General features: G+C 37.9%; 1 pseudogene; it reads right to left on the reverse strand.

Moving 5' to 3' along the window:
- Positions 1 to 29,055: 29,055 nt before the first annotated feature.
- On the reverse strand, positions 29,056 to 97,031 carry LOC149183280 (adenosylhomocysteinase-like; annotated as a pseudogene).
- Positions 97,032 to 144,179: the final 47,148 nt, after the last annotated feature.

The following is a 144,179-nucleotide window of genomic DNA, read 5'->3' on the forward strand; positions in this document are numbered from 1 at the left end:
GGACGAGATTGAAGACCCTGGATCTAGTTTCATCCATCCGGGCTGCGAGATATATTCAGGGAAATAAAGACATTAAATGTACAAGCATTGCAGCACAGATAATCATCCTACCAAAAGGATGATGGCTCTATCAGAATCATCAGTCTACACTTAGACGATTGTCTGTCCTATGTACATAAAAATGAATTTATAAAGCTGAGCATGGGAATGCCCGCCTCAGCTAGGTCATGAAAATAGTATGAAGATAATGTATTGTATTGTATCTTATTACAGGTCTCCTCCCAGCATTGAAAGAACTTCGGATCCTCATAATAAAGCATTTCACCCAATTAACGGCCTCATACTTTAGGGGGCAACTGTTATAGACATTTTTGTGCCTTGTGTTAACACCCATGTTGTTCCCTTTGACTCCTGAGGGAATACGGCCGGGGTAACCACTAACCAAACTTTGGATTACAGGTTCTAGCCTGCCTGTAATCAGAGAGGGCTCTCTCTTTTAGTTTTAATTTTGTTTTTTGAAGATTTTAGGCTAGTTATGAGGTGGGAGTTTTGTTTAAATTTTGGTTGTCAGCTATTGTTCAAAGAAGGGCATGCAAACATCAAAGAGAGTTCAGTCCATTGGGCATGTGGAGTCTAGAAATGAATAGGATTTGATGTTTGTGATAAAGAGAGGTTCATTGCAAGGCTAGATGGGTATTCATGATACAAACTTTGATTTTTAGAAAAAGAAATAGTATAAATTACACCAGGAAAGGCAATCAAGAGTTCTTTCATAGTGCAACACGAAATGAAGAACAAATCCTACTCAACAGCAAAAGAGAATTACTGAATAAAGACTTATCATGTGATTAGAGCAAATATGAGCATTTAAGAATTCCATAGTTGCAGCTAACCCTGAATAAAACATATTTAGTAGTAAGGATTGAGTTTAGGGTGTCTTTAATGGACAAATCCTGAACTAGTCTTTTACCTTTCTACCAAGATTAATCACCATACATCACAGAGAGATTAAGTAAGAAATGAAATATAAATACGGTTAGAAAACACTTATTGTAACATGCCATAGCACGAGAATCCTGCAACAGTCAATAGTTTCATCACAGCACGTCCAAGCCAAATAGATTTTTTTGGAAACCAACAACTCCTTTGTATTATATCTTTCAGGGAATATACAGCTGAGTTCTCTTGAACAAGTGAGCAACAACAACCCCCAATAAGCTATGCGGGGGTGCATATATACAAAATATCATAGAAATATCTCAACAGTGAGTTATTGCACAATAACTGCTCTTACCAACTTTCAAAGATATTTCTTACAAAATTAAAAGCTACTTAAATGAATATACAACAACTGCTTGCTGTTTGTCAGAAATTCTTGACTTTTGGGGCAACTGGGTCTACCGGGTGCTTCGTATTGATTCTGAGTAATAAGCCCTTTATTGCTTTGTCGTGCTGCAGCTATCTTAGCCCCATCATCTGCATCTGTCGGTGTTGCTTTAGTGGCGAAATTTGTTCGCTGAGTTGGCTCTGTCCACTCCTCTCCAGTCATAATGAATATATCAATTTTCTGAACATGATGACTTATAATTGATGTATAAAAATTTGATGAAAAATCTGTTTGTTCACAGTAATGTCTGTATCATGCTTGTCCACCATTCCTGAGTAGGCAACTGATGTCTCAAAATTATGCCTAAAGTTTCATCTGCCTCAGTATATTTGTAGTAATTTGGAGGCACTTCAAATAGATGTCTAATCTCATTCATGATAAAAAACAAATTCTCTATTCTGTCATAGAGACTCTGCCCAGATGTAGGCCCTGTTTCCTCTGGGGCACTTGATGCTGCAGTGATCTGATTTGTAGCATATGTATTTACCCTCTTGGCATAGTTTTCATGAGATAGTAATCTTCCTGCACTGGTTAGTAAGCTGGGAAGGCCTCTGTTATGCAATGCTGTAAATTTCTCCATGAATTTATTCACCTCTGTCTGCATTTCCTGGCACCTTCTATCCAATGTTTGCACATGATTTCTCAAAGTGAGAACCCTTTTTACTAGTAAAATGGTATCAGTTATGTTAGAGATACCCATTGCTGCCAGCTGGGGGCCTGTGCGATTGTTAAGGACATTGATCATCCTATTGGCTATCTCAGGCATATTGCCCAGAGATGCCCTTGCTCTTTGACTTTCTTTTTGGGCCCTGCCTATGAGACCTATATGCTCATGGATGGTTTCAATATATTTCCATTGATATGTTATAGACTGACCAATATTGGCCCACAGGACTTTCTTGACCTCAGCTACAACTTTATCAAGAGAGAGCTCTTTCTCCAGTTCTTTTATTTTCTTCTCAAGAGCCCTTACCTCTCTTGTTTTTTCAGCTACACTTTGCTTTGATTTATCATATTTTTCATTAAGTGTAGCCAATTTTTCCTTGGCTTCATTTAGTTCTGCCATCTGGGCCTCTAGAGCTTGAAGTTCTTTCATCATATTTTGCATATCAAGGCTGGGTGTCTGTCCTGATGTTGTTGCTGGTGCTGCTGCTGAAGGGCCTGCCTCTGGTGTTTGTCCTGTGGGAGGACTTATAATTTGAGGAGGTTCCTCAAGGTTAATTACTGGCTGAGGGGGCTGAGATATCTGCCCTCCTTCTTTCTGTTTCAGGGCTGCCTGTAATGCACCCTCTGTTGCTATCAATCGTCCTTCTGTTTCTACCAATTGTTTGTGTAGTGTCAACAGCATGGCCACTACATCTTGATCCTTTCTCTGCTGAGCAACATCTTCTGTTTGGGGGTGAAAGGTTGATGGAAGTTTGACCATCTTCCTCAAAGCTGATATATCTTCATCCTTTTTCTTCATGAGCGCCTGCACAGCTTTAGGATCACTTGGGTCATGCCCAAGCTCTATAATGATATCTTCCAAAGACCTAATCCTGTTGTCTTTGGCTTGAGAAGAAGCTTTCTCCAATTCTAGTTGGGCAGTAGTATTATGGAGAGAATTTTGCAGTTTGTGTGCTAGAAATGTTTTATCTGCAAGAGTAGAGTAGACCATCTCACCCGTTTGCTTATGTAGCTCTATTTGGTCCATTGGGTGGATGTCCTTTGCAAACACTTCTAGGTTGGTCCTGATGTAATCTGCAGCTGACTGTGGCTGTAGCAAGGCAGACATGAAATGGCTCATAGTCATCTTCCCCTATGAAATGTCATATGTGTACATGAGCCTCTGCTGGTTGGTGGGAGCCATCTTGAGCAAATGATTGTAAAGTTGGATTCTGACTAGCTCATTCGTAGCTTTTATATCCATAAATTGCTTTTTGATTCCAGACTCTACTCTTCTTTTGCTGGCTTGAGGAACTGACCTCTCCTCCAAGTGGTCTCTCTTGTTCCTGCTGGAAGGAACTGGCTGATGCTTCCATGCTAGGGGGGCCCATACCCATGGATGGTCCAATAGGCATCTCTTCTTCAGAAAAAGGGTTTAATCTTTGCCTTTTCTCCCCTTGTTGACTTGCTGATGTAGTGAGGGGAGTTTCTTGCTGTCTGTCCCTCTTCCTAGTTCTCTCTTCATTTATTGGGGTTTGAAGTACCGAGGTATCCATTGCTGTTTCCTGCCTTGGAGGCACACTTTCTTGAGCCTGCTGCTCTGTGGATATAGGGGCCTCAGCCATTTCCTCTTGCTGTTCTGCCTATTCTTTCTGTTGTTCTGTTGTTGGGAGTGTTTGCTCCTGCTCCATTTCTTTTCCCTTATCTGTGCTAGCTGCTTGTGGAGTAGTTTGAGCTGCTTGCTGGGGAGCTGTAGAAGATGAGGCAGCTGCTCCAAGTTGAGTATGATAAGAAGAAGAAACCTGTCCACAATATTCCAAGTCAGCTTCCTTCTCAAGTTTCTTTGCTTCTTTTTGTGCTATTTCCTCTTTAGAACTTGCCTCTTCTAGGGTGCCCTCTTTCCATCTTAACAGATTTGCATATTTTTCAATATGAGGCAACCTGACATGATCATAGCTAGCCAACTTATATTTGACCCTTCTAAGACTAATGAAATGATTGGGATCATAGGGTATCCAGAGGAAACTGGTTTGCAACCCGAGGCGTTGCAGGATCTTATCTGCTTCTTGCCATGCCTCTTCTCTTTTATTATAAATAAATGGGCCTAGCTGGTTTCTGACTTTGAGTTGTACCTTCTTATTTTTGCTGTGGAAATGGACCATGTCTGCATTTCCAAATTGTCTGAAATATTCTAAAGCAAAAAGTCTCATAGGGACATATCTTGGTAGCCTATATGGGGCTAACTCACAACCATATATTCTGATCACTGTATGGTGTTGGTAAAAGTACCAATCCCCAATGCTGTAGGCCTTTGAGAGCTGTAGGATTCTTTGCATCTCATCTGTCAATCTTGGAGGAGGGGAACTCAACAACAAGGACATGGCTGGATGGATAAAAAGGTCTATGAATTCACAATAGCTATATGGTGAAAAAGATATGTGATGAAAGATTGAAGACCAAAATACCGCAAACCATTGGTTTCCCTGAGCATCAAACTTCTTGAGAGTAATAGGGAAGCTATCAGGCTGATAAAATAGGAACAAGTGATAGATGTAAGAAGTGTATCTAAATATCCTTTCCCTCTCTAAATTCATCAATTGCTCATGAATTTTATTGGCAATGTATGTAGCATAATCATAGTGAACAGAAGGAGGCTTTCCAGGGGAGAAGATAGACATCATGGCCAGAATAGTTTCATCCACATCCTCAGATGATCTGTATCCCAGGACATAACTGATCATATCCACAAGCATTTTGCCCAACTCATTGAGATATACATTTCCAATAGGAGGAGTCCTCACAGTTTGAGAGCCTGATTGAATGAATAGTTGATTAATCTCTATGATTTGGGCACTGGACAGCTTGCCTCCTTGCTTTATCAAGTCCATCATAGATAGAGGAGTCAATGGCTTTGTAGTGTGAAAGTGCAGCATTTGATTTATAGCCTCAGGGGTGACATGGAACAAAACTGAGCCTGAGGGACTGAGGACAGCTCTCTGACATGGGTCATAGTTGGCACTGCATCGATGGATTAAATCTGGGAGGACATTGACTTGAGGAAGATTGAAAATGGGCAAATTGGAGTCCCAAATCCCTAGAATATCATTTCCACTGAGATGTTCGGCTTTCAGCTCATTGAGTACATGAATATGGTATCTGTTGTACTCTGGGATTACTTCTGCCATCTGGTAGTCTCTGTCGGCCAGGGGCAGCCATTCTAGCTCTCTTTGTGGGGCATTTAGAGGTGGAATGTTTAGAGCTACTGGTGTCTCCATGTGTTTGGTGCTATTCAAGAAAATTTTTACTTAGGAATGTGGGCAAATGCAGCTTTGTGCGGTGAATTGAGGTAAAAAGGTTTTTTCACTGAAAATCAGGGCAGTTCTGGTGTAAAAGGGGCACAATTGGTCAGTCTTGGGAGGAATTGAATCACTAGCAGGACAAAAAAGCTTGAGTTTCAGGGGAAAATGGCAGTTATGGGCGTTTTTTTTTTTTTACAGCGAAGAACAAACTAAACCAGGTGCAGGAAGAAACGGTAAATACCTGGTCATGGCGCGATGGGTGGAAGCTTATCCAAGTTGAGTTCTGGGCGGCCACAGCTTTGAATCAATTTTTTTTTTTGCAGGTTGGCGGTGAGAAGGACGTAAAAATTCATGCAGGAGGCATAACAGTCTTTTTCACAAAAACGAGAAAAAATGTGAATTTGGACGAAAATATAGGAAATTTGGCCTTTGGCGCTTTTCTCAGATGACGTCAGCATGACGTCATAGGTGGGGTCATGGTACGGAATGATGACGTGGTAGTCTGTGAGTAGTCCAGGTGGACGGGGGACGTGGCAGACAGCTCGGGGCGGTGGCGGGTCAGGTGCTGATGTGGTGATGACACGGCAATGGCGTGGAGGTGACGTAGGGCCGACTGGGCGGGCGGTAAGCAGATGGAGGTAAGCCGTAATATCGGACCACAGGAGTGACGCGTGTCCGAGCCCTGACGTCACCCTCTGATAGATTTCAGGCGCTAAAGTACTGGCATCGAGGGTGGTCCGATATTGCTATGGGCCGTCGGATGGGAGGGCCCTGATCCGACAGTCGATGGGAAGTGGAGGTGATCGGACAATACGGCGGGGAGCAGACAATAATCAAATGATATTTGTGGAAAGGCGTGCTAGGTACAAAACTTAGGACAACGACGGATTTGTGGGTTTTGTAATGTTTTTTAGAACAAATGGGTTTTCATGTATTTGTTGGTGAAATGTGCTTGGGCTTTTAAATCAACCAGATATTGATTTAATCCCAAAATAGATCCTTTAGCGCGCGTTGCCTTAGCGCTAAACTCCCTTGTGCTCCAACCTTTTAGAACTATAAGGCTATACTGCCTAGGGGAAGGGGTATATACACTTTTGGGGTTTTTTTATGTGCAATAGTGATATAGTAATAGGGAAAAGGGAAGATAGGGAGTTAAGTAATAATAGAGTTAGTAGTTAGTATTGGATGGGAGATGTGGAAGAGAGGAGGCAAACACTAAGTTTTTAGGAACAAACTTAGTTAGGAGAGTAGATCAAAATGAAAAGATTCTTACACAAGAAATGTGGCTCTTCTATACAACAAGGATCAACAAATGAGTTTGATTTCTCTTATGATCAAAGGTGATAGTGGGATGTTAGAAAGAAGTTTGATGGGGGATGATTGGGAAGTTAGACATGCTTCACTTTGTTGCTACAAAATTGCTGAATGGGAAGATCTGTACTGGCCACCATGTGTTTCCTTTGCTTAGGCCAGTGATGTGAAAGAAATCATGCTTCTGCAACCCCATCTACCTACCCATTCTATAACCTAGCATTTTTTATTACTTCAAGGAGGGTGCACTTAGACTAGCAAACCCTCAATTGCTCTTTTTCTTTTCTTTTTCCATTTTCTTTTGATTTTCTATCTAAGGCTAGCCTTATTACTTCCAAGGCCCCAGATTAAGCAGTTGGGAACCTTCATTCTCTACCTAACTACTGATCTGCCAAGATTGAACAGTTTGGATAGATTTCTTTCTCTAATCTACAACAAAAATTGAAATATGGCATGACCCAGTTTAGACTGTTGGATCACCCATTCAGAAGTAGGACATGCATCAAACAACTGTAAATAGGTGTTTTCCACAAAAATATGAGATCTTTGCATCACCAAAGTAGAGCATATTTGGCACTTCCCCTGCCAATCATGAAAAATGAAACCTATTGGTATAGGTAGCTAACACCTTGCAACTCCAAGCATGAAATGTCCATAAACCAAGGGCTCCTAAGTCCCTAAAAGTGTTGTTCTAACCCCTAAAGGAACGAGGTCAACAAATTACAGCTTCTCCTAGAAGTTCTCCACCAGAAACTGCTCAGAATAAGTCAAAACAGGATCATTTCAGCTGCTCGACTTGCTAGGTGCATTGCATAGCACCTAAACAAACTGGCTAGGTGCGTTGCAACGCACCCAAATGCACTATGAGGGTGTGTTGGGCGAGAAATGACAAATGGCAATGCCATTCCATAAGGTGGAGAGACAATGGAAGCTTCCAGAATCTTCTCCTATGACACTTGCCTCACTGAATTTGACCAAGGATGAGTAAGAGGCCTTCAGTCTCCAAGTGGAAGCAAGAAATGACAAAGAGAAGACACTAATCAAATCACAAGCTGACTCATCCTCCTTACATACATCTATATATGGATCCCTCATCCCAGAGATCCAGAGGATGGAATTTTGCATATTGTAAGGAGTTGTTGTTGGTTTTGAGACAAATATCAGAGTATTGGGTGATTTATGCTTTGTTGGAGGTGAAGAGGGGCTTCTTTGCTGGGAGGTTGATCCTGGGTCAGGAATCATCGGTTGTAACTCCTCCTGGATCTTCTTGTTTATCAATAAAAACTATTTGAGTTTTTCCTCCATGCTTTTGTATCATTGATGCTTGTTACATTTGTATGGTTAACTTAAATCTGATCCTAAGTTGTTTATGAATATAGATCCATGTCTTTGTATAGTGTTCTTCTTCTGTGATCTTACAGGTACTTGGTGAAGCTGGGCAAGTAAGGGAGCAGGTAGCTGGAAGCTGTCAAAGAAGAGAGGGATTGGATCAAAGGATTAGCGCAAGACACAGGTCGGTTCTTTCTATCCCTCTCTATCTATAGTTCATAAAGGAAATACAAAAGTAGTTTTCTCTGTTTGTTTCTAAGGTAGCTGTCACACCTTAGTGGGATAGAGCAGTTCTAAATAGACACTTTTCCCGGTAACAGTCCATCTAGTCGGTTTTTGGGATTTATAATCAGAAAGTCTGCAGGGTATTCTCGAGAGTCTACAGATACCATTACATCATGTAGTGTTTTTTCTGGTCTGACTACTAATCAGTTATCCAACTCCAATAAGGTTGTGGTTGGATCTAATGATGTAATGCCAAATTTTTGAAAAGTGGTGGTTGTCAAAATAGTAATTGCAGCTCCTAAGTCAACTAAAGCATTTGGGAAGGAGCATCCATTAATTTGCACTGTAACTAAAGGGTTCCCTGGGTCCTCATATTTGACAGGTGCTTCTCTTCCTGATAGTAAGTCAGATAGAGTGCTGACTACTTGGACAGTTGGGTTAGTTTTTATTATCCTCCTTGGCTTTTTTATACATAACTCTTTGATGGTTTTTGCGTAAATTGGGATATCTTGGATAGCTTGGATGAGTGGAATTTTTATACAAAAATTTTTTAGTTCTCCCAAAAGATCAAAATCAGGATGTTCTATTGGGTGAGGTATGATTAGCCGTTCTGGGAATGGTGGAGAAGAGGTGGTTGCTTGTTCATGAGTTTGTTGTCTAACCAAATTCTCTTCTTGTGGCGTTTGTTCTAAAGGTAACGAATTTTCAATTTGAACATTTTTGTCTCCCCCTGATTCTAATATGTGCCCAGACCTTAATTGAAGGTCGTTGCACTCCCTTAACTTGGTTTCTGGTTCTGGTGGTTAGATTATTTGAACAGATTGAACTGGTCTATTATTAGGGTTTGGGTTGGGTTGGGCTGGGAGTTGCGGTCTTAAGTTGGTCTAGGGATTTTGTTGCAATGTATATGGTGTTGGCAGTGTAGGTTGAGGGACAAGAATCGTTCCAGCTGGCTGATTTATCGGTCTTTGCCAGTTCGACTACCAGGTTTGACTCTACGAGTTGGAGGGTGACCATTGTGTTGGATATGCATTGTTTTTCCAAATGGTGGACAGTAATGAAAGTTCGGCCAATTGGTTTGATTTGTTTGGTTTGGCGATGGTGATGTGGAAAATGGCTATTGTGACCAACTGGGGAAAGTTGGCTGATTTTGCCACATTCCATTGTATTGTTGAGCATTATGCTGAGGAGACTAAATAGACGAGGATGGATCAATAAGCATACCTATTTGTCGTGCCTGCCATTGATGGTGCTGATTGAGTAGGTACACTGGTTTTGTTTCTTCTTCCACTTCCTTGTAGACTGCTTTCAATCCCGGGAGTGAGGGGCAGATTTCTGTGCAGTGATCTTTCGTGCAAATGGTGTAGACTTAGATTGTGTCCAGTGGGCACTCTTTATGGCTATGCTTCTTTCTGCATCTTGGGCATAATATTGCCAGATTTTGCTCTGCTTCTTCTTGCTTTTGTTTAGCTTGCATAATGTCGAGCTGCGTTGTTAGATTCCCTAGAATATCGGTTTTGAAATCTTCTAATAGATTGCTGATTTCTACGTGGGTTATCCCTCCATCGGAGATCTTGCTATCCCTTGTGATTATGTCACGCTCTACTGGTTTTAGTCTTGTGCTGCCTCTCAAACTCTTGATACATAAATTAATAATGTCAGCAAAATTTTCTTGATATATGTCACCTTTGCCCATAATGTTTAATGTTTCAACCCATTGCTCCTTCATTCCTTTAATTAATGTAGTTTTTAACACATTATCAGGTAAGGGTAAAGATGCATAAGACGATCTCTGAAGATTGTATTGAAAGCGTTCTACATATTCCTCCAATGTTTCATTAGGTCTAGCTGTCATTTGAAATATTTCATCCTTTAATTCTCTAGACCTACAATAATCCTGATATTTCTTTAGAAAAGCACCTTTCATCTAATCCCATTCATTTATAACACCTCCACCTAACCCCATAAACCATCGTAAAGCTGCTCCTTTAATGTGGAGGGAAATAGTTTTAGCTTTTGGGGATTAATGGTATAGTCATACCCTTGACATAATACATCGAATTCAAACAAAAATGCATCTGGTTCTTCCGATGTTAAGCCATGGAATGTAGGAATATGTTGGAGAGGAATGGCCTTCATAGGTGCATTAACTACAGTGTCCACAATGGGATATTGCAGTGTGAAAGTTTGAGGGGTTTGCTGGTTCTAGGCCATTTGATCAAATATGTGTCAATATCCTTCTAGGATTTCTAGGGAGTTATTCCTAGGCTGGCTAGAAGGAGTATGGATGCCCTTGACAACACTTCCTTGGCCTGGGATGATGAATGTTCCTTGCTACACTATTATCTAGGGGGATTTTGGTTCTTTAGGTTTGTTTTGGATGATCTTGACAACACTTCCCTTATCTGGGTTGCTTAGTGTTTGAACTACTCCAAGAGGGGATCTTGGTTCTTCTATTTCCCTTGTTTCTCCTCCTCCTTCACCGAGGTTACTAGAGTTCCCTTCTTGTAAATAAATTGGACGAGAATTCTCAATTTCTTGAAAATCTTGCTCAGTCTTTTATGTCTGGCTATGGAACTCAGCAAAGGCTACAGATGGTGACTCTATGGCTCGAAGAGAGCTAGTAGGTTATCTAGAATCGATTTTCCTAGGACCTACTAATGGCTAAGATTCAACTTTCTTAATGATATCATCTATAAAGGTAGATAGACCAAGGGTCACTGGCCCCTTAGCTTTGTCAGGCTTGGGTAATGGTTTTGGATTCTTTTTAGGTTTTTTCTGCTTAGTCATGCACACGACACAATTGTTTATTTCTACCCAAAAAAAATTAACAAATCTAGCAGAAAGCGAATGGGGGATCAGGGATGTTACATGCTCCGTACGTAGGTTCTTACCTTGCATTTTTAATTCCCAATTCTCTCCTAGTAGACACTCCTCACCCTACTCTTTGAAAGAAAATAAATGGCTACACTCTCCCTGACAATGGCGCCAAAATGTTGAGCGATAAAGAGGTGTATTTTTAACTCCTGTTTATCCTACATTAATTATCAATCCAGGTATGATTTTTTATTTCAAGAGTGTACTCAGTCTGAGGTGGGCAATTTATTCTAAGAGTAATGTTTTGCATTACAATGTTTCAAATACAGGAGTAAACAGATGCTTGAAATAAATTTAATTGCAATTACAAGAAACTAAATGCTCTGAAACTTAAATCATTCACTCAGAAAACTACAACAATCATCAGTCAGGGATACAGTAATAGTAACTCTTTCCTCTGTAAACTGATGGAAATGAAATCAACCATAAACAAGATCCTCAATCTGAGAACTTAGGCAGTAATTGCCAATGTCCTTTACAATATTTGATTGTACACTCCACACTAAGGTAACTGATTAGAAAGGAGAACTAAATTAACTCAATAATGTTGCTAATGAAAATAGAATGAATACACTCACTTGAATAACACTAAAAAGCATAACCAAATAATTGCAGGAAAGAAATGAATAGCAAAGCTATTTTAATAGAAATGGACAACAAAGATATCTCAGTCGAAATGAACAACAAAGCTATCTCAATCCAAATGAACAACAAAGCTATGTTAATATAAATGAACAACAATCTGTAATGAACTGCGAGGCTTTATAATTGAAATGAATAACGATATAAGTGGTAAAGGATTATAATCTCGTTATGATAGAAAGGGAACATCAACATGATTCAATCACAACTTATGCAATAAAATGATTCCATTAAGTATTAGATCTTGTAAAGATAGGAAACTGTAAAGCAATGGAATTCAAGGAAATGAAAAGTAAATCAAACCATCACACAACTAGAATTATAAAGTAATGGTACAAATAGCAAGTGGATCCACCAGGGCCAGGCCCTTAGCCACTAGTGAAGCACCGCCGGGCTAATTTAGTAGGAAGGAATGGAATAGAAACTGACTTATATATTGATCATGTGAAAATGTTTACAAACAATCGTACTCTATTTTGATTAACGATAGTAGATGATCAAAGTAGCAATACAACAGTAAATTCTGCAAAATGCTAATTGAACCCCCTAATTTCTACAAGCGCTGTCCTTTTATAACAGCTAGGCGGACAATACAACAATACAAATGAGTTTTGAGGTAGCGATGCCTCAGGATCAAGGGATCCTGAGGGATTCACTCTATATTTTATCTTCAGTTATCTTTTTGTCTTCTTGCGCTGATTCTACATTTTCCCTTTCTTTTCCTTGACTTTGCGCTCTGATCTCAATCTTCTTGTCTGGATATGGCTTCTTGGCGAAGGTACAACAGTTACTTTTTCTTTGTCTTTTTCTCCCGAATGGTGACTTCCCATTTCTCCTATTTTCTGTATAGATGAAAAGACAATAATTCGTTAATTTGTAATAATCACAAATCTCCTTAATTATACCATGATTCGTTGATATATTACCATCTTAGACTATAAAGGAGTTTATGATTAAAGAAAATGGTAAAGAAATAAATGGCGAATTCATACCTTTTCCATGGCTCAACAATGGACACCCTAGTCAATGGGTGGCGCTACGTCCACAAGAAAAATCTGGGATGATGTCCCTCGGCATACTGCAAGACCTGACCCCAAGGGCTTCAGGGAGAATGGACCGTGTGACCTCCCGATGGTGAGGCACTGATTTTGACCAACTGAGGTAACCCTTGGGGCAAGGATGCCATAAATTTATATCTAATACACATTGTCATTTATTTCGACTATTTCTTTAGTGGATTTTTCAACAATTTGTAGGCATCAGCATTATGATATATTACAGGCCCACAATAGTGCAATTGGATGGATTTTCATGGAATTCAACTTCTCCTTTATTTTCCATGATAACTTATGGATTCAACTTGCTCCAATTACCATGGAAAATAAGACATAAGTTGAGTTCCATGCAAATCCACCCAATTATGCTATTATGGGAATGTAATACATGACACTGCTCAATGCCTACATATTGTTGACATATCTGCTCAAGAAATAGCCATAATGAATTATCATGTGTATGAGATACAAATTTATGGTATTATCATATGCAAGATCACTTTTGAACCAAAAATTGAATTAATATATTTACAAGCACATCTCCATTTTAAATAAGGATATGCCAGAGAGGTATCTAATTTCTCGGCTTACAATAAATGAAAATCAAATTTATTTCTTATTCCATGACTCCAACTCCTAGATCAGAAAAAATACATCACTTTACACCAACACGCTAACACTTAGCAAACCCCAACTATATAATATAAGAAAGTGGCAGGTATCCCAAAGGCTTCAAGGGGATCTAATGCATAGAAGTATTCATAGTCAGAAGCCTTCCAATCAATGTATAAATATATAAATGTAGATTTATTATAATTTTTAATTCGAAACCTTCAATTAAATAATAAAATTTAAGTACATATCTCCCAATCTAAATTGCTTATTAGCATAATTCACTACCATCATACGGCTTGCATTCTTTAACTAAGAATACCAGAGAAGATGAAAGGTGGTCCAAACCACCATATTTTTCAAACAAAAAATCTAACATCAATACTTTATAATTTTTTCATGAACATATCATATTTAGAAACATTTTAAAAATGGACTGCAAGATTAATAGGAAAATCCATATCCAGCAGTGTAGTATCTCATGTGAAATCTGGGCAAGGACGATCTCCACTATGCAAGTGTGCTGTGGAAAGAGTGATAAGATTTCACTGTTTTGAATTTTTGTGTTAAATTAGAAAAACCAATATTACTTGAGATATTGGTATTTTTTACTAAATTTTGTGAAGTGAGTAAATATAGCTTTAACCATTCATCTCAACATGTTTTTTACATTATAATTTCCTAAGTCTATTTAATATCTTCATTATCGTAAACACCAACCTATATCCATCTTAAATTCACATCTACCAAGCTCTTAGAGGGATAAGTCTATTTATCACTCTCAGCAATTGGTAAATATGGAGTAAGATGGATCTAAGCTAATAGAATTTCCCCCTTTAAATAGTTTATGCTCACATGAATACCATGGTTTTACCATGGGTCAATGCCATGAGTTATCATAATCCTAGAGCTTAAAGACTACTAGTAGAAATTTATAAAAATAAATAAAATAAATAATTGATTTATTATTTACTTTTTAACATAGTTAAAATGTTTATGTGACATTAAATTACAAGATCCATCTTTACTCTTGATCTACCAAATGACCAAAGGGATCAAATATTTTTTACTCTATGCTAGTTTCCGTATCATGATATTTGATCCCTCTCGGGGCTAAGTAGATCCAGAGTACAGATGGATCTATTCTGGTTTAATCCCCCCCTTTAAATAGGCTACATTCCAAATGAATACCATGGGTCAATACCATTGTTTCTCAATACCATGGGTCAATACCATGTTCCATCTTTATTTTTATTAATACTAATATTAGAGTTAATAATGTTTTTTTGCATGGTATTAATAATAATTTGGCCCATGGTATTTTGGCCATATACTTCACCTAAATAAAACCTCTTTTTTGAGTGTACTTAAATATAAGGTGACTTATAGAGTAGATATAAATAAATGTTTTATTTATTTACTATATCTCTCATTTATTTATATTTTTATTAATTTATCATACCTCTTTTATAAATATGGTATTTGGCCCATAGACTTCACCTAAATAAATCTATTTTTGATCCTTCCTAAATAGAAAGAAATTTTTGGACTAAATATAAAAAGAGATTTTGTTTATTTACCATACCTCTAGTTTATATATATATATATATATATCTATATATCTATATATCTATATATTTTACAATACCTCTACTTTATTTATATTTTTATTTATTTACCATATCTTTGGAGTACATATAAAAATAGGTTTTATTTATTTACCATACATCCACTTTATTTATATTTTTATTTATTTAGCATACATATTTTTTGGGGTGTTCGTAAACCTATTTATATTTTAAATTTATATTATGTTTATATATACTAATAATTATATTGATTTTTAACTAGGGCATGTTAGTGTCAGTCCTTCCAGCCTTCCTCTAGTGATCAAACATGCTCTTACAAAGTGATTTTAAGGTTTCAAGGTCAAATTTTATCATTTCAGTGAGTCTTCAAGTAAAATTTGGTCACTAGGCATTAGGTCTAGGGTTTGCTTTCACTCCTTTCAAAATTGTCCAAATGTTGGTCTATGTCACTATTCAGCTGAGTCTACCACCATTTAGAGGGTTTTCATCATCATTTCAAGTTCCAATGGGTCATTTTACACCTTGTTCATGCTTCAGTTGTGTCTAGGTAAAGTTCGTTTCCCTCTCTTAGGGTTTTGAAGTCAATTTCTCTTGGATGGTCAAATCATTGGCAAAACTTGTATCCTGATGTTCATACACCTTCCCTTATCCTTAAAGTACCTTATTAAACACCTCCCATCGCTGAGATCCCCCAAATTCCTCATTTTCGCACAACCTTAGTTTCTTGCTACAACTTGGCAATTTTCTAGGTTGGGCCTGTGTTTAGCCCTTTTGGACCCCTTCCCCTCACTCAATTTCTGAGATTCCACTTTCCCCTACTTGCTAACATCCTTCCCTACTTCTCAAAATTTTCTCAAGAATTTAGAAGCCCCCTATCCCCTTCATTTCGCTTCATTTCGACAAATTCCCTGTTTCACACATCGGGGTAAGTTTCACTCAAAGGATGTTTCTGAGCAATAAAAGATGAATTTAGGAAAACTAAGAGATTTTTTGTCCAAAATAGGCCAAGGAAGAAAAACCTCCTTCACGTTTTCCACAGGTGTCATGGTTTTAGAGAAAAGTCAAAAATATGTTGGCATTATGGCACAGGTTTGGAGCTATGGCACAGGTGTTGTCCTTGATGGCAACTCTCTTTGGTAACAGATCTCAGTTCAGGCTTTCAGAATGAAGGAAAAGACATATACGCATGTTCATCTAGACGAAGACACGTATACACGCGGGTTAGACGTTTCAAAGGTGCGTGTGCATATACAGGCACTTTCATGCAAGGGAAAGAGTGTATATGTTGGAGAACTTACCTTTGGTCTGTGGTAGTTAGTCCTTGGTATTTGAACCTATGGTTTTGGACCATGGTACCTCGTCAGACGTGTTGATCCCAAGTATTGGGTCTGTGGTATTGGTCTATTATGGTTTTGGACCGTGGTATTGTGGAAGGCCTAAAACTATAAAAGAGGAAGGAGATCATGTGGCAAGGAATCATCTGAATTATTATTGAATATCTGATAAAAGTGCTAGATCTAGTATACTGGTAATTGGGTTATGGTGCAGATCTGGATCTGAATGAAGGAGGAACCTTAGCACAAAGAGAAGGATAAGTTCTATTGATGGATCATAATCTTTAAGCTTGAATGATAGTATCTTTGTATGATTTTGATCTGTTATTTGTGGCGCTTACTTGATCTATAAAACTGACAATCTGGGTTATTTATATCTAAAAGAGCAAATTCTCTTTTATAGATCTGTACGTAGGTTTAGTGAAGCGAAGGTGCGTATATACGCTGGTTCAGTGAAAGAAAACAACATATACGCAGGTTGTTCCATACGCAGAAGCGTATGCACGCAGGTTTCAGGCTATTAAAGTAGAGTATATATTTTGAGTTGTGATCTTGCTGCTTCTATTTATTGGTGCAGTGTTCTGGGTTCAGATTTGGTGTGTGGTTACTGTTACTGTGATCTGGGTACAGTCGTTATAGAAGTGTTTACTTTGATTCAGTTTTGATTGGTGAAAAGGTGATTGGTTGATGAAGAAATTCTTGATTTTTGATTGATTTTATTTGTGGATCCAGTCTGAAAATTTATGAAACGTGGTCCCTGAAAGAAAGAGAAGGTTGTAGCCTTCTGTAGGCCAGCACCTACGTACTAGTATCTTGGCTAGTGCAAGAGCTAAGGGGGTTGTAGCTCCCTTCCAGGAGAAGCTGGAAAACGAGAGAGGGTTGTAGCTCTCTATAGGTTGCAGCCTGCGTACTGGTAAAGGACTGCACCAGTACAATTGTAAAAAGAAGTTTCTAATTAAAGAGAAGATAGAGACGAATTGCAGCAGGTGGTTTTCACCCACATTGGGTTTCCACCTTATATCTTGTGTTCTTGTGTGCGATTGTCTTTCTGCTCTGTTTTACTGTTTCTGGTTACTGGTTATTTGCTTCTGAAACACAGATTAACAATCAACATCAGAAAGATAAAGTAAATTAAAAAGTTTGCATTATATACGCGGGTTTCCTTCTGCATAGTTGTGTATATACGCAGGTTTAATTAACTGAAGTAGCATATATCATCTGAATTTGAAAAAGGGAATATTTGGCTTGATAATACTGATTCACCCCCCCTCTTAGTATTATTTCCAACAATTGGTATCGGAGCAGGTCCTTCAGAAGAAGCTTGATCGCTTGAAGGAAGATCGTTCATCATGAGCAACTACAAGAGGGAAGCATCAATCAGGCCACCAATTTTTGATGGGACAAACTTCGTATATTGGAAGGTAAGAGTTACTGCCTATCTTCAATCTCTTGGTACAGAAGTCTGGGATATCATAGAAATAGGGTATACTTTTCCATCAGCAACTCCTACAGATCTGGCTGAGAAGAAGAAATATGAAACAAATGCAAAGGCGGTCAATACTCTATTAGGATGCCTATCTCAATTAGAATTTGTCAAGGTTATGCAGTTTAAATCCGCAAAAGAAATATGGGACAAGATTGTACTGAGCTATGAAGGAGATGATCAGGTAAAACAAGCAATACTTCAAACCCTCAGAATTTAGTATGAAAATCTTAGAATGTACAATGATGAAAGTGTGGCTAACTATTTTCTTCGTGTAGATGAGATTGTTAATTGTATGAAAAACTTGGGTGAAGAAATTAAAGAGGCTGTTGTGGTTGAAAAAGTTCTAAGATCTTTGTCACCTAGGTTTGAATCTAAAGTTTCTGCAATAGAAGAAAAAGAGAATATACAAAACCTTAAAATGTCATAGCTGCATGGAATTCTAATTGCTTATGAAATGAGAAAAGGAGTTCCATCAGACAGGAGAGAAGCTGCCTTCAAGGCTTCCGGCAAAGGAGATTACTATGAGTCAGGACACGTGTCAGAAGAAGAAGAAGAATCAAATTTTGTCAAAAATCTTCAACGAGGTGCTTGACGATTCCGAGGTAATTTACCTTTCAAATGCTTTGCTTGTGGAAGAGTCGGTCACTATGCTGCCAAATGTCCTCATAAGGATAATATTGACAAGGGGAAGGAACCTATTAGATGGAACAAGAAACAGAATGCAAACAAGAAAAGTTATTACACTCATGAAGATAGTGATGGACTTTCAAATAGTGACGAAGATGAACGAGGTAATGATTATAAACTTTTAATGGCTTTTGAAGATGATGATTACATGGATGCTATAGATGAAGAAGGTTTTTATGAAGAGATTTCTAATCTCAAAATTTTCTTAGAAGAGAAAAATGTGATTATTGATTCTCTGCAATGTCGACTGGATGAAAGGGAAAAACATCTTGAAAAATTGGAATGTGAAATTGTTGGTCTTAGAAAAGAGATCGAGAAAACAAAATCTCTTAATCTTAAATTTGTTAAAGGATCTGAAACTCCAGATGAGATTATCATTGTGCAGCGTTCTCCACTAATCAAGACAGGTCTGGGATATAATGGAGAAGCATCTCAAGCATCCACCTCCAAAAGTTATCTTGATGCAGTAAGGAGGAGCGAGCAAAGGCCTAATAGAAATCATCAGGTAAATCAGGGATAGTTTACCTCAAGGACGAATAAAGAATTTCAAGAAAATCGGGGGAAAACTACCTTAAGGACAAACAGAAGCTACAACCAGCCATAGGTAAAATCTTCCCAATTTGGCTCAAGAATGGATGTTGGTAGAAACTACAATCGGTTGGATGATAGATTTGATAATCGCAGAAGTTTCTTCAATGGGCAATGTTTCTCTTGCCATAACTTTGGTCACAAAGCAGCTCAATGTGTTGCCTATAAGACAATCATGACTAGAGAAGCTAAAAAACAAAGAAGTATTTCTAGAATCATGAAGAGGACCTATAACAATTTTTCCGCCCTTGAAAGTGAAATTGAATGTTCTATTTGTAATAACTTCAGTCATGAAGAGTCTGAATGCAGAAGCAGGTTTCGGAAGACAACTCAGAAGGAACAAACCCAGAATGCCAGAACATGGAGAATGAAGGAACCACAAACAGAAAGATGTGGGATAGCTTTTTATGCAGAAGGACAGGAAATCTATGGTACATCGATAGTGGATGTTAGAAGCATATGACAAGTGATAAAGAAAAACTTGAATCATATAGTCAGTTTTAGAAAAGGGAAAGAAAGTCTCTTTTGGAAATGATACCCCTGCAGTCATAAAAGGAAAAGGCACTGCTCATTTGAAAGAAAGGGTCAAAGCTGGAAACATTTTGTATGTTGATGGCTTGAAGCATAATCTCCTGAGTGTCAGTCAGATGTGTGATCAAGGAACCGAGGTAATATTTCGATCAAATGGATGTAGTGTTCGTGATCTTGATACAGGAAAAACAGTGATCAAAGGCAGAATAACTCCAAATAACTGATACATATTTGAAGAAGGACAACAACAATGCTATTTGAGCAAGGATGATGAACACTGGTTATGGCACTGGAGGTTGGGGCATCTAAGATTTTCACAAATAAGGAAAGCATGCAAATATCAAGCAGTTCGTGGTCTCCCAGATATCAAAATTCCAGACAACAGCATATGCAAATCATGTCAGTTTGGTAAGAAAACCAGAACCAACTTCCCTAAGAAGGAAGGCTCAGCCAGCAGGCCTCTTGAATGAGTCCATATAGATGTATGTGGTCCATTTAGGACAAGGTCACCTTGAGGATAAGAATACTTTATATTATTCATTGACGACTTCTACAAGATGGTTTGGTTACGAATTATGAAACACAAGGACGAAGCATTCGAAAAATTCAAATCTTTCAAAGCCTTGGCTGAAAATGAATAAGATCACAAATTAAGTGTCTCAGGTCTCATAGAGGTGGGGAGTTTACCTCAAATGGATTTTTTGATTTCTGTGAAGAACATGGAATAAGAAGGGAATTCTCTACAGCTAGGACTCCTCAACAAAATGGAGTGGTGGAAAGGATGAACAGAACGGTTTAACAAATGGCTCGTGCTATGCTTGATGAATCTGGAACTCCTGCAACCTTCTGGGGTGAAGCTGCATTTGTTGCAGTTGTTATTCTCAACAAAACAAATGTCCGAGTGAATAGCACTCAAACTCCTCATGAGCTCTGGTATGGTGAGACTCCTTCGGTAAAGCATTTCAAAATTTTTGGAAGCAAATGCTACATTAAGAATAATGATGAACAGCTTGGCAAACTTGAACCTAGAGTAGATGAAGACATTCTCCTTGGTTATTCTCCCCACAACAAAGCATATAAGTGTTACAATAAAAGACTTGGAAGAATTGTTGACAGCATTGATGTAGTGATTGATGAAAGAGGATACATTCCTAGGCAAGTAAATTATGAAAATATCGAAGAGGATGAAGACTACTCTCCAAATCAGACTGATGATGAAGAACCTCAAGAGGCATCCGAGGAACAGATAAGGATAGAAGAAAAGACTCCATCCAGGTACGTTCAGAAGAATCATCCAGAATCTCAGATTTTGGGACAGAAAGAGGTAGGTGTACAAACAAGAATAACAATTGCAGAAGCCTCTAGCTATTTGGCATTGCTCTCCTCCATTGAGCCACAAAATGTAAAAGAGGCATGCAAAGATGAATGCCGAGTCAAGGCAATGGATGAACGCGTGTCCGGATCGAAAAGAACAACACTTGGGAGTTGGTTCCTAGACCAAAAGATAAGAATGTCATAGGGAAAAAATGGATCTTTAAAAATACGTTGAATGAAAATGGAGAAGTAATCAGAAACAAGGCCAGACTTGTGTGTAAAGGGTATGCTCAATAAGAAGGAATAGACTTTGAAGAAACTTTTGCTCCTGTTGCAAGACTTGAGGCCATCCGAATGTTCCTTGCTCTCTCAAGCTTTCAGAAGTTCAAAGTATTTCAAGTGGACGTGAAATCAACCTTTCTAAATGGAGATTTAGAAGAAGAAGTATACATTGAGTAGCCAGATGGTTTCATTCTTGGGAATGATCCAAATATTGTATGCAGACTGAAAAAGGATCTCTATGGTCTTAAACAGGCTTTAAGGGCTTGGTACTACTGTTTGGACAAATACCTTCATCAACAAGGTTTTTCAAAAGGATCAGCAGATAGCAATCTTTATATAAAAATTGAAAATGACAAATTACTAATACATGTTGTGTATGTAGATGATATTATCTTTGGCAGCAATGAAGAAGCTATGAGTCAAAGCTTTGCCTTGGTGATGCAGAAAGAATTCGAAATGTCTTTGCTTGGAGAATTGACATACTTTCTTGGATTGCAAATCCAACAAAATGAAGGCGGTATCTTCTTGTCTCAAACCAAGTACCTCAAGCAGATTCTGAAGAAGTATGGCATGGAAGATTCGAAACCAGTATGTACTCCTATGGTTACAGGATGCAGTCTCAGTGCAAATGATGAATCAGCAGCAGTACATCAACCAAACTATAGATCTATGATTGGAAGTCTACTTTATTTAATAGGTACCCGACCAGACATCATGCATGCAGTGGGAATAGTTGGAAGATTTCAGGCAAATCCAAAGGAAACTCATCTTCAAGCAGTAAAGAGAATTTTCAAGTATCTTCAAGGAACTCAAAACTATGGCTTATGGTATCCTAGAGATACAGATCTCACTCTTCATGCTTATACAGATGCAGATTGGGCTGGAAGCATGGATGATAGGAAGAGCACAAGTGGTGGTGCATTCTTTATGGGTTCCAGATTAGTATCTTGGTTCAGCAAGAAACAAAGTTCGATTGCTTTATCTACAGCTGAACCGGAATATGTGGCTGCTGCATCTTGTTGCACTCAACTTCTTTGGATGATGCAAACTTTGTAGGACTTTCAAATCACTTGTACACCACCTATCTCCATCTTATGTGATAATACAAGTGCAATCAGCATTTCAAAGAACCTAGTCATGCATTCAAAGACCAAGCACATACCGATCAAGTATCACTTTCTTCGGGAACAAGTGTTGGAACAAAAGGTCAAATTGGAGTATGTTCCTTCTAAGGAACAAGTTGCTGATATTCTCACCAAACCACTGCCCAGGGAGACATTTGAATACCTCAGGCAGAAGCTGGGAGTAGTTGATGCATCATCTTGCTGTTAAAGCTTGTCTGCTTTAGAGAAAAATGGGTGTACGCGAGTTTCATGAGGAGGATCCACGTACATACGCCGGTTTGTACAGAGACAGTCGCGTATATGGAGGTTTGATGGATATCTGTAGGGACAGGCTCTGGTTGAAGTTATTCTGATATGGGTCTGTATGAGACCATCCGGCACAAGTTCAGGGGGAGCAGATAATCTTCTAATAATGCATTGTTGGCATTATCTTAGAAGCTTTTGGATCACAGCTGTTGTTGGTTTCAGGTGGAACAAAGGCAGAGGGAGAACAGAAGGAAATCTTGGTTGCTGATCTGAATGGTGATTGACAGATGCTGCTGCTATCAGTTATTGGTGACTTTCATAAGTCTTGTTCTAGATATTTCGTCTCTATGTCATGTATCTCTTTTGTGGTATCTCTTTTATGGTTTCAAGGTCATGTAACGGCCTATTTCGGTTTCTCCACTATGCATGGGATGAACATGTAATGAACTTGGATGTCATATGTAAATTTCTGATGTATCCCCACTTGCTTGGGTGGATGATCCCCACTTGGTTGGGTGATGGATGTATGTATTGAGTCTTTTGGTGATAAGAAAGGTCTTTTATGATGTATAAGTCATGGTTCTTCTTGAAGAACATGTTTTGCAGATCTTGCCTACAGTCAGGGGGAGCATGGTTAGCACAGCAGGGCAGAATTTTCAGCATGTACTCAAGGGGATCACAACCCTTTGACCTTGATGACAAAGGGGGAGAATGACTTTGAGGATGTTGGGATGCCACCAAGTCCAAAGGGGGAGATTGTTGGCATTATGGCACAGGTTTGGAGCTATGGCAAAGGTGTTGTCCTTGATGACAACTCTCTTTCGTAACGGATCTCAGTTCAGGCTTTCAGAATGAAGGAAAAGACATATATGCATGTTCATCTAGATGAAGATGCGTATACACGCGGGTTAGATGTTTCAAAGGCGCGTGTGCGTGTACACGCACTTTCATGCAAGGAAAAGAGCGTATATGTTGGAGAACTTACATTTGTTCTGTGGTAGTTAGTCCTTGGTATTTGAACCTATGGTTTTGGACCATGGTACCTCGTCAGACGTGTTGATCCCAAGTATTGGGTCCGTGGTATTGGTTTATTATGGTTTTGGATTGTGGTATTGTGGAAGGCCTAAAACTATAAAAGAGGAAGGAGATCATGTGGCAAGGAATCGTCTGAATTATTATTGAATATCTGACAAAAGTGCTAGATCTGGTATACTGGTAATTGGGTTATGGTGCAGATCTGGATCTGAATAAAGGAGGAACCTTAGCGCAAAGAGAAGGATAAGTTATATTGATGGATCATCATCTTTAAGCTTGAATAATAGTATCTTTGTATGATTTTGATCTGTTATTTGTGGCGCTTGCTTGATCTATAAAACTGACAATCTGGGTTATTTATATCTGAAAGAGCGAATTATCCTTTATAGATCTGTACGTAGGTTTAGTGAAGTGAAGGTGCGTATATACGCTGGTTCAATGAAAGAAAACAGTGTATACGCAGCTTGTTCCATATGCAGAAGTGTATTCACGCATGTTTAAGGCTATTAAAGTAGCATATATATTTTGAGTTGTGATATTGCTGCTTTTGTTTATTGCTGCAGTGTTCTGGGTTCAGATTTGGTGTGTGGTTACTGTTACTGTGATCTGGGTACAGTCGTCAGAGAAGTGTTTACTTTGATTCAGTTTTGATTGGTGAAAAGGTGATTGTTGATGCAGAAATTCTTGATTTTTGATTGATATTATTTGTGGATCCAGTCTGAAAATTTATGAAACGTGGTCCCTGAAAGAAAGAGAAGGTTGTAGCCTTCTGTAGGCCAGCACCTACGTACTAGTATCTTGGCTAGTGCAAGAGCTAAGGGGTTTGTAGCTCCCTTCCAGGAGAAGCTGGAAAACGAGAGAGGGTTGTAGCTCTCTGTAGGTTGCAGCCTGCATACTGGTAAAGGATTGCACCAGTAAAATTGTAAAAAGAAGTTTCTAATTAAAGTGAAGATAGAGACGAATTGCAGCAGGTGGTTTTCACCCACATTGGGTTTCTGCCTTACATCTTGTGTTCTTGTGTGTGATTGTCTTTCTGCTCTGTTTTACTGTTTCTGGTTACTGGTTATTTGCTTCTGAAACACAAATTAACAATCAACATCAGAAAGATAAAGTAAATTAAAAAGTTTGCATTATATACGCGGGTTTCCTTCTTCATAGTTGCGTATATACGTGGGTTTAATTAACTGAAGTAGCATATATCATCTGTATTTGAAAAAGGGAATATTTGGCTTGATAATACTGATTCACCCCCCCTCTCAATATTATTTCCAACAAAATACAGTCGCCTCGGGAGAATTGATGGACCTCTGAAGTGACCTTGGGAAAATTAAGTTTTCTCCTAGCTTGGTTGGCCAAATGACTTGACTAATGAGTCAAAGGATAACTAGACACAAATATCTTTCCAATTTTCTATCATGAGCTCAATTTGGAGTTGAAGAAGGCATTCAAAAGTTGACTGCAATAGTACTCTACCTTGAGGCAGCCTCATTTGGCACATTTTGACCAGTCTTGGGAGATTTGATTTTTGATAGGGAAAATGAACATTAAATTAAAAAATTATAGTTGGGCTGGAAAGTAAACTCAAATATCTTTCCAACGAGCTATCCTGCACCTAATTTGGACACTTGGGAAGGCCTCCAAAAGTCATATGGAAAAAGGCGTGGCGCACTGGGAGAAATTTTCCAGTGTAAATTTACACTGGCGCGACGCACTGGGAAGGCGCGACGCATTGGGCTAAAAGGCCTGAAATTCTTTCAAATCTTCCTCAAAATTTCAAATTCTTCATTCCAAAAGTATAGATTCAAGCATGGAGGAGCTGAACTGAAGCACAAAGGGGGATCTTCATCAAGCATGTCGTAATAAGTGCTATGGCTATGATAACATCAAAGATGTCAAGCTGAAGCTAGCAAGCATATGTAGAAGCCGGAAATGTTGTGGAGAAGTTGGTTCATTTAGCACGGTTGTTGCTTTTATTGGGGAGAAGAATGTTGTGACTGACTATGAAAATTCTCTTGCAATTGCTTACAAGGCTATTGCTCATCAATGGTTGGCAGCTAGTTTGGGCGTTGGGTCCTTACATTTTATTTTGTTCTCCACCTTTGCATTGACTCTTTGGTATGGATAATGGTTAATCATTCATGAAGGATATTCTGGAGTTGAGTGTGATTAATGTCATCATTGTAGTTCTGAATGGAGGCGTCACCATGGTTAAATGCCTTTAGAGCTGGACAAGCTGTAGCTTACAAAATGTTTGAGACAATTTATAGAAAGCTAGAGATTGATGTATATGATACAAATGGATTGGTACTTGAGGATATTCAGGGTGATATTGAGCTTAAATATGTACACTTAGGTTACCCAGCGTGGCCTGATGTTCACATATTTTTAGGGTTCTCACTAGAAATAGCCAGAGGTACCATTGCAGCTATAGAGGTACCACTACAACTATAGTTGGAGAGAGTGGGAGTGGGAAGTCCACAATTATAAGTCTTATAGATAGATTCTATGATCCACAAGCTGGTGAAGTTCTTATAGATAGTGTCAATATCAATCAATTTAATGGATAAGGCAAAATATTGGACTTGTAAGCCAGGAACCTGCTCTCTCTGCAACCACTATTAAGGAGAATATTGCATATGGTAAAGATGGGGCAACACAGAGGAAATACAGGTTGCTGGACAACTTGCTAATGTGGCAAAATTTATTAGTAACATGCCTCAGTCATGGTTGCTCTTTTCGGGGATTTGATACCCAATTCAAAGAGCATGGTACCCGATTATCTGGAGCTTAAAAGTAAAGGATTGTGATTTCGATTCCGTGGCGCATCATTACATGGCACAAAATATGAGTTCCAAGGCACGAATAAGGAATCTGAAGGCAAAAGTGAGGAAGGCATCAAAGAGGAAAAAGAGGCAAAAGGGAGCTTCATCGTCTTCAGATATTGACCAAAGCTTCTTTGGTTGAGCATGGCACTTGATGGGGACCTACAGCCCAAATTTCAAGAAATTTGGAGCATTTTTGACATTTTGAAATTTTTTGCACTAAAAAATAGGGTTTTGCCTCCCTATGCGTCGCACCACGTGGCACGCGCTTTTGCTAGAGGTCACCAAATTTAAAAAAATTTATATTTTTGGATTTGGCATAAAAAAGTATGACTTTTGATTCATGGCCAAGAGGTTTGGGCAAGTTTTGAGTCCTCGGGAGGTCAAAAACACTGAAAAATGACCTCATTGCCCCTATTTTGACACACAGGAAGCAGTCTTGGGAGATTGTAGCTTTGGAAGGGCATGTAACATCCAAATTTAGAAATTCCACTCGGATTGGAAAGTAGACAGGCAGGGATTTCCAACAAGCACACTTGGGCTCAATTTGGACTACAGGAAGTGCCTCAAAGTCAGCCCCAAAGTGGCGTGACACATACAGATTTTGGCGCGGCGCATAGAGAATTTTGGCTTGTTTTTCACTGTTCAGCTCAGCAATTCACCGAGTTTTGACCAGTTTTGCTTCTTGAAGTTATTCTTGACTTTTCATGATATAATTTGACAACCATGATGTAATATTGGCACATTTTTACTTGTTCTAGAAGATTCATTAACCAAAAGGTGAAATGTGAGTGAATGAATCAGTTTCCTAGCATATAGGGGTAAGTTGTTTGACTACCTAGTTTTCAGTTCCTTGTTTATAATTGGTTCAAAAAAGTCCTAGAATGATGAACTCGACCCCTAGAGGCAAGGGAATGGGTTGGGCTAGTCTATATCATGTAATTCCTAAGTCATTTTCAGGGTTGGACACTTGATATTGTTTTGGCATATCATTGTACATTCTATCTCTGCATTTTTGGCTAAGGAAAGACCAGGGTTTTGCAGCATTGCTTGAGATCCATGTGGATTTATGTTTTGATGGTGTGCTTCTCTTAGTAATTGTAAGTATATTAGTGTTATGTGTATCATTTTCCTCCCTTTTCTTCTGAATTTGAACAAATGAGTGATTAAGGTGGAATCCATTAACTGTTATGGTCTGCCTTTGAATTTGTTTAAATTGCCATGTTTTCATCTGTTTAAGGAGAATTCTTGAGACTTTCTTGCTCTCCTTAGCTCCTCACCAGTCTGATCTATCCATCTCACTCGCTTTAAAGCATCAGAACGATTGCCTTCCTTGCCCCAATCAGAACTCTGCAGAAACTGTGCCCCATCCCCGTACCCAAATTTGCCTTTCCCTGTTCCAACACAAAACCCATAAAAACTCAAAGCAAACCTTTTTACTTCATACCTAGCCTAAAATTAGCTTTTATTACAGTCATCTCGAGCCCCATCGATTATCTTTTTCCGAGATCGACCCGGAGAGAGCCCTCCCCTGTCCTCCTAGGGCTAGCTACGAGGCTAAGCATGGTTTGATGTGGACCTAGAACCTTGTCTTTTTAGCTTCAGACAAATCTAGGCTCTAACAGGGCCGACATGCCAACATTAGATTAGAAAGGTTAAATTTTAAGCATTATGTTTACATGTTTAGGTTTTTATGTGAGATCTACCCCCATATACAACATCTCTACCATGTTTTTCTGTATAGCACATCTAGTGGCAAACGCATGAGCCACTAAACCAGGAATGTTGATCTAAACACTACTACATAAAGGGGGGTTTTAAGACAATGTTTGAGACAATTTCTGGGTAAATTGTCTTAACTTGAGACAAAACAAAACTTGTGTATTGTCTTAAATATTGTCTTTAAGCGGTGTCCCAAAAAGTATTTTTTGTCTTAAAATTTATTGTCTTAAAGATGTCTTAAAAAATATTGTCTTAAAGATTATTGTCTTAAAAAATTGTCTCTATAAAGACAATATATAACACACGCATTATTGTCTCTTAGGAGGCAATTTCATTTTTGTCTTTCTTGAGACAATTTCATTTTTGTCTCTCTAGAGACAACACTCTGATTAGAGACAACATGTATTTAAAACTAGCTATTATCTCTCTAGAGAAAATAATTTTTTTATTTAAATATCACTTTTGTCTCTCTAGAGACAATATAAAACAATGAATCCAGAAATATCTCACCATTTAATTAAAAATAAACTACAAAATTGTTGATTAATTCATGTTAGCGCATAGTGGAATCAAACCTCCAACCTCCTACTTGTAAGGGAGGCGTTCTTCCATTGAGCTAGCAAAATTTAAAGAATTACGTGAAGAGTTATGGAATTATAATTCTAGCCAAACAATGGAGACGCCGATAAAGAGAGGCCAAATATTTATAAGTTGAGGAGAATTGCTATTTGATACTCACTGAGCAGGTCTCACCCAAAATGTCATCTCTTCAGTATGTAGTCAGGAGGCCTGTAAAGTCCCTTAAAGTAATGGAACTGCCAAAAATAAATGCTGCAGTTTCTTTTATTTGGAAAAAATGAGGACATTTTCTACTCATCCAACAAGCCATCCCAAACGTCAGATCTTTTCAATATCAGTAGTGAGCAGGCTTGTAAGGTCCCTCAACAGGCACATTGATATACTTTGCTTGATCAGGAGAAAGATTTCTTAGCTTTGAATCCAACTTGGACAAGTGCAAAGTAGCCACCTTCTCATCTAGATGCTTAGGAAGCACATACACCTTCTTCTCATACTTCCCTGATTTCTTCTCATTCCAGAGCTCGAACTGAGCAATGATCTGTAACAAAACATAGAGATTATGCGCCATCTATAGAACATCCACCCATGTAGCAATGGATCATATGGGACAATATAATCAAGGGATTGGTATGCCTGAGTAATCTAGTATGTACAAGAAATGGTTGCAAGGCATTAGAAATATTTACCTGGTTTGTAAAGGAGCAAGACATGACAAAACTTGGGTGGCCAGTTGCACAACCCAAGTTCATCAGACGTCCCTCTACAAGAACAATGATGCCACTGTTGGTGTCAGGGAACACCCACCTATCAGTCTGAGGATTGATGGTAATCTTCTTAACACCAGGGAAAGTTTCAAGGTCTTGCGTATCAATCTTGTTGTCAAAGTGACCGATGTTACAAACAATGGAATTGTTCTTCTTTTTCCTCATGTGATCTACTATGATGATGCCCTTGTTTCCAGTGGTTGTCACAAAGAGATGAATAGTGCAACTACATCCTCAAGGGTGAGAATATGAAGGCCTTCCATAAGTGCTTGCAAGGCACACATAGGATCAATCTCTAACAATGACCCTAGCTCCAGGGACTTTTAAGACTGCATCACAACCCTTGCCAACATCTCCAAACCCACAAACAACAACAACCTTACTAGCAATGATAACATTTGTGGCTCTCATAAGATTGTCTGGGAGAAAGTGCCTACATCAATACAAGTTGCAAAACTGCAAAAAAAGAAATAGAATCATAATCAACACAAACTACATCTCAAATAGAAAAGTTTTGAAGCAAAAAAATATCTGGGAAATCTGGCCCTGGAACTATAATTCAAAATAATTCAAAACTTTGATACAAGTCCAATCAACTTTCAAAACCTTAGCTAATATTAACCCATAATAACCAGATAATTGAATATATGTAAAGTTCCTTGATTTTAAATATGAATATCCTTCCACACCCACCATGAACTCACATTGATTCAACACCTGAAAATTGATTTTTTTTTTTTAATGTAGTGGAAACTAGTGAATCCTAAAATGCAATGCAATGCAAGCTAACTATACCGAAAGCATCATGATGTGATCTCAATGACACCGATGAATCAAGGCAACTATCTAGAGCAATGCAACTCATAACATCATGAATGAGACAAAAATTCCTCCAAGGCCATATCAGATCCAACATTAGGAAGCTGATATCACATGATTAAGATTAACATTAATATTGTTATGAAACCAACTCACAAAAAGATAGAAAATATAGATCAACGCCTTAGAATTCAGCCTCTTCGAGGGGGTAACCTCCTTTACATTACACAAATGAATGATTCTTTGATGATTCAAATGACAAAACCTCCTTTCTATATATAGGAGTCTAAGGAGTCACAAGATAACCCAGCCGACCTAACAATAATAATATAAAGGCACAAAAATAACAATAGAGGGATTCTATGGGGCACAGTAATAACAATATGGGGATAATAGGGTCACAAAAATATTAATAAGGGATACAACTACAATAGTAATGGGGTAATCACTAGTATTGTAGGGACCTAACATGCCCCTCTCCTTCAAAAAAGTGTTGTCCTCAATGCTTGAGTAGTTCTGGATCCTTCTGTATAAAATTCTCATCCTCCCATGTGGAATCTTCAGTAGATAAGTTCTTCCACTTGATGAGATACTATGAAATTGATCGATTTCATAGCTGTCGAGTTCTTGTTTCTGTGATTGCTTCCGGTTCCAATATAATTTTTCCTTCCTCGTCAAGTTCTGGCAATATTGTTTGAATTGGGAGCTTGTCACCTATAACCTTCTTTAAACATGAAACATGGAAAACTGGGTGCCCTTGAGAAGCTGCAGGAAGCTCCAATTTGTATGCCATAGTACCAATCTTTTGCAACACCTTGTACGGACCATAATACTTTGGTGATAATTTATTATCCTTCTTAGCTTGCTTGAGGGACATTTTTTTATATGGTTGTAGCCGTAGGAATACCCAATCACCTACATCAAAACTTCTTTCGCTGCGATGTTGATCTGCTTGTTGTTTCATTCTATTATGTGCCAACACGAGGTTATCCTTTAAGAGTTGGAGGACTTGTTGTTGATTCTCGATGTGATGTTCCACTGCTTGAACCTTAGAATTTTCTCTTAAATATGATGTGATGGATGGTGGTTGATATCCATAAAGTGCCATAAATGGGGTCATTTTTGTTGTTGTATGGAAGGAAGTGTTATACCATCATTTAGCTAGAGGCAACCCTTTTACTCATTATGTCTGTTTATCAGATACAAAGCAACGAAGATATCCTTCCAAACGTTTGTTTACTATCTCAATTTTGCCATCATATTGAGGATGATAAGATGAGCTATGAGCTAACTAAGTACTGAGACAAGAAAATAATTCTGTCCAAAAATTTCCAGTGAAAATGGGGTCTCTGTCACTTACAATAATCTTTGGGTTTCCATGTAGCTTTTGAATTGTTTCCATAAATGCAGTAGAAATTGTACTGGCTTTAAATGGATGTGATAATGCACAAAATTGTGCATACTTGGTAAGTCTGTCAACTACCACCATCATGACACTCTTTCCCTCATACTTGGGTAAACCTGTGATAAAATCCATTGAAACCTCCTCCCAACGTTGGCTTGGAATGGATAAAGGTTTTAATAGACCTGGGGTCTTAATTGTTTCAACTTTATTTTGTTGGAAAACCAAACATTCTGCCACAAACTTTTGAATATCCAATTTAAGGCCATCCCAAAAGAATTCCTTCTTAACCCTGTGGTAAGTTTTTAAAAATCCTGAGTGCCCTCCTAAGGGAGAAGTGTGCAATTCCATAACAATATTTTGTTTGAGTTGCTAATTCTTACAGAGTTATAAGCGATCTTTGTACCATAACAAAACATTTTTCCCGCTAAATGTATCAGATGTACTAGAATCTTGTTGTAACTTTCGAATAAGTGCCCACATTTCTTCATCATTCTTCCATTCCTCCCTTGCTTCGTTTATCCAATCTGGTTGGATAATAGAAATGGCACACAACAATGCTTCCACATCCTCATCCTTTCTTGAGAGTGCATGTGCCACCACATTTTTCTTACCTTTTTTGTAGATGATTTCAAAGTCATAACCCAACATCTTTGTGACCCACTTTTGTTGCTCTTCAGAGGATAATATTTGTTCTAAAAAGTATTTAAGGCTATCATGATCTGTTTTTTACCTTGAAGTGTCTTCCCATTAGGTAGGGTCACCATTTCTTAAGTGCATGCAGTATTGCCAACATTTTCTTCTCATAAATAGCTTTGTGTAAAAACATTCCCTTGATTGGACGACTTTCAAAAGTAATGGGTCTTTCATCTTGCATTAAAACAGCACCAATTCCATTTCCTGAAGTAAGACATTCCACAATAAAGGTTTTTGTGAAGTCTAGTGTAGCTAAGACTGGTGCTTGGCACATTGCCTCTTTAAGATGTTCGAAGGCTTTTGTTTCTTATGGAGTCCATGAAAATGCATCTTCCTTCAATAATTTTTTTAGAGGTGCTACTATTCTACCATAATTCTTAACAAACTTGCGATAATACCCTGCCAACCCGAGAAATCCTCGTAGATGATTTATGGATGTGGGGATTTTCCATTCCTTAATGGCTTTAATTTTGATAGGGTCTACCTTAACTCCTTCATGAGATACAATATGATCCAAATATTCCACCTCTTGTACTCCAAAGAAACATTTGGATCTTTTTGCATATAATTGTTTCTCCTCCAATAGTTGTAGCACCCTGTCAACATGTTCAACATGATCCTTCCAAGACTTGCTATAGATTAGTATATCATCAAAAAATACTAACACAAATTTTCTAAGGAAGGGTTTGAAAATGGAATTCATCAAACCTTGAAATGTAGAAGGTGCATTGGTAAGGCCAAAAGGCATGACCAAAATTTCATAATGACAATCATGAGTCCTAAATGTTGTTTTCAGAATGTCTTCAGTCTTCATTCTAATTTGATGATATCCTGAATGAAGATCCAACTTGGTGAAGTAAACTGATCCATGCAATTCATCCAGTAATTCATCAATGACAGGAATGAGAAACTTATCTTTAATAGTGAGCTTGTTGATCTCCCTGTAATCTGGACACATGTGCCATGATCCATCCTTCTTGTGCACCAATACTACTGGAGCAGAGAAAGAACTTCGACTAGGTTGAATTATACCAACCTCTAGCATTTCTGCAACCATACATTCAATTTCACTCTTTTGGGCATAGGGATATCTGTACGGCCTGATGTTTGAAGGAGCACTTCCTGGAGTCAGATGAATAGCATGATCATGATCACGAATAGGTGGGAGACCTTTGGGAGTCTCAAATAACTTGGAATGATTGTCCAAGACTTTTTGGAGATCTGGAGAAATAGATGATTTCGATGTGGAAACATCTAGCGAACATAATTGTGCAATTACACCTCTTTGTTCCCTTTTTAGAAGCTTTTTCATACTGTTAGAACTAATTATCTTTCCCATTTTCCCTGTAATACCCCTTAATTCAACTTCCTTTCCTTCCGTAGAAAATTTCATGAAAAGTTTTTGAAAATTAAATCTATTGTACCCAAGGATTGTAGCCATTGGACTCCTAGTACAACATCAACACCTCCCATTGGAATGGGAAGCATTGGGCTAGTCAATACATATTCTCCCATGGATAGCTTGATATTATGGCACTTTCCAGAGAAATTTCTTGTTCCTCCATTTGCAACCATCACTTGAAAATCTGGTGCTGGATATAAGAAGAAATTCAATTCTTTTGCTACCTTACAATGAATAAAATTGTGGGTACTTCCTGAATCAATCAACACTATTACCTATTTCTTCTTGATTTTTCCTTCTATCTTGATGGCTTGAGGAGTGGTAATTCCTGCCAATGCATTACAAGATATGGTTAGATTCATTTCTTCTTTATCTAGGCTTTTTTCCTGGAGTATATCCTCTTGTTTTGACCTTTCTTGCTCCTTTTCTTCTTCCTCTTCACAATCTATGCAGAATAATTTCTTCTCATCACACTTATGACCTTTAGTGTATTTGCTATCACAACTGTAACAAAGCCATTTTGCTATTTTTTCTTCCAATTGTTGTGGTTTCAACCTTATAGGTTGTGGAAGACTAGGGGAAACAACACTTCAATCTTTATAGTTGTGAGTTGTATGCTTCCTGATTGCCATAATTTTGCTTTCTATTTTTCTTGCTAACCTGAATGCCTTGTCTAATGAATCAGGTTCCCAAAGGCGAACATCATGTTGGATATTATCCTTTAAAGTCCCTATGAACACATCAATCCTATGCTCCTCTGGAATATTTTTTACCCTTATGTTCAATTTTTGGAACTCCTCAATGTGCTCCATTATTGAACCCTTTTGTTTGAGACTTATCAATTGGCTAAAAAAAGTGTTGCTTTTTGTATCCTCATAATGTACTGTCAATTATTTTGTAAAAATTGCCCAAGTGATAATTTGTTTATGAGAGCAAAGCCATTGATACTATACAAACTGATTTGGTTCCAAATATAAAGTTGCAATACATACCTTTTGTGTGTTTTGCACATTATTGAGATCGAAAAATTGCTCCATCTGTAATATCCAAGTTGCGGGATCCTTGCCATCAAACTTCCTCATATCGATTTTTGGAATATGGTGGGTCTTCAATACAAAATTAGATTATATGAAATGGTGATTAATATTTCTTTTGTTCGCATCATGAGTTTCCTTTACTACCCTTTAACCATTAGTAAGTATTTCTTGTAGAAAATTTGTCAAATCTGTCTTCAAATCTGCCATGTCTGTCTTCAAACTTGTCTTCAAATCTATCTTCAAATCATCGATCTTAGCTTCCACACCATTCATCTTAGCTTCCATGCCCTTTATCTTAGATTCCACGCCATTTATCTTAGCTTCTGTTAGCTTTTGTGAGAGTGACATTTGTTGCACTTGGTCTTGTAATTTTGATATATCATGTAGCATTTCTTCCTCTTCTTCATGAGTCATGCTAGAGCTTTCAGGTTGCTTACTAGGTGTTTGCATTTTTTTTCCTCAGGGCATCAGTTACCAATAATAATTCTCTACTATTCCCTTTGAATTCCTTCAAAATAATTTTTCAAACCAAGCTTAAGCAAAAATTTAAAAAAATCTACACACCTTTTTTCACTTTGTAGGAGCTCGATATTGCCTCTAATGTATCTCTGTAATTTCGGATCATTTAGTTCTAAAATTGTGACCTACAGTAGCCCGCTATGTCCTCTTTCCAATGCCACCAGTCTGATCCAAATTGGATTCTCCAAGGAAGAGTTATGCCAAATCTCCCACAGTGACCTGATTATAGACTAGTTCAGTAGAGCAAACTTGTATGACATGCCACGTGTCCCTGTTTCGACCTTTGGCTCTGAAAAATATATACAAGAAACTAAAGTCTGTCCTCTTTCTGTGCCCTCTTATGAAATTTCAATCCGATGATCAGAGAGAAAGTTATGACAATTTTCCCCAGGTCACCTGTTTGGAATGTAATTCAGGAGTTTGCAAAAGGACAAACTTTCTCGGATCATATCTCCTCAAATATAGCGCGAAAAGCTTTGAAATTCGGAACCGAGGTTCAGTGCGATCTATTCTCAAATGGGTTTTTTTTCGCTTCTGAAACATTGCATAAAAAATTTTATATAAAAAATTCCACGATGACCTATTTGGAGCAGCGAAACCCTAGAATCCAAAGCTCTGATAACAAATGTTTTGAAACCAGCTCACAAAAAGATAGAAAAGATAGATCAACGCCTTAGAATTCAACCTCTTCAAGAGGGAAACCTCCTTTACATTACACAAATGAATGATTCTTTGATGATTCAAATGACAAAACCTCCTTTCTATATATAGGAGTTTAAGGAGTCACAATATAACCCAACCAACCTAACAATAATAATATAAAGGCACAAAAATAACAATAGAGGGATTCTATGGGGCACAGTAATAAAAATATGGGGACAATAGGAGCACAACAATATTAGTAAGGGATACAACTATAATAGTAATGTTGTAATCACTAGTATTGTAGGGACCTAACAAAGATTAAGATACTTCCTAATGCTCTAAAGAGATATAAGATAATACTGTCCAAACTGATAAATAGAGGTATGAAATTTACCATATTATACTATTAATTGGTATAATAGTTTGATGATGAGATCCTAACTTCTTTAAAACAACCACAAAACTCATTTCTAGAACCAAAAACACAACAGCTAATCAAGATTCCACATCTGAAACACCCTGACAAGATCTAAACAACAAAAAATCCACTAGAAAAGTGTGAGTCAAAAATAAATGAGAAACAAATTTCAAATCCAAACCACAACACATAGACAAGATCATACTTCAAATCACCTTGACCAAATCTCGAAATTCACGCATCTACCTGAAAACATCTTTTAAAAAACAACAAGTGAAAAAGAAATGAGGCATGAATCCAAATCCAAATCACAACATATAAGAAATATCCCATTTAAAAAACTCTAGAGGAGATCTGAACATCCCCACCACGCCCACCTGGAAACTGATGAGCACCAATATTGCAGCAAGAATGCTATAACTCCTGGAGCTACAGGATTTAATTTATCAACCCGGGGTTCGTACAAACTTGGAGGTAACAGTGTTGTATACACAAGTAAAAGTGATGGTTATGCATTTTTTCACTATTCAGCTGGTGAGAGACCACTAAGGCTTTCAAGCAAAACTTCTATGGATTCAGAAGAAGCCTGATTGCTGATGAGAGAAAGAGAAATCTACTCTTGGAGAAAGCTTGTATACTGTAATAAGGAAAATGACTAAAATCCTATGCTAAAATCACATCATTCTCTAACTAACTGCTGAGAGACTATGCTTTACAAGAATTCCAAGCTAACATGTATGAAATTCTACTATCCTAGTTCAAAACATCAACATCACTACTGTGCATGTATACAAATGCAATAAATCTGTTTTTTCTTTTTATTCTTTTTTATGGAAAATCAAGTTTAAACCCTAATCTCCTTTTGTGATGTGAAAGGTGGCTTAGGGATTTTGGTGGATGTTCAGGATGCTTGGGAGACCCTTAGGTGCCTTTGTGTGGCTTTCTAGAGGTTTTCCCTCAATTCGGACTCAAAATAGGCCACTACAGGAAAACCTACACGATGCCCTAAAAACCTACAGGATTCCCTGTATTTCTACAGGATACAGCAAAGAGCAAAACGATGGGTGTTGGAGGCAATGGAAGGCTTATGGAAGGTGGTTGGTAGGTGGAATGGAGTGAGAAAATGGCTAGGGTCACTCAGAACTCAAAACCAAGGTTAGGAGGTGGTTGGATTTGCTCAACATGCTTGGAGGAGTTTCTATGTAAAATGATGAAATAGGTGAAGGTGTTGGTGAAAGGATAGGATGATTATGGATGGATGAAGTTGGAAGGTGGTTTCCTGCTATGGGATCTCTCTCTACTTCTAAAACACCTGCTTTGCATCAAACATTGTTATTTTCCAAAAAATCATGTAAACAAGAAGAATTCTAATAAGCTAGAAAAACATAGTTTAATGAGCTAGCTGTCTACTTCATGCATGAAGAAAATTGCAGAATGAAATGGAATCATTGATAATATCTACTGTAAGACTGGAGATAGAAGAGATGGTAATTAAATCCCACACTTGAAAAATGATCAAATGATGATTCAAGTATAGTAAACTCCAAATTCTATGAGAAACTAGAAATCTGTCTTTTGGGGGCTGCATAGGGGTCCTTTCTTCAAGTCATGATCCCTGAAGGAAGAAGTAAGGCCAAGACACTGAATGACAGCCTTGTGATGCTTTTTCCTTCTAACCTACTGCTGAAGTAAAGCACTAATGGAAGCAAACTAATAAACAAACTAATCAAAACTACACTGCCTGTAATGAAATGCTTCTAAGGAAAACTTAATCATGAACCTATGAAACTAATATAAGCATAAAGATACAAGAAGAGGAGCCTTTTCTGCTAGGGTTGGTCCCTAACCCAAGAGCTTCAGCCCTTTGAGTTAACTCAGTATTGGATCATGAAAAAACTCATTCTCACTTCAAAACAAAAAATTACATAGCAATGTCTTCCACAAGTCTGGAGCTCAAAAATAGCCAGTGTTTTTACAACCAAAATTCGAATCCTAAGGAGGCTCTAGGCCTCTTTATTTATACAACTAAAGTCCCCAACTACTTCCTTAAATCTAGGGACGCTCATCTCCCAAAATCGAGATGAACTAACTTTTCTTTCTCGACTGCCTTTTGATGTTCATCACTTGGCTACTTGTACTTCGAGTCGAAGTGATTAATGGAGTAATATTTGAATGAGGAAGGAGTAAATGAGGAGGATCTACCTCCTACAATCTCTCTCCATTGCCCCATTCGAGTTTCAAACCTTAATCTTGACAAAATTCCTCGATTTTCTCTCTCAAGCGTTCATTCAATGCATACTAGTCCACTAGGCATAATATCTCACTTTGACTCATCTCATTAAACAAAATATAATCAAAACATATAATAAATTGTGAGAAGAGTTTATTTGACTAAGCTAGGAGGTGACTTAAGATCCATATAGTTACCCAATGATGAGGCTCATCATCACCCCCTCCTCTGAGCAACTCAATCAATATCCATGTCTTTCATAGCTCTAGTGGTCTCCTTGACAGCCCATGCTTCTGTTGTGGTTTCCTCTTCTTGTGCATAGAATCCTACCTTCCTTTCAACCTCCTCCCACTGCTTTCTTTATTCCTCTTCCTTCCTTCCTTCTAACATCCCTAAGAGTAGTGGTGGACTGAGTCTCAAGCCAATCCAATTGACTTTGAGCCTTTGGATGGTTTGTTTGTACATGGGTGTCCTGTTCAGTGCTTCTCTCATCCTTTGAGGAGAATGGTACTCTCTGATTTTCAAACTATATGTCAAAGTATTCCATCTCCTTTGTTAAGCTTGAATGCTGTCATTCCCTAATAGTCTAAACATATCCTCAAAATGCGTAATTGCTTGCTCTTGGGCAGGAAGATACCCAGGTGCAAGTTGAGGATCATTTTCAATTAAATTATGTGTGCTAATGAAAACTATTGGATTGGATTGCTGAGCTCTTATCATGAGAGGCCTAGTTTGTTCCTTTGCCAATATCTTATTCATTCTTGCAACCCTTGCTTCCTCATGGTTCATCCATGATGCCAAATCCATCAAATGTAAATCCCCCAACTTTGCATTAGGGTCCCATATATTCATATTTGTCAAATCCATGTTATGCAAGTAGAACTTATACATCTTAGCCCTATCCTCTAATGTACTTTGATCAAAAAGATTAATGAAATATCTATAATATTGGAATGACATAGTGCCTTTCTATGCTAGGGTCTTGATTTGGAACTGTAACCACTATTCCTTAAGGTATAATGCATAGGACTTAGCTGGCTTCCTGCACTGGATTGCTTCCAAAGATAGACTGACCATGGATTCCAATTGATTCTCTCTTTCTTGCAGATGTCCTTTCAACCATGCATTTTCTGTCTCCAACTTAGTGTTCATTATGACCTCTCTGTCCCTCAGGCTACTTAGTTTTGTGCCCATCTCTTTGAGATTTTCCTCCATGTGACCAATGTCCTCCACTCCCTTGCACTTGGAAATCTACATCCATCTATGTGTTCTGGCTCTTTCTTTCTCAACTTCAAAGAATAATGGAATGGCAATTTTTTGTGGAATGACCTTGCCCCCCCCCCAATAAATCTGTAGTAGGAGTCAAGGTTAGGTTGAGGACTAGGTTCCCTTAGCTCTGGGTCCTCTCTCTTTGTTTCTGGCTGTATACTTCCTTCCTTTTCCAATTTTTGAGTTTCCTGTAGGTTTAATACAGTTTCCTGTAGGACTACCTCTACCTCCTATAGGTCTTGTTGTGTATCCGTAGGATGTCTTTTCCTTTGGATGAGATAGATCTGGTTACAAAAATTCTCACATAGGTGATAGGAGAATTAGGGGAGGTTTGTGCTGAGGATCCTTCTTGTTGAGTTTTTATAAGAGGAGCCATCTTCTCCTGCTGTTTAGGTGAGTCCTCAATAACAATGGGAACCTTGGTTGGAGTTTGGGGTTTTCCCTGCCTTGTTCTTGTACTTTTTCTTGTTCTGAAGTATAAGGGGGTTTTCCTTTGCCTTTTGCCTTTTTGTTTGATAAGGGTGTTAAGGGAAGTGAGAGGAGATTCTGCCTCTTTCTTAGTGGGTACTGGAGACACCTTGGGTGACTCCTCCTTCTCCTCTTCCTCTTCTTTTCCATTGCACTTTTCACCTTTGTCTTCACCATCTTCTTCTCCCTCTAAATCCTCATCTTGTTTATCAATGTCCTCCTTGACATATTCCTTTGTTTCTTCTTCAACTTATTCCTATTTCTCTTCCTCTTCATCCTCATCTATCTCCTCTTCATCCCTCTCTACTTATTCTCCATCCATTTTGCTCTCTTCTTCATCCTTTTCACTGAAAATAGGGCTAATACCATATGCGAGGGCTTTGATATCCTCATCTATCTGCATGTCTCTGAAAATTGCTCATTGGATAGGAATTTTGAGGTTTTGAAGGGCATATTCTATGATAATTCTAATTAACCCATGGTGGGCTAAATGTTGGTAGTTTCCTTCCTGCACCTTTATTATTGTATCTATCAGTGATTGTAGAAGGAATTATGGTATGTTGAGCCTATGGTGAGGAGGTTTTTCTGCTCCAAACCTCAATTCTTCAAGAAACCTAAAGTGATATCCATAAACCACACTATACCTACCTTCACATGATATGTATTTTATAAGGTGGTATCTCACCTCATTCCAGGGGTATGGTAGGCTTGTTCTCCTTACTCCATTCTTGTTTTCAATGGCCTCCTCTCCCTCTAAAAAAAATTTCTTTTTGGAATTTTGGCTATCCCCCTTGTCTTCCTTTCTCCAAGGCACTCCCAGGGGAAGTGTGTTAATTCTACTTATGATTTTAGGGGTGAGATCTATGGATAGGCCTCTCACCACCACCGTGGCATGGGTTCTTGTCAGTGGAATGAGGGAGAGAGAAAAATCTTAGGGTACCTCATCATCATACCCCCTTATTTTCTCAAAATACTCATCCAGTTATGCCTTGTGAAGATTTCTAGCACAGGAGGGTGTTGGTGAATCCTCACACTGTTGATGGGCTCCCTTCTATTAAACCCCCCTATCATTTTGTCTAGTGAATTTTGAGGAGAAGATATGCATGATATGAATTTTGATGAAGGAGGAAATAGGAATGGAACACTTGTGGAACTATTCCTTTACACAACTATCAAATTCAATCAATCTAGGAGATTTTTTTGTCCTTTTCACTTGGAAAAATGGAAGGAAATGTAGAGCCTACCTCCTCATGGTGCTTGTTGTAGCCAACCCCTATGTTTCCTTCTCTGAAATTGCTCTCTGCCAATCCTGTAGACTGCCTGACTGTATCTTATAGGATTCCTGTGTGATCTTGTAGGATTTCCTGTGTGATCCTATAGGAAGTCCTGCGCAGGAGAAAGATGAAATTTTTCTCTTCTGAAGGTTGCTTAGGTATGAGAGTGAATTTTCTAGAGTGAGCCTCGATAAAAGGAATGCATGAGTGCATGGGTATCAACGTTTGTTTCCTCTTATGGTCAAGTTGAGTGAGATGGTGTGCTAGTAGCTAAGGCATGAGTTTATATTTTTGGACTGTTGGTCCCCACTACCACATCATCATTCCCCTATCCTCGTAATCATCTCCCACTTTGGGTATCCGTAGTCTCAAATGCTTCTAACCTCATTCTTGTTTTCTTTGACTTGACTTCTGCCACATGTGTGGGGACTAACTGTTTGTTCCTCACTGACTGAACAAAGGTGGGCAAGTTAAATGGCCACCTTTCACTTATAAACCAACTCTTCCACAATATTTACATCTTTTTATTACATTATGCAAATGAGAGAGTGAAGGGAGATACTTACCTGTGGTGATAATACCTTGTTGTGGTTTGTTGAGGATAATCGGTGCTTGCTGTGAGTTGGCTACATGTTATTTCTCCCTCCTTTTTTTATATATATCTTTCAGTTTTGATGATTGCCTTGATGTGTAGGTAACTGGTGTTGAAGATTATTGTGCTGCTACTACTCTAGAGCTTCTTCTACCCTTGGATCTCCATGCTGGAAGCACGCTGTAACTCATGATTTTTATTTTGTGGGATAGGCTACTACAGGATATGATGTAGCTGCTTCTCCCTCAGAATTTTAATCATTTCTACTGCTAGGACTTGAGGATGATTAAATGGATAGAAAGGAGGTATAGGAGTGTAAATAAAGAGAAATACATTCAAATGATATTCCCCTATGCTCTCTTTTTCATCTTTTATCTGTGTTTTCTCTTAAAGACTGTGAATCTTTTGAAAACTGATTTTTTTTAATGATGGATGCAGGGGCGGTCAAGGTGGAGAGAGGTATGGTAATAGAAATGTGATGTAGGTTTTTTTATTTTTTTGACATGGGTAGGTCATTTCCTTGCCCTAGGGTTTCTCATCTTAGGATTCCGAAGCCAATGTAATTGCTATAGGATCATCATGTAGGTTTTCAGGGGATCCTGTAGGTTTACAGGGAATCCTTTTGAAAAGACAGTACCCTTTCAAACTGAGGCAAATGAGCAAAAAAAATGAAAGGAATGGTGGAATGATGAAGGATAATGAATGGAGAAATAAAAATAGATCCCTTTTGATTCTCCTTTGCTCTCTGATCGTCCTCTTGCTGACCTGTAAACAATTTTTCATGATTTTTATTTATTTATTTATTTTATTTTTTTGAAAACAACTAGTCTACCTCCAAGAGGTTTTCATTCTAGATGCTTGCCTTGGGCACCTCAAGAGAGGTTTTCACCCAGAGATACTTTTATTTTTATTTTTTCTTTTTTCTTTTGACAACATTAGGCCACCCTAAGAGGTTTTCAGCCCAATAGTGGGACTCAGGCGCCTCATGGAGGTTTTCACCTGAGTTTTCTTATTTTTTTTCTTTTCTTTTCTCAATGACTTGATGAGGCAGGAGCTGAGACTTGTTCCACCAAAATTACTGTTTTATTGATACATCAATGAATTGTTGCTTTCACAATGGCATTTTGTAAACTTTCAATGTGTGCCCATTAACAACTAGAGGAATGACCTCTTCATCTATGGTTCTGATCTACACTCAACCATTATAATGAAATCTCTGTATAACATAAGGCCCTAACCATCCTGTCCTTAACTTGCCCTTAAATTATTTATATCTAGAATCATATAAAAAGGCCCAATCACCTTCTTGAAATTTCTTATATTTTATGTTCTTATCATGCCACATCTTCCTCTGAATTTGAGTTATCTCTATGTGTAGGAGGGCTTGCATTCTGAACTAATCTAAACCATTCAGTTGGAGCAATCTCTCTTTTTGTGCATTGCTGAGATCTAGATCTGGTTAGGCTGCCATCCTCAATGTATACTCAAATTCAATGGAAAACAGGGCCTTTTTCCAATAGAACAACTCATAAGGTGTGAATCAAGTGGTGGTGTTATATGAGGTATTGTAGGACCAGGTGGCCTCAACTAGTCTATCTGCCCAATCTTTCCTGCTACTACTAACCAATTTGGTCAGGATGCCCTCCAATGCTCTATTGGTCACCTCAACTTGCCCATTAGCTCATGGGTTATAGGGAGTGGAGATTATATGCTCGATCTTTTGCTTGATCTTAATCTCTTACATTCACTGTAATAGGTTAAAGATGGACTAACTTTATCACATTTGCCTCTTAATGATACAGGTGACCTCCAACACTATGGAGAATAAGGCCCTTGATCAATTTTGGAAGGTGTTGAGCCTCGATAAACCTGTCTTCTCATACTCATGTGTAAAACCCCTCTCTTTTGTGCTAAATTATTGTAAACCTAAGCCAAGTTAAAGATAGGTGTGATATCCTCCCTTGCATGTTAAATGATTGTAAACCTAAGCTGAGGAAAGCTAGGTGATATGTAATATGAAAATAAAATGTGTTATTAAATAAATTAATAAAATAAATCACTTGGAGGGTGGAGCACCAAGAGAGAGGAGATTCTTGCCAAATCCCCTTGAGGAATGGGATAGAGATGCATCTTTCATGATAAAGATTTTAGATGTGATTCAAGATAAGCTTGAATGGATTGGTGATCCATCAGATGGATGTGAGATAAAGATCCATCCGACATAGAAGCTTTGTGGGAGATAAAGGCAAGATTTTATGAGGAAAAGCCTCGTGGGAGATAAAGACAAGATTTTCTAAAAAAGACCTAGGCAAATGGAAAAATCCATAAAAGAGGGACGCTGCTAATGAAAACTAAATCATGAAAGAGGGTATTAAATACCTAGTGCATCAGCCAATTGAGGACAGTTGATCCTTGGCAAGAACTTCGGCTTCAGGGGAATCAAAGGTGATTCATGGTTGGGTGGTGGTGCTCCTCCCTCCAAGTGATTGTTTTAGATGGAGTCACATGCGTGGAATGTTTTGTATGTTGTTTCTTAGTCTCTCTATGTTTTATAGTTCTAGTTTGTTTATAAAAAGATTTCATAAGTTTCTTCACCATGAGAATGTCGAGTGAATTACATATGCTTATGTATTAATAGATTTAATGGTGTTTCCATCTATTTTGATCATATTCACTTGCATGGTATGGGTTTTATGTTAATCCTTACTTGGTATGGGGTTAAATAATTTAGCTCAGATATGCTAATGGTTGAACTTATCTCTATTATGGGAATGACGGATTTTCTTATGCATTTTGCATTTCAGTGTGAATTTAACTATAGAATCACATTCAGTGAGTAATAGTTCTAGTACCCATTCATGGTAGAGTTTGCATGTGACAAATTATTCATAAATATATTACCTGTGTTAATGTTTTTCTCTAACGTTGTTTATGAGGAGAGCATATATATAATCTACTTGATCATCTTGCTTTTAATAAAATATAGTATGCTTATAATTTCCTCAATTAGTAATTGCTTATGCAAGAAGAACAGTTGTGGAAATAATGTTTCTCATTGTATGACCAATGGTTCAAATATCTGTGTTTGCATGTCAATAAGACTATCTCCACTTAGGCTAATTCTAGCTAGTTATGCATGTGCATGAAAGGTCAACCAATAGCATGTTGACTAGGTGTACATGACTATGATCTTGATGTATGACCATGATAGCTACCATAAACTTAAATTAATATCCATAATGCTTGCAAGAGTTATTTCAGAGTTTTGATGGTTTCATGTCATGATTCATCTCCCTTTCTCCAAATTGAGATTAAGCTTAAGGGAAAATCTAAAGAGTGTGAAATATGGTTCATTACCTTACTAGTATTCAATAGCTAAGATTTTGAGTATAGTTGTCTAGATGATTATTGTGCATGAAATGATAGGTTAACTCCACCCGCGAACCCATTTTTTTGTAATTTAACTATAAATAAAAGAAATTTTAAATTAATGGAGCTTATTAGCTGTTTTTCGAGGGTAGGCCCAAAGGGGTATGTTACAAATGGTATCAAAGCTTCAAATTCAAACCTTTCAGCCTATGGGCGATCCGTCTCTGCAGAACATGACAAAGTATGAGAACTAGATAAAAAAATGATAAAAGGGTTCCATTGATAGTAATATTGGGTAAACTCTAAAAATAAAGACCAACCAACCCTACCTCAAATTAGTAACAAAATGAGGTTCTCTCTCTATAAATACCTACCTACAAATACTTCACTTTCGGAGATAGTCATTTATGTGAGCGTGTAGAGTTATTTTTTTAGGAAGCATGCAAGAACTCAATGCACTACTTTAACTCCGAAATCTTACAATAGAGGTTCATACATTATGGATATATGACTCATATAAAAAACTGAGTGTGAATATATGCTATACCTTAAATGATAGGAAGGTATGAAGTATACCTTTAGGTACGAAGTATATATTATTATATCAACTTAAGGTATCATGGTGAAACACCGAGATAAAATCAGGTTGTGCAATATACATGCTGAGTAGGGGTTCAACGGGTCAATTTTTAAGAGTGGCGAAGAAATTCGACCAACTCTACCTAAAATTAATGGTAAGATAAATAGTATATGGTGAATGGTCACATGGGGTTACAACTAGTCTAACTAAAGAAAGTGATTTGTATTGAAACATTGCGGGCATGAAAATCGTTATATCTTCAATAGTGGTTGGAAGAGGTTTAATGTAGTGATCTATATTGATAGAATGTACAATGATTTTTAAGAATTTAGTAGATACCAGATTCGAACCACCAGAATTTAGTGATCTAAATAAGAGACTGCAGACAAATAATAGAAAGCTCTACAAAATGCATGGACGAAATCAACAAGGCTGGAAAGGTAGGTTTTCCTTTTTTCGTCGACATTATTATTGAGGCTTAGTTGTTCTTGCTCCAATTTCTAGAGGAGCGACTAAGTGATTCAAATATTTTGAGGGGTTAAAGCTAAAATCCAACAGGATGAGCGTTTTAATCTTCAATTGAAAATGGATAAGAAGTTATTGTGTTCTACTTCAGCACTTTCTCCAGTGAGAGTCGAGCACGAGGGGCGCGTTGTGAGTGCTAACTTATCTAGGGAATCCTTAACTCAGGTTTTGTGTCACTCTCATAGCCATGCTCTGTGCTCTTATCTGTGCTATTGGACTAATCATAAAAAATAGATCCCTGAAGCATGTTGCTTCTAATCCTCATGTGCTTCTGAGGAAAGTAGCGTTTTTTTTCTTCCTCCGAAAGGATGAACACCAAGGGGGTCAGCTGTAGGCCCATATTTTAGGGAGAACATTTAAGCAACAATTCTAAATTTGACTACTGTTGTTCTTATTTCTAAAGGTACTTCTTTCAGCTACTTTATCAAAAGGAAGAGGTACCATAATGTTTCCATGTGCCTATGCAAAGACCGGAGAGTCATCCAATTAGTAATATTGATGTTTTACCCAAATCCTCTGAACAATTCTATCCACTGTGCTATTTACTGAGCTCATAAGGAACATCGGGGAGTGGAAAGAGGTATTCAATTCTACTGGTCAAAAAAATCTTCATTTCTGTGGAATTAAAGGAAGGCATGTAAGGATTATGCTGAGGTCGTGGTGAAAATTCATTTTCAAATCGACTGGGAACTCATTCCTCTTAGTTTGGGGTTGTTAGCTCTCTATTTCCACTCTAGATGTGAGAGTCCTATTTCTCGCCTAACGAAAAAAATCAATGTAAAATGATTAGTAATGGAAAAATAAATGTAGAATGAATTGTTAATGGAAAAAAATCAATGGAAAAGGAATTGTTAATGGGGAAAAATCATGGTTAATGGAAAAATCAATGGAAAATGAATTGTTAATGGAAAAATCATCAACGCTGATAAGGATAAGGTGTAAATCCCTAACACGAAACCTCTGCTGTTGTATTTTCTATTACACTACAGAAAATTACCACAAGAATGGAAAGTATCAAAATCAAAGCAGAAGAGTGGATAATCATAGCGGAGCACTATTATCGTGAGTTTGGATAGAGATTATCATGCAACATGTTGAAAAGGAGGGAAACTGATCTCGACTACTGTTTCTTTTGTTTTACTACTTTTGCTTGCCTTATCCTAGTTTAGAATTATGTGAGTTGGTTGCAAAACCAACATACTGTTGCAGGGGAAAGTTTTAGTTGTTGTTTTCTTATTCAGCTATTCACTAGTAGCGTAGATGCCAAGTTGGAGTGATCATTATCCTTAGTGGAGTTAAGAAACATCCTCACAATCAGATAGAAGCTCAAAAGTTAGGATAATTCTTATCCTCGTCATCTTATCCTCCAATGTATAGAGGATACACATTGCTTAAATCCCTAGGAAAATTATCAATCCTATAGCTATAAGCGCCTCTCGCTCTGCAACCTGATTCAGTGCTGCCTTGTAAAGATAAAGTATGAGGACAACCAGGTTGAAAGATAATGAATAAGGAAGGAGGGTTTGTTGGCTATATATATATATATATATATATATATATATATATATATATAATGGCAACACCTACCTGAATGCATCTCTTGCAACACCAATTGAGTATTGTCTACTTTCTTTTCATTTAGAAATTGCCGAGAATGCATTGCTTCTGCAGAGCCTTAGGAAAAATGGAGCTGGAAGTTGCTCGTTCTATGGACTCAATTATGCATTGGTAGTTTTCCACAAAATTTTTCTTCAAGAGAGGAACGTTCAACAACGTATAAATTTTTTGATCGCACAGTTCTCACTTAAAGTAAAGCCTTATGTTTGTGATTTCATTATATGTATTTATTTCCCTAAGTGGTTTTATAGGTCTTCGAGTCAGAGCTTTTAACCTCTGTACCATCAGATTACCAGCGCATGGAGAGAGAGAAACTCTAGCTCACATTATTTTTTTCTTTTTTATGTTCTTTTTATTGATTATTAGTTTAAAGAACTGAAGACTCCAGCCCTTGTGAAACATTAAAAGTAAGTGTTCATTTTTCTTGTCATTTTGGGTTTCTAGTTTCAAACATGGGGTTATGATTTTATACCTCTACCATAGGTGACTAATGAAAAGAGCCCAATGTCTTACCTCCTTTCTTGTAGGTTGCAGGTTCTTTTTATAGTAGGAAAAATTCTTCAGTGTTTTCTTGTACCCAATAAACTGAACGGTGATAAAATTTCATGATAGAAAACCTGAAGTTGTTTCATTCATCCACGCAATTGTGAATTAGAAATGGAATGTTGCAGTGGCTCCTCAGCAACGTGGATATCCCAATGAATATTATGAAATCGCCCGTGTTGCCGATGTAAATAATAATAGAACATTATTTAGTATAGTCGTTCATGGTTAGAATTTAAAATTGTGTTGACTGTGGTGCTTGGAAATTTTAAGGTAAATTCACATATTCCGCCTTTAAAATATCACAGTTATAAAACATGACTATATATTTAAGAATTCACTATAACTTTAAATTTGTTAGTATGTATAAAAAAAATGAGCTACAACCATTCTTGTGAAAACAAAAGGAGAGTATGTATGGATTGTAACTTTTAATGAGGCTTCATTTTTGAATATGAAGAATGGTTTCTCCAGCGACTCAAAACCTCTTGGGCTGATACAACGATTTCACTAATTTGTCTCTCCTTTCGTTGCTGACAGTAAGTGGTGGAATGACATGGGAAATATCTACATAAGCATGATGAATGAATTCATTTGTTTACTTGTATATTGATAATTCAATATACAGTTATGGATGATCTATGTACATATATGAAACGTATGAACTATAGATGAATTGTTTTGTTACTGGGTTGAATAGTTGTAAAATAAAAAGGCCAGGATGATCTAAAGCCACATGAGAGGCCTGGCCATCCATTGGCAGTTACATAAATTCTGAAAGAAGGGTATATGTTCTTTTGATGCGTAAATTAAATGATAGTATGTAATAGGAAATGCTTACCAATATTTATAAAGTTCATAAATTTCACCTTGACCAATATAACAGATCTGCTTGAGATTTATTTTAACGATTTTTTAGATGGAATTATGTGCTCGATTTAACCACTCTATAAATGGAATACTATACTTCATTCAGTATAAAATTATATAAAAAAGAATATGGTGGAAACCCAACAAAACCGAATCCTAGAATGCCCAGTGTATAGCCAGATTGACATCAGTGTGAAGACATAACTTGTTTTCACATGATTGTTGTGTCTTAATCTAGGTACTTGAATTTCAAGAGATTTCTTGCTAAGTGCTAAGCTGTTAATATTGATTATTAATATGCATAGACCAAGATTTTGTTTTTCGAAATAGGGATATTTCCCGAACATTAAGTAAAGCTTTAATATAGAAAAAGGTTAAGTGAGTAACCATATAGGTCTAAGGAAAGTTGAATTAATTAAGTTTTGAATAACCAAGTTGCTAAGTTGCAAGTGGAAAAGAGAACCCCTAGAAAATTATATTGGAATAAATTAATCCAATAGGTAGGTAGAAATTGATGACGCTAATGATATAATCATCATGTTATCAAAACACAAGCAAATTGACACTCGTACAAGTGTTATGAAAGGAATTGACTAAATAAAAGGATGATTGTAAAAGAGGAAATGTTAAACCCTAGTAAGTTGTTATGTAATGAAAAAGGTTTCCATGAACAATGTTAAGAATATAAAGAGCATGTATCTATATTGCATCAAAGAGTAGAGTTAGTGGTAAGTGACATAGTAGGTACCTGTTATTGTTTGGGCCATAGAGCTATCCTACTCATGATAGAATATGCATGGACTATGATGCATAAGCAAAAATACTTATATTTATATTTTTTTTCTATGAGATGAACGCATATGGATGGGCGAGACCTCTTCTAAATAGGAACATGATCATCACTATGTTTAGTATATAACATAGTATGCTTCTAATGGATAACTATATAAGCATTTATGCATAAGAAAATAACTGCTTGTTTCGAATTGCATAGAAGAGTTAAATCCTTATGTATAATGATTTTCGTATATGAGCAAAGGCAATTTTATACCTGCGATATTTTAGTGGGTTGATTTTTCATGTAAATCTCCAAATTAGCCATGCTTGAGCATGTGGAATTTTTGGTCTCGGAAGAAGGTAAAATACATATATATGCATGATAACAAGTGGATGTACATAAGGAAACTTGCGAAAAATTGGTATTATGAATGACGAAGAGAAATTAGAAATTTTTTGGTTAAAACCTCTAACACAATTTCTACCATTAGATCAACATCCGAAACCATGACATGTACCGGTTGATGAACCATGCAAAAAACTGTATTGGAATTGATTGTTCCAATAGGTAAGAGATTTAAATAGGGATTGGTGAATAAAAGAAAATCTCACCTAATACTTGGAAGGAGGATTATATAATGGAGGAAGTCCATGGTCGTATCCGGGCTTACCTGTTGTGTAATATACCTATGCATTGTCATGGATAGTTTTTCATGTTGTTACCATAGTATGGTTAAGTAGTCACTAAGATAAACATGTTGAAAGGAGCATACTTAATATCCATGCATATTAATGAGTTATATGACTTTACCATGCAAGAACATGTGTGTGCAGCATTATAGACTTGTAAGAATAATGTATTTATCAATTGGTTAATGATAGGATGGTCTTGGTGTCATGCATACATATAAGAAAGAGTCTTCAATATAAATCGAGCTATACATGTATGGGTTGTTATGTGCCAACAATAAATAGGAAAGGTATGCATGCATAACATATGATTATGCTTAAGAGTCAGGCTGAACAAGGAAACTAAAGGTTATAGTACAAGACTATGTAACTGTACAAATTGTCGTTCAAATCAATCCTTTGATTAATTCATCTACATTCAATATGATTTGTTCTTTGGTTGGAAGAAATTATGATTAAGGGGAACATTAACTTTAACATATATCTATGACATATGCATCTTTCTATGGATATGGATACTGGAACCTATAAGTTTCCTTGAATACAAACCATAGTAATTGATGAAGTAGCACAAATTGTATGGACCACTCGGTCAATTAAATGGTATCTAACAATCCATTTAAATATATTGATATCATATAAATTGAAATGCATAATTTGTACCAAGCAATTTTGAGAGGTTCTCTTATTGGATTGCATTGATAATGTGTCTAGACAACATAAGAAATGTTCCGTAATTCAAACAGGAATTCATAAAATAGATAACCCATCTTTTGGTTAAGGGTGATTTAATGTTAAAGAGGAGCTAACATGTAAATACCCTGAGATCATAAACACTTACAATTAAAAAGGGTTGTAGGATTGAAAGTTGTAAAAAAAATTTCATGTATAACTACACTAAATTATGCATGGCCAACAAGTTGTTGAGGCATAAAAATGTCCATAGTAAATCATATGAGATGAATGAATTAAGAATGAAGTATGATATGATGAATATAAAACTTCAAAAGATATGATTTAATAGTCTTCTTTAGAACATTAAGAAAAAGGTATGAATAAGATGAAAAGATCCATGAATACCATACTATGCTACTAATATTGATATGCACTTGACATAAAAATTTCTTGGATTACAGAAATGAACCATGCTCATATAACTTCCTTGTCAACTGAGCACAGTTGTTTTAATTGGCAGAAAAAGGTAAAGGAATGTTTGGCATGATGCTAACATGGTAGAAAATATGTGGACAAAGTTTTTGTCATGCATGTGATACCATGAGGATGGTATGATGGGTTGTTGGACAAATAGTACTATGTAGAGCAGTACATACGGTACCTGTATGATTACATGTGTTACATGTATAATATAACCTGTGTAAAGGTATGCATAAAGACATTGGGTAGATGTCTGGCAGGGCAACTGACCTGGAGGTTACCCAGGAAAAGGAAAGTAAGATTGGTTTAAGTAACTAGGGTTAATTGGAGTTTGGCATAAGTACGATTACGAAGAATATATATTGTTATGTGAACAAATCTGTTATGACCTTGCAGGCATATTAATGTGGAAAATATGCTAATTGATGTATTGTATTCAAAGAGACTACAAGAAGTAGGTGTTCGACAAGAACACAAAGGCTTGGAAGAATGCAAAAAGAGTACATGCATTCTTCAGATAAAATAAATGATGAGCAATAGATACTTTAGTAATATTAAGTAACGGATTATGATATTTATCATAGTTAAAATTTTGCATCTATAAATTCTCACAAATGGTTTGAAAACAATGTTTCACGTAGCTATGGAGGGAGATGTGTTGGGAGCACTCCTTCAGACTGATGTATCTATGGAAGGAGATGTGCTATGAGCACTCCTTCTGACTGATGTACATCGAAAAAAAATTGCATTAGATGGTAGAGCCATTAGAGCTATTGATTCATAAGTTAGATACTTGTGAACGAGGACATCATGGAATTATACATCGAGGACGGTGTAAAATTTAAAGGGGGGAGTATGTAACACCTCTCCCTTGTGTGCTAAATTATTGTAAACCTAAGTTGAGTTAAAGCTAGGTGTGATATCCTCCGTTGTGTGATAAATGATTGTAAACCTAAGCTGAGGAAAGCTAGGTGTGATACCCTCTGTGGGTTAAAATATTCTAAACCTAAACTGAGGAAAGCTATGTGATATGCAATATGAAAATAAAATGTGTTATTAAATAAATTAATAAAATAAATCACTTGGACGGTGGAGCACCAAGCGAGAGGAGATTTGTGCCAAATCCCATTAAGGAATGGGATAGAGATGAATATTTCATGATAAAGCTTCTAGATGTGATTCTAGATAAGCTTGGATGTATTGGTGATCCATGAGATGGATTGGAGATAGAGATCGGTCGCACATAAAATCTTTGTGGGAGATAAAGGAAAGCTTTACGAGGAAAAGCCTCATGGGAGATAAAGATGAGCTTTTCTGAGAAAGACCTAGGCAAATAGAAAAATCCATAAAAGCAGGACGTCACTAATGGAAACTAAATCATGAAAGAGGGTATTAAATACGCAGTGCATCGAACAGTTGAGGACACTTGATCCTTGGCAAGAACTTTGGGTTGAGTGGAATAAAAGGTGATATATAGTTCCATGGTGGTGCTCCTCCCTCCAAGTGATTGTTTTAGATGAAGTCACAGAAGTGAAATGTTTTGTATGATGTTTCTTACTCTCTCTCTCTCTCTCTCTCTATCTCTCTCTTATAGTTCTAGTTTATTTATGAGAAGATTTATTAAGTTTCTTTGCCATGAGCATGTTGAGTGAATTACATATGCTTATGTATAATAGATTTAATGGCATTTCCCTCTATTCTTACGAGATTGACCTGCATGGTATGGGTTTTATGTTAATCCTTACTTGTTATGGGGTTAAATAATTTAGCTCGAATATGCTAATGGTTGACTTTATCTCTATCATGGGAATGGCGGATTTTCTTATGCATGTTTCATTCCAGTGTGAAGTTAAATATAGAAGCACATTCAGTGGGGAACAATTCAGGTACCCATTCATGGTAGAGTTTTCATGTGACAAATTATTTATAAATAGATTACCTTTGTTAATGTTTTTATCTAACTTTATTTATGAGGAGATAATATATATAATATACCTGATCATCTTGCATTTAATAAAATATAATATGCTTATAATTTCCTCAATTGGTAATTTCTTATGCAAGCAGAACAGTTGCGGAAATAATGTTTCTCATTGTATGACCAATGCTTCAAATATTTGTGTCTTCATGTCAATAATAATGTCTCCACTTAGGCTAATTCTAGCTAGTTATGTATGTGCATGAAAGGTTGGCCAATAACATATTTACTAGGTGCACATGACTGTGATCATGATGTACAACCATGATAGCTACCATAAACTTAAATTATAGCCATAATTCTTGCAAGAGTTATTTAAGAGTTTTGATGGTTTCATGTCATGATTCGTCTCCCTTTCTCCAAATTGAGATTAAGCTTAAGGGTAGATCTAAACAGTGTGAAATATGGTACATTATCTTGTTGGTATTTAGTAGCTAAGATTTTGAGTATAGTTTCCTAGATCATTAGTGTGCATGAAATGATAGGTTAACTCCACGTGCGAGTCCATTTATTGTAATTTAACTATAAATAAAAGAAATTTTAAATTAATGGAGCTTATTAGATATCTTTTTGGGGTAGTCCAAAAGGGGTACATTACATAGCGAGATGACAAATCTGAGAGAGGATATATCTTGAACTTGGTTTTCGCAACAAGGGTATCATATTTCCAATCTTTATTTGTAGACTTCTTTTCCATTCTTTATGGGAAACATTTTTCTGTTGGTATATTGCTAGGGTAAGAATGAGGGTTGTATTATAATTACGCTCTTTTATCACATTACAGTTTCATACAAGTATGATTGTATTTTGTGATGTTCCTTACAAGTTTTCTTCATTTGTTCAAACTGAAGTTCCTCATACAAATCTCAGGTAACCATTCAAACTTTAATCTTCTTTTGGTTGAATAGTTTTCTCGAGGTATGCCACTATTATTTTTGTAGTCACTTATTAATTCCATCATGGGAAATTATCCATTACTTCTATGATTAGGCTAAATTAATAATCACAGAATCCTCAACTATAGAGTTACATAATTATATCCTTTGATTTCATAATTCAATCTGGTGCTCATCACTTCATCGAAATATTTTGCTGATTTGTACTAGATTTTCTTTCAAACTATAGTTTCAGTGCTCTAATATGATTTTACCAATCTTGGCTATGCTAACAATGTTAGCCCCTTTTCACCAAACTACATTAAACGTCCTTTTCATTAAGATCTTCATAAGCCTATCTTTCATGTGCTTCACTCTTTATAGAATTTTCATATGCTGATAGGTTAACCTAATGCACCCCTAGCACAAATTTGGAGGATGACCCATCGCTTCATTTGAGTGATTCAATGAATTGTTCTCTTTCCCATGACAAGATCCTATTCCCTTAAGTCTTAGCATCATATACTTGGGGACCAAATATGAAGGAAGTATCACATCCCAATTGATCATACCTTCCTTAACAAATAAAATTACTTGAAGGTGATACTTTGCTGTTAACGGACAATGTTGGAACAATTCTCATTCCCCAGCTCCATCGCGGGAGACCTCAAATACATTGCACCATTTCGAAACAACTTGGGGTTGAAACTTCTATTATATTGTTGGTGTCATGAAAATTCTTTACCTCCTAGCCCCTATCGACAAAGGGACAACAATAGCCAAAAAATTTCTCCAAACTTTGTTTCTCAGGTGTGATGAATTAGCACTATTGCATATGCCCGACATGTTGGTTCCAATAGTGGTGGAACCATCAAACTCACCTTCTCTTTTGGGCTTTTCCATTTTTCGTGGTTTCTCCACTTGTTTGGGAATTCTCATAAAATGATAAAAGATCAGCAAACATGAACCCCTTTGCATAAAATTCAAGGACTTCCACATCATCTAGTGATGTCACCATTACCACGTGTCCATTTCTAAGTGGTGGTATGTGTAAACTTAATGCGGCCCACTTGACCAGCTAAAAACTCCAAATCAACATGTCACATGTCACTTTCCTACATGCCACATCAACACTATGTCAATGTCACTACCATGGTAGCTACCACATCATTTCACTAGGATAATGCCATTTTTCTTCCTATCATTGGTGCACATTGTGAATATGTGGCCAATAAGAGAATTCCATGCTATGAAAATTTTCAATCACCTTCTATAGAAGATGGGTCACAGGAACCTATTTTCTATGAAAATTTCCTTAGTTCATTTCTGCCTTCTCTGGAGGTTTTTGTTTGAGTGAATGTCTCCACTCTCTGCTCCACAATTTGTGGTTGCTCCACAACTTCCCGAGGTTCCTCTTTTGGAGCTAAAATGTCATCTTTTGGTGGGATCTAAAGCTCCCTATCAAGAGAGCACCACATAGCTTTCTCCTCAACAAAATTTACATCCCTTCGGACAATTATCATTATGAGTGATGGAAAGTTAGTTGTGGGAAGCTTCTGTGTAACCCACAAATACCCCCAATTCTGCGGTTGACTAATCCTTGATTCTTTGGATACATGGCAGTAAGCAGAGGCTCCGAAAATCTTAAAGTGCGACACATCCAAATTTCTTCCTGACAAAGACTCCTTGGGTGTAATGATGCCAAGAATCCAATGAGGACTTCGGTTCTGCAAATAGATTGTTGTATTGCATGCCTCAACCCACAAATGTAGAGGTAGGCCTTGGTTGTGCAACATCACCCTCGTTGCTCCCAAAATGCTATGGTTCTTTCTCTCAACCACCCCATTCTCATGTGGTTTGTGGGGTGTTATCAACTCCTGTCGAATGCCTTATTTTGCACATAAATTTTTAAATTCATTCAACACATACTCACCTCCATTATTGCTCATGAGAGCCTTCACCTTCTTACTGGTTTCTTTCTCAACCAGTGCCTTGAATTCTAGAAACTTGGAGAATGTCTCATCTTTCTTCTACATGAAGAGATCCAAAACTTATGTGAGAAGTCATCAATGGAAAGAAAAAAATATTTTTGTCTAATAGTGGAGGCTATCGAGAAAGCTCCACAGGCATAAGAGAGGATCCTTTCTTGGACTGCACATGCTTTTTTGTCTTGATCATGGAATGCGGATTTTATGTAATTCCCCAAGGTACATCCTTTACATACATCATGTTGCTCAAGTGATCCTTTATGGATGCTAGTCGCTATATGTTGTATAATGTTCAAGGTGCCATGATGCAAATGGCTAAGTATTATGTGCTAAAGTTCACCTACATCGTGGCCCTCCACTTTCTCTTCCTTAATGCTTAATGCAACATAATCTTACAAATCTAACTTATATATATTCTTCAAACAAAACTCAATATTCTTCACATGTCCCATGGCTATGTGTCTTAGGAATGTTTTTCCTTTGTTGAAGATCACGTCATAACAACGTTCTTCCAAAACTGCAATAGAGATGAGATTTTTATTTAGTCCTAGAACAAAGAAAACATCCTTGAGCCTGAGAGGGGAGCTTGACTCCCTCTGAAAGGTGACTGTACCAATACTGGTCATGTTGTACCTTCCATCATCCCCTAGCTCGATGTGCATCTAGAGATCTTTCTCCTCTAGGTCACTGAAAAAATCTCAACCATGTCGTGTGGAACAATGCATCTAAGTCCAAATACCACACACTCCCCATCATTGTGTTGGAAATGCATGCGATAAGGGTAAAGTCAAGGTTGAACTGTGAAGTCAAGGCTTCATCCACTGCTCCTCCTAAGGTATTATTGATTGCCTTTTTTTGTGGTCACTTCGTGGCATAGATACCTTATTCATGATAATGGAGGCATTTAATTTTTGACAAATCTTTCTTCTTCCCCGTTGGTTGGATTTAGGTTTAGTTTGAGATTTATTTCCTTTTCCCTTCTTTCCCTTTCCAACCAATGCAAAGTTTTCTTCATCCTTGCCCTTGGATGAGGTCCCATCTCTGGTATTCTGCCTTATTTCCTCCTGTACTAAATCATACCATAAGTGTTCCCAATTCAGTAGTTTCTCCCTCCCGTTCACTTAATATTGATAGCTATGCCAACTCTTGGGAAGGCTCATAAGGGCTATGCTTATCAAGTGATCCTTTGAAATAGTAACACCAACTCTTGTAAGCTCATCACGAACTTGTGTGAACCTCCTCAGATATTGCAGGATACAGTCATTCTTCTACATCTTGATGTTTCAAAGTTTATCCTTGAGCACCAAATTTTTGTGGTCACTACTAGTCTAGAACAAATTTGTCAGTGCCTACCACATTTCATAAGGATTTTCTTTCCCATGTAGATTTTGAAAATGTGGTCCCGTACTCCCTCCAAAATTATTATCCACACCTTGCCTACAACTTTCTTCCACTAAGCAAGGTTTTGGGCATCAGATTCTGCCGGTTTTGTAACATCTCTCTTGATGTATTATAGCAATACATTGTCATCAAATACCTCCTCCATGTGATCCTTCCAGTGATTCGGATTTAAACAAGAACACAACAAATTACAGAGATAACCATAAATACAGATATGCAGCGGAAATAATACTTCATTTCATTACTGTAAAATACTTAAATACGCTTACAAACAGAAATGGAAAGAAGCTAGCTAGGGCGATGGTAGCTTATCTCTGAGAAGAGATGTGGCAGCTACATGCCTTTGAACTATGTTACAATGAGGCTCGAAGGCCTATTTATTGTTGAGAAATAATGTAAAACCCTTCACATCCCAAAACCTAACCCTAGAAGATGAAACACCAAATTGTGGACCCCGTTTGGGTAAATCGGTACATCAAATTCCCGGGGTCGTAACTTTGGCATATGATCTCCGTTTAATGTGTACAATAGCTTGTTAGAAAGATCTATCCGAGCACTACAACTTTGGGAAGGGAAAAATTGGATCATCGAGTCAATGAAATTAGAGTTTCCTTCCAAGGAATACTCTAGCCTCAACCCGTTGAAGGTCATATTCTCAGCTCTTAAGAGTCTTGCTACATTGAATTGCAAGTTAAAACCTCCTGAGAAACAAATTTGAAATTCTGTCTCTAATGTGTATCGTGCTATGATATGATGTAGAAATTATGGCATAGATTTGCAACTTCTCATGAAGTTTTTTCAAAACAAACCAACTCTATTGCTCTACAGAAGTTAATTCACAATTTAGAACAAAAAATCAGGCATGTAATAAGAAAGAAAACATATTCACACAATCTTTTTCCTGGGGAAAGAAATCTACTAAAAACTCCAATTCCTTCTTGCATCGATATGATGAATATAGATGTATTAAAATTTCTTTACTTAACTGTGCACAACCTATAAGTGAATAACCTATCTCTTTGCTCACTAAGAAGCCCAAACCCAAACTTCGTCAATTTTTACCTCTACTTGAGCACCTATTTCCTTGTACAATTCCTTAAGAAATTAGGCCCCTATTATTTAGGATTCTTTCCAAAATGGATTGCGCAATTCCTAAGGTCATCATGCAATACCTATATGCTAAAGAATAGTCTACAAATAATGCTACATTGCCTTGGAATCTCCACCATAGCTGGGGAACATGAATTCTTTGCATGAACTAGTTATTTTGGGCTGATTGATGAGTTAACTAGATGATCACTGCATTTGACTAAAGTCCCATTGCACTACTAGCCTTCCACTAGTTCCTCCAACAATTAGAACTAGTTTAACTCAAAACAATTTTAGATTATTGACTTTGATTACTATAAATTAGCAATCACACATGCTTAATTGAACTCTAACTCCTCCACCTTGAATTTATTGAGTAAAATGGGTGACAAAAGCCTTGTCATACACGTTAATGGCATCCAAGTTGTCTGTTGATGTGGAAATTCAATTTTTCTCAATTTAATCAAGGCAAAACCAAATTGCGAATTTCTTGCTGCATTTTTGGACAATCCTTCAGGTGAATCTAATTCATGTTGCCAATCCAACACAACAATGTGCTAATAAAAACAACCAACAGACATAAGTAGCATTCAAAATAAATAAAATAGTCAAAAAACACATATTAAATCACAATTGATGGAGACCCCGAAAAGTTCTCCAACTACGTTACCACCTATCCACGTTCATTGAAAGTGCCTCCATTTCTCCTCTCACAGCACACACCTCTATTATCGGCCTCCAATGCCCTAAATCCCATTAGCTTTTTTTCACCCTCCATCACTCTACTTCCTGAAGAAACCATCAATGGTGTAGAGACGAACCCCTAATCCTTTACCTTTTTTACTAGCGCCTCATATTGAAAATTTTAGGACAAAAGATTTATTTTACCTTAAAAAATCGTCTTAAATTCCCCTTTGTGTAATAGTGTCGAATGCAACGACATACAAGTTGTCTCTATTCGTATCAATAAAGATCGAAGGGACAAAAGAGTAATTAATGTCTAGGAAATCTTGCTAGGGAAAGTTTTCACGTTCTTCAGAGTCAGCTACCCCCACAAAACGAAGAGCCCAACAAGTCGTCGTCTTTATATAAGATAACGTGAATGGAAAGTGAAATAGTAGTGTTGGTATAGGCGCGATATAGTAGTAGCTCGTAACATGGCGAACCTAGGGTGCACTGTTAGAGTCAATTTTGTAGTTGTTAGATAATATTTTCTTAAATTGATATGTTTTTGTCTGAATTGTCACTTGTCTTGAATGACTTTCGTCTTAACTGGCCATTGTCTTAAATATAAAGTTGTCTTAAAATAATTTTTGTCTCAAACTGTTTTTGTCTTAAATATAAAGTTTTGTCTTAAAATAATTTTGTCTTAAAATAATTTTGTCTTAAACTACTTTTGTCTTAAAATAAAGTTGTCTTAAAATATTTTTGTGTTTTTTCTTAAAATATTTATGTCTTAAATTGTTTTTGTCATAAAATAATTGTCTTAAACTGTTTTTGTCTTAAATTATTTTTTTTTCTTAAAATATATTTGTCTTAAATATAAAGTTTTGTCTTAAAATATTTTTGTCTCAAACTGTTTTTGTCTTAAATTTTATATTTAAGACAATTCAATTGATATTAAACTTTAATGTAAAATAATTAAAATAAAAGTGACTTTTAAAGATAAAAGATTTCTTTTTTCTTAAAAAATGTCTCAAGATTTCCCTTGGTGTAGTAGTGAAATTATAATATAAAAATAATATTATTATTATGTACATGTGATATCAAAATGTTAAAATGGAATAAGATCATTAATTGTATATTAACATTTTTGACTCAATTTTGTGAAGCCAATAAAGTGACATATGATCATCATTGACCACTCACTTCAAAGTTTTTTTTATAATGTGGTATACCAAACATATTAAATCCCTTCAATCTCATAAAAAACTAGTTTCTCCATATAAATTAAATGGTTGGGAAGATAGTCATGTATCCATGATAATCATCAAAATACTCACCCCATGATATATCTCACATTCTTACCATGAAGTTTATTAACTTCTAAAATGTTTTTGTTATAATATCATGGGCCAATACCATGGCTTATGAATACCAGATGGCCAATATGACATGTGATATATATTTTCCTTCAATTAATTAGTTTGAAATAAACTAATGAAATCGCCATAACTAAATTGGAGATAAAATTGAACCCTTGAGTTGTGAATACTACTATAATTTGAAATAAACTAATGAAATCACCTTAACTAAATTGGAGATAAAATTCAACCCTTGAGTTGTGAATACTACAATAAATATTTTGAAATAAACTAATGAAATCACCATAACTAAATTGGAGATAAAATTCAACCCTTGAGTTGTGAATAGTACTATAAATATTATGTAGTTCATCGAACCAACAATGTTGACCATAATACAATGATTAATTTACCTATTCAAAGTTAATGTAACTTTATCATATTTAAATGTGATTTGGAATAGATTTATAATATTTAAATATGGTTTGGAGTAAATATTAGTCCTAGACTAAAATTTTTAGTCATTAACTTATTATTATTATTATTATTATTAAATAAAAAAATAATTAATATATTAGTTCAATATATATACATTTAAAAAACCATGTAATAAGATTCTGAACCATGGATATGTTTGAAGCTTGAATCAACATTAATATTAAATTTGTAGTTATTGCCAATTTATAATTTTACTTTTACTTGGAAACCATATATGTAAACAACCAACAACATTTCATCTAAGAAACAATGTAAATCAACACACATTGTACATGAAATCATTCCAGGAGAAAAAACAAAAAAATATTGGTTATATGATCATGTACATATAATGTCTCTACTCTAGTTGCATCACATTACATCAAGTTTCATTAATACCCACTCACAAGAAGCACTAACGCCTTACATTGTTTTGATAGCACCTATAAGAAAGAAGCACAAACTGCCTTATGTGTTTTGCTAGAACTCACTAGTAAGAAACATCAACTCCCTTTTTGAAGACAGCTAAACAACTTATAAGAAGCACCAACTCAACATCAACTCCATTTTTGAAAACACCTAAACAACTTATGAGAAGCACCAACTCCTTGAGAAAACACCATAAGAAGCACCAACTCCTTCAGCAAGCACCCAATTACATGAGGCACCCACTTCCAAATTTTACATCATACACTCACTATCATGGAATCAATGACTTCCTATTATGCAAGAATGAACCTATTGTCCATAAGGAACTTGTTGTTTTTTGTATATATGTCATTCATCGTGATGCACAACTCGAATCAAATCACAAATTAATTTTTCTCTCAACAAACTTTCCTCTACATAGCCCATGCAACTCTTGTAATTACAACCTTTATCCTAAATCTTACACAAATAAGCTTGGCGTGCTCTTATAACCTACAGATTAGTAGCATGTAATGTCTACTAACCATAAAAAAAATTATTTCATACACACGCCTAATTAATTTATTGCAATGAATACTTTATCATTATAAAATAAGATTCTTCTTTAGATTACCTATGCTAATATTCATATTATTTGACATTATTACAAAATATTACACTTTTTGAGCCCACCAATCTTTAATTCTTTTCACGAAAATATAATTATGGCTAGGTTACCATTCGATCCCATATATGGTTAGCCTCACCCTAGGTTCCCCCACTCTTTGTCGTCAAAATTATATTTAATTCATTGCTATTATACACGGTCTTTTATAACCAAAGATTACTGAGAAGTGCAATTATCAAATATATTACGATTTCTTTTCTCCACCCATGGTTTCGTATTTGTCCTCTCATGTACCTTAGTCTTATCAACATTGATTATTTCCCATTCATGAATCTCAATGTTGCGTATCTGGAAACAACTGGCTTCATGAGCACTGTGCGGTCTCTTCCCCAAGACCTGACGGTCTTGGCTGAAAGTGGCAGTTGTGTAACTACTCCTCCTCCCTCGAAATCGCAAAAGGTTTCATTATGTCGATGTTTTTTTCTCTCTGGTTGCTCTGCAACTCTCATGGTGGACTTAGAAATTCAACTTACATGAAGGGCGTTCCTTTAGGTGTTTAACCGAGAGTTACCTAATTAAGCTCTTACATTCACCATAATAGGTTAAATATGGACTAACTTTATCAAGGTTGCCTCTTTTTGATACAGGTGACCTCCAACACTATGGAGAATATGACCATTCATCAAGTTTAGAAGGTGTTGATCCTCGATAAACCTTTCTTCTCAAACTCATGAGATGATAAATATGAGAGAGGTTATAACTTAAACTTGGTTTTCGCAACAAGGGTATCATATGTCCCATCTTTATTGGCAGGCTTCTTGTCCATGATTTCTGGGCAACATTTTTCTATTGGTACACTGCTAGGGTAAGAATGAGGGTTGTATTATAGCTCTGATCTCTTACTGCATTATTGTTTCATACAAGTATGACCGTCTTTTTTTATATTTCTTGCAGGTTTCATTTTTTCTTCATTTGGTTCGAACTAAAGTTCTTCCTACAAATATCATGTAACAATTCAAACTTTAATCCTCTTTTGGTTGAATAGTTTTCTTGAGGTATGCCACTATTAATTGTGTAGTCACTTATTACTTCCATCATGGGAAATTATCCATTACAAGTTATGATTAGGCTAAATTAATAATCATGCAATCCTCAACTATCCAACTACATAATTATATCCTTTGATTTCATAATTGAATCTGGTGCTCATCACATCATCGAAATATTTTGCTGATTTGTACTACATTTTCTTTCAAACTATAGTTTCAGTGCTCTAATATGATTTTACCAATCTTGGCTATGCTACCAATGCTAGCCCCTTTTCACAAAATTACGTTAAACCTCATTTTCCTTGATACCTTTATAAGCCTACCTTTCATGTGCTTCACTCTTTGTAGCATTTTCATATGCTGATAGGTTTAACCTAATGCACCCTTAGCACAAATCAAGAGGATGAGTCATTGCTTCATTTGAGTCATTCAATTAATCGTTCTCTTTCCCATGCCAAACTCTCATTCCCTTAAGTCTTAGCATCATATGCCTGAGGGGCCAAGACAAAGGACTTGTCACTTCTCAATTTATCACACCTTCCTTTCCAAATAAAATTACTTCAAGGTGCTACTTTGTTGTTAACATACAATGTTGGAAAAATTCTCATTCCCCACCTCCATCTCGCAGGACCTCAACTACACTGCACCCTTTCACAACAACTTGGGGTTCAAACTTCTAGTCTATCGTTGGTGTCATGAAAATCCTTTACCTCATAGCCCCTATCGACAAAGGGACCACACTAGCCAAACACTTTCTCCAAACATTATTTCTCGGGTTTGATGAATTAGTAGTATTTCACATGCCCCCACATGTTGGCTTCAATATTTGTGCAAGGGTGTCTGTCCAACTAGCCAAACACTTTCTCCAAACATTGTTTCTCGGGTTTGATGAATTAGCACTATTGCATATGCCCCCGCATGTTGGCTCCAATATTTGTGCAAGGGTCTCTATCCAAGTTGTAATTTTATTTATGTTTAAATAAAAATTTTGGAAAAAAAAACTATGCAAAAATTTTAAATAATGTGGTTTCATAAAAGCCCAAGTGGATGTGTAAGGGTGTCTGTCCAAGTTGAAATTTTTCTCATGTCTCTCCAAGTAAAAATTTAAAAAAATCTAAAAAAAGGGTAAATAAGTATTCAAAACATTTAAATAATATTGGATCATAAAAAAAATTGCAAGTGTAGAAATTGTATGTCTCGGAGCATGCTAAATCTCTATTTAAAATGAATCTATGCTCCTAAATAACTTAATCCAATGTTCATTTCAGAAAGTGATCTTGCATAATTTGGGATGCCATAAATTTATATCTAATACACATTGTAATTCATTCTGACTATTTCTTCAGTGTATTTTTCAACAATATGTAGGTATCAACAATGTGATATATTACATGCCCACAATAGTGCAATTGGATGGATTTTCATGGAATTAAACTTCTCCTTTATTTTCCATGATAACTTATGGATTAAACTTGCTCCAATTATCATGGAAAATAAGATAGAAGTTGAGTTCCATGCAAATCCAGCCAATTTCACTATTATGGGAATGTAATACACGACACTACTGAATGCCCACAGATTGTTAACATATCTACTCAAGAAATATCCATAATGAATTATCATGTGTATGAGATACAAATTTATGGCATTATTGTATGCAAGATCACTTTTTGAACCGAACATTTAGTTAATATATTTATGAGCACAAATCCATTTTAAATAGGGATATGCCAAAGAGGTATCTAATTTCTCAACTTACAATAAATTACAATCAAATTTCTTTCTTAATTCATAGACTCCAAAGTCCATTTTAGATAAGGATATTCCAAAGAGGTATCTAATTTCTTGACTAGCAATAAATGCAAATAAAATTTCTTTCTTATTTCATAGACTCCAATTGCAATATTAGAAAAAGTACATCACTTTACGCTAACATGCTAACACTTAGCAAGTTCAAATATATAATATAAGAAAGTCGTAGGTATCCCAAAGGCCTAAAGGGGATCTAATGGAAAGAAGTGTCTGTAGTGAGAAGCCATCCAATAAATATATACATATATAAATGTAGATTTATTATAATTTTTAAGTGGAAACCTTCAATTAAATAATAAAATTTAAGTACATCTCTATCAATCAAAGTTTCTTGTTAGCATAATTCACTGCCATCATACATCTTGCATTCTTTAACTAAGAATACTAGAGAAGATGAAAGGTAGTACAAACCAACATATTTTTCAAACAACTAATCCAACATCAGTACCTTATAACCTTTTCATGAACATATCATTTTTAGAAACGTTTGAGAAATGGTTTGCAAGATTAACAGCAAAATCTATATCGAACAACGGAGTATATGGGAAATCTGGGCACCAACGATCTCCACTATGCGAGTGTGCAAGTGTGTTGTCGAAAGAGTGATAAGATTTCACTTTTTTGAATTTATTTTTTTTTGTGTTAAATCTGAAAAACCAATATTAATGGTATGCGAGTGTGTTGCGCGAAGAGTGATACGATTTCACTTTTTTGAATTTTTTTTTTTTGTGTTAAATCCGAATAACCAATATTAATGGAGATATTCATATTTTTTACTAAATTTTGTGAAGTGAGTAAAAGTAGCTTTAACCATTCACCTCAAGATGGTTTTTACAATACAATTTCATAAATTTAATATCGTCGTTATCATAAACACCAACCTACATCCATCTTAACTCCACATCTACCAAGTTCTTAGAGGGATCAAGTCTATTTATCACTCTTAGCACTTGTAGATCCAGAGTTAAGATGATCTAAGCTAATAGAATTTCCCCCTTTAAATAGTTTATGCTCACATGAATACCATGGTGTTACCATGGGTCAATACCATGAGTTTTTTTTTTGTAATCTTGGTAGGACCCTCTCATTTTCAAGTTTTTACATGTCCGTTGTTCACCCCATTTCTGGGGAGGGCAACACAAGAACTGAACCCAAGATCTCCGGTTCGGTGAGACTTCATTTCCACAGCCATTGCCACTTGAGCTACCCCTTGCGGACGGGTCAATACCATGAGTTATCATAACGTTTACGTGACATTAAATTACAAGATTACTCTTGTTCTACCAAGTGCCCAAAGGGATCAAGATGGATCTAAGCTAATAGAATTCCCCCCTTTAAATAGTCTATGCTCACATGAATACCATGGTATTGTCATGGGTCAATACCATGAGTTATCATAATGTTTACGTGACATTAAATTACAAGATCAATCTTTACTCTTGATCTACCAAGCGCCCAAAGGGATCAAACATTTTTTTGCTCTATGTTAGTTTCCATATCACAATATTTGATCTCTCTCAGGGCTAAGTAGATCCAGAGTAAAGATGGATCTATTCTGGTTTAATTCCCCCTTTAAATAGGCTACATTCCACGTGAATACCATAGGTCAATACCATTGTTTCTAAATACCATTGGTCAATACCATGTTCCATCTTTATTTTTATTAATAATAATATTAAAATTAATAATGTTTTTTGCATGGTATTAATAATAATTTGTTCCATGGTATTTCACCATAAGCTTCACCTAAATAAAACCTCTTTTTTGACTGTACTTAAATATGAGGTGACTTGTGGAGTAAATATAAATAAATGTTTTATTTATTTAACATACCTCTCATTTATTTATATTTTTATTAATTTATCACACCTCTTTCATAAATATGGTATGTGGACCATCTACTTCACCTAAATAAATCTCCTTTTTAAGCCTTCTTAAATAGAAAGAGGTTTCTGGACTAAATATAAGAAAATATTTTATTTATTTACCATACATCCACTTTATTTATATTTTTATTTATTTACCATACATATTTTTTGGGTGTTCGTAAATCTATATATTAAATTTATATTATGTTTATACATACTAATAATTAGATTGATTTTTCAATAGGGCCGACATGCCAACATTAGATTAGAAATGTTAAATTTTAAGAATGTGATATCCACCCCCATACTAGGTTGTTTACGTTTATGTTTACTATTACATGTAGACATTTTTATGTGAGATCTACCCCCATATACAATATCTCTACCATATTTTCCTGTATAGCACATCTAGTAACAAACCGACGTTTTATTTTTTTACCATACATCCACTTTATTTATATTTTTATTTATTTACCATACATATTTTTTGGGTGTTCGTAAACCTATATATTAAATTTATATTATGTTTATACATACTAATAATTAGATTGATTTTTAAATAGGGCCAACATGCCAACATTAGATTAGAAATGTTAAATTTTAAGAATGTGAGATCTACCCCCATATACAACATCTCTACCATTTTTTCCTGTATAGCACATCTAGTAACAAACCCATCAGCCACTAAACCTTCAATGTTGATCTAGATTATAATATAAAGATAATATTATTATTTTATACATGTGATATCCAAACATTAAAATGGAAAAAAGATCATCAATTGTATATTAACTCTTTTGACTCAATTTTGTGAAACCAATAAAGTGACTTATGATCATTGACCACTCACTTCAAAGTTTTTTTTATATAATGTGGTATACCAAACATATTAAATTCCTTATCTCATTAAAAACTAGTGTCTCCATATAAATTGAATGGTTGGGAAGATAGGCAAATATCCATGATAATCATCAAAATACTCACCCCATGATATATCTCACATTCTTACGATGAAGATTCTTAACTTCTAAAATGATTTTTTTTTTATAATATCACGAGCCAATACCATGGCTTATGAATACCACATGCCCAATATGGCATGTGATATTACATTTCCTTCAATTAATTAATTTGAGATAAACTAATGAAATCGCCATAACTAAATTGGAGATAAAATTCAACCCTTGAGTTGTGAATACTACTATAAATATTCAGTATCCTCGAACCAACAATGTTGAACATAATACAATGAAAAATTTACCTATACAAAGTTAATGTAACTTTAACATATTTAAATGTTATTTGGAGTAAATATTAGTCCTACTCACTCAAAATTTTAGTCATTAACTTATTATTATTATTATTAATTAAAAAGGAGAGTCTTAGAAGAGTTTAGGGCAGTTCTTGGTATTTTTTGAGTCATTGATGAATGTAATGGGTCTGTGAGAGCTAAGAGTGAAGGGTCTTAGCGTAGGAAAGAGGCTCTAGAGCTGTGTGCGCAGAGGCCTAGGGTAGAAGTCTACAACTGAGTGCGCGGACCCATGCAATTGTGTGCACAGGGCAGTTAGAGTCTGTAAAGAAGATCTAAAGCATCAATAAAGAGAGTTATTATGGAATTATCTGTGTATGATCTATTTTACTTCTGTTATAAATGCATGTGATTATGTTATGATGAATAGTGGTTTTCCGTCCTAATGCTGTATTGATACGCGAATCCATATTTTTTACTTTATTACTATATTGATACGTGAATCCATATGTTTTAGTTTATTTTATGAACGCAAGTAAGAATATATGTTTACGCAAAGATCAACTTCATGCATGTTGAAGTTATCAGATACATAAGATAATCTATGTAGACACTGAAGTAATAGTAATTACAGAGGCACATAAGTTTCTGATTTGCCTATTGAGGGTATGCGAGGGAAAATCGTAGACATTTGTGAAGGTCTAGAGGGTGAAAAAGATAAGTATATGTGTTATGAAACCAGCTCAAGAAAAGATAGAAAAGATAGATCAACGCCTTAGAATTCAGCCTCTTCGAGGGGGCAACCTCCTTTACATTACATAAATGAACAATTCTTTGATGATACAAATGACAAAACCTCCTTTCTATATATAGGAGTCTAAGGAGTCACAATATAATCCAGCCGACCTAACAATAATAATATAAAGCCACAAAAATAACAATAGAGGGATTCTATGGGGCACAGAAATAACAATATGGGGGTAATAGGGGCACAACAATATAAATAAGGGGTATAACTACAATAGTAATGGGGTAATCACTAGTATTATAGGGACCCAACATGCCCCTCTCCTTCAAAAAAGTGTTGTCCTCAACGCTTGAGTAGTTCTGGATACTTCTGCATAAAATTCTCATCCTCCCATGTGGAATCTTCAGCGGATAAGTTCTTCCACTTGATAAGATACTCTGAAATTGATCGATTTCGTAGCTGTCGAGTTCTTGTTTCTGTGACTGCTTCCGTTTCCAATATAATTTTTCCTTCCTCGTCAAGTTCTGGCAATATTGTTTGAATTGGGAGCTTGTCACCTATAACCTTCTTTAAACATGAAACATGGAAAACTGGGTGCAATCGAGAAGCTGCAGGAAGCTCCAATTTGTATGCCATAGTACCAATCTTTTGCAACACCTTGTACGGACCATAATACTTTGGTGATAATTTATTATCCTTCTTAGCTTGCTTTAGGGACATTTGCTTATATGGTTGTAGCCGTAGGAATACCCAATCACCTACATCAAAACTTCTTTCACTGCGATGTTGATCTGCCTGTTGTTTCATTCTATTTTGTGCCAACACGAGGTTATCCTTTAAGAGTTGGAGGACTTGTTGTTGATGTTCGATGTGATGTTCCACTGCCTGAACCTTAGAATTTTCTCTTAAATATGATGTGATGGATGGTGGTTGATACCCATAAAGTGCCATAAATGGGGTCATTTTTGTTGCTGTATGGAAGGAAGTGTTATACCACCATTCAGCCAGAGGCAACCATTTGACCCATTGTGTCTGTTTATCAGATACAAAGCAACGAAGATATCCTTCCAAACATTTGTTTACTATCTCAGTTTGCCCATCAGATTGAGGATGATAAGATGAGCTATGAGCTAACTGAGTACCAAGACAAGAAAATAATTCTGTCCAAAAATTTCCAGTGAAAATGGGATCTCTGTCACTTACAATAATCTTTGGGTTTCCATGTAGCTTTTGAACTGTTTCCATAAATGCAGTAGAAACTGTACTGGCTTTAAATGGATGTGATAATGCACAAAAGTGTGCATACTTGGTAAGTCTGTCAACTACCACCATGATGACACTCTTTCCCTCAGACTTGGGTAAACCTGTGATAAAATCCATTGAAACCTCCTCCCAACGTTGGCTTGGAATGGATAAAGGTTGTAATAGACCCGGTGTCTTAATTGTTTCAACTTTATTTTGCTGGCAAACCAAACATTCCGCCACAAACTTTTGAATATCTGATTTAAGGCCATCCCAAAAAAATTCCTTCTTAACCCTGTGGTAAGTTTTTAAAAATCCTGAGTGCCCTCCTAAGGGAGAAGTGTGCAATTCCATAAGAATCTTTTGTTTTAGCTGGGAATTCTTACAGAGGTATAAGCGATCTTTGTACCATAACGAATCATTTTGCCAGCTAAATGTATCAGAAGTACTGGAATCTTGTTGTAGCTTTCGAATAAGTGCCCACACTTCTTCGTCATTCTTCCATTCCTCCCTTGCTTCGTTTATCCAATCTGGTTGGATAATAGAAATGGCACACAACAATGCTTCCACATCCTCATCCTTTCTTGAGAGTGCATCTGCCACCACATTTTGCTTCCCTTTTTTGTAGATGATTTCAAAGTCATAACCCAACATCTTTGTGACCCACTTTTGTTGCTCTTCAGAGGATAATCTTTGTTCTAAAAAGTATTTAAGGCTATCATGATCCGTTTTTACCTTGAAGTGTCTTCCCATTAGGTAGGGTCGCCATTTCTTAAGTGCATGGAGTATTGCCAACATTTCCTTCTCATAAATAGCTTTGCTTAAAAACTTTCCCTTGATTGGACGACTTTCAAAAGCAATGGGTCTTTCATCTTGCATTAGAACAGCACCAATTCCATTTCCTGAAGCATCACATTCCACAATAAAGGTTTTTGTGAAGTCCGGTGTAGCTAAGACCGGTGCTTGGCACATTGCCTCTTTAAGATGTTCAAAGGCCTTTGTTGCTTCCGGAGTCCATGAAAATGAATCTTTCTTCAATAATGTTGTTAGAGGTGCTGCTATTCTCCCATAATTCTTAACAAACTTGCGATAATACCCTGTCAACCCAAGAAATCCTCGCAGATGCTTTATGGATGTGGGGATTTTCCATTCCTTAATGGCTTTAATTTTGCTAGGGTCTACCTTAACTCCTTCATGAGATACAATATGACCCAAATATTCCACCTCCTGGACTCCAAAGAAACATTTGGATCTTTTTGCATATAATTGTTTCTCCTCCAATAGTTGTAGCACCCTGTCAACATGTTCAACATGATCCTTCCAAGACTTGCTGTAGATTAGTATATCATCAAAAAATACTAACACAAATTTTCTAAGGAATGGTTTGAAAATTGAATTCATCAAACCTTGAAATGTTGAAGGTGCATTGGTAAGGCCAAAAGGCATGACCAAAAATTCATAATGACCCTCATGAGTTCTAAATGCCGTTTTCGGAATGTCTTCAATCTTCATTCTGATTTGATGATATCCCGAACGAAGATCCAACTTGGTGAAGTAAATTGATCCATGCAATTCATCCAGTAATTCATCAATACAGGAATGGGGAACTTATCTTTAATAGTGAGCTTGTTGAGCTCCCTATAATCTGGACACATGCGCCATGATCCATCCTTCTTGTGCACCAATACTACTGGAGCTGAGAAAGAACTTTGACTCGGTTGAATTATACCAGCCTCTAGCATTTCTGCAACCATACGTTCAATTTCACTTTTTTGGACATAGGGATATCTGTACGGCCTGATGTTTGGAGGAACACTTCCTGGAATCAGATGAATAGCATGATCATGATCACGCATAGGTGGGAGACCTTTGGGAGTCTCAAATACCTTGGAATGATTGTCCAAGACTTTTTGGAGATCTGGAGAAATAGATGATTCCAATGTGGAAACATCTAGCGAACATAATTGTGCAATTACACCTCTTTGCTCCTTTTTTAGAAGCTTTGTCATACCATTAGAGCTGATTATCTTTCCTGGTTTCCCTGCAATACCCCTTAATTCAACTTCCTTTCCTTCCGAAGAAAATTTGATGAAAAGTTCTTGAAAATTAAAAGCTATTGTACCCAAGGATTGTAGCCATTGGACTCCTAGTACAACATCACACCTCCCATTGGAATGGAAAGCATTGGGCTAGTCAATACATATTCTCCCATGGATAGCTTGATATTATGGCACTTTCCAGAGCAATTTATTGTTCCTCCATTTGCAATCATCACTTGACACTCTGGTGCTGGATATAGGAAGCAATTCAATTCTTTTGCTACCCTACAATGAATAAAATTGTGGGTGCTTCCTGAATCAATCAACACTATTACCTTTTTCTTCTTGATTTGTCCTTCTATCTTGATGGTTTGAGGAGTGGTAATTCCCGCCAATGCATTACAAGATATGGTCGGATTTATTTGTTCTTCATCTAGGCTTTGTTCCTGGAGTATATCTTCTTCTTTTGACCTTTCTTGCTCCTTTTCTTCTTCCTCTTCACAATCTATGTAGAATAATTTCTTCTCAGCACACTTATGACCTTTAGTGTATTTGCTATCACAACTGTAACAAAGCCCTTTTGCTCTTTTTTCTTCCAATTGTTGTGGTGTCAACCTTATAGGTTGTGGAAGACTAGGGGCAACAACACTTCCGTCTTTATAGTTGTGAGTGGTATGCTTCCTGGTTGCCATAATTTTGCTTTCCATTTTTCTTGCTAACCTGAATGCCTTCTCTAATGAATCAGGTTCCCAAAGGCGAACATCATGTTGGATATTATCCTTTAAAGACCCTATGAACACATCAATCCTATGCTCCTCTGGAATATCTTTTACCCTTATGTTCAATTTTTGGAACTCCTCAATGTGCTCCATTACTGAACCCTTTTGTTTGAGACTTATCAATTGGCTAAAAAAAGTGTTGCTTTTTGTATCCTCATAATGTGCTATCAATTCTTCCGTAAAAATTGCCCAAGTGATAAATTGTTTACGAGAGCAAAGCCATTGATACCATACAAACTGATTTGGTTCCAAATATACAGTTGCCATACGTACCTTTTGTGTGTTTTGCACATTATTGAGATCGAAGAATTGCTCCATCTGTAATATCCATGTGGCGGGATCCTTGCCATCAAACTTCCTCATATCAATTTTTGGAATATGGTGATTCTTCGATCCAACATTAGTGTCTATGGTATCATGATTAACATTTCTTTTGTTCTCATCAAGAGTTTCCTTTACTACCTTTTCACCATTAGTGACCCTTTCTTGTAGCAGCTTCTTCATTCTTCCATATATGTATTCAAATCTATCTTCAAATCTGCCATGTCTCTCTTCAAATCTGTCTTCGAATCATCCATCTTAGCTTCCATGCCCTTTATCTTAGATTCCATGCCACTTATCTTAGCTTCTGTTAGCTTTTGTGAGCGTGACATTTGTTGCACTTGTTCTTGTAATTTTGATATATCATGTAGCATTTCTTCTTCTTCTTCATGAGTCATGCTAGAGCTTTCAGGTTCCTTACTAGGTGTTTGCATTTTCTTTCCTCGGGGCATCAGTTACCGATAATAATGCTTTACTATGCCCTTTGAATTCCGTTAAACCAAGCTTACACAAAAATTTAAAAAAAAACTACACACCTTTTTTCACTTTATAGAAGCCTGATATTGAATCTGATGTATCTCTGTAATTTCAGATCATCCAGTTCTGAAATTGCTACCTGTAGTAGCCTTCTGCGTCCTCTTTCCAATGCCACAAGTCTGAGCCAAATTGGATTCTCCAAGGAAGAGTTATGTTAAATCTCCCACAGTGACTTTCTTTTAGACTGGTTCAGTAGAGCAAACTTGTACGACGTGCCACGAGTCACTGTTTCAACCTTTGAATCTAAAACACACACACAAGAAACTACAGTCCGTCCTCTTTCTGTACCTTTTTACGAAATTTCAATCTGATCTTCAGAGAGAGAGTTATGACGATTTTCCCCAGGTCACCTGTTTTGAATGTAATTCAGGAGTCTGCAAAAAGGCCAACTTCCTCAGATCATATCTCCGAAAATGTCATGTAAAAAGCTCTGAAATTCGGACCCAAGGTTCAACGCCAATTCTTCTCAAATGGGTTTTTTTTGCGACTTCTGAAACATCACAGAAAAAGAGTTATAGCAAAAATTCCACGATGACCTGTTTGGAGCAGCAAAACCCTAGAATCCAAAGCTCTGATACCAAATGTTATGAAACCAGCTCAAGAAAAGATAGAAAAGATAGATCAACGCCTTAGAATTCAGCCTCTTCGAGGGGGCAACCTCCTTTACATTACATAAATGAACAATTCTTTGATGATACAAATGACAAAACCTCCTTTCTATATATAGGAGTCTAAGGAGTCACAATATAATCCAGCCGTCCTAACAATAATAATATAAAGCCACAAAAATAACAATAGAGGGATTCTATGGGGCACAGAAATAACAATATGGGGGTAATAGGGGCACAACAATATAAATAAGGGGTATAACTACAATAGTAATGGGGTAATCACTAGTATTATAGGGACCCAACAATATGGATAAGTCCTAAAAGGCTTATCGACCTGCGTGAAGGAAGGTTTAGGGTATAAAATAACATTACTACCATGTCTGGGTGTGGAAACTTGGTTCCTACATCCCCCCATACTGCTTCGGGAAAGACTTCAGTCAGTGCTGCGCGGATTGATGTTGAAAGGGCTAGTAGTGTAGGGATTTGCTTGGCTAATTAACGTTGAACCTGGGTCAGGGCCCATCAATCCAACACATGCAACCTCCAGCTGTTAAAAGTAGATCCCTGAATAAAGGGATGCCTCAGGAGAAGTAGCCCATGCATGCATATCGATTTTTCTCGATCTCGGAGGGAACTGGTCATCTCAACTGCACATGCAAGAGGCTGCTCAAATACTGGGAGAGAATGCATATTTCTGGAAGGGTGTTGGGTTGGCTGCCCAGGAGATTTGTGCAATTTCTGGGTAGAGCAGTTGATTGCTACCCAAAATTGCGAAATTCCTAGGCTAAGCAGCCTTGCTGGGAGGAATTGCACAATTTTTTGGATGAAGCCTGACTGGCAGAATTGCGTAATTCGGAGCCCGGCGGGTTGGCAGACAAAATTGTTTGATTTCTGGAGGGAAGGAAATCTTCCCTCTAGAATTGTGAAATTTATTGAGGGAGCTACTCAGCCTATAACTAGACCAAGTCTGAAGGAACAACCTTTGAGGGGAATACAACAAGGTATAATGGAGAGGCTATCATTCTGTAATAAAATCACTAAAGTTTGTGTACTTGATGAAGACATGCTGTTGTGAAAGGTTCGTAGAGAGGCTCCAAAATCAAGCTAAGGTAAAATTTTGGAGGGTGGTTGTAGCCGCTACAACACTTGGTGACATAGTAGTAGAAATCCAGCTGTCTAAATGGACCATGTTCGTGAAAGGCAAGTCTAACACATCCAGAAGTATTTCTCAGTTCTCAGTTCGTCTTGGTTTCCACACTTCCTTGATTGTAAGATGTACCATCTGCTAAGATCTTGGTCGATTGACACACATTCCAAGCCAAGTCAACATTGTTGTTTCGCTTGGGGTTGAGGGTTATATTGGTACAGTATAGTCGTCAGAGTCTTAGTTTCAACTCTGGGGTTGCTTGGTTGCCAGTAGACTTGGAAAGTACCCCATTGGAGTCACATAGGAACACAAGCATGGCTCCGCTGCCAGCGAACCTGGTCAGTACCCTGACGGAGTTACTTACATCACCTCTCTGCGTAGGAAGCCTTTCTCCTTTTTTGCCTTATTCATTTCATTTTTTTTCAAACTTTTTTCACTTTTTCATTTTTTCATAATTGTGCATAGCACTTATTTATTTCATAGGCGAAAGAGGGATCCTGACTTATTGAGAGCATAAGAGGTTGTTCCTGTAGAGATGTAGTTTATTATACCTCGGACATGCGTATTAAGGTTTTCCCCCTCACCTTACTCTACCTGAATGGGCTGACAAGGGTTAAACCAAAAACAACTGACTACAGTAGGTGATACTAGTTAGTGCGCATGCATTTTGTTTTCACTAAGGTTTAATTCAAATAGTACATATTTTCCATTTATGTATCATGGACTGAAGACAAGAAGTTCTTACATAATAGAGTAGGCAATAGATAACTAAATTTTGATAGTTGTACAGGTCCTCTTGTACTTTACCCAAATTGATTTAAGAATCATACATGATTTCATGCGAAACTAACCTTCGAACAAAACAAGCAAAAAAACCACAAATCAATGTAGAAGCATAAGCAAAATTGAAAGCAAAGCGAGTAAGAAAATAAGCAAGTAGACAAACAAACCAAGAAAGTAAGCAAGCAAACAAGCATGCAAGCAAATAGACTGAAAGAAAACACTACTCCTACTCCTAAGCTAATGGTGTATGAGCCATCTCACGTGAAGCGATACTTCCAATGCATCCACAGGTGCATTGGTTGACTGGTGAAGGCATGGTTCACGAGCAAGATAGTTGTGCGAACCAACAAACAAGAAAGATGTAATAGTAAAAATAAACACACTCTGGGTTTAAAAGTGTCCGTAGAAAAAAATGAGTGAAAGCGCATGATGTGAACTCTGTGGGCTTGCCATGGTACTATTCTATACCGTGTGTAGATGTTGAGTTTATGCATTTTCTTGGTTGTGACATGCAAGAAAACGTGAGAGAGGTAGACCACTTACGTTGGGCATGTGTGCTTGCTGTGTAAGATTCCTCCAATGCATGAGCGATGGGGTCGTGTTTTTCGAGTGGAGGAAGTGAAATACGGGTATGTGGTTGATCTTCAATGCAAAGCAGAGAGTGATGAGGAGCCTTGAGTGTTTCAATAATTTCCTGACCTGAAGCGAAACAAACCTTAGGACAACGAGGGTCTGACATAACCATCAGCTTAGGCTGAAGTGCCTCGACAGTTTGTGGGGTTTTGACTTTGTTGACATATAGATCATCGTAGACTAGTGCCTTGGACATATTAACAATGATTGACTCAACATCGTGATCGGATGAGGAAGTGGATAGCTTATGACAACCAAGATCAGAAAATTCTGGATGTTTGTCGACATCCTCATGATTTGATGAATTAGGCAGAGGGGTAGATGGGAAGAAAATATGTTCACCCTTTGTGTTTTCAGGAAAGATAGATGATATATTGGATGGATTTTTCGAGGAAGATGAGTCCTCTCTGCACTATAATGACAGACTGACATCCGCCGTGTCCTGTGAATGATCGGAAGTAGAAACATCTGGAAATGAGTTTTCATAGGGGAAATCAACAGTGAAAGAATCACAAGGGATGTCACGATAAAGTGGATGAGGCACGACTAGAAGGGAGTCATCCCTTACCATGGGTTCTTCTTTCGATTCCTAAATACACTCATCATGAATGATGGCATAGTTTGGCTACACAACACCAACTCCGTCTGCAGGTTTATCCTTGTTGACATCGAATGAGGAGTCTGGAATGGAAGAGAACAAGATATTAAAATCTGGAGGATCAATAGAACATGGGGACAGAGGTTGAGGGAATGAATCCCCCTAACAACCAACAAGATTGCAAGACAAATATGTGCATATATCAAGAGTAGGTGGGGTGGGAGGATGTGAGAGTTCAACAGATGTGTGTGCATGAACTCCCACACCACTCCACGGTGGTGGAGTTGTTTGATGAGGTGAAGGCAAATAGTCGCTTGTGACAAAAACTGTTCCTTCTTGTGATTGTGCAACTCCATCATCGAAGTGTGCTTAGTGGGGTTTGGATATGTGAAGAACATACTCAAGTCTCCCATCGAGAAATTCCCAATCAATATCATCTTCGTGTAATCGGTATGCAATATTACAAAAGTGTGTGTAAAACTGATCAACGAATTCATCGAGTGATTTTTGTAATTTTAGAATTTCTTTGCTAAGTGCTTTATGATCAAAGTGATTGAAAGCACAGTTTATCTCTGTGACCAGATGAGTAAGAGAATGAATATATTTTTCAGGCAGCATGGCACACCATTGCATTGGGTGCCCTCAGAGCATGTAGATGAACAACGCACAACTCATGTATTCTTCAAAGAATCCATGTCTTTCGCATGAGCCTACAAAGCCGACCACATGCCTAACTAAGGCTACGTGGTCTCCACCATCATATGTTTTATGTGACAAGTTATCTAAGAGATTTTATGAGATAATGAAGTCATTTTCATAAGACATACATTCCAGAAGAGCAACTCTATAGTTTGTGATAATAGATGTGTAGAGACTCAAAACAGATGGGAGGACTCAACTTGTCATCTGACCCTCCTTCTAGCGCCAAAATGTTGATGATGCTGGACCTGCCAACATATAAGGGGATCTTCCTCGTAAGAACTCCTAATTATACCTTAGACCGTTTGGTGTAGGAGTCCTAACAATGGGTCATATGGTCATTCCTTGATTGCGATTTTGTACAAAGGCAAGTAAGATGTCTCCATTGATGAGCTTCATCATTAGGTAACTATATGGACCTTAATTCACCTCCAATCTTATTAAAATCAACTCTTCTTATAATTCCTTACATGTTTTAATTATAATTGCTTAATGATATGAGTAAATGTAAGATGTATGTCTAGTGGTCTAATGTGCATTGTTTGTAGGTCCTCGAGAGAAAATGATGGCAATTTTGGCAAAATAAGGGCAGAAACTCAAATGAGACAAGGACGAGAGAATATAGGAGATAGATCCTCCTCACTAAAATCATCACTCATTCGAATATTCCTCAATCAAATAACACTATCTCGGAGTTGCAAGTAGCTGAGTCATGGAGATCATGGGCAACCGAGCCAGTGATAGTTAAGAGCCAGTTCATCTTGAGTTTGGGAGCCAAGCCTCCCTAGATTTAAGGAATTTTTTGGAGACTTCATTTGTATAAATAAGGAGGCCTATAGCCTCATTAGGATTCATATTTTTTATGTAAGAGAACTAAGCAATTTCGAGTTCAAACTTTGTGGCAAAACATTGTTATGTAATTTTTCTGATAAGTTAATGAGAATGAGCATTTCCTTGATCTAGCGCTGAGTTGAATCAAAGGGTTGAAGATCTTGGGTTAGGGCCAAACCCTAGCAGCAAAGGCTCCTCTTCTTGTACTTGTACGTTTAGGTTATTTCATATATTAAGTGTTGAATTGATTTTAGCATTGTTTCATTGCAAGTAGTGGTGAATTTGATTAGTTTGCTTCCCCTTGTGCATTACTTTAGCAATGGCTTTAGAGAGATAAAGGAATACCAAAAAGGTTAATAATAGGTTGATTTGGCCTCACTCATCCCTTTAGGGACCATGGTTTGAGGAAAAACTCCTATTGAAATCCAAAAAGACATAATTATGATTTGTTATGGAATTTAGGGTTTTTTGCTACTTAGGCCAACATCTTTTCAATTTTCAAAGATAGGGTTCAATTGTGATTTCTGATGTCTTCAGCTTTTTATTAGATGTCATGGTGTTTCGCAATCTTTTGCAAGTATTTCCATGCATGAATTAGGAAACTAAATAATGAAATTATGTTTTCTTAAGTTGATTAGAAATCTTCATTGTTCGATATGATTTGTGGATAAATGCCAATAATGTATGTATTGTAGGAGTTTCAATATTGCAGGAAGATCTCATGCCAGCAACCCCAACCTAACATCATCCATCCATGATCACTGAATGCCACCAATTCCCTCAACCAATTCATCATTCCATAAGAACAACTTTCCAGGTTTGTTGAGCAAATCCATCCATCTTACAAACTTTGGTTTGAGCTCTCAAGAAGTCATAGCCACCCCCTTGCCTTGTTTCCTCCGTGATTCACCTTCCCTAAGCCCTATACACCTTTCAGATCACCTCTATTGCTCTCGGATGGATCCTGTAGGAATACATGGGATCCTGTAGGATCATTAGGACATCCTATAGGAAGCATTAGGACATCCTGTAGGATGACCTACAGTGGCCTGTTTTGATGCTAATTTGTGAAAAAAGCATCCAAGAGAATAACAGAAGAACCCTACTTGCCTCCCAAGCCATCTAACTTTCCATCACCATCTCTAACCCACCTTCCACGTCACCAAGAATATTTAGGATTCACATTTTCACAAAAAAGGACAAAAAGGAAAAAAGAGTTATTGTGTTCATTCATATGCACAATAGTAGAATGTTTTGGTTATTTCACATTGCATGCCTAGGATAGTTAGGATTACACACATGTTAGGTTACAATTCTTCTGAAGTAAGATCTCTTAGAAATTAGTTAGATGAGTACTGTGTTTAAAGCATTGATTTCAGTCTTTCCTTACTGCAGTAGACAGTATTTCAATTCTCCCAATTGGTGCAAAATTTCCTTTTCTTGATTGGTAACCAAACTACTTCTGAATCAATATAAGGTTGGTTTAAGAAACCATAGTGGTCTGTCGCTAGCTTAGTAGTGATAAAGAGTGGACCCATTGCATCCACTTGTGTATACATCACTGTGACCTTTAAGTTTGTACGAACCCCAGGTTGATAAAGTAAAGTTGGTAGCCCCAAGAGTTGCAACATTTTTGTTGCAATACTCGTGCTCATCATTTGGTGGTAGCAAGCATTTGATAGCTACAAGAAGGAAAGGAAGGTGCATGATAGGTTCAAACACATGGGGGTTGAGATGAGTGCACCCCTTGGAAACCTGTGATAGCATAGAGTTAAGAAGGAAACACACGAGTAGAGATGCATCACAACATGGAAGGCAAGTTAAATAGAAATCCAAAGTGACAGTTAAACCAACATCACTTTTCAGAAAGATTCATACATACATACACATAAAAGTCCATACATGCATGCGTAAGCAAGAAAATACATATATCATTTACATTAAATTAGATAGCATAAAATACAATACAAAATATGCATGAAACGTGCTGGCTCTATTACATTAATAAGTGTAAGTTCCAGTCATATAATACATCCATGTATAACCACTATTTCTGATAGTGGAACATTACGGCCACAAACGCCTGCTCCTCCAAAGAGATATACTAGTTCTATAGAGTCGAGAAGCCAAGGCTTGTTACAATATTGTCCAAGATCTCTTAAAGATAGTCCTATCGGAAGCTTGGTTGACCAAAAGCCTTTACAATGAGTTATGAGGTACTATTTATAGCAAAGGGTGGGGTGACCCTTGACATTCCCCTTTGTGACAATTCGTCTACCCTCATGACTCTTCATCTACTCTATGATTGTTACATCCAACTATCAACACTTGAACTTCCACTTGACAAGGCATTACATTACAATGCACATGTTCTCATGTGAGACAAAATGGCTTGAGCAAGCCATGAAAGACATCACTAACACTCGGTCCATTGTGGTGAGACCAACTCTTTGGCATGCTTGTGATGGTGAAGGTGGTGATCTGATGCCAAGCTTGGTCATTTGTGATGGTGTGCATGTGCTCCATGGTGACATCTTTTTGAAGCGAACTCTTGCCTCCATTGCATCTAGGTGCATTGGTATGTCACCTTCATCCAACGCATCTACTAGTATGCGCATGGTCTTCTTTGGTGTGGCCGAACTGGCAACACACTGATGCATAGTGTCTATGTTGATCTTCTAGTGTGTGCTAGTGCTCATGCACATCAACTTTCAACTACATGTTTAGCTCAAGTTGGACTTGCTTCATGTCTTTTACTCGATGAGTGTGATGAATGGGTTGATCACATGTGTGCGCACAATGACATACATACTGGTGAATTCCCTTACATGTGATTAACAACACTACTCACCATGTCTACTCTATGCCAGCTACTGTGATGGATCTTTTACTTGTATGGCTATAGTTTCATCCGTGAGTGCATGTTGTGCCCATTGTTGTAGTTGTTCATGCTACAACTCTTTCTCTCATCTGTGCATCTTATGTTCTTCCTTCAGTTGCCGCTTCTACACATGCAACTCATTCTTTGTTCCATTCTCTATCTTCACACGATCTTCATGTCACGCCGTCACCTCATAACCCAAGTCTTCAAAGTTGCTTTCATCACAAGTGGATCTGCTTGAGCTTGCAACTTTGTTCCACCTCTGTGTTATCAACAACCTTCCTCTTGCAATTGTTGCATTCGGTATGCTACCTTTAGTTACTGTTATTGGTGGTGCTTGTTGTGATTTTGCTGTTATCATATCTTGATGTCCTTTTCTATGAACAACTCGATGTCTTCGTGGGTAGGCAAGTCCATAGACACTTGATTGAATGCATCCCCAAGTGTGCTCTGAATGGTGTCTTCATCTCTGCTCTCTTGGAAACCATTGTACCTATGTAGCTGAGAGGGAGAAAAACACCTGTAATACTTGGAGACATGGAAACACTCATGGCAAGCAATCTGTCAGTCGAAAACCAGAATGAACTTGAGAAGTGACTTGCAACATACTTGTGTGACTGATCATGAAGGTTGCGCAATTTCTGTTGGGAGGTCGGGAGATTGATTACCAATACTCCACAAGGCATAGTCTAGGCTATTGGGAGGCTGAATAACTACTGGAACTATTCAATACGCAGTCCAGTTTGGATGCTGACTGCTGGAATTGCACAATGTGCAACCTTAGCTGGCAATGGTTGTAGGCTCACTGACTGCATTGCACAATTTTCTGGGCCAACAGTCACTGTCCCTGAAAATTAAGAAATGCAAGACTGGAGGACATTCATTCAGTAGAAATGCACATTTCTTGAGAGGAATATAGAGCCTTCCCTTTCAAGATTGTGCAATGTTATCTTGGTGAGGCAGAGACTGGGCCAAGACTGCCGAGACCTGCCAACAGGGAACTGAAGGCAAATGTGAATGCGAATGCATGGCGATACTAAGTGTATGCATAAGTGAATGATCGTGCATGAAAATGGTGAATGATAGATTCAAAAGATGGAACAACATGCATGTGGGTGAGGCGAGTTGCCGAATCGGCGACTATTCGTGAAAAGAAGTTTCATGCATGCGACAGTAGTGAGATGTTAACAAAAACTGAAACGATGCTAGTACAAGCTAGTATTTACCAAAATGACAACAAGTGCTCACTAAAATCAAGCAAACAACATTCATATGAAGTGAAACACAAAGAGCACCAGAAAAGAAACATAAGACATGGAAAGAGAGCTTACCCCAAAACAATTGAGCTAAGTATGTTGACGACTCCTAGATGCAATGTGGGTTGTCAGAGCTTCAAGGTTGATGTTAGGAATGAGCTCTACAACATCCGGTTCATGAGTTTTGATAAAATTGAAGATGTGAAACACATGCCACAAATGTAGGAAGAGTGACACTTGGTGGGATATTTTCTGAGATGATCCTTGCATGCAACCTATATCTATTAGAAGTAGATCCCTGAATCAAGGGATGCATTTTCATGTTGCCTTAGGAGAAGCAGCCCATGAATGAAAATCAATTTTTCTCGGTCCCGGAGAGAACCAATTGACTCAACTGCACATGCAAGAGGTTGCTCAATTGCACATTCCAGAGGCTGTTGTTATAGACATATTTGGGCACTACAACCCCAATCTTATATGTCAATAAAACAAGGGATCTTTAACCCCTAAAAGTGTTGTTTCATACCCTAAGTCAACTGATTACATCACGCCCCAGAAGTTTGACATGAAAAACCACTCAGACCTAGCCAAAACTGGACCATATTGACTGCTCCACTGTCAAGGTGCAATGCATATTGACTGCTACACTAGCCAGGTGCAATGCATACTGAAGAAGCTTTCTGTGGGGTGCGATGAACGAGAATGGACAAATGTATGAGACAATTTTCTAAGTGGATTCTCATGGAATCTTCTAGAAACTTCCTCTATGACACTTGCCTCTCTGAATTTTCCCACGGATGAGTAAGAGATCCAAGAAATCTCCAAGTGGAACTAAGAACTACAAGTGGAATGACACTAATCGAAAACCCAGAGATGACTCACACATCTGCAAACATCTATAAATGGATCCCTCATCTAAGAGATCTGGAGGCTAGAATTTTGTAATTTGTAACAAAGTGCTGATAGTTTATCTTTGAGAAGAAGCATTGCATTGTTGGGTGATCTTTCTTTTCATGAGGTGAAAAGGGCTTTGTTGCTGGGAGGATGATGCTGGATCAGACAGTTGGGTTGTAATTCTCCCTTCCATTCTAATAAATTTCTTTGAGTTTTCCTCCATACAATCATGTACTTGTGAATCTTGTTATTTGTAAATGCAACTGTATGTTCAATGTATTTCTGATTCTACGTTGTTTATGATATTATAGATCGAGATGCTTTGATGGTGTTTTGTTACTTTGTCTCTACAGGTATTCTCTAAGCGGGAAAAGTAGGAGAGGAGTCGCATGATCTATCAAGGGAGAGAGGAATCAAGAAAGGAGTCAAGTGGAAGATCCAGGTTGGTCCCTTTGCTTCTCTCTTATCTATCACACATAAAGGAAATCGCAAAGTGCTTTGATTTGTTTGTTTCTAAGATAGTTGCCAATATTAGTGGGACTAGCAGATCGAAAAGACATTATTTTTCCTGGAAACAAAATGGTGAATCCACTGGGGAATGAATAGTTTTTTTTCTTATTATTGTTGTTTACTTTATAAACTACAGACGGAGCCTGAAGTTAGCCAGATAGCCTTCGAACTGCTCTTGCTATGCAATTACAAAGTAGATGAATGTTGCTTCAGTCAATCTCTAGGTTAGTTTATGAACTGAACATCTAACTTACAAACATTCTAAATGCCCTTGTGGTAGTTCAATAACCTCCTAAGATTATACCCCTGTACTTTTCTTTTTTACTATCCATCATAGTTCAGCTTAAATCACTGAACTCAGCAGCAAATTTGAGCAAAAACCCGCCTCAGTTTCGCTCCCTGGCCCATCGCACTGTCCATCACTGGAAGCTAGTATGCATTGCACCTCCTGTGTGTAGCAGGTGAGATGCATCCCTGTTTCTATGAAGCACAGGTGCCATGACTGAGTAATCATATTTCTCTCCTTGAAATTTGGGTTTTTTGTCTTTGTTTTTAGCTCTTTTCAGTTGTTTTGCTTCTTATGATCAGTATCTCATTGTTGAAGCCTCCTTGCTTTACATAATTTAGCCTCCATTGATTATGATTATTAAATGTTTTTATGTATTTGTCCATCATTTACGATCCTTTGTCGAAAAGTAGCTTAATCGAACTGTCGTTTTGATGCAAAAAGTGTCGTAATTGTCATTTTTAGTCAAAAAAGAAGAGTTTCATAAAGTCTTCCTCCTCTAGATAGTCGATTATAATTTTTCTCATGTATTTGATTTGGATTGTTAATATTTGAAGCATTGAAAGCATTTCTCTATTCGAAATCGAAAAGTGTTGTTTTAGTCTTCCTTTCATTTTGAAAAGAAATCGTCGAAATGTCACTTTGAAGAAAATAGTTCAGATCTGTAATTAGTTTTCCTTTTTTGCATTCTTCACATGGAAGGGAACAGAAAACAAATACATGCATTTGCATTTGCATTTAGACTGTGTGTGGAAAATAATTTAGGAAAAGTGCATTTAGTGTGTGCTCTTTACTCTCTGTTTGAAAGAAATCATAATCTTCTTTCCTTAGTAGCTAGGATTTTCATTGCTAAAAGTAAACAATGACTGTTTATCATTTTAGATTGCATATTTAAGACTTTTACATCTACATCACCTGGCGAACCTTGAAAGGAAAACTTCTAAGCAAGATCAACTCTAAAATAAATTTCAATGAACATAACAATGCTTTGGAACCTAACGCAACACATCTAGAGGTCTAGGCTAGAGACACGTTCTGATGTCATAAAATATAGTAACTATCGCTTTCATTGAAGGTTGGGTGATTCCTCCTCTTTGATACGACAAGTGCTAGTACAGACTTGTGCTCCCCGTACCGTTGAGTATATATTGGGAGACCACAACAGACTTATATCCTTTATCCATAGGAAGTCGTGTCTGCTGCCCTATCGATCGCGATGCACTAAACACAACATTTGAGAAGATTAACTGTCGTACGTAAGTCCTTGGTAATTTCTCTTTAATTTACCACCAAGTTGTATATTGCAGTTTTGCGATTGGTTTGGTAATCCCTTTGTCTAGATTTCTAGTGTAGTCACTTTCATTCCTTTTCGACTCCTTAAAAGAAAAGGTCCATCTGAGCACTTGTCACTTCAGGCTCATTAAAAATCGAAGGGGACTAGAGTCATCTTTAGCTTTTTCTCGACTCTTAAAAATTGAAAAAGAAAAGTTATGTCAAAGTGTCATTAAAATTTATTTAATTCGGAATAACATCCTTGTTCCTTCGTTGATCTTAGGTTGAGATAATGGAGTCCACCAATCAAGTAATCCCTCTTGGGGGGAATCCTAGTCCTCTCTCTTCTTGGGGAGAAATTGGTGCTCTGTATATGGCTACATTGTCCCTTTGGGGAATCACAATTGGCCTACTAGTATGGCTATTCTCAACCTCTGTCATTCAAAACACCGTGATTCTTCAGCAATCGAATCAGCAGCCATTTGATACTAAAGTTGACCCTTCACCTTCTACTTCGTTTGTTTCTCCCACCCCTTCTTCCTCTTCTCTTGGTGAAAATAGTGATACTAATAACCAAGTGGTTGAGAAGAAGAAGAAAGGGAAGGAGAAGAAGAAGAAGAAGTCAGTTAAGCAAGGGGGAAACCATGAATCGTTCGATGAAAATCCACACATAAACGCTCCTAAATATCCTTGTCTTATTTGAAAAGGAAACAATTTTCATCGAGATTGTCCTTTCATTCCACGGATCTTGAGAGAATGGTCTCCTTGTTTGCACCATCCGGTGTCATCAACCTTTGGCGATCATGTTGACAACACACCATCAACTAGTGAAAATAAAATTCCAAGACAAAAAGGAAATGTCAGAATTCCATGTCAATTGTGTGAAGGAGACCATCGCCTTCCCCATTGTCCTTTTCTAGATGAGGCTAAGAGAATCTTGCATAACCGTCCTGCTTCGCTGCAGTGACTTCCACCTGGATACAAGAAACTCTCACCAAGTCCTTTGCTAGTTGAAAATCTGACTGACATAAGTCAATCATCGGTTGAAACACATATCATTGAGAGTGAACCTTCTGAGTCCATACTGGACCAAAGTCAGTAGGTTGAGATGGTAGTCGACCCAGTCTTGCCTTCAAAAGGTCCACCTTCAGATGATACTATTCCCAAAGAGAATGAAAACAATATTGTTCAAATTCTTTTTGTTAATACAGAGTCTAATGAACTTGGGGGCAATCCGCCTGTTCCATTACAACAGGAGGAAAATTCCCCAGTTCAAGGGGTTCATTCAAACGTTTATCCGGTACCCCCTCCAAGCAGTGTAGTTGTTTCCTTCGATTGGAATCAACTAGAAAGACCCCGCCTTCCATCTGATATACCATTCTGGATCATAGTACAAGTGTACAAAATGGTCATGTCTAGCACTATCATAGATGGAGGGGCTTCAGTGAGTATCCTTTCCTCAACTACTTGGAAAGTTCTTGGTTCACCATCGCTTATGCCTGTGACACAGAATTTGTCAAGCTTTAATAAAGGAACCAGTCGACTGTTAGGGATCCTTCCACAGTTACCGATAACTTTGAGAAGGAAAACTGCTTACTTGAACGTGATGGTAGTCTAAGGACCATTAGATTATAATCTACTTCTTGTGTATGGAAGCTATTGTTTCCACACTCTTTCAAGTAATGTGTTTCCTGCATGAAGGAAAAATGGTATAGCTTATCGACCAGCTTTCATTTCTTGGTTCAAACACAAATCCAAGTCAAACATCATCCCTATATGGTCTATTTGCATCAAGAATGTCTCTTTAACCTTCATTCCATCCACCTGATTGTGGCGAGTAGTCCGGTGAATGTAACGAAGCTTAGGGGCATGCACCGTGATCTGCTTCGGTAGGCAAACCCAGCTAAAGAAAAAAAAGGTTTCCTTGAAGGTTATGTGATTGGAAGTGCTGACCCACACCATTCACTTTTTTCCACTCTGTGGACGAAGCCAAGGAAGCGTTTTGTCTAAACAGTTGATGAAGCCATCTTACCATATGTGTTTTCCTATAAGCTAAATGATTGTTCTGACACACCATTCACCTTTGTCTGTGGTGCAGACAAAGCCAAGGAAATGTTTTATCTACTCTGTGGACGAAACAACCTTGCTTAACCACAGTGACTTCCAAATGGTTACCTGGAGACTCTCCTTTTCTCGATGCCTGGGGGCATGCAAACCTTTTATTCAAGTAAAAAATGACCGATTTCATTTTTTAGCCTTTTAGTGTTTTTATCTTTTTAGCTTTTTAGTTTCAACTTCTTAGGTTAGGTGATTGGTCTGACCACCATTCACCTTTTCCTGCTGTGCACAGAAAAAGCAAAGGAAGTGTTTTTTCTAGACAAAAGACAAAACCATCCTACCTAACCTCAGTAGTTCCTTAGCTTTTTAGTGTTTTTAGCTTTGTATTTTGGTTGTTTCTAGCCTACATACAAAGAAAATTAGCATATGTTATCGTAGAGTTCAAGCTCACTAAAGAATGAACCTACCAATGATAGACATCTTTAACTACTGGTATGAGAAATGTTTCCACAAGGTTCAAGCTCGTTAAAAAATAAACCCGCTTCTGAGCATATGTTAACACAATGTTCAAGCTCATTAAAAAATAAACCCGCTTTTAGTAAACAAGCTCTGTGATTGCCGTGCTATCAGGCTTTTGAGCCTTGGTTGTGTTCCTACCATCACCTCCATTCTTTTGGCCAATCATACGCTTCCACTTGATTGTTTACCCTTTTGAGGAACAATTGCGATGAGTGGTTTTTTTAGCCACCCTCTTCACATCACCATGTTTTTAGAAGTTCCAAGATTACCTGGAACAAGTTGCTACCCTAAAACGCCACTCGTTCCTAAAAAACGAGTCTCTTTTAAGCTCTTTTTAGACTCATTAAATATGAAAAGATTGCTAAGCTACTGGCCTTTTCAGCTCGTTAAAGTAGGGGGAAGCGCCATCCCTCTTGTACATTTTAATATTTTTAGACCTGAGGGATTATCCCACAAAAAGATCGAGCACTTGTCTTTTTCGGCTCGCTAAAGCAATCGAAAAGTCATCCCTTTCATATTATTTTATACTTTTTTAGACTTAAGGGATTATGCTACGAAAAAGGACTACTGGAGTTTCCTTTTTGTCCCTTTTCAAACTCTATAAATATGAAAAGGACCGAGTTATCTTTGTCATTAAACTCGTTAAAACAATAGAAACAAACTTGTCCATCCAGACAAGAACAAGTTTCACTATCACTAGGCTCGCTAAAACATAGCGATAAGTTTGCCCGAAGGGAAAATTATAGAACAAGCATATGTTATCCTCCTCAATCTTGACAAAAATAAGGAGGTACTAGTCAGCAATGACTAGGGAAGAAAGGGAAGAAAACTTGGAGAACTTTATTGGTAGCAGGTCACTCTTGAACATGACACTTTCGCTCCATCACCCTGATTGAGTCGGGTTGGGTTTTTCCATTCACTGGTCATTTCACCATTGGTCCTCCATACCATCCATTTTTGGGGTTAATGCTACCAATCCATCTCAATTTCATTGATATGTTCAAGAGAAGTCATTCAAAGAATTCACCATCCAGTTAACGCCTCATCCGCTGCAATACCTTCACCCTCCATTTTTCATGATCGCCATTCCTTAAGTTTGTATCATCAAATCATTTTCACCTCCACAAAATCATTTGCTTCGTTTCATGTCATTGATGTGGGATACATTAAGGCCCTCCTACGATGGGTCACTTTTTGTTGACATCAGTTCATTATCCAATAAGGTGACTTAGAAACAACCCTTTCAGTACTTTGAAGCTTGCATGCCTCAATGGCAAGTTTATCACTTCCGACGACAGGTTTACATCAATGGCCTTCGACCAAAAGATTTTACGTGGTGTTCGACATCAGATCATATATTCACACCACGTGAATTGTACTGTAGTACCTTGAGGATCATTATCATTATTGGTGATTCCTATCACGCCTGTTAACAACTTATATATTGGCTAGTAATCAGGCGATGTCCTTCCGTGTTCAACTTCAGAACATCTTTTCACATGGATCAACTTGTACATCAGGCGAAGATTGAATGAGTTTGAAGACCCCGGATCTAGTTTCATTCATCCGGGCCGCGATATATTTAGGAATATAAAGACATCAAATGTACACAGAAGCTGCACAGATGATCATCCAAGCTAAGGGATGATGACTCTACATAAAAAGAATCACCAGTCTGCAACTACAGATGATTATCTGTCCTATGTACATGAAAATGAATTTATAAAGTTGAGCATGGGAATGCCCGCCTCAGCTAGATCATGAAAATAATATGATGATGATGTATTGTATTGTATCTTATACAGGTCACCTTCTAGTTCGAATACCTTGGATCCTCATTATAAAGCATTTCACCTGACATCAAAATATTTACAACTTCATTCTTTAGGGGGCAATTGTTATAGACATATTTGGGCACTGCAACCCAAATCTTATATGTTGATAAATGAAGGGCTCTTTAACCCCTAAAATTGTTGTTTCATACCCTAAAGGATCATAGTCAACTGATTACATCATTCCCCAGAAGTTCGACCTGAAAAACCACTCAAAACTAGCCAAAACTGGACCATACTAACTGCTCCACTATCAAGGTGCAATGCATACTCACTGCTACACTAGGTAGGTGCGATGCATACTGAAGAATACTTTTGTGGGGTGCATTGAGCGAGAATGGACAAATGTCTGAGGAAATTTGCTAAGTGGATGCTCATGGAATCTTTTAGAAACTTCCTTTATGACACTTGCCTCTCTGAATTCACCCAGGATGAGTAAGAGATCCAAGAAATATCCAAGTGGAACTAAGAACTTCAAGTGGAATGACACTAATCAAAAACCAATAGATGACTCACACCTTTGCAAACATCTATAAATGGATCCCTCATCTGAGAGATATAGAGGCTAGAATTTTGTAATTTGTAAGGCATTGCTGATAGTTTATCTTTGAGAAGAAGCATTGCATTGTTGGGTGATCTTGCTTTTCATGAGGTGAAGAGGGCTTTGATGCTGGGAGGATGATGCTAGATTAGACAGCTGGGTTGTAATTCTCCCTTCTATTCTAATAAAGTTCTTTGATTTTTCCTCCATACAATCGTGTACTTATGAATCTTGTTATTTGTAAATGCAATTGTATGTTCAATGTATTTCTGATTCTGCATTGTTTATGATATTATAGATCGAGATGCTTTAATGGTGTTTTTTTACTTTGTCTCTACAAGTATTATCTAAGCGGGACAAGTAGGAGGGGATTCACAAGCTCTATCAAGGGAGAGAGAAATCAAGCAAGGAGTCAAGCGGAAGATCCAGGTTGGTCCCTTTGCTTCTCTCTTATCTATCATACATAAAGGAAATCGCAAAGTGCTTTGATTTTTTTGTTTCTAAGATAGCTACCAATCTTAGTGGGACTAGCAGATCGAAAAGACACTAGTTTTCCTGGAAACAGCTGCTCCACTTATGGGAGAAAATGTGCATTTATGGAAGGGGTTGGGCTGGTTTCCCAAGAGATTTGCACAATTTCTAGGAAGAGCAGCTAACTGCTACCTAGGATTGCACAATTCCTCGGCTAACCTGCCACACTGGAAGGAATTGTACAATTTTCTGGATGAAGCCTCACTAGCAGAATTCCATAATTCTGGAGCCCAGAAGGCTTCCAGACAAAATTATGTAATTTCTAGAGGGAAGGCTGGTTGCCCTCCAAAATTGTGTACTTTATTGAGGGAGCTACTCAGCTTGCAGCTAGACCAAGTTTGGAGGAAAACCCTGTGAGGGAAATGCAACAAGCTTTGATGGACATGCTGTCATTTTGCAAGAAAATCACTGAAGCTTGTGTACTTGATGAAGCAAGACATGATGATATGAAAGGTTGGAAGGAAGGCTCTGAAACGAAGCTAAGGAAAAATTTTGGAGGGTAGTTGTAGCCGCTACAACAATTACATACGCTTATTTGTCAATGGTGAGGTAGTTGAGTTTCTGCCCTTGCATTCTTGCACTCATGAAGGAGATGGGACATTCGTCATTCAACTCATCCTTATGAGTGAGTATTGTGCAAAGAGAGTTGTCAGAGGCAAAGGTGTATAGCAAGAAATATTGCCTGAAATTTGGGTTGTAAAGTGCATACACTTCTACTATAGCCTACTTTGTGAATGCAATATTTTCCATATTTCCCTAGCTGTGAACTAAATCCTTCTTGATCATATCTTGCATTAGTTTTACTATCTACACATAGTCCAAGATGAACTTCGGGAGGAAATTTGTCTTTCCTAAGAAGGATTGCATTTCTTTCTTGTTGGATTGGTGAGGGATTTGTGTGATGGTTTGGACCTAGTCCAGATCAATGTTGATCCTACTTCTAGGAATGTTGTGCCCAAGGAGGTTCCCTTCAGACACTACAAATACGCTTTGTTTGGGATTAACGAAACCCCATATTTCTGGCAGCACTCAAATATTTTCTTCAAGTGGCATATTTGGTCTAACAATTTTCTAGAAAACATGGTCACATCATCAAGGTATACCATTACACTCTATCCGATGAGTCCATGGAAGGCGATTTCCATGGCATGCTGAAAGGTTGCACCTCGATTCACAAGCCCAAATGACATTCATCTCTATGTGAACGTACCCCACTTGGTACAAAATGTAGTTTTGAATCAATCAGGTTTTGTTACTAGGACCTTATTATATCGTGAAAACCCATCAAATAAGAAAAAAAATTCTGCCCGAGATACTATCTATAAAATATGCTCCATAGACAACATGGGGTAATTGTCTTCCTTTGAGGGGTGGTTCGATTTTCAGAAATCGAAACACAAGTGGATCTCCCCAGCCTTCTTTCGTATAGGAAGAAGGTTGGAAAGCCATGTGGAATGACGAACTCTATATATGATCCATGCATCCAACAACTTGGTCATCTCTTTCTATATAAGAGGTTCAATTGACTGATGGACTTTCCTCAACTTCTACAGAAATATCTTGACCCCTTCTTTGATTGGAATGACATGTTCGATGATTCGCGTGTCGTAAGTTTTCAGATTGTCATATGTCCACACGAACACATACTGGTACTATTTTAACAAGAGGAAAAAGGCTTGTCGCTCCTGTTGTTTGCAACACGTGCTAAGATTGACGCACTTTAGATCTTGTTTAGTTCCAAGGTTTATCTATTCATGCATCATGGTGGAGTTGTGGGTTTTGCGGTTCCTTGGCCCCTGAAAGCGTTTCTGCATGTCATAGATATTTTCCAAAGATACCAAGCCCTTGGGGATGAGGTTTCCTTTCTTATCATCAACCCCCGCTTGTAGAGACTACTCGTGCTCATCTTCATCAATTGCTATTTCTTTGAAGACATCAACATTGGCCATGAAATGCGATATATTGATCATCATCAAAAAAACGTAAATTAGTTATGTTATCAAGGATAGACAACTTATACAAAATTTCAACAATAAATTTATCCTTAAGAGGTGACATTCTAGAAGTTGTGTTTGCCAAAGCATTGGTAGTTTTATTACGGATTCTTGGCACAACAGTAATATTAAATTCTTGGAAGGTAGAGATAAACCACCACACCTCTTGTTGGTAACTTTTTAGATGAGGTGAAAAATAGTTTATGGTGTTATGTACCAATCGTACCACTATTCATGAATCACCTACCACTTTGAGCATGCCCACATTGAGGTTAATGGGCTTTTGCAAGCCTAACACGAGTGCTTCATATTCAATAATGTTGTTTCTGCACTCGAACTCCAAGTGGCTCAAAATCAAATGTTTCTTATTTTTTGGGTCGATCAAGTCACACCCGGCTACAGAGCCATCCTGTGTCTTAGATTTTTCAAAGTACGTGGTCCACAACTCATCTGTACATGGAACGTTTGACGCGCTTGTACTGTTGTTCCTGCTACTACTACTACTACTATTACTACTGTTAGTTCTAGTGCTACTGCTACTGCTACTAGTGTTACAATGCATTGTACAAGTTTCATTCCCATTAGTTGGGCAAGGAGGGAGACCCAACAATATGTTTGGTGGGGTTGGAGCTGACTGTGCGAGATAACACCCTAGTGTTGCTTCCAAGAGGCAGTTGCCGAACACGAGCTCTGCGAAGGCCAATGGTTTGTTGTCGCCATCGATGGGAGTGATGTTATGCCTCATGTAACTCTCGGATAACACCCAATTTGATTTATTTTACCCTAGTACAAAAGCCACAATTGTGACCAGTCGATAGAAAAGTATTCGTTCAACTTTCTATACTAGTATTTACTAAGTAGTAAGCCATATTCTTCTGGTATTTCCACAATAACAATTTTTATGCATGAAAGAACTCGAACTTCATGACATGGTGGGATGATCACATCCCAAAGTTCACCAATAGATGGTATTAATTTCCAATAGAGTTGGATGATCTGCTCAGACAACTTGCTCCATTATGCATTGAACTTCTTAGCAATGGAGAGCAGCATGACATTGGTTGATGTGCTAGAATAAACCAAATGTTTTGAACATTATAGTTAAAGGTCTAAAATGAAATAAAAATGGGAGGGAAAACAAAGTTTTCTTCTTCCATGTAGAGTGTGTTTAGCACAGTTGTGAGTGATCTAGGAGATGTGCTTGCTCCCTTGTTGGTAGAGGTTCCACTATCTATAGATGTCTTCTCGAGTAGTTGTACCAGAATATCCCACTGACTCTGAATCTTATCCAACTTGAACAAACTCATGTTTGTGTAAGCTTTCTTCATGTCTTCCATGATATTGTAATCCAGAGCGGATAGACTCACCGAGATGTCCGGTGTGAGACTATTGTTTTTGTTGTCCAGTGGAGTGTTCTGCAGTTTGCTGCTCATGGATGTACTCTTATCCACTATTGTCTTCCCAGAGTTGCTTTGTGTTTTCTTCTTTTGGGTGGCTGGTGGATCAACCTTCCTCAATAGATCAAGCCTTTGTTGCATTTCCCCAACTGTAGGGGGATCCCTTGACTTATGAGACTATATCGACCATTTTCCTTTTGGGGCTACTTCTTGGTGTTTGTCTTCTGCGTTTCTCACTAGGAATGATACATGTTTATCATTAGCTCAGTGCTTGATGTCTCATTAGGTGCAAAATCTTTGTCATCATCTGTGTCTCCTGGGTGGCCCTAGGAACTGCTCACTATATTTGGCATATGGTTGCATACTAAGCTTGCAACTCATTTCCAATCCGGAAAAGACCTTTCTGGGTGCTTATCTACATGAAGAGATCAAAATTTCGTGTCTTTGCTTGGGCAGTTGACTGCTTATAGATGTTTTCATTGTTCATTGTTTTAGCTCAGTTACTTCTATTCTCAAGCTCTTGACAAGACAAGTAAGGGTTTCAATATCATTTGCTTCATTGTCTTTAACCTTTCTCATCACATCGTGGGGCTTCCTTCTCACGCCTTTGGATTCCTTCATTGGTTTTTCATCCTTGATGACTCCAATCGCATGCAATTTATTTTTTACAATGATTTCCTCTTCGCAATTTTCAAAAACTGTTGGTTTCGTAGCTCGCTTGACGAACTGTGTGATGCTGGTTGGCAATTCAGACGTGTAGTAATCAACAATGATGGATTGATGAGGTTTCATGTCTTCTGCAAACTTGGTCAATAAGTGCATAAACCTCTTATTTAAGTCCTTTAACTTTTCTTTTGCCTCCATGTTTAGGCTACCCAACTCTTTGAGTAACATGGCTAGGGTCTTCTCATCGATAAATTTCTCCAGGAACATACATTTGAACATACCCCGGTTCTGGATGGAGTTGACTGGAAGGCTGTGATACCATACTGTTATGCAGAGATCCAAGGTACATGTGAATAGCCTGCATGCCATGTCTTCGTACCCTACCTCGAGGATCTGCAGCTATAGGTAGAAGTTGTCCAAGCGATATTTTTCCTTCACTCCTCTGTCAGGGTCATACTTTCTGTGAATTCTCTACAAATGCTTTGGCATCTTGTGCAAAGCACTCGGGAGAGCCAATGGTCCCTAAGTCATCCATTCCAAGTTTTGGTTATCCATGTCTTCTTCTTCTTCTTCTTCTTCTTCATCCTCCTACTCTTTAGAATATGACGGTTCCAGCTTTGAGTTTGTTGGTTCATCTCTGCCTCCACCTCCTTCGATCCCTTCCTCTCCACCTCTTGTACTGGAATATAAGCCCAATATCATGAGGGTGTTTCATTATCCCTACTGGAAGACCATAGGCTCCTCTCCATTTTTAAAAGCTTCTTCCAAAACTTCAAGTGTGGAAAGAAATGATTCTTCCTTCTATGATACAACCAGCCATGTGGGAGTGGTTATTGGCTTCCTTGACGTGTATGGAAGATTTTGTATTCCTTGGATAAGTCTGAATTCTTTCGCGAACTGACAGGTGATGGGACTGATGGAGTGGAGGTGCTGATATGAAATTTGACGTTCATGTATGGGAGGTGAAGAGTGACCAACTTTAGAGTCATGCGTAGGTGAGAGAGAGTGGGAGTTACTAGCTTCACTAGATGATTGATGAGTGGGGGTGAGAGGACTTTCAACCATAAACAACTAGCATCCCTCCTTTTCGTACCAAAAATGTTGACGGTGTTGGACCCACCAACATTCAGGGGATCTCCCCAGTATGAAGCCCCAACTATACCTCACACAATTTGGTGTAGGAGTCCAATCCTGTATGATGGCTTGGTTTCCATTATCTTCAAGGTTTGCCTTACCTCTTGCTTGTCAGCACATGGGAGTGGTCTTCCTTGTCTTAGAATAGCGAGTTTCATATGCCTCCTGAGTGATCAATGTTACTTGTGTCAAGGTTCTTTCACTACAGAGGGAGAGGTGTTTCTAGGAAAATTAATGTCTTTTTGAATGACTAACCCTCTAGGTTTGGTAGCTAACCTAGAAGCAATAGTGAAAGCAATTCAATATCTTTCCTATGAGTGACAGATAATAAAGAGATTATGAAGGAACAACCTGTAACTTTCGCTTGAATCCTCACTTGATCTCCCTCTCCTTTGGCTGATCCCATAACTCCTCCCCGTACATAACACGCTTGGAGAGTACCTGCACAGCTACAGAAACAAAGACCTGTCAAAGCATAATGATCCATCACAACATAAACATCATAGAATCAGAAATATGATAAACAAATGAATGCATTTACAGTTAACACAATCAATTGGGAAAAATCTTGAAGAACTTTATTGATATCAAGGAGAATTACAACTGATAAGAAGTCTGATCCAACACCATCCTCCTAGCTTCAAGACTTCTTCACCTCATGAATCAGCAAGAACACACCAACAATGACACAATGCTCTCACCTCAATACTAAAACTAGCAGCACTTCCTTACAACTCAGAATAATTCAGCCTTCTGATCTCTTGGATGAGAGATCCTTTTATAGATGATTGTAGGAGTTTGAGTCATCAATGGGGGTGATGAATTCCATTCTATTTTTAGGAATTAGTTCCATGAACGAGGGGAATAGGAGGTGGTTTCCTATTTCCCTTAGTCATCCTTGGGCAAATTCAGGAGGGCAAGTGGCACAGGAGAAGTTTCTAGAAGTTTCCATGAGCAACCAACTCTCAAACACTCCCAGAATTTTTTCTTACCTTTCCTATCGCACCTACTAGAGGGCCAAACTGTGATGCATCTCACTTTGATAGTGTAGCACCTAAGATGCATCTCACGCTAACATAGGGTTTTCAACAATGATTCATTTTAGGCACTTTCTAGATGATTTTTGAGATGGAACTTTTGGGGAATGAGGCATTCAGATGACTTAGTTCCTTTAGGGCATAAAACAACTATTTTAGGGGTTGATTAACCCTAATACATCGACATGTAAGTTTGGGGTTGATGATAAAAATATGTCTATAACAGTTGCCCCCTAAAGCATGAGGTCGTAAATGTTCATGTCGGGTGAAATGATTTATCATGAGGATCGGAAGTTTCAAACTGGAAGGTGACCTGCATCAATTACAATACAATACATCATGATAATATGATTTTTCATGAATTAGCTGAGGGACACATCCCTATGCTCAGCTTTATAAACTTTCATTACATGTATATCAATTAGACAGTCGTTTGCAGATTTAGACTTGTAATCCATGATTGGATGACCATCTGTGTAAAGCCTTTGTACATTTGATGCTTTTGTACTCCTAAATATATCGTAGCCTGGATGGATGAAACTAGATCTGGTGTCTTCAAACTCATTCAATCTTCACTCAATGTACAAGTCAAGCCATGCGAAAAGATGTTCTGAGGTTGAACATGGAGAGACATCGTCTGATTACCAGCCAATGATGTAAGTTGTTAATAGATGTGAGAGGGATCACCGATAATGGTGATGATCCTCAAGGTACTACAATATATTTCACGTGGTATGAATAGATGATTCGATGTTGAACACCACGCAAAATCTTTTGGTCAAAGGCCATTGATGTCAACCTGTCGCCGGAAGAGAGAAACTTGCCATTGATGTATGCAAACTTCAAAGCACTGAAAGGGTGTTTCTAAGTCAACTTCTTGGATAATGAACTATTGTTGACAAGAAGTGACTTGTCATAGGAGGGCCTTGATGTATCCCACATCTACGACACAAAACGGAGTAAATGATTTTGGAGATAAAAACAAACTAACGATACAAGGTTCAGGAATGGCAATTATGAAAATGAAGCTTTATGGTATTCCAACGGATGAGACTTTAACCGGATGACTTCTTATTTGGATGACTTCTCAACTGGATAACTTCTCTTGAACATATCAGTGACACTAAGATGAATTGGTAGCATTAACCCAAAAAGATGGATGGTATGATAGACCAATGGTATGATGACCAATAAACAGAATAACCCAACTCAACTTGATCACGGAGATGAAGTGAAAGTGTCATGTTCAAGAGTGACATGCTACCATTAGTTTTTCAAAATTTTTCCCTTTTTCCCCAGTCATTGTTGACCAGTACCTCTTTATTTTTTATCAAGCTTGAGGAGGATAGCATATGCTTGTTCTATAATTCGCCCTTCGTGCAAACCCATCGCTATTTGATATTTTAACAAGTCTAGCGACGGTGAAACTCAGTCTCATCTAGATGGACAAGTTTGTCGCTATTATTTTAACGAGTTTAACGACAAAAATAACTTGGTCCTTTTCATGTTTAGAGAGTTTGAAAAGAGACGAAAAGAAAACTCCAAAAGTTCTTTTTCGTAAAATAATCCCTCAGGTCCGAAAAAGGATAAAATAATACAAGAGGGATGTCGTTTCCAATACTTTAACGAGCTAGAAGAGACAAGTGCTCGACTATGTTTTCTTTTTTAAAGAGTCTAAAAAGAGTTAAGAGGACTAGTTTTCTTTTCATTTTTTAAATCAAATCTTGAAAAGAAGATGAAAAGTTTGCTTGGTGGTCAAAGATGCTCAATTCACCGTTACAACATTAGATTTTGTTCTCAGTTGTTCAACCTGCTCAAAACTCCATCAAAATGATTAAAAATACATATTTATGGATGAAAAAATGAATAAAATCAATATTTACTTGATGTACATGAAAAAGTAAACATAAAAACAAGTTTTATCATTTCATTTTCACCATTTCATTTCAAACATTGGATTTTGGAGCTCTGAAGTGGTTTTTTCCCCCAAATTTCACCAGTCAATTGCGAGAGATTATGTGGATCATTTCACAGGCCGTCAGGACCAGGTAGGAGCTAACCTTATGCTTTTCAATTCTATTGCATTCTTTTTCAATTCTAGGTAGCTTTTCTTAGTTTTCTAAGCCTCTAGGGTTTAAAATCTCGTTTTTCAACCATCACACCCTTCTCCTATCAAAAAGTGTGATGCATACTGGACTGCTAAGAGCTTACCTGCTATGTATAGCACCTTCCTCAAGGGCTAAGTGTGATGGGCGCAGAACACTAAGTTTGAACAATTGTTTTTTACCAAATTTTGAACTGATTTTTTCCCAAATTGGATCCTAATTTTCCTATTGATTGTATTTCAGGTATTCATTGGATCAAAATGGTTGTTACATGGTGAGAACGAGAGCACGAAGAGTAGGACATGTTTGCCTTAAATAACTAGGGCACAATAAATGCATTAAGGAACTGTGTTTTGATAAAGTTTTTCTGCTTGTCCATCATGAGACAACAGATGGATTTGTTGCAGTATCTTGTTCATGCTTAGGATCCTATTGACTAGGTGTTCCAGATTAGGGGTAAATCTATTCTTATCACCATCGAGGATATTTATTTTCTGACGCGTTTATCGAGGCGGGGTGCCCCACTTTCATTATCAGGACTCGCCCGAGGAGGCGAATCGATGAGAGATTATATTCGTCAGTTCTGTTGGGAAGGATCCCAACCCAGCAGAGATGGTAAGATTCATATCCATTATGTTATTGATCAACCTTTGAGGACTATTCTCTTTACCCTTGCTAGATTGGTTGGCAGTGCAGCTTTACATTTAGCAAACATATCCTACATGTAGTATACTTGGAATGCCTGGAACCGAAGGTATTCAACTGCTGTGAGGCGGTACTTCCACTTATGAAAGATCAATTGTCCAGAGTGAAGGCTGGAAGGACCAAAAATTTTGGTTATGAGTCCATTTTGATTTCCTTTACTTTGGAAAGAATCCTGTTTATGCAATCACAAAACATTCTCTGGGAGTGCTTGGACCGAGAGAACCATGGATGTAGCGATGGGTTGACCTTATGGCTAGGCATGCTAGCCTATCACAGATCTTATTTTCATCTACCTTCTTCGAGTGGTTTGATCGTCAGGAGATGGCTTTTGTGGAATATCCATATGTGGGGATGGATTTCCGAGGCGATCTAGATTTAGCACTACTAGTCGGGGAGCAGTGGAGCGCTATCGGTAAATTGATTTGACCACACTTTTTGATTTTGAGTTTTCCATTTTTATTTTTATTTTTTGATTGTTACCAAGACTAAACGAACTCATATGTGTATGCGAATATTGGTCTAGTTCAACCTGTAGCACACCCATGGGAAGTAGATGTTCCAGCAGAGGGAGCTGTCGGGTGGGAGGTCCTTAAAGATTTGGACATAGCCGCGGCCTTGGCTCAATTGCAAGATCATGTGGAGAGGTTAACTCTCGGCATCCTGGATGTTTGGATTGATGAGTTACCCATGAAGCTATAGCACCATACCACTGGTGTACCGAGTTTTTGGACGAGGCTCTTGCATATGATAGCACAAGCGGTGACCTGTTATCATCAGCAACACTAGTCTATGATTTTTTTATGCATTCATTTTGAGTTTCTGGGTCAGATGACCAATTTTGTCTTGGGCAAAAAATATTTGTGAAAACTTTTAAACAACTATCTATTTGACTTTTAGAGTTTTATTGTGGTTAAGTGATGAAATACTATGCAAATGATGATGTGAAATGTCTTCTTTACATATGTTGCAAATGTCTATTTAACACATAGTTTGCTAAAGAGTCAATCAATGTGTTTAAATTTCTAGAAATATGTTGATATTGAATGAAATCAAAATGTATTTCCAAAATTCTAACTCTTAGAAGCATGCGATGAATAACTAGTTTTTTGACAGAATAAACACCAATAAGATGTAGAATGACAAGTTGTGAATCTAGCCTAACAATGATTCGGCATATGCCATGTGAAATGGCATTAGAGAGGAGTTCAATCAACACGCTATACTCAGCGATGTTGTTTGTCGATCGACCAATACATATCCCTCTGAAAGTCACTAACTCACTGCTTGGAGTGAAGATGGCCTGGGCTACAGAAGATAAGTTTTGCATACTACGACTAGCTCCATCAGTATACCCAACAAATGGTTCTGAAAAGTTTGACATCTGCAACAAATGTGAAGTGGATTACCTAACCAAATTGAAACTCTAAAAGAAAAACTAACACACAAACATGCAATGAAAGCATATGTACAGTGAGTTTTACTATACTTAATCAAGCATAGTAACGTTTGAGATACAACCCGTTTCGGGGTTGCGACAGTGAAATCCCATCATAATCGAATAACTCGTAGGCTCCTTTTGTCAACACACATTTAATGATAAAAGGGCCCATCCATAATGGTTCAAATTTCCTAGCTCCTAGTTTGTCAGAATCCTAATCGTAAAGCAAGACCAGGTCACCTTCTGAGAAGACACAAGGCTTAACATTTTTGTCATATTGTGCCTTGATGCATTTCTTATGTGCTTCGTTAGCCAATGTAGCATCACAATGGGTTTTATCCAAATGGATTAATTCCAAGAAACGAGCTTCTTCCTCAGAAGTTTCAGGTAGCAGCTCAATTGTGAGCTTGAGGGATGAGATTTCACATTGAATTGGTAAGATTTCTTCCAAACCATACACCAACTGAAAAGGCATAAATCCGGTCGCATTTCTCACCGACGTCCAGTATGCCCACAAAGTTGAGTACAGGATTAAATTCCAATTCTGCTTATGGACTCCAATCATTCTTTGTAGCATATGCTTCAGGACTTTGTTGATTGCCTCAACTTGTCCGTTAGCCTGCGGATAATATGGAGTAGAACTATCATGAGATAGTCCTAACTTGGCAGTTAACTCAATCATCATATGATTGCGAAAATGTGACCCATGATCTGTGACTATTTCTTGTGGTACACCAAATCTAGAAGCAACATGATTGAAAAAAAAAAGAGCAGCCGTTTCACCACTATTGTTCAATGTAGGCATCGCCTCGGCCCATTTGGTAAAGTAGTCGACAACGACTATAATATACCCATGCCCCCCGGCCGAGGTGGGGTTATATGTCATGAAATAAATGCCCCATTTCATGAATGGGCCAACAACAATGACTAGATGCAGTGGTGCACGTGGTAATCTGGTTTTACGTTAAAAAATCTAAAAAGCATGACACTTCCTGATAGCAAGTATGCAATCTTTGAATATAGTTGGCTAGAAGTAACCAGCTCGTAGGATTTTTTATGTAGTTGTGTAACCAGATAAATGCCCCCCACAAGCACCTGAATGGCATTCATTCAAAGATTTTTCGGCTTCCTCATGTGTAAGGCACCTTCGTAAAATTGTATCGACACCACAACCATAAAGTGTATCACCAACGATTAGATAACCTTTGACTTGGTATCGAGTACGTCGTTGTTCAGAGCAAGAGGTGTTAGGCCTAAAATATTGGGTTTGGAGATAGATCACTATATCCCCATACCACGGATCACTTGACGATATCAGAAACAGAGACTCATCCAAGATTGATGCTTCTGATGTTAAATCATTGGAGGATGAGGGAAGGTCGCAAAGTAGCTTTGCAAAGACGAGAGATTTCTTTGATTTGGATTTGATGAATTCCAAATCAAACTCTTGCAAAATGACTATCCATTTAGAATATTTTCCCCCCAGCAATTGACGTGACAAGATGTATGTCATAGGGTTGCAATCTGATACAATGGTAGTTTTGTGAAGGATAATATAATGTCGAAATCTCTGTACAACTTGAATGGCTTCTAAAGCTAACTTTTCAACATATGAGTATTTACTTTCTGTATCATTAAGATTACATATGAGTATTTACTTTCTGTATCATTAATATTACGACTTAAATAATATATAAGATGTTCAATTCCATTATCTTCTTGCACTAAAACCATACCAATGGTTGTATCTACAGTGGTGAGATACAGGTAAAAGTCTTTTTGATAGTTTGGGACGTACATTAATGATGCTTTTATTAGGGAATCTTTGAGAGCATCAAAGGAAGCTTGTGCACCCTGATCCCAATGGAAGGGTACCCCTTTCTTCAAAAGATGTGTATAACCTTTAGCTAGCTCAATATAATTTGAAATGAACCTCCTCAGAAATTTTGCATTCCCTTGAAGTCTCTAGATCTGTAACAAATTTGAAGGTGGAGGCATGTCAAGAATTGCCTGAACCTTTATTGCATCGATTCTAATTCTGTCCTTAGAAAATAAAAAGCCAAGCAGTCGACCAGAGCCAACACAAAACACACATTTGTGTGGATTGTGTCTTATTTTGTAGTGTCGGTAACTTAAAAATATGGCTCTCAAATTTTGTGGTTGATCAGTCTGTTTTCACGAATGAGTAGGAAGATCATCAAGATATGGTTGAACTATGTGTTTTATGTCATGGAAGGCATAATTCATTGCCCTCTGAAACGTCGCCCCTGCGTTCTTCAAATTGAAAGTTAATTTGCGATATATGAATGTGCCCCATGGACATATATTTGTAGTTTTTGATTGGTCCTGTGGGCGGATATTGATTTGATTGTAGCTAGAAAATCCATCCATGAATGAAAATATTTCGCATCCGGTACATTCATCAATAATCTGGTCGATAAAGGGTGTAGGATAGTTTTCCTTCGGACATGCTTGATTTACATCACTGTAATCGACGCACACTCTTATCATTCCTTGTTTTTTCATCACTGGAACAATATTTGATACCCAATCAGTGAGAGGTACAGGGTAAATGAATCCAGCACGCAAAAGTTTTTCAATGTCTGCTTTAAAAGTAGTGGCTTTCTTTTGATGAACAGGTCGAAGCCATTGTCGTACTGGTTTTACATCAGATACATCTTGATCTCATTTCAACGATGCTTGAGTCAATGCCTAGCATTTCCTCATATGACCATACAAAGACATCTCTGAATTTGGGAAAAAGAGCGTAGTAATTTTCTAGTTCTGATGGAGAACAAGATTTTCCGACGTGAATATAAATTTTTCTACAACATTGGGTTTGGTCGAAATATTTATGGAGATTGTTTCTTCAATGTTAGACAGATTTCGCTCAGAATGGACTGTATTTACAGAATTCAATAAAAAAATCAACGATTGAAGGATGATTGAGTTCTTTTGAATAATCTTCATTGTCATCTCGAAGGTGGGAACGATGATGATAATCTTCCCACGACGTCTCTCCTATCATCATTGATTGGATGATTCCTTTGTCTGTAGAATGTATACGAGACCAAGGATCAGAAGAGGTGTCATATTCTAAAGACCTATCTACCCAGACAATCGTTGAGTGCGGATTCGGTTTTGCCGCACAAGCCCAATAAATTGATTGCTACAAAGACTCGATGGGGCTTGGCGGCATCACCTCACGATGATCATCACTCTCAAAAAAGTTCGACCTCTTCTTAAACTTAGATGATGTGGAAGAGATCATGTTGCAGGTTTCCACTGTGGCCAATTCCGCAAAACCAGATGGAGATGGGAGGGAAAAAGTACCCATCAAGGAAGGATCTTTTAGGAGACCTACTCCAACATTTTGAAGTGATTGTGAATTTCCATGTATCAATGGAATGCTTCCAATAGCTTGTGAACTATTAGAAAAAAAGGCTAGTTGGTCGATGACTATCATTCCACCTTTGGAGGGAAATGCAATCGTTCGAAAGTATGTGGACACAACCGTAGCCATAGCATAAACCCAAGGCCTTCCTAGTAAAATATTGTAATCAAGGAGTCCAACAACGACCTTGACTTCAATATCTACTATTTTTCCCCCTAGCTCTACTTGCAAGCTACTTAATATCCCGTATGGAGTGTATGTTCTTCCATTGAAAGCTTTTAGTGTTGTTTGTGATTGTGACAAGGGTGGTGAACCAAGAGTCTTCTAGCAACTCATTGACATGATACAGGTAGATGTCCCCTATCAATAATGGTGCGATGAACATTTTTGTTGAGGGGTTTTACCTGTATAAGAAAAGCTAGTTGTGCTGGTAACTGTGGTGTATATCCTGTATGATTAAATACCACAAGATTGGAATTCGTAGGATTGATCCCACCTATCGCTGATAACAAAGCTTTCTTTTGGGAGGGACAATTTTGCAATACCTCTAGTGTCGACATAGTGGAAGGTGACTGAGCCAGATCCTCAACTATATTATAATTTTGGGCTGCTCGAGCACGAGGATTAAATGTCGATTTGTGTACAACTCCCTTTGGTGGCTTAATTGTGAATTCAGGAATAATTGGTGGAACAACTTCTGGTGAAGTCATGGTCAAAGTACTAGGTTGATTAGTAGCCTGGCTGTTCAACGACGATCGATTCCCATAATATTTATTCCTTGTCGATACCAAAACATCATTTTGCTTATTTGTGATGGATAGCATAAGCACTTAGGATGTGGAAGTATTATCAATGGCAACCAAATGTGTTTCTGGGTTCGGAAACGGATCTGTCAGTACCGCTGAGGTATTCGAAGCCTTTAAAATTTTTGAAACCTCATATCGATGTGGAAAATCTCTTGCGAAATGCTCGTCACTGCATATTAAACACGAATAACGAGGTTTCCTAACCGCAGTGGGGGTTTCAGATGATTTTTTAGGAGTGGATTTCTCCTGTTTCATCTTATTATTATTCCCCTTCTTCTTGCCTCCGGTTGCTTTAGATTTTTGCCTTTGTCAGATAACACGACATTAATCTCAGAGGCAAGAGTATTCTCAGATGGATTTTCATTTTGACTAGAAATAGCAAGAGCTTGACCAAATGGTCCTCCCGCCGTTTGTGTGCTTGAGGAACCAATCACGCCATCGCCGACATGAGAGTCCCTACTTTATTTTGGAGGTGGTGTAATGGTAAAAGCTGGTCTAGCTGCGTTAGGAATATTGTCATAGAGCATGCCTGATTGTGTATAAATCAGATCAAAATATTGGGCATGAACAATGACTTGCTCTTCTATGACAACTCCTCCCTTCACCACATCCTCAGTGATAGATGGAAATAAGGACTTTATAAACCACTCAGCTAATAGTTGGTCAGGAACATATGACTTTACCATTCGACGACGACACCACCACTCATGAATATGATCTGATATGTGAGTGGAGGTAGTCTGTTTAAAGTTGGTAAGAAGTTATCATCTTGTTTCGTACCTGATAGGTAACTGAAAGTGGGCTAGAAAGGTAGTGGCAAGAATTGTGAAGTTATCAAAAGAAGCTCTAGGTAATTCAATATACCATTTTGCAGCTGGACCAGTGAGTGTCCTTTGGAAAAGATGAAGTCTAATTGAATCATCATTTAGGGTGTTGGATGGTGTTGGATGAACACCATAAATGAAAAGTCATTACGTGATTCGATGGGTCTTCTCCTGGATTTCCATTGAACTTTGGAATGTCAGATGGAAATTTATGTGGAATCGCTGGCCACCAAGGGGCATATGCAATTGGATCATTTGTGAGCTGGTTCAAATCTGGTAGTTCTAGGGTTGCTACAAATGGAAAATGTTGATTCAGGTTGGGTGGAGCACACCTAGGATAAGATGGAATCGCTTGAGCAACAGGTCTTTGCATACCAGTATAGGGTGGTTGTTGATAACCAGTTTGGAAACGTGGTTGTCCATAACTTGCAAAGCCTTGTTGCCCAGATCCTGGGTAAGCTTGATATTGACCAAAACCAGTTTGAGCTTGTGAACCAAGTCCAAATTGGGGTTGGGATTGTTGGAATTAAGGTTTTTGATATTGCAATAGCTAAGGCTGTTGGGCCAACTACTGTTGTCCAGTACTGGAAGATTGACCAAGTTGCAAATTAACTTGACCTATGTGTGTTTGAATCATTCGAGATAAAGCAACACTAACCTAAGGTTGCGATTGAGCCCCAGAAACAAGCGGCTATTGTATAAAAACCTAAGAAAATTGAGCCTTTTGCCTTGAAACCTGAGGTTGTGAGGAAGAAGCAACAATTGTTACCAGTCGAGATAAAACAGGTTGTGCTTGTGACTGCAGCACAGTCGTAAGAGCAGGTGTAGTGGGAATATTGGACACAAGTTGTATTGGTTGTGTTGGATATACAACTCTTGGTTGATCTGGCAGTACTGGTAGCCAACTACTAGCTCTAATTCCAGTTTGACCTGAATACTGTGGGAAACTCTCATATGGTTGTCCCTTGGAAAAAGGAGGAAACGGTGAGTAGGCATACTGCTCTCCATATGGCGACAGTCCAGTGTTTAAAGGATATATCGGTCTTTACTAACTAGTTTTCCCAAATTGATACTGATATGCATGATCAAATTGCTGAGTTTCCATGTGAGAAAAGCCAGATGGGATTCCGGATGAGTAAATGGGAGTTGACCATGGTGTAGAAGCAACCCCTCAGTGAGTTCGAGCCAGTGATTGGTAACCAACTGGAATGGATGATGCACCATACAAGTGTCACTCACATGTACTCGAAAACATCGAAGGAGTAGTAGCAGAAGATTCTGCTGCAGCTGCATCAAATGATACATTCCTAGATGTTGATGGTTGTTCAGACATGGTTAACTTATCCAAAATCTCTCTTAACTATTCGACAGGAACTCACGATAAAGCAGGATTAAAGGAAGCAAACTTAGGAGTAGCAAGATACAAATTAATCCCAGTTCCAAAATGAAATGGGGTGTCAGATGGGGGATCCTCTACTATCTCTTCTATAGCAATCAAACCAGGTGGAAGAGGTTGACCGTTACGTCCATAAAATGTTTCTGGAGCCGAAGAAGGTGTAGTTTCTGCAATGACTGATGTTGGAGGGGTAACAACTTCTGGATACTAAAATTCAAAGTCCAGACGTTTAGGTAATTGAACTTTAGTCTCAAAGGGAGGTTCTTGAACAACTCCTGGCTCAAATGTAACCTCAGTTTGAACTAGAATGGGTTCCAGACCAACTCTAGATGGAGTTGTTTCAGGTTCAAAAGTATTTACCGTTACACTAAGATCAGTTCTAATGTCCTCTGGTAACTACGGAACTTCCTATTTAAAGGTGGATGTATCAGAAATAATTGGAGTAATTGGAGTCTCTAAAGATGTTGAAATGAATGTTCCAAATAACCCAGATGAATTAGACTTAGTTAACAAGATCACTTCATCTGAATTGGTTTCACTTCCAGAGGCAAAGATGGTTGACTCGCTAATCTCCTCAAGCAACAGGGTTTTGATTGGCTTTCTTCCATGATTGCAGATTACTTGATCAACTTAAAAATCAACTAAGGGAAAGTTATGTTATTTTGTGGTCAATATATTTTAACGACACTTGGACACAAATTTGCTTTTTCAATTTTAAAGAGTCGAGAAAAAGCTAATGATGACTCTAGTCTCCTTTGATTTTTAATGAGCCTGAAGGGACAAGTTCTCAGATGGACCTTTTCTTTCATAGAGTTGAAAGGGAACGAAAGTGACTACTCTGGAGAATCTAGACAAAGAGGTTTACCATATCAATCGCAAAACTGCAATATACACCTTGGTGATAAATTAAAGAGAAATTACCAAGGACTTATGTACGGCATTCAATCTTCCCAAATGTTGTGTTTAGTGCATTGTGATCGATAAGGAGGCAGACTCGGTTTCCTATGGATAAAGGATTTAAGCCTATTGTGGTCTCCCAATATATATGTGACAGTACGGGGAGCACAAGTCCATGCTAGCACTTGTCATATCAAAGAGGAGGAATCACCCAACCTTCAATGAAAATGATAGCCACTAGGTTTAATGACGTTGGAACACGTCTCTAGCCTAGACCTCTAAATGTGTTGCATTAGATTCCAAAGCATTGTTAAGTTCATTGAGGTTCATTTTAAAGTTGATCTTTCTTAAAAGTTTGCCTTTGATGGTTCACCGCGAAATGTGATCTGAAATTCCTAAAGATGCAATCTACAATGATAAGCAATCTTTTCATTTATTTGACCAATGAAAATCCTAACTACAAGGGATAGAGCATAGAAGTACTTTTAAGCAAACACCAAAGAGCACACACTAATGCAATTTCCCTAAATCATCTTTTTTGCACACAAACCAAAATACTCAAATGCAAATGCATGTATTTGTTTTCAGCTCTCCTTAATGTGAATGATTCAAGATGGAAAACTAAATTCAACGATGACTCAAAATGTTTCACCCAAAATGACAAATTTCGACAATTTTTTGTCGAAGAGAGAAAGGAAGACTCAAAACGACACTTTCAAGTTTGAAGAAATATCTTTTTGACACTTTGAATGAAATCAAATCAAATCAAATGCACCAAAATAGTTCAATCGATAGGCTATGAAGGAGGATTTTACGACACTTCACTTTTTTCGACGGAATTTGAAGATTTTACGACATTTTTCTATCGAAACGACAAATTGATTAACACTACTTTTGACAAAGGATTGTAAATGAAAAACAAACACACAAAAACATTCACCAATCCTAATCTAAATAGGCTCTGATCTAAGTGATGTAAGTTCGCTTCAGTTATGAGATATTGTTCAAATTCAGCAAGCAACCAAATAGGAATGAAAACTAGTCAAAAACCTCAACTCCTAGATAAGAAAATTAAGTTTCAGTCATCCATCGCAGGTACTAGTGACAGAAAATGTAATGCATAGCACTTTTCCTTTTCGAGGACTGAGATGCATCTCACTTTACAATTCAAGATAGTGCGATGGTCCAGGGAGCGATTTCTGAAAGTGTTTTGGCTCAAATTTGGAGTAGTTTTCAATGGATTAAGCTTGATTTTGATGAACAATGATAAGCAAAATGTGATGGAATTTCCTAAGAGGTTACTAAGCTACCAAAAAGGGATTTTTGATGCTTTTACAAATCAAATTCTCAAGATATAAACTAAACCAGAGATTGATTGAAGTATCATTTATCTACTACGGAATTGTAAAACAAAAGCGGTTCAAAAGATTCTTGGCTAGCTTCAAACTCTGTCTATAGTTTATATAATTCAACATAGAGAAAGAAATAGCAAAAAAAATCATCGTTCCCAAGTGAAGTCGCCAATCTGTTTCTCGGAAAATTAGTGTCTTTTCAAATGACTAACCCGCTAGGTTTGGTAGCTAACCTAGAAACAACAGTCAAAGCAATTCAATATCTTTCCAATGAGTGACAGATAAGAAAGAGATTATGAAAGACCAACTTGTAACTTTCGCTTGAATCCTCGCTTGATCTCCCTCTCCTTTGGCTGATCCCGTAACTCCTCCCCGTACATAACACGCTTGGAGAGTACCTGCATAGCTACAGAAACAAAGATTGTCAAAGCATAATGATCCATCACAACATAAACATCATAGAATCAGAGATATGATAAACAAATGAATGCATCTACAGTTAACACAATCAATTGGGAAAAATCTTGAAGAACTTAATTGATTTTAAGTATGGGGGATTTACGCAGTGCATTATATTAGATATCATTTTTTTGGATTCAACTGCGTTAAGTAAGTCATTCAAACGTATGACCATTTCCATGAGAGGTAGTCGTAACTGACTAATTTCTCATGATTTTTGAATAGTTCACTTAGCACTCATTGCATCGGGTGATGCTCACAGGGGTGAAGAAGTGGGATTGAAACTAGTGAAATGTGGAGAACGAATCACATAGCATCAATCATCACTTCCGGGCTTGCACCCGGTAACCAGGACTTCCCAGGAGGTCACCCATCCTAGAACTCCTCTGGCTCAAGCGCGCTTAACTGTGGAGTTTTTCCCCACAATCAAGCCCACTTAGCTTGCTACCCCATTTGCAAAACCTTAGCAAGTATTGTGCCTCATGAACCATTCAAGTAGAGATCCCTTGACTCTTTTTGAATTTAAGTATGGGGGATTTACGCAGTGCATTATATTAGATATCATTTTTTGGGATTCAACTGCGTTAAGTAAGTCATTCAAACGTATGACCATTTCCATGAGAGGTAGTCGTAACTGACTAATTTCTCATGATTTTTGAATAGTTCACTTAGCACTCATTGCATCGGGTGATGCTCACAGGGGTGAAGAAGTGGGATTGAAACTAGTGAAATGTGGAGAACGAATCACATAGCATCAATCATCACTTCCGGGGCTTGCACCCAGTAACCAGGACTTCCCAGGAGGTCACCCATCCTAGAACTCCTCTGGCTCAAGCGCGCTTAACTGTGGAGTGAACTATTCAAAAATCATGAGAAATTAGTCAGTTACGACTACCTCTCATGGAAATGGTCATACGTTTGAATGACTTACTTAACGCAGTTGAATCCCAAAAAATGATATCTAATATAATGCACTGCGTAAATCCCCCATACTTAAATTCAAAAAGAGTCAAGGGATCTCTACTTGAATGGTTCATGAGGCACAATACTTGCTAAGGTTTTGCAAATGGGGTAGCAAGCTAAGTGGGCTTGATTGTGGGGAAAAACTCCACAGTTAAGCGCGCTTGAGCCAGAGGAGTTCTAGGATGGGTGACCTCCTGGGAAGTCCTGGTTACCGGGTGCAAGCCCCGGAAGTGATGATTGATGCTATGTGATTCGTTCTCCACATTTCACTAGTTTCAATCCCACTTCTTCACCCCTGTGAGCATCACCCGATGCAATGAGTGCTAAGTGAACTATTCAAAAATCATGAGAAATTAGTCAGTTACGACTACCTCTCATGGAAATGGTCATACGTTTGAATGACTTACTTAACGCAGTTGAATCCCAAAAAATGATATCTAACTTAATTGATATCAAGGAGAATTACAACCCATAAGAAGTCTGATCCAGTGCCATCCTTCCAGCTTCAAGCCTTCTTCACCTCATGAATTAGTAAGAACACACCAACAATGACACAATGCTCTCACCTCAATACTAAAACTAGCAGCACTTCCTTACAACTCAGAATAATTCAGCCTTCTAATCTCTTGGATGAGAGATCCTTTTATAGATGATTGTAGGAGTTTGAGTCATCAATGGGGGTGATGAATTCCATTCTATTTTTAGGAATTAGTTCCATGAAAGAGGGGAATAGGAGGTGGTTTCCTAGTTCCCTTAGTCATACTTGGGCAAATTCAGGAGGGCAAGTGGCATAGGAGAAGTTTCTAGAAGTTTCTATGAGCAACCAACTCTCAAACACTCCCAGAATTTTGTCTTACCTCACCCAACACACCTACTAGAGGACCAAACTGTGATGCATCTCACTTTGACAGTGTAGCACCTGAGATGCATCTCACCCTAACACAGGGTTTTCAGCAATGATTCATTTTAGGTACTTTCTGGATGATTTTTGAGATGGAACTTTTGGGGAATGAGGCATTCAGATGACTTAGTTCCTTTAGTGTAAAAAACAACTATTTTAGGGGTTGATGAACCCTAATACATCAACATGTAAGATTGGGGTTGATGTGCCAAAATATGTCTATAACAAGATGGTGGAAGTGAGTCTCAAGTCGAAAGGGACCACACTAGCCAAACACTTTCTCCAAACTTTGTTTCTCTGGTGTGATGAATTAGCACTATTGCATATGCCCCTACATGTTGGCTCGAATAGTTGTGGAATCACCAATTGCACCTTATTTTCCATTTTTATTCGTTTATCCACTTGTTTGGGAATTATCATAAAACGAGAAAATACCACCAAACATGAACCCCTTTGCATAAAATTCAAGGACTGCCACATCAGCTAGTGATGTCACCATTACCATGTGTCCATGTTTGAGTGGTGGCATGTGTAGACTTGATATGGCCTACTTGACCACCTAAAAACTCCAAATCAACATGTCACATTTCACGTGCCTACATGGCACATCATCACTATGTCGATGTCACGACCATGGTAGCTACCACATCATTTAAGTAGGATAATGCCATTTGTCTTCCTATCATTGAAGCACTTTGTAAATGTGTGGCCAATAACAGAATTCCATGCTATAAACTTTTTCAATCACCTTGTATAGAAGAGGGGTCCCAAGAACCTATTTTCTATGAATATTTCCTTTGTTAATTTAAAATATCTAAGATTCTTAGGAACACAGATGTCAATATCAAGTTATTTCTAACCAACAAGATGCAATAATTAACAAATTGTACATTTATATTCATTAATTTGTTAGTTATCTCTCTCTCTCTCTCTCTCTCTCTCTCTCTCTCTCTCTCTATCTATCTATATATATATATATTTATTTATTTATATTTATATATATATATATATATATATATATATATATATATATATATATATATATATGAAAATAGGTGCATTTAATAGGATATAATAATACTAATGTTATTAATCATTTGCAATTAGCAACATATATATATATATATATATATATATATATATATATATATATATATATATATATATATGTTGCTAATTGCAAATGATTAATAACATTAGTATTATTATATCCTATTAAATGCCCCTGTTTTCAAAATACTTAATCCATCTCTTAATGGATTTCAACTTTATTTGCAATAATTAACAAATTGTACATTTATATTCATTAATTTGTTAGTTATCTCTCTCTCTCTCTCTCTCTCTCTCTCTCTCTATATATATATATATATATATATATATATATATATATATATATATATATATATGTTGCTAATTGCAAATGATTAATAACATTAGTATTATTATATCCTATTAAATGCACCTATTTTCAAAATACTTAATCCATCTCTTAATGGATTTCAACTTTATTTGTTATTATCCCTCTCTTATTCATATGTTGGATATATAGGAAAATTAATTTGTCAATATATATATATATATATGTTGCTAATTGCAAGTGATTCTTCATATGTGTAGCTTCTGTGTACATTTGATGTCTTTATATCCTTGAATATATCACAGTCTGGACAGATAAAACTAGATCCGGGGTCTTCAAACTCGTTCAATCTTCGCCTGATGTACAAGTCGATCCATGTGAAAAGATGTTTTGAAGTCGAACATGGAAATACATCGCCTGATTACCAGCCAATAATGTAAGCTGTTAACAGACGCGAGAGGAATCACCGATAATGATGATGACCCTCAAGCTACTACAGTACAATTCACATGGCATGAATATATGATCTGATGTCGAACACCACACAAAGTCTTTCGGTCAAAGGCCATTTGATGTCAACCTGTCGCCGGAAGTGAGAAACTTGCCATTGAGGCATGCAAGCTTCAAAGTACTGAAAGGGTTGTTTCTAAGTCAAATTCTTGGATAATGAGCTAATGTCAATAGGAAGTAACCCTTGGTAGGATGGCCTTAATGTATCCCACATATACGACACAAAACGAAGCAAATGATTTTCTGGAGGTGAAAACGATCTGATGACACAAGGTTCAGGAATGGCGGTCATGAAAAAATGGAGGGTGAAGGCATTGCAGTGGATGAGGCATTAACTGGATGGTGAATTCTCAAGTGAATGAATTATCTTGAACATATCGACGACACTGAGATGGATTGGTAGCATTAACCCCAAAAGATGGATGGTGTGGAGGACCAATAGCGAAATGACCGGTGAACAGAATAACCCAACCCAACTCAATCATGATGATGGAGTGAAATTGTCATGTTCAAGAGTGACCTGCTACCAATAAAATTCTTCAAGTTTTCTTCCCTTTTTCTCCATTCATTGCTGACCAGTACCTCTTTATTTTTGTCAAGCTTGAGGAGGATAACATATGCTTGTTCTATAATTTTCCCTTCGGGCAAACTTGTCGCTATGTTTTAGCGAGCCTAGCGACAATGAAACTCATTCTTGTCTAGGTGGACAAGTTCGTCGCTATTGTTTTAACAAGTTTAACGACAGAGACAACTCGGTCCTTTTCATGTTTAGAGAGTTTGAAAAGGGACGAAAAGGAAACTCTAGCAATTATTTTTCGTATCATAATCCCTTAAGTCTGAAAAAGGATAAAATAATATGAAAGAGATGATTTTTCGATAACTTTAGCGAGCCGAAAAGACAAGAGCTCAAACTTTTTCATGAGATAATCCCTGAGGTCCAAAAAATATTAAAATATACAGGAGGGATGGAATTTCAATTACTTTAACGAGCTGGAAAATCCAATAGCTCGACAATCTTTTCATATTTAACGAGTCTAAAAAGAGTTTAAAGGAGACTCATTTTTTAGGAACGAGTGGCATTTAGGGTAGCAAACTAGTTCTGGGTAAGCTTGGAACTTCTCAAAACATCGTGATGTGAAGAGACAGGCTAACAGGACCACTCATCACAGCTGTTGCTCAAAAGGGTAAACAATCAAGCAGAAGCATTTGATCAACCAAAAGGATGGAGGTGATGGCAGAACACAACCAAAACTCAAAAGGTTGATAGCAAGGAAATCACAAGGTTATTTACTGAAGGCGGGTTTATTTTTTAACGAGCTTGAACCTTGCAGTAACATATGCTCAGTGGTAGGTTTATTTTTTAATGAGCTTGAACCATGCGATAACATTGCTTAGTGGTAGGTTTATTTTTTAACGAGCTTAAACCATGTGATAACATTGCTCATGTTTTTAGTTTTCTTTTTACGTAAACTAGAAATGACCAAACTAAAAGGCTAGAAAAATTAAAAATCTAAGGAACTACTGAGGTTAGGTAGGATGGTTTCATCAGCAATTGGACAAAACACTTCCTTTGCTTCATTTGCAGAGCAGACAAAGGTGAATGGTGGATTAGACCAATCACCTAACCTAAGAAGCTGAAAAACTAAAATTCTAAAAAGCTAAAAAAAAATGAAATTGGTCATTTTTAGCTTGCATAAAAAGGTTTGCATGCCCCCAGGTATCGAGAAAAGGAGAGCCTCTAGTAACCATATGGAAATCATTGTGGTTAAGTAGGATTGTTTCATTCGCAGAGTAGACAAAACACTTCCTTGGCTTTGTCTACAAAATAGACAAAGGTGAATGGTGGGATGATACTCCAATCACATAACCTACAGGGAAACCTATCTTTTTAGCTGGGTTCATCGGCCAAAGCAAACAAGGGTGCATGCCCCCTAAGCTTTGTTACATTCACCAAACTACTAACAGTAATTGGGTGGATGGAATGAAGGTTGAAGAGACATTCTCGACAAAAAAGGACCATTTAGGGATAATGTTTGACTTGAAGCTGTGTTTGAACCGGGAAATGAAAGATGGTCAACAATGAAAATTTTGCTTTCATGGGGAAACACATGACTTGAAAGAGTGTTGAAACAATAGCCTCCATGTTATAAACATAGTCACATCCAAGGAGTAGATTATAATCTAATGATCCTTGGACTACCATCACGTTCAAGTGAATGGTTTTCCTTCTCAAAGTAATCGGTAACTCAGGAAGGATCCCTAATGGTCGACTAGTTCCTTTGTTAAAGCCTAACAAATTCTGTGTGACAGGCATAAGTGATGGCGAACCAAGTGCTTTCCAAGTAGTTGAGGAAAGGATACTCACTGATGCCCCTTCATCTATGATAGTGCTAGACATGATCATTTTGTAAACTTATACTATGATCCAGAATGGTACATTAGAAGGAAGGCGGGATCTTGCTAGTCGATTCCAATGAAAGGAGGTGACCAGACTACTTGGAGGGGGTACCGAATAAATTGTTTAAATAACCCCTTGAGTAGCGGGAACTGGGGGATTCTCTTCCTGTTGTGAAGGAATGGATGGATTGCCCCCAAGTTCATCGGACTCTGAAGTAACAAAAAGAATTTGAACAGTATTGTTCTCACTCTCTTTAGGAATGGTATCATCTGAAGGTGGACCTTCTGAAGGTAAAACTATGTCGACTGCCATCTCAACCTATTGACTTTGGTCTGGTATGGACTCAAAAGATTTGCTTTCAGCGATAGGTGTTTCGACTGATGGTTGAGTCATGTTAGTCGGATTTTCAACTAGCAAAGGAGTTGGGGAGAGTTTCCTGTATCCAGGTGGAAGTTGCTGTGGTGAAGCAGGACAATGGGGAAGGGTATGGTCCCCTTCACATAATCTACATGGAATATTGACCTTTCTTTTCTACCCATTGACTTCACTATTACTACTTGATGGTGTGTTGTCAACATGATGACCAAAGGTTGATGACACTGGTTGGTGCGAATGGGGGGACCATTCTCTCAAGATCCAAGGAATGCACGAACATTCTCGATGAAAATGTTCTCCTTTGCAAATTATGCATGGATGTCTAGGTTTGGAAAGTTCAGTGTGTGGTTTTTCACCAAATGCTGCATGGTTGCCCCCTTTCTTAACTGATTTCTTCTTCTTCTCCTTCCCTTTCTTCTTCTTCTCAGTAACCAGGTTACTAGCATCACTACTTTCACCAAACGAAGAGGAAGAAGGGGAGGGTGAAACAAACGAAGAAGAAGGCAAAGGGTCAACTTCAGTATCAATTGGTTGCTAAGGAATCATGGTATTTTGAACGACAGTGGTTGAGAATAGCCATACTGGCAGGCCAATTGTGATTCCTGGAAGGGACAATGTAGCCATATACGAAGCACCAATATTTCCCCAAGAATAAAATCGACTAGGATTTCCCTCAAGAGGGATTCCCTGATTGATGGTTCCTGGATTCGTCTCCATATATCTCAACCTTAGATCAATGAAGGAATAGGAATGTTATTCGAAATTTAACAAATTTTAATGACGCTTTGACACAACTCTGCTTTTTCAATTTTTAAGAGTCGATAAAAAGCTAAAGATGACTCTAGTCCCCTTCAATTTTTAATGAGCCTGAAGTGACAAGTGCTCAAATGGACCTTTTCTTTTAAGTAGTCGAAAAGGAACGAAAGTGACTACTCTGGAAATCTAGATAGAGGGATTACCAAACCAATCGCAAAACTGCAATATACACCTTGGTGGTAAATTAAAGAGAAATTTCCAAGGACTTATGTACGACATTCAATCTTCCCGAATGCTGTGTTTAGTGCATTGCGATCGATAGGGTGGCAGACACGGCTTCCTATGGATAAAGGATATGAGCCTATTGTGGTCTCCCAATATATACTCGACGGTACGGGGAGCACAAGTCCATGATAGCACTTGTCGCATCAAAGATGAGGATTCACCCAACCTTCGATGAAAATGATAGTTACTAGATTTTATGATGCCGGAACACATCTCTAGCCTAGACCTCTAGATGTGTTGCATTAGGTTCCAAAGCATTGTTAAGTTCATTGAAATTTATTTTAGAGTTGATCTTTCTTAGAATTTTTCCTTTCAATGGTTCACCGCGTGATGTAGACGTAAAACTCCTAAAAATGCAATCTACAATGATAAACAATCATTGTTTATTTTGATCAATGAAAATCCTAGCTACTAGGGAAAGAAAATTATGATTCTTTCAAGAAAAGAGCAACACTAAATGCACTTTCGTAAATCACTTTTTTGCACACAAGCTAAATGAAAATGCAAATGCATGCATTTGTTTTTCGTTCCCTTATTGTGAGAAAATGCCAAAAAGGAAAAATAAGTATAGATCTAAAACATTTCACTCAAGGTGACATTTCGACAATTTCTTTTTCAAAATAGAAAGGAAGATTGAAGGACACTTTTCAATTTTGAATAGAAAATTCTTTCAACACTTTGAATAACAACAAATCAAATCAAATACATGACAAAATGTTCAATCAACTATTCAGAGAAGGGAGACTCGACGACACTTCTCTTTTTGACACGAAATGATAGTTACGACACTTTTGTACCAAAACGATAGATTGATTTAAGCAACTCTTCGACAAAGGATTGTAAATGATTGAAAAATACATAAAAACATTTACCAATCCTAATCAATGGAGGCTGGTCTATGTAATGCAAGCAGACTTCAGTAATGAGGCACTGTTCATAAGTAGCAAATCAACTAAATAGAGCTGAAAACAAGGACAAAAACCCCAAATTTCAAGAAGGGAAATGGACTCAGTCAGTCATTGCACCTATTCTTCACAGAAACAAGTATGAATCGCACCTGCTATAATCGAGAAGTGTGATGCATACTGTTTGATAGTGACAGACAGTGCGATGGGCGAGGGAGTGCAACTGAGATGGGTTTTGACTCAAATTTGCAGCTGCTTTTAGTGAGTTAAGCTAAGCTATGATGGACAGTAAAGAGAAAAGTATAGAGGAATTATCTTGGGAGGTTACTGAGCTACCACAAGGGAATCTAGAATGCTTGTAAGTCAGATGTTCAGTTCATAAACTAAACCAGAGATTGACTGAAGCAACATTCATCTACTATGCAATTGCAGAGCAAGAACAGTTCGAAGGCTATTTGGCTAACTTCAGGCTCCGTCTATAGTTTATAAAACAAACAACAGTAGCAAACAAACAAAATATTCGTTCCCCAGTGGAGTCGCCATTTTGTTTCCTGGAAAACTAGTGTCTTTTCGATATGCTAGCCCTCTAGGATTGGAATCTATCCTAGAAACAAACAATCAAAGCAATTTGGGATTTCCTCTATATATGATAGATAAGGGAGAGGCAAAGGACCCAACCTGGATCTTTCGCTTGACTCCTTGCTTGATCTCTCTCCCCCTTGATAGAGCTTGCAACTCCTCTCCTACTTATCCCACCTAGAGAATACCTGTAGAAACAAAGCAACAAAACAACATCAAAGAATCTTGATCTATTATATCATAAACATTGCAGAATCAGAAGTACAATGAACATACAATGGCATTCACAAATAACAACATTCACAAATACACAATTGTGTGGAGGAAAACTCAAAGAACTTTATTAAATATGAAGGGAGAATTACAACCTAGCCGTCTAACCCAGCATCATCCTCCCAGCATCAAATCCCTCTTCACCTCATGAAAATCAAGATCACCCAACAATACAATGCTCCTTCTCAAAGAAAAACTATCAGCACTTCCTTGCAAATTACCAAATTCCAGCCTCTAGATCTCTCATATGAGGGATCCATTTATAGATGTGTGCAAGGGTGTAAGTCATCTCTGGGGTTTTGATTAGTGGCATTCCACTTGTTGTTTTTAGTTCCACTTGGAGACTTCTTGGATCTCTTACTCATACTTGGGCGAATTTAGAGAGGCAAGTTCCATAGGAGAAGTTTCTAGAAGATTCCATGAGCATCCACTTAGAAAACTGTCTCAGACATTTGTCCATCCTCGCTCATCGCACCCTACGGAAGGCCTCATTAGTATGCATCGTACTTGGCTAGTGCAAGAGTCAGCATGCATCGCACCCTGACAGTGGAGCAGTCAGTATGGTCCTTTTTTGGCCAATTCGGGATGGTTTTTCAGGTGGAACTTTTGGGGAATGATGTAATCAATTGACCATGATCCTTTACGGTATGAAACAACACTTTTAGGGGTTAAAGATCCCTTGTTTATCGACATATAATATTGGGGTTGCAATGCCCAAATATGTCTATAACAGTTGCACATGTTTTAGGTTTTAGTTTTTGGTGTATAAACTAAGACAGCCAGCTTGCCTACAACCAAGAAATGAAAGGTAATTGAGAGAGGTAAGTAGAGTCAAGGTAAGAATCTCAATTAGGACACATACATGAGAAAGGAATAATAGATAGACCATAGTTGACAATGATGTCTATCAACCTATATCAATAATCTGCACCACAAAATAAATTAATAATTATTTTAATAACTTTCTTTACATTAAACATAATACTATTTTATCTTTATTATAAGCAAACACAAGAATCAAGCCCAATACTCATCTTAATAGAAGATGCATTGACATTTGGACGCAGCTCAGCGCATGGAAGGGACTCTGACATAGCCTACTTTACCCAGCTCACTGCACTTTTATAAAATGGTAGTGGGAAACTTCTGAATTATGTTTAGGAGAACAAAATTTTGTTTATGACATAATAAGTGTGGTATGACACCTCACTCGTGGAGAAATCAAAATCTATCCATTCAAATCCCTGTGAAACAGGTCGTTCCCACTACTACACCAAGGGCACTTTTAAGACAAAAGAAATCTTTTGTCTTAAAAAGTCACTTTTTATTTTAATTACTTTACATTAAAATTTAATATCAATTGAATTTTCTTAAATATAAAATTTAAGACAAAAACAATTTGAGAAAAAATTATTTTAAGATAAAAACAACTTAAGACAAATATATTTTAAGACAAAATTATTTTAGGACAAAACTTTATATTTAAGACAAAAACGGTTTAAGACAAAAATATTTTAAGACAAAAAGAGTTTGAGACAAAAATATTTTAAGGAAAAAACTTTATTTTAAGACAAAAATAGTTGAAGATAATTATTTTAAGACAAAAATTTATATTTAAGACAAAAAAGATTGAGACAAAAATATTTTAAGACAACTTTATATTTGAGACAATGGCCACTTAAGACGAAACCCATTTAAGACAATTAACAATTAAGACAAAACCATATCAATTTAAGAAAATATTATCTAACAACTACAAAATTGACTCTGACAGTGCACCCTAAGTCTACCAGCTTGTGGGCTACTACTGTATTGCACTTATACCAACGTTGTTATTTCACTTTCCAGTCATGTTATCTTATATAAAGATAATGACTTGTTGGGCTCTTCATTTTGTGGGGGTAGCTGACTCTGAAGGACGTGAAAAATTTCTCTGGAAAGATTTCCCATAGATTAATTAATCTTTTTTCCCTTCAATCTCTATTGGTACAATTAGCGACAACTTATATGTATTTACATTCAACACTACTACACGGAGGGGAATTTTATGAGACAAAATAAATCTTTTGTCTTAAAATTTTCAATATGAGGTGCTAGTAGAATAGGTAAATGATTAGGGGTTCGTCTTTACGCTATTGATGGGTTCTTTGGAAATTAGAGTGATGGAGGTTGACAAAAACTAATGGGATTTAGGGACATGGAGGCCGACAACAAAGGTGTACATTGTGAGAGGAGCGATCGACACACTTTCAATGAATGTGGGTAGGTGGTAACATAGTTGAAGTAATTTTCAGGGTCTTCATTAATTGTGTTTTGATATGCATTTTTTGACTGTTTTATTTATTTTGAATGCTACCTATATCCCTTGGTTGTTTTTATTAGAACATTGTTGTGCTGGACTGGCAACATGGATTAGATTCACCTAAAGGATTGTTGAAAAATGTAGTAAGAAATTATCAATTTGATTTAGCCTTGATTAAATTGAGAAAACTTCAATTTCCACATTGTTAGGTTCCTATACCTATAGGTGTCATATTTCATGATTGACTGTGGAAATGCCAAATATGTTCATCCTTTCCATGCTACAAAGGTTCCATATTTTCAAAAAAATAAAAAAAATAAAAATTTTAAAATGTAAAGAGGGTATGCCCTAAAAGAAAAATCAAAGGGCAAGAAGAATGAATTGGTCAAGAAAGAAAGAAAATGAACCCCAAAGAAAAGACCAAGAAAGTGGCTAGTCAAAATGCCACTACTGTACTACTTTTTGCAAAGAAGTTCTGAATGGGCAATCACTGACTTCTGTCGCACTTGATGGATGGCCTAACAGCTCAATCTTGGCCAGTCCATGTTTAAATTTCTTGTTTTAGCATTAGAGAATAAGGTCTGTTCAAATAGTTCAAGCTTGGCAGACAAACAACTAGGTAGAGAATCAAATGGTCTCAACAGCTAAATCTGAGCCCTTGGAAGAAATAAGGGTAGACTCAGATAGGAGGCCAGTTAAAAGAAAAGAAGAGAATCAGGGTTTGCTAGTTCAAATGCACCCAAACAAGATGAAGAAAAAATGTTAGGTGTAGCAGAATGGGTAGGTAATTCTGGTGTTGCAGAAGCAGGTTGGCGATCAATTTTGTCCTGTTAAATATGATCTATCTTATAAGTATCACAACATCCTGGCAAAGTAGCTACAGTTCAGTGGAACATGACTGATTTCCCCTCTCATTTCCCCAAGAACACTTACTAACACCCCCTCAAGGAAATTGGGATCTGCTCAATGGTCCTAGTTCATTTCATTTTATGAGAAATACTGAGTGGAACTCTGGGTTCACTCAATCAAAACAAGCCACATTTCTTGTGTAAAGAGACCCTACCATTTCCCTTTCATTTCCCTAAAAATCTAAGTCTTACCTTATAAACTTATCATTCTCCATTGATAAAACCATATTAACATTTTAACTTTATTATATAGCTCCTATCTAAAGTTTTCCTTTCCCATCTATGTAAAAATACATACAAAACCCCAAAATTCTATAAATGCCCCGATCCCTAGCAAGTATAGCCATATATCAAAGTTTTCGGGAATTAAAAGGTTTGACAAAAACCTTATAATAGCCCTCTGCATTCAAAACCATTGGAGTTTGTTTAACATTTGGTTAAACAAACAATCATGCCCATAAAACCCTGTTAACCAAGGTTTATACCATGCAAACATTTAAAAAACATTAAAATAATGTGTGGGTTCTAAATTATAAACCTCCGCCAACTCAGAGCTCTGTCAACCATCAGATCGGGCCCTCCCCATCCAATGGCTCACATCAATATCGGAGGCGCTCTGATGTCCAGACGATAGCACACGATAAAAAGCCGTTTTCCCGCCGTACCGCGGGACGCGTGTCGCCACCCTATTGCGTCACATCCACTTTGCTAGAAACCACCATCGTACAAAAGGCAGTGTGATAAAACCATAAACCACCTGCCATTTCCCGCTGTTGACGTTGTCACTCACGTCAATGACCACGTCAGCGCCTACGTCAGTTGCCACCTCATCACTATTCCGTCCGCCGTGTCCGCCATGTCAGTGCCAAGTCACCTTTCGTACCCTGCGCTACCCAACAAACATGACGTCATGCTGACGTCACTCGACCAAACCACGCTAATAACCCACCAAAATCAATTTTTTTGTTAAAAAGTCATTTTAACAATGTTTTTGTCCATTTTTCTTTGTTTTTCTTGGGCAAGCTTTGCATGGTTAGCGATGTCGAAAATGACATTTTCTCTGCACAGTCCGCCACCTAGAGGAATTCACTCTGTAGGTCGGTCCCTCAGCTCAGTCCTCGACCTGGATTTCACACTAGGTGCCTGTTAAACAGGTATTTACCCGATATTCGCTCGTAAACCCTGCTTTTCCAAGTTTCTCTGTTAAAATCACCCGAAGAACTAAAATTCGAATTAAAATGCGCTCCTGCCTACAAATTTATGCATTTTAATTCACTGTTTGACCCATTTTTCCAAAGAAAACCTGCAAATTCTGTTCTCCTCTAAAATTGCCCATTAAAATATAATTCAAGCCCATTTCTGCAAGAAAATCCTCCAAAAATGCCCAAATATTGAGTTAAATTTGTCAAAATCACTTGTAAAAAGAGCACCATTTCCACTGTTTTATCTAGCTTCCCAATTAAACTCTACAGACTTTGTCTTTTCTATGAATTTTACCCAGTGAGGCCATTTATATATAAAACTCAGTTTGCAAATTTCCTAAGAAAACCCTAGTGCCAGTACTTTGTTTTCTGTTGTTACACAGCCCCAGATTCCAATTATAAACACAGACAGTGAAGCATGGAAGCTCCAGTGGCCTTGAATGTTGCCCCCTTGAATGCCCCACATAAGGAATTGGAATGGATACCCCTTGCTGACAGGGACTTCCAAATTAAGGATATGATGGGTTACAGACCTCACCTGCAAGCCTTTTGTGAAATTATAAATAGCTATAGAAGCAGCACTGATGTCTTGGGAATTTGGGAGTCCAACATGCCTATCTATTACCTCCCTTCAGTGAATGTGCTTCCTGATTTCATCCATTTATGCTGTGCAAATTATGAACTCACACAAAGAGCAGTTATGGCTCCATCTAGGACTATAATCTTCTATATTACTCCTCAATCCATAAATGAGATGTTGAACTTGAAGCCAACTCAGCCTCTGGCTCCTCTCACCATGAAATTCTTGCTTGCACAAGGTGCTAAACTGCCCAGCTCAGAGATACCCAGAATTGCTCAGTTGTTTATGAAACGAAATCACCAGCCTGACCAACCTCCTCCTTATCTCCAAGTCTAGTTCAATGCGGCAGGGAGACTCATTGTAGACATGATATCCTACATTTTAGGATTCAAAACCAGTGAGTATGTTGATGAAACTATTTTAGTATTGATGTCCATATTCACTCCAGGACAGCCGCCTGCTATCAAGTATGATTATGCCACCTTCATAGCAAATAAAATCCATGAACAATTCATGAATTTGGAGAGAGAAAGAGTGTTCAAATACACATCCTACATATATCATTTGCTGCTGTACTATCAACCTGATAGTTTCCAACTTCCTATAAAAAGATTGGACCTCAAAGGAGAAGGGAGGTCTGTGATTTTATGGACCTCGGTGTTCCATGAGGTCCACAACTTCCCTTATACATATTGTGAGTTCATTGACCTATTCATATATCCAACCACTTCTTTGTTGATAACAACTCCTCCTGCCAGGCTCTCTGCTGAAATGCATAAAATTTTACATCTCCCAAAGGAATACAGTATTGGTGACTGGTATCTTTACCAAAACCACACAGTGATCAGGATTTATGGCTGTGAATTAACTCCCTACAAGCTGTCAAAGTATGTCCCTATGAGACTCTTTGCCCTGGAATACTACCGGAAATTTAGTAGTTCAAATTTGACTAATTTCTATGGTGCTAGGAAAAAAGCACAACTCAAGATAAGACATCAATTGGGCCCTTTTATCTTCAATAAAAGGAAAGAAGCCTGGGAGGAAGCAGATAAGATATTAAGAGATCAACTTATGCTGAAACAAAGTTTTCATTGGTCACCATATGACCCTGAACATTTCATAAGTTTTAGAAGAGTTAAAAACAAGCTTACAGGATATGTGCACAACAAAAACCCTGAAATTGAACAATATGCTAATCAACAGGAATGACTGAAAGGTACACTAGTTGAAGAGCTTACTGAGGAAGAGAAATTACAAAAATTAATGAAAGAGCTTGAAAAAACACTTGACCTGGACTCTTTTGGATAGGTCCCTTTCACATTGCCTCAACATATTGGAGCGGGCACATCATCTACCACAAATTCTCAACAACTTGCCCAAGAGTACTCCACTTACAGGGACATCCAAAGCCAAGGAAGTATTGCATTCAAAGCAGGAAACAATGGCAGATCAGCCAGATGCATCAAAGGGGAAAGGCCCTTCAACACCGACAAAGGTACCTGAAATCCTTGTGTTACAAACTCCTCTCAATGAGGAAAGAGCCAAGAAAAGGGACAGGCAAGAAGACACACTTACAGGTGGATCGGCAGAACAACAAGGGGAAAAGAGGAAAAGGTTAAATCCTTACTCTGAAGAGGAATTGGTGGAGGAAACAACAGGCAACTTAAGGGGTGAGGAAACAACTGAACAATAGATTCCTCCAATCCTGGAAACATCAACTAGCTCATTTCAACAAGAGCAAGAGAGGCAGCATGGTGTGGAGGTTACATCCACCAGGAAACAGAGCAAGCAAGGCTCAGATATCAAGAAAGCATTCACTGAAATAAAGGCTAGAAATGAGCCAGTAAGCTTCCAACTTTATAATCAATTGCTGAGAATGGCTCCCACCAATCAACAAAGGCTAATGGCAGCCTATGATATTCAAGAAGGGAAAATGACCCTTAGTCACTTCACGCCTACAATGCAGCAGCCACAGTCAGCTGTTGATTATATCAGGACCAATCTGGAAGTTCTCTCTAAAGACATCCACCCAATGGACCAGATTGAGTTACATAAACAAACCGGCGAAATGGTGTACTCCACCTTGGAAGACAAGGCATTATTAGCTCACAAACTGTAAGATTCACTACATAATACTTCTGCCCAGTTGGAATTGGAAAAGTCTTCTTATTTGGCTAAGGATAATAGAATCAAATCCTTAGAAGAAATTATCATAGAGTTGGGACATGATCCCAAGGATCCCAAGGGCATACAGGCCTTAATAAAAAAGAAAGAAGAAGATATCGCACCTCTCAGGAAGCATCTCAAGCTTCCAATTACAATGCACCCTCAAACCACAAAAGTTACACAGCAGAAAGAAAAGGAGGACGTGGTGAGTTTGCTGATGAGGATGAATGAGAGACTGGCAGAAATAGAGAAGGCATTGGAGAAAGCTTTACAAGGAAAACAGGGAGAGTTGGCCTCCCAACCACCAGAAACAACTCCAATAAGCACAACAACTCCTCCTACAGTCACCACAACAGTGCCTCCTACTTATCCGCCATCAACAATAGGTACCTTAGCTTCAGCAACAACTACAGCAGCAACAATAACAATACTAGATACCAGCCTGAGCATGGAAGATATGATGAAGGAAATAAAGGCTTTAGAACTCCAAATGGCAGAGCTAAAGGAAGCCAAAGAAAAACTACCCAAGATAGAGGTGAATTATGATAAATAAAAAATAACTGTGGCTAAGAAAACAAGAGAAGTAAAGGCCCTGGAAAATAAGGTAAAATCCTTGGAGAAGGACCTTACTCTTCACAAAACTCTAGCAGAAATCAAGACATTTTGTGGACTAGAATTGGCCAGCCCATCACTGATCAATGGAAATCAATACAGACTATTCATGACTAGATCAAATTGATAGAGATAGCTTAGGTTGAGACTCAAAAAGCCAGAGCATTATTAGCAAACAAGCCCAAACAGGCCAATAAAATGATTCATTTTTTGAATACTCATACAAGAGAGCAACTAACAGCTCTAGATATTCAGGACAGAACAGGTATAATTTTGATAGTGAAAAAGTTGTTGACCATGAGGAATTTTGTACGAAACCTGGAAAGAAAGTGCCAAGAAATGCAGACAGAGATAAATTCCTTTAAAGAAAAGTTTGCAGTGTTACAGAGCGAAGGGTTACCTAGCTTATTGACCAGCAATCAGAGACTATTAACACATGAACAATATGCTCACAGGGTAAATACCTATGTTACCAATCAAATTACAGCGTCATCAAGCATTTCAGAAGACACAGTACCTCCTTCTGGACAGAGCTTATATGACAAATTAGAAAATTTGTTCTATATTGAACATGAGATGACACATCTTTTTGAAGTCCATCCCAATTACTGCAAGTATACTGAAGCTGATGAAACATTAATAAAACTACAAAGACACCAGTTGCCAACAGACCAATGGTGGGAGGGCATGTTGGAGGTTTTACCAAGGTAGTGTTGGTGCTAATTCTTTTTTGATTGTCTACATTTAATCAAATTTAATGTGCATGCCACATATCATAAATATGACAACAGCAAGGAAGGAGATCACGCCAAAATGCATTAAAGTGGAATCGGGCACAGATGACAGGGCCGGGACAACAGCGCAGGAACACGGGATAAAGGAACAGCTACCAGTCGACTTATTAAGTCCAAATTCAAATATATTAGACCGCCTAAGGCAGCCAGCACAATGTAAGTTACTTCTGCATTGATTACGCTCTCTTTTCAATATCATTTATTGCCTTTGAAGAAGTAGATGGATAAATTTATTGCTGGATATTTTCCCTATGAGATATTTTGTAACTATTCTTTTATAAATACGTCCTCAAGATATGTATTATTGTTGGCTGGTGAATATCATTATGGACCTACACTGTAATTTTGAGAACCTTTCTGAATAAAGATTGCTGGAATGCTTTGCTGGTGAATTTTCTGATTGTGGAATTAATGGCAGAAGATTATGTTGCAGAATTCTCGTGTTACCTCATGGATCAATAAGTCTTTTTACCCTTGTTTTACTATTCCTATGTTTATTTATCATCTATCATGTTCTAATTGCAGGAAGAAAAGAATAGTCCAGAATTTACTTTGCTGTACTCTGTGTTCAATTCCTGTCAATTTTTATGTTTTCTAGAGGACTAGCATAGGCAGGAATTCTTAACTACTCCTGTCTCCCTGGTTCTTTCACTCTAAATATAATTAAGGAATTCTTAACTGCTGCTTGGTAATATTTACTCATCTTCCCTCTGTTAGCATAATGAAAGATTCTTAATTTCCTTTCATTCCCTGACTTCACTTCATCTTATTCTAGCTTGAAATTTGTTCTATGTCTGACTATCTTGCTCTGTAGTTTTTCCTTTTGCCAAAGAAACCATACCCAAAGGTTTATTTTCATTGGACTCCATCAACCCAATGGTCTGAACTTCTCTCATATTGCAGCCCTGTTCTACTGAATGTCATCTTCCAAACACCAAACAAAAACTTGTGCCTCATAACTAGCCTAACATATAGCAAAACAAAGCTAAATTACAAAGAGAGAGCCCTCTCTGGTTGCAGATTGGCTAGAATCTGCAGCTAAAAGACTGGTTAGTGGTTACCTCGGCCGTATTCCCTTTTCTCAGATCTTTTGGGGAACAACCTGAGTGATAACATCATTGGTGACTCCACTGGGGAATTCAATGACTGTGTTTGTTACAGCTATCTATTTTCTAAAGCTACAGATGGAGCTTGAAGTTAGCCAGGTAGCCTTTGAAACTATTTTTGATGTGCATTTACAGGAGTAAATAAAGGCTACTTTAGTCAATCTCCAGTCTAGCATTAGGATTTATACAGTTGTCTCAAAAAATTTGATCAGTTTCCTCTTATTTTGAAAAGATCTTTAATAAAATCCAAGACGTTTACGATTCATACTTTCCTAGAAAATTATTATTAAAAACAGTGTCCTTTAAACATTTCCAGAAAATACCAAAAACAGATTTAGAAGCTGGCTCCAAAGAAGAAAGTGTGTTATACTAGATCAAATCCTGATCCTAAACCTCCAGCTATTTTTAAAAACCCTAACTTGATCTCTAAAAATCTGAAAAAACAAGAAAATCTAGAAAACTCTACTGATTTAAGTCTTTATATACTTCAACAAAACTTTACCCAATCACCTCCGAGAAAAGCGGAAGTCCTTTATACTGTTGGTACACCTTCTTCTAGTTCACCATCATCACTTCAAAGCACCTCTTCCACCCCTCCATTCACTCTGTTTATCTCAGCTGTTATCCCTGTGCTACCAGCTGTCCCATTTATACCTGTAAATATGGCAAACCGTTATGCTCCTCTGCAGTTGCCTGCAAATCCAGGGGCTATGCCTCAGGATTATCAGAGTAAAATCACATACTTTGATGGTACTTGCTCCTATACAGCCCAGCAACACACTAAGAAAATGATGGACTATTTTGAGAACTATGAAATTGATGATAACGATGTCAGAATGAAAATTTTTGTTCAAAGTTTAACTGGTGAAGTAAGAACCTGGTTTAGGGCACTTGGTGCAAACACAATTGCTGATCCGGATGCCCTCTACCAAACCTTTTTGAACAGATGGGAAAAGAAGAAAGACCCATTGCATATCCTATCAGAGTACGACAATTTAAAAAGAGGCCCACAAGAAACTGTCCAAGACTATTGTGCTAGATTCAATAACGTGTACAATGCTATCCCTCAAAACCTTAGACCTCCACCTGACCTAGCCTTAATAAAATTCCCTGATGGATTTGACTCTGACATGGCATATCACCTAAGGGAAAGAGCTCCTGCTAGCTTGGAAGACTGGAAGAGCATAGCCACTAGTGTAGAGGCAAATCTGATCTCTAAAAGAGCCTGAGCTAGAGCTGAAAGAAGGTGTTGGATACCTATAGTAATAGGTTTCATATTTCATGATTGACTATAGAAAATCCAAATATGCTCTGCTTTGGTACTACAAAGATCCCATATTTCCCAGGAAATCAGAGGTGTGTGAAATATTCCAAATATTGAGGACCTTATTTCAAGTTTGGTGGATGATTCAACAGTCTAAACTAGATCATGCCATGTTTCAATTTTGAGTTGTAGAATAGAGAAAGAGGTCTGTCCAAACAGCTTAATCTTGGCAGACAAGTAGTTCAGGTAGAGAAGCAAAGGTTCCCAAAAGTTTAATCTGGGACCTTGGAAGACATAAGGGTAGAAGTAGATAGAGAGAAAAGGAAAAAGCCAAAGAAAAGAAAAGGCAATTGAGGGTTGCAAGTCCAAGTGCCCCTCCAAGAAGAAACAAAAAATGCTAGGCAAAATAGTTGGGTAGGCAGTTGTGGTTGCAGAAAGAATATGATCACCATTACACAGGTATCAATAGGTCTCTTGCCAAGGCAATAAATCTATCAGCAAACAAAGTGGTGAATTCCATGAACTCACAGCAAAGAGGATCACTAACTTCTTTTCTTTCCCTCTCTAGTCCATCACTAACACCCCCTTTCTAATTCCCCTCCTTCATTCATATTAACTCCTAATTCTACTATATAACCTCCCCTATCTTACCCCCACCCCTAATAATACTAACACTAAGGTGTATAAAACCCCAAATCTTATGTATATTCCCTCCCCTAGGCATAATAGCCGTGTATTTTTCAAAAGGGACCAAAATGGCATCTGGCCACTTTGGTGAACCTATTCCACCCTGTTCCCCCTTTGCTGCAAGTTAATTTACCCTCAAATCACCTCTGCATTGATAAAACCCCCTCTCCAAACCCCTTTTGCCTATAAAAACCTTTGCAAAGGTTAATACCCGCCTCTGGCACGTTCCCCAATCCTACCACATTATTGGTTAAGCGAAAACATTTGAAAAACCCATAAAAACCCACAAACTTTAATCTTTTCCGCCCGCAGTATGAAGCGCGCATCTTTCTCCTCCGCCAGCCGTCGGATCAAGCCCATCAGATCCGACGGTCCACATTAATATCGGAGCGCATCCTATGGCGGCACTTTAACCTCCGAGAAAGTGACGTTGCGCCTTGTCACGCCTCCTCCACGCGTCAACCGATCAACCATCTCGGAGCCGAGTCTGACAGCTTCTGCGCCGTACCTAAACCGCCCCGAGAAACCGCGGCGGTTAAGGCCTTAACCGTGACCGCTGCGGTTTGACTGCCACCTACCCGTCGCTGACTCGCCGCCACGTCCTTATCTGCTCGTACCTGCCTTTGTTATTGGTCCACCTCACTGCTGACTGGGTTGCCACCTCACCGCCCCTTTGACCAGTCACCCACTGCCACGTCGCCCGATGACGTCAGCAGAAAAAAGTGCCAAATTGGTAAAATAACCCATATTTACCAATTTTCCCGTGTTTTTTACCACTTTCACTGTTATTACTGTTGGACGCTCTGCATGACCGTTTGCACTCTAATTTTCGCCAACCAGTCTATTAGCCCGGGCGACCTCCTCAAGCAGCAACTGTGCACCTTTGCTTCAACCTCTGCTCATCGAATTACAGGTATTTAGACCGTTTCGCCCTCCATACGACCTTCATTAAGCTTGAAATTGCTCAGAGGGATAGTAGAACCATAAAAACGCTATTTGCACCGTTCATTTCCATTTGTTCATCCACCATTGTCATTGTGAGGGCCAAGAAGTACCTGCAGAGCTTTAGAAACCTGCAATTCACATAAAACCACTGTAATTCACCGTTTTCCCGGCAGAGCTCCTAATAGATATAATTCACCCGATTGGAGAGTTCAGTTAGACCACAGAGAAGTTCTGTCACTAGACTCCAGTAGTATTTCAATTGCTATTGAGAGAATTCCCCTTGGATACTCAAAACATCAACTGTTTCCACAGAGAACTGCCTCCAGACTGTGTTTTTACCATTCCACCTGTCCACCTGCAATTCTTGCAACTTGAAGAGCTATGGAGACCCCTATTGCACTCAATATTAAGCCCATCAATGCTCCTCACCAGGAATTAGCATGGAAAGCCCTGGGAGACATGGACTACCAAATGCTGGATTGGTTCCCCATGGGAACCAAGTACAATATTCAAATGTTGAATGAATTAAGAGCCCAGCACCTCAGTGGGGCAGATATCTTGGGGATTTGGGAGTCAAATTTGCCCATATACAACCTTCCCCAAGTCAATCCTATGCCAGAGCTCATTTATAGCTGCCAGGAATGCTATGACCCCAGCCAAAGAGCAGTCATGAGCCCCACAGGCCTAGTCCTGTTCCAGATCACCCCAGAGAGCATAAACCAGATGCTGCGCTTCAAAACAGCCAAGAAATTGACCCCTCTATCCATGCAGAATCTGATTAACAGAGGGATCAAGCTGTCCAGTGACCAGATTGTCAAAATCAACCAACTGTTTGTCACACCAGGCTCTGAAACAGTCAGAACCCCTCCTATTGGGTACCAATATCTAAATGAGTTGGGCAGAATGTTGGTGGATCTAATTGGCTATGTCCTAGGATTCAGGGGGTTGGAAGATGTAGATGACAGCATAATGGCAATGCTGTCTATATTTGCTCCTGGTAAGCCTCCAGCTGTGCAGTATGATTATGCAACTTACATAGCAGAGAAAATCCATGAGCAGTTCATGAATTTGAAAAGGGAGAGACTGTTCAGGTACACCTCCTATATATATCATTTATTCCTTTTCAACCAGCCAGCTACCTTCTCTGTTCCTTTGAGGCCACTCAATGCCCAAGGAAGCCCAAGATCAGTTGTTTTCTTGACCTCTGTTTTTCATTCTACCTCAGTATCACCCTATACATACTGTGAGTTTATTGATTTATTTGTTCATCCAGCCCTAACAGCGCTGCAAGGTACTCCTCCTCCTAGATTAACCGATGATATGAAGAGGATTCTACATTTGAACAAATCTTACAATATTGGCAACTGGTACTTCTACCAGAACCACACAGTCATTAGGATATATGGCTGTGAATTGAACCCATTTAGGTTGCCAAGGTATGTCCCCATGAGGATTTTTGCCTTAGAATATTTCAGGCAGTTTGGGAACTCAGATTACCTTCACTTTCAGAGTAGAAACAAGAAGTCACAATTGAAGGTAAGAAACCAGCTAGGTTCCTTCCTATATAACAGGAAAGAGGAAGGGTGGAAAGAGGCAGACAGCATCCTGGAAGGCCTCAGATTGCAGACCAGTTTTGAATGGATTCCCTATGACCCCAATCATTCTATCTCCCTCAGGAGAATTAGATACAAATTGGGCAACTATGCACATAAAAGACAACCTGAAATTGAAAAGTATGCCAATGCACTAGATTGGGAAGAGGGTACACTAGTAGAACAAGTCACTAAGGAAGAATTACTTGAGAAAGAAGCTAGGAATGTGCAAAAAGAAGCTGACTTGGAAACTTGTGGACAGGTGCCCCTCTCCTACAGAAAGCAAATTGGAACAGCTGCTAAATCTTCAGCAGCACAGCAGCAAACTACTGAGAAGACACCCCAGGCAGCAAGCAAAGACAAAGGAAAACAGGTGGAACAGCCACCTATATTGACAGAAGAACAAGTTGACACCTTGCTACAGCAGCAAGAAGAAATGGAACAGCAAGAACTGGGGCAGCAACAAGAAGAAGCACAGTCCAGTGAACAGCAGCCCTTGCAGCAGGAAAAGGGGACAGATCTACCTAGTTACACTGAGCAGCAGCCCCAAACAGAGGTGCCTCCCAGGACAGACACCAATATAGACACCTCAGTCCTCCAAACACCACAGAAGGAGGACTTGACCAGGAAAAGGGAGAGAGAGACCCCCCACACCTCATCCTTCATCAGAGGAGAGAAGAGACAAAGACTGAATGACTCCCAAGAGGAGGACATAGCAGTAAGGCAAGCCATGGGCATGGGCCCACCCAGTGGAGAACTTTCGGCCAGCTCATCTCAGCGTGGACATGACATGACTATGGGAGGAGAGGTCAGCTCCTCCGGTCAACATAGAGAAGGGCAGTCAAGTATAAAGCAGCAATTCATTGACATCAAAAGGAGGAGTGATCCCATAAAAGTGCAGCTGTATAATCACTTGTTAAACCTAGCTCCTAGCAACCAGCAGAGACTCATGTCTGCTTTCGATGTGAGCGAAGGCAAAATGATAATGAGCCACTTCATGCCCACAACTTTGCATCCTCAGTCCACCTCGGACTATCTAAGAACCAACATGGAGGTTCTTGCCAAAGACATACACCCTATGGACAAGATTGAATTACATAAACAAACTGGTGAAATGGTGTATGCCTCCCTGGCAGATGAGACATTGGAGAACTACAAACTAAAGAGCAGCCTAGATAACACAGCTTCTCAGCTGGAATTAGAAAGAGCATCATCACAAGCCAAGGACAATAGAATCAAGTCCTTGGAAGAGGTAATTATAGATATAGGGCATGATCCTAAAGATGTCAAAGGCATCCAAGAACTCCTGAAGATAAGGGATGCAGACATGGCGGCCCTAAGAAAGAAAATCAAACTCCCGGCCACCATCCATCCACAAACAGATGAAGTTGCCCAGCAAAGGCGAGAAAAGGATACTACAGACCTGCTGGTATCCCTATACAAAGAGCTGGTTAGGACTCAAGACCAGCTAGGACAAACTGAAGCTGCAAAGGCAGCACTACAAGAAGCACTGAAGCAAAGAGAAGAGGGCCAACCCTCCCAGCCTCCTCCTGTGATAATAAATCTTGAGGAAGTCCCTCCAAAGACTACTCCTCCTCCTCAGCAAACAGAAGCTACAGCACCAACTACAGCGCCATCCACAGCAACAACAACTACAACATCGGAACAAGCTACTAGTTTAGACATGCAAAAGCTGCAAGCTGAGATCCAAGCCATGGAATCTCAAATGAAAGAGCTGGATGAACTTAAGAAAACCTTGGCTAAGGTAAATGAAAAGTTTGACAAGAGCAAACAGAATGAGGCAGCCAAGGAGAGAGAGGTAAGAGCTCTTAAGAGGAGAATTGCTGAACTAGAGAAAGAGCTTGCACTAGAAAAAGTGACAGCTGAAATGAAAGCAGTGCTATGGAGCAACATTGGGCGGTCCATTGCCAACCAGTGGCAATATATTGAGACCATGGATGAGCAAATGGTGCTCATCACTAAAGCAAACAGAGAAATACAGAGAGCCAGGGCAAGCCTTGGACACATGCCAGAAGCTGCTACTAGGATGATCAATATTCTGAACTATAAGACTAGCTCTCAATTAGCTGTCATGGGAATCACCAACAGGACAGAAACAATTGCTGTAGCCAAAAGAGTCATAACATTGAGGAACTTGGTTGGAACACTGGAGAGGAGGACACAGGATATGCAGACTGAAATCAACAGATTCCTGGAAAAATTCGTGGCGCTACAGAACAGAGGCCTCCCCAGCATTTTAAGCAGTGTAGGAAGACTGCTCACCCTAGACAATTACAATAAGAGAATTGATGCCCATGCAGTAGCAGAGATTGCAAAACCGCCCAGCACTTCAGCAGACGCAGGGCCAGCCACCGGGCAGACTATGTATGACAGGGTGGAGAACCTATTTTTCCTCATGAATGAAGTTGAGCATCTGTTTGATACACCACCTAACTTCTTCAAATTCACAGAAGCAGATGAAACTCTAGGGGCAATCTTAGCACACCAACTGCCCACACAGGATGTCTGGAGAAATTTGACACAGACAATTTTGTCAGGACAGAATCAGTAGCGCTAATTCTCCAGGCAAATGAGCATACATGCGCAGGCACAATTTTGAAAAAAGATATCTACAGGGAAGAGGCAGAGGCTGAGCCAACTCAGCAGGACCATTGACTCACCACAAGCAGCAGTCACAATCACAGGTGACAAGTCCAGGATACAGCGTACAAGCCTTAAAGACAGGTCTTCCAGCATTTATTCAGAATATCTCGACCGACTTAGCTGTTTCCAAAGGCTAAAATATCTTCTGACAGAGCATTAAAATGCCTGTACTCTGTAATCAATGCTGTATTAAATTTTGGTCATAATATCTTACGTGGTTGGTAAGAATGTAAAATCTGAGATAACTCAGAACTCAGATATTTTGTAAATCACCGCAAGTATATATTCACCCTTCACAGCAGTTGAAAAGGGTTGATGTAATTTTCTTTTGAGAACTCTCTCTTACTGTAATATTTTCAGAGAAGTAATACAAAGGAAGAATGGAATTTCCAAGGCTTGGTGTACTTTGATGTATTGTGGTGAAAGATGAATGTTACAGGATTCCAGGGTGTTGCATAAAACAATAAGTATTCTCAAATCTCTTTGTTATATGTTTTCGAGTCTTTTGTTCTCTTTTGTTGTTTGAATGTTTTACACTTGATAGCAAGGTGAAAGGATAGTTCCAGGACTTAACCCATGATTACCCTGGACTCAAACTGAGCTATTATACATGTTTTCCTCAGATACAGTGACAGAATTGTAATTCTTAATTGCTGCATTTCAAAACTGTGTCTTTACTGTGATAGGCATTCTCAGGGATTCAATTTTTGCCCCTGAGACCTCTGTCTTTTCCTCTTAAACCTGTCTGTTGGGAATATATAAACAATAAGTGAAAATTCTTAAATGCTTTCACTGTTTGTGTAACCTGTTTCCAGTCATTTAATCAAAAATCTGTTCTATTAAGCACTCAAATGGCCTTGTAAGTTCCATCTTTCATCTCAAAGTTTCAAACACATATAGCCACAGACTCCATTGCCCAATGGTACTCAATTTCTCTGAAAACTACATCACTGGAATCTAAAAGGAGTTTCATCAACCAAAACATGAACAAAACCTATGCTCAATACCTAGCCTAAAACACTATCATAAACAGTTACAAATCATAAAGAGAGAGCCCTCTCTGATCACAGTTTGGCTAGAAACAGTGATCCAAAGATTGGTTAGTGGTTACCCCGGCCGTATTCCCTTGGGAGTCATAGGGAACAACCTGGGTGTTAACATAAATGGCGACTCCACTGGGGAACTTAAGATTTTTTCAATTACTATCTATTTTCAAAAGCTACCATCAAGCCTGAAACTAGCCAAGAGGCCTTAGGACTGTTTCTGTAAACACAGGGACAGCTTTAGGGAAGAGCTAACTAGGGAAACTTCATCTTAGCTTTGAAAAATATATAGTCATTCCAGAATTCTTACCTAGTCCTTGTACATACAAAACCTCCTGTATAAAGTTCTAAAAGAATACTTAGAAGCTGGCTCCCAAAAGAAACCCAAGGCACACTAGGTCAAACCCTGACCCTAATCAACCCATCATTGTCGATAACCCAAATATCATACCAAAGAACATAAGGAGACAGCAAAAGCAGGACAAGCCTCCTGATTCAAATATAAGTTCGGACCAACCTATCCTCATTCCCACTCCTTGCAAAGTTCTTTTCCGTTCCACACCCAATTCCCCCAGTTCACCATCAACCCCTCAAAGTCCTCTCCTTCCATCTTCACCGTCTGCACATACTCCCTCAACCAGTTCCCCACTTATTACCCATCCTCTTAACCCGGTTACACCTGTAATCCCTGTTGTCCCATTTGTTCCTATTAACCCTATAAACCCCATAAATATGGCTAACAGATATGCACCTCTGCAGATACCAGCCAATGCTCCAGCTCTACCCCAAGACTACCAAACTAGACTCTCATTTTTTGACTCCCATGGCCCTTTGACAGCCATCCAGCATGCTAAAAAGATGCAAGACCACTTTGAGACCTATGAAATAGATGATGACAGTGTCAGGATGAGAATCTTTGTTCAAAGCTTAACTGGGGATGTCAGAACTTGGTTTAGATCCTTAAATGCAAATTCCATTGCAACCCCTGAAGTTCTATACCAGGAATTTACCAACAGATGGGAGAAAAAGAGAGATCCGCACCATATACTTGGTGAATATAACACTATTAAAAGAGGTCCCCAAGAAACGTTTTTGGAGTATTGTGCTAGGTTTAACAACATATACAATGCTATCCCCCAGAACTTAAGGCCCCCTCCTGATTTGGCCCTTTATAACTTCCCTGATGGTTTTGATTCTGATATGGCCTATCAGTTGAGAGAAAGAGACCCTCCAACCCTTGCAGAAGCCCAAAGGGTTGCAGTCACTGTAGAGGCCAACCTAATTGCCAAAAGAAACAGGGCAAAGCTGGAAAAGAAGACTGGTTTCAAAGAAGAACCCTCGGGTTTTGATCAAAAGTTAGATGCAATTCTAAATAGCATGAAGAGATTGGGAGAGAGAGTGGAATCAGTAGAAAGGAAATCATCATGGGAGGCACCACAAAACAACCCTCCTAGAAACCCAAATTTTAGGAGAGTCCAGAACCCCAATATAGGAAAGACAGGTGCTGACCAAGATATCAGACCCCCTTTTCAAGAAAACTATGCAGAAACTTCCTCAGCAAATCAGCTCAATGAGGATCTTGAAATCAACCTAATAGGTCTGGATGGCAAAAGTCATGTATTCTTAACTCAGGAGGACCATGAGGAGGATGAAAGCAAAACATTCCAAACTCAATCAGGAGAATCCTTTGACTTTAAACAAGGATATGATACTGCTGTCTATGAAGTCCATAAGCAATACAAACTAAGGAGTAGGACTGTGAACGTGAATCAGCCCGAAAAGATAAAGGAGAAACAACAATCTAAAGAAACCTTAGTCACTGAACCTAATGACAAAACAAACTTGCCTACAAAGGAAGTAGTGGTTGAGGAAGTCACTGAATTACTGTCCACACCACAACAGCCCACGACAACCTCATCTTCTCATCCAAATCCGAACATTACCCCTCAAGACATCAATATAAGGGGCAGGTTCCAAAATCAGGATGAAATCCACCAAGAAGATCTAATGAACAGAGAAAGAACTGCTACCCGTGACTCCAAAATCCAAATTGATAAACCCTTTGACCTAGGAACAGAGATTGGCAAGTTAAAGGTAGCAATCCCCCTTTCAGAGCTAGCCAAGCATGACATATACAAACAACAGATCAAAAAATCCCTTCAGCTCACCAATAGCAAAGATGATGTAAATGTGCTAGATGACACTCCAGAATTGCTGTTTGGCCCAGAGGTAGATGGAAAGACAGTAGTCACACGGGTTTTACCTTTTTATGTCAGCTTGCATGTTCATGATAAAATACTGCATAATGCAATGTTTGACTCAGGTGCATCTCACAACCTTATGCCAAAAGCTGTCATGGAAAGATTAAACTTGGATATAACAAGACCATACAAAGACCTGTTTTCTTTTGATTCTAGTCAAGTCAAATGCTTGGGCCTAATTAAGGATTTATGTGTGTCCTTGGTTCAATTTCCCAACAAAACCATTTTAATGGATGTTGTTGTTGCTGATATCCCACCCAAATATGGGATGCTCTTATCAAGATCATGGGGAGCGAAACTCCAAGGCTCCCTGCAATTAGACATGTCATATGCAACCATCTCTGTCTTTGGACAACCAAAGAGACTTTATAGGGAAACACTCATGAAATATATGGTCAGCAGTGAAGAGAAACCCCAAAATTTCCCAATATACGCTGTTCATTCGGACATAGACTCCTTTATCCTCTTTAATGACAGTGCAGGCCTCTCAAGCAGTGATATTAAGACGGAGACACTTATACAAGAACAAAACCTTGATCAAACAAGTAGCACCTGTCAAACATCAATCAGTTCAACAAGACACTTTAGCTCTCCTCTAGTGGTCAAAGATGGTCAAGCAAATGATGAAGTTATCCTAGAAAACAAATGGGAGAACAAACCCCAACTCATGCTCACACTACCATCCCATGAACAGAATTTGAAATCTCCTATTCAGCAAGATAGTCTGTGGGTCCTAGAGTTTGATGGCTCAGTTAACAAGTTAGGAGCAGGAGCTGGAGTATGGATACATAACAAAGAGAAAGGCTATGCAGAAGGCCGGGCTTATAGATTGAAGTTTAGATGCACTAACAACATAGCAGAATATGAAGCTCTGCTATTGGGTCTAAAGCTAGCAAAATCACTACAAGCTCCTAAACTCTCCATCATGGGAGACTCTGATCTAATAATTCAACAAGTAAAAGGGAATTTTGTTACCAATGACAAAAGATTGAGGTCCTATAGGTCTGCTGTAATTGAAATACTAGAGACTTTCTCCGAGTTTGTTATCACAAAGATTCCAAGGGGCCACAATCTCCATGCTCACAGCTTGGCAACATTTGCCAGCACCTTCAAATTCCCACTACAACCCAACAATTGTTTCACAGCAGAGGTCAAATATAGGCCTTCTATTCCAAACAATGTCAAAGAGTGGCAAGTATTTGAGAATGACATGCAAATAAACAACTTTTTAACCTTGCAACAAGAGTTTACAGGATTAAATATTGACCTTGAGACAGCAAGTCAATCTCAAATAGTTGATGGAGCAAGTCAATCACAATTACAGTTTCAACAGTCTGCCCACCCAATGTCACCTAGAACAGCCAAACAATTACTCAGTCCAACCATTTTCAACAAAGAAAACATTCAGCAAATTCACCAAATTGACTGTGAAGAGCTGAGCAACGCTGAAGATGAAATCATACAACTCAAAGACAATCTTCTTCCAGCAGGCCTTACCCCACTAGAGGATATTTTTGACTCAAATGATGTCCCCAGGAAACCAAAGATGCAGCCATTAGATGCAACAATTGAGGAATGTAACATTGGTACCACTGACAAGCCTAAAATAATAAAGCTATCTGCTGCTTTGCCCCCTGACCAAAAACCCAAATATATTGATCTCTTTAAAGAGTTCCAAGATGTCTTTGCCTGGGGTTATGAGGACTTGAAGTCTTATGATACCTCTGTTATCCAGCACACCATTCCCCTCAAGCCTAATAAAAACCATTCAAACAGAAATTGAGAAGAATCAATCCTGTGCTCCTTCCTTCCATTGAAAAGGAATTACAAAAAATGTTCAAAGCTGGTATCATAGCACCAATCAGGTTTTCTGAGTGGATTTCAAATTTGGTCCCTACAAGAAAGAAAACTGGTGAGATTAGACTTTGTGTAGACTTAAGGAATTTGAACCTAGTGTCACTCAAAGACAACTACCCCTTACCCAAAATGGACCACATTCTTCAAAGAGTAGTAGGAGCCTCAAGAATATCATTGTTGGATGGTTTCTCAGGCTTCAATCAAATCCTGGTACACCCTGATGATCAAGACAAAACTGCATTTACTACCCCATGGGGCACTTTCAAGTATGTGAAGATGCCCTTTGGATTGAAAAATGCAGGGGCAACGTTTCAAAGAGCAATGGACATTGCTTTTGCAAAGGAAATTCATGACTTCTTGGTCATTTACTTAGATGATCTTACACCCTTTTCAAAATCTGACCAAGAACACTTGAAACATTTAAGACAAATCTTCATAACATGCAGGAAATATGGTATTTCCTTAAACCCCAAGAAGTCATTATTTGGCTTGGAAGAAGGGAAACTTCTAGGGC

This window comes from Pinus tabuliformis, chromosome 3_2 (genome assembly GCF_031772625.1).
Source record: "Pinus tabuliformis cultivar Carrire ecotype Pingquan chromosome 3_2, CPIR1, whole genome shotgun sequence".
In the NCBI taxonomy this organism is placed as follows: domain Eukaryota; kingdom Viridiplantae; phylum Streptophyta; class Pinopsida; order Pinales; family Pinaceae; genus Pinus; species Pinus tabuliformis.